Source organism: Cololabis saira, chromosome 4 (genome assembly GCF_033807715.1).
Source record: "Cololabis saira isolate AMF1-May2022 chromosome 4, fColSai1.1, whole genome shotgun sequence".
NCBI classification, from domain to species: Eukaryota; Metazoa; Chordata; class Actinopteri; order Beloniformes; family Belonidae; genus Cololabis; species Cololabis saira.
The window spans coordinates 23383799-23527291 of record NC_084590.1 but is presented as its reverse complement, the minus strand read 5'-3'; the positions used below and the strand labels follow the sequence as shown (position 1 = coordinate 23527291).

The 143493-nt window shown below is 39.2% G+C and overlaps 8 protein-coding genes across 10 annotated transcripts; 4 read left to right on the top strand and 4 right to left on the bottom strand.

The window, feature by feature from the left end:
- Positions 1–548: 548 nt before the first annotated feature.
- cul3b (cullin 3b) lies at positions 549–23662 on the top strand. Its single transcript, XM_061719201.1, has 16 exons — positions 549–803; positions 6431–6628; positions 12341–12454; positions 12635–12795; positions 13193–13307; positions 13464–13692; positions 15092–15237; positions 16434–16610; positions 17047–17217; positions 17535–17642; positions 18337–18461; positions 19166–19262; positions 19588–19722; positions 20793–20979; positions 21899–22044; positions 22369–23662. Exons 1-16 carry the CDS (start codon positions 741–743, stop codon positions 22498–22500), a joined length of 2304 nt encoding a protein of 767 aa, XP_061575185.1. The 5' UTR covers positions 549–740; the 3' UTR covers positions 22501–23662.
- Positions 23663–32368: 8706 nt separating this feature from the next.
- LOC133441663 (protein FAM124B) lies at positions 32369–42566 on the top strand. Of its 2 annotated transcripts, none has more exons than XM_061719197.1 (7): positions 32369–32783; positions 33333–33364; positions 35173–35379; positions 35640–35996; positions 37348–37544; positions 38296–38440; positions 40498–42566. In XM_061719197.1, exons 1-7 carry the CDS (start codon positions 32710–32712, stop codon positions 41094–41096), a joined length of 1611 nt encoding a protein of 536 aa, XP_061575181.1. In that variant the 5' UTR covers positions 32369–32709; the 3' UTR covers positions 41097–42566. The 2 variants fall into 2 exon arrangements, with proteins under 2 accessions (XP_061575181.1, XP_061575180.1); XM_061719196.1 differs by having other exon boundaries at positions 35601–35996.
- Positions 42304–62309, bottom strand: mmp28 (matrix metallopeptidase 28). Its single transcript, XM_061719198.1, has 8 exons — positions 62068–62309; positions 60041–60117; positions 58554–58738; positions 50297–50518; positions 49207–49452; positions 45499–45648; positions 44709–44876; positions 42304–43233 (listed from the first exon to the last, which is right to left on the bottom strand). Exons 1-8 carry the CDS (start codon positions 62143–62145, stop codon positions 42839–42841), a joined length of 1521 nt encoding a protein of 506 aa, XP_061575182.1. The 5' UTR covers positions 62146–62309; the 3' UTR covers positions 42304–42838.
- A 132-nt stretch (positions 62310–62441) lies between these two features.
- Positions 62442–72611, bottom strand: taf15 (TAF15 RNA polymerase II, TATA box binding protein (TBP)-associated factor). 2 transcript variants are annotated; one of them, XM_061719199.1, is made up of 16 exons: positions 72440–72611; positions 71761–71794; positions 70689–70725; positions 70347–70425; positions 70009–70066; positions 68677–68969; positions 68393–68555; positions 66479–66513; positions 65905–65937; positions 65595–65707; positions 65344–65473; positions 64492–64605; positions 64343–64412; positions 64165–64253; positions 63943–64087; positions 62442–62869 (listed from the first exon to the last, which is right to left on the bottom strand). In XM_061719199.1, exons 1-16 carry the CDS (start codon positions 72447–72449, stop codon positions 62830–62832), a joined length of 1443 nt encoding a protein of 480 aa, XP_061575183.1. In that variant the 5' UTR covers positions 72450–72611; the 3' UTR covers positions 62442–62829. The 2 variants fall into 2 exon arrangements, with proteins under 2 accessions (XP_061575183.1, XP_061575184.1); XM_061719200.1 differs by lacking the exons at positions 68393–68555; positions 68677–68969 and having other exon boundaries at positions 72440–72610.
- Positions 72612–78234: 5623 nt separating this feature from the next.
- Positions 78235–90799, bottom strand: porb (P450 (cytochrome) oxidoreductase b). Its single transcript, XM_061719195.1, has 15 exons — positions 90260–90799; positions 87545–87593; positions 86609–86737; positions 86133–86285; positions 84340–84464; positions 83494–83583; positions 82737–82835; positions 82361–82477; positions 82123–82241; positions 81621–81802; positions 81332–81481; positions 80976–81237; positions 80569–80714; positions 80133–80218; positions 78235–79832 (listed from the first exon to the last, which is right to left on the bottom strand). The coding sequence occupies exons 1-15, from the start codon at positions 90307–90309 to the stop codon at positions 79688–79690; spliced, it is 1902 nt and encodes a 633-aa protein (XP_061575179.1). The 5' UTR covers positions 90310–90799; the 3' UTR covers positions 78235–79687.
- An 11855-nt stretch (positions 90800–102654) lies between these two features.
- Positions 102655–106420, bottom strand: tmem120ab (transmembrane protein 120Ab). The gene is made up of 12 exons (XM_061720279.1): positions 106233–106420; positions 105844–105962; positions 105193–105309; positions 104995–105054; positions 104649–104744; positions 104467–104556; positions 104302–104367; positions 104139–104200; positions 103964–104056; positions 103708–103772; positions 103390–103458; positions 102655–103077 (listed from the first exon to the last, which is right to left on the bottom strand). Exons 1-12 carry the CDS (start codon positions 106299–106301, stop codon positions 102964–102966), a joined length of 1020 nt encoding a protein of 339 aa, XP_061576263.1. The 5' UTR covers positions 106302–106420; the 3' UTR covers positions 102655–102963.
- Positions 106421–107057: 637 nt separating this feature from the next.
- gdpd1 (glycerophosphodiester phosphodiesterase domain containing 1) lies at positions 107058–119269 on the top strand. The gene is made up of 11 exons (XM_061719191.1): positions 107058–107199; positions 109222–109370; positions 109865–109907; positions 110227–110362; positions 112963–113008; positions 113201–113322; positions 113693–113782; positions 113885–114018; positions 115330–115389; positions 116901–116952; positions 117397–119269. The coding sequence occupies exons 2-11, from the start codon at positions 109235–109237 to the stop codon at positions 117529–117531; spliced, it is 954 nt and encodes a 317-aa protein (XP_061575175.1). The 5' UTR covers positions 107058–107199; positions 109222–109234; the 3' UTR covers positions 117532–119269.
- A 923-nt stretch (positions 119270–120192) lies between these two features.
- Positions 120193–140777, top strand: ypel2b (yippee-like 2b). The gene is made up of 5 exons (XM_061719190.1): positions 120193–120378; positions 129626–129857; positions 130471–130514; positions 130881–130989; positions 138272–140777. The coding sequence occupies exons 2-5, from the start codon at positions 129741–129743 to the stop codon at positions 138359–138361; spliced, it is 360 nt and encodes a 119-aa protein (XP_061575174.1). The 5' UTR covers positions 120193–120378; positions 129626–129740; the 3' UTR covers positions 138362–140777.
- Positions 140778–143493: the final 2716 nt, after the last annotated feature.

The window sequence follows — 143493 nt, the reverse complement described above, 5'->3', positions numbered from 1 at the left end:
TAATTATATATTTCATTCCCATTTTAATTAATTAATGATGTATTTATTTATTTGATTTTGGCACAAAAATTCCTCCATAGGGGGGGGGGGCATCAGTGTTGAAAAAGGAAAAAAGTAGAAAAAGTTATCATCTCAGAACAACGTTTTGCCCTTTTATTTCAAAATATTGACTAATTCATGTTTAGTTGGTTTAGAGAAGTTTGTGGTATTTTTAGAGTGGTGAATTTTCTGAAATGTTTTTGTGCTAATGCGATAATAATATAATAATAATAATAATAATAATAATAATAATAATAATAATAATAATAATAATAATAATAATAATAATAATAATAATAATAATAATAATAATAATAATAATATTTTTATTAATATTTTATTTATTAAATTATTATTATAGTTATTCTTATTTAATACAACAACTATTTGCTCTGCTTCGTATATAAATAATTATGGGAAACAGGGGAACGTAAAAGTTGCCAAAGTCCATGGAGCACGACTATCGACTCTCGCGAGAACTGTGGTGCGTGAGCTGTGCGCAGTGAGAACTGGAGGCAGTCCGCCATTGCTGTGTGAACAACCATCGGGCGTTTGGCTGTCAACAATAAACTTGTGGTGCGGGACGCCGAGCTGCGAGGTCGAGGGAAAGCTCGTCGGCTGCTCCTTAAACCACTAGCCACCCCCCGTCCCTCCCCGGAGACCACGTTCATGTGAATACAGAGCCAAGGGACGAGGCAACCATGTCCAATCTCAGCAAAGGCGGCACCAAGAAGGACACTAAGATGAGGATACGGGCGTTTCCTGTGAGTGCTCCCCGCGCCGGGGCTCCGTCCGCCGGCGGGGCCGACCGCGGCGCCGCGGTCCCCATGGCTCGCCCGTTGCAGCCAAGTGAACGCCGTAGGGTCTGCGTCGGTGTAACGCGGAACCATAAATCAGCCTTAGCCCCAGCTGCTTTTGACACTCGCTGTTTTAACTTTGTGTTTCATATATTTATGCGGGATGTGTTTCTAACTAAACTGCACCAAAATGCTGTCAAAACTCAAATTGTTTGTAGGAACCATAAACAGCGTTTTCTTTAGCAGCAGACTGATGCTAACAACTGCTAACATACTTCTGGTTTTGCTCAAGTTGCGATCTGAAGCTGATTGTTATTGATTGCTGGAATTATGATTCTGCATTTTTATTCCCTCCGACTGACACTGGCTTTGCCTGCGAGCCGCCTGAGCTCCTCGTGTGTGGAGTGAGCTGGTGCTGCATGGAAGGCTAGCCTGGTTACAGCTGAGGGCTGGTGTCCAGGTGGTACTGGGCTGGTACCTGTCTCTGGTCCTGGTACCTGTCTCTGGTCCTGGTACCTGTACCTGTCTCTGGGCTGGCACCCAGTGCTCGAGTTGAGGGGTGATGAGGAGGGATGGCATCCCCCCTGAAATAAAAACAGTCCAAATCATCCCCCCAGTAAAACTGCCATCCCCCCGTTCCATCCCTTATGTCATTTCATCAATGAATGTGGTTTTACTGCTATTTCAACATTTAGAGTCATCACCGGAAAAATAACACCAAAAAAATAACTTATTTGACAATTTTCACCTGTTTCAAGTAAAGTTTCACTTGAAATAAGTAGGACAATCTGCCAGTGGGACAAGATTTATCTTCTTATTACAAGCAAAGAAATCTTGTTCCACTGGCAGATTTGTCTACTTATTTCAAGTGAAAATCTACTTGAAACAGGTGAAAATTGTTGTTTTTTCCAGTGATGAGTCTTGTTTTAAGTGTAATGAGACTTTTTTACTAAAATTAGACATTCTAACTAGAAATAAGACAAATATTCTTGTTAAGATTTTGATTTTTTGCAGTGATCCATTTTACTTACCGTATCCTGTGAAGGACAGAGGCATGTTGATATGTCTGATACCTGTCTGGTCTGGTACCTGTCTCTGCTCCCGGTACCCGCCTCTGGTCCTGGTACCCGCCTCTGGTACCGGTACCCGCCTCTGGTGCCGGTACCCCGCCTCTGGTGCCGGTACCCGCCTCTGGTGCCGGTACCCGCCTCTGGTGCCGGTACCCGTCTCTGGTGCCGGTACCCGTCTCTGGTCCCGGTACCCGCCTCTGCTCCCGGTACCCGCCTCTGCTCCCGGTACCCGCCTCTGGTACCGGTACCCGCCTCTGGTGCCGGTACCCGCCTCTGGTGCCGGTACCCGCCTCTGGTGCCGGTACCCGTCTCTGGTGCCGGTACCCGTCTCTGGTCCCGGTACCCGCCTCTGGTGCCGGTACCCGCCTCTGGTGCCGGTACCCGTCTCTGGTGCCGGTACCCGTCTCTGGTGCCGGTACCCGTCTCTGGTGCCGGTACCCGTCTCTGGTCCCGGTACCCGCCTCTGGTCCCGGTACCCGCCTCTGGTGCCGGTACCCGCCTCTGGTGCCGGTACCCGCCTCTGGTGCCGGTACCCGCCTCTGGTGCCGGTACCCGCCTCTGGTGCCGGTACCCGTCTCTGGTCACCTCCTGTAGTCTTGACATTGGCCTCTTGTCTGTGCCGTGTGGGTCCAGGGAGGACGTCCACACGTGGGTCTGCTGAGTGTGGCCCAGGCTGGACAGAGTTGAGACTACTGTAGCATCCTGACTAGCCTGTGTTCAGGCTTGTCTTTCATGCTCTTGGACAAGATGTTTTTGGACACAGACACGTCCACTTACAACAGTAAACAGTAAAGAACTACTTGTAGTCCATGGGCCAGACCAGATGTCAGTACCACTCAAGGTGACAAAACTTGCTTATCATTTTTGAAACTATCCATGTCTGTAGATGATATTTTGGTATGACAACCCTTCCTGAGTGGCAGCTGTATCATAGTTATCTGCTCATGAAGTTCAGAAAATTACATTTTAGATGCTGGTGCATATCCTGGTTTAGACTCATGTACAGGACATCTGTCAATGTTTCACAACATTGTCTTTGGTATCATTTTAAGCATTCATTCAAGCTAAGATGTGCATCTTTCTGACCAACATAGAGGCCACTGCAGCTCTTTAAACTATAAACACACATTTTTACACAATTTTTGCCTAAATGATATACTCTCTTTTAGCCCTGTGTCATCTAGGAACAACAGAGACACAAAATACAAAAATTGGAATACTCACAGGACCATAAGGATTCAGGAAATGTATCACATCTTAGCTTGAATGAATGCTTAAAAGGTCCCCTTTAAAATGATACCAAAGACAATATGGTGAAACATTGACAGATATCCTGTACATGAGTCTAAACCAGGATATGCACCAGCATCTAAAATGTGATTTTCTGAAGGGGCTGTGTGACTTCATGAGCTGATAACTATGATCCAGCTACCACTCAGGGAGGGTTATCATACCAACATATCATCTACAGACATGGATATTAAAAAAAATTATAAGCAAGTTTTGTCACCTTGAGTGGTACTGACCAGTGAAATTTTGGGCTCTGGCCCCTGGACTATTATGTGTATAGCTCTGGTTATAGGCTAGTTCATAAAGTTATTCATATGATATTGCACAAAAAACTCTGTTTTGAATTAAACCGTTTTTTTTGTTTGTTTTGTTGGGGATTTTTGCAGCCTCAATATCACAATCAGAAGGAGATTTATTGCCAAGTGGTTTAACACACACAAGGAATTTGTTGTGGTGATTGGTGCAATACAAAAGAACAAATAATATTAAAAGAAAAAATGTAACCATGTTGGTTTTTAAAGTGCTGGAGTAATGAGTCTGTACAAAGGTGACCTGGGATGTGCGTTAATGTGACGCATAAGGTCAGAAGTGGGGTCTTTACGTTAATGTAACGTAGAGTGGGGTGGGGGGACAGGCTGTGGTAGACGAGGGACAGATAGTGGATCATAAGGTTAAAGTCATCAGTTTTGCGTCACTTATTTTGAAAACAAACTGTTGGAAAAAGTCATTTGAGTACAGAAATAAATAAACCTGCAATAAATGTAAAACTTTCAATTTCATAACATTTATATATCATTGCCACATACAGCAAAATAAACCATGCTCAAGTATGCATAATTTACTGCTCCTTAGGAATTTGCACTTAATTTAATGATAACAATGGCAGGGTCACTTTTTTGAGGACACACATTTAGTACCTCCTTTAATTGCACATTTTGCTACTAGGCAGATTATTCTGAAAGAAAGATCATAGGGTCTTGTCCTGACAGGTTTTTTCCCCTTGTCTTTCTCTTGCCCACTTCAGTCAAAAATCACAGCAACTGAACATTAAAACTTTATTTGCTGTATTTTATTGTGCTAAATGGATTACAAGTAGCATTTAAGAGAGAGGGAGAGATGCCAAGGAATACATAACTGAACCCCGTAACATTTACAGCGTAGGTACATTCACAAATAACTTATTGATAATTGATTGAGTTAAGTTTGCCCTGAATGTCTAGAACTGCTGGTTAGGACACGCCATGCTGCTCAGACATACTAGCATGGGGTTTCCCGAGAACCTGGAAGGGGTGTCTTAACCCACAACATGTCCTTAAGTCTTACTGTGGCTTTTGCTTGATTTTTAAGCTTTTGCTCTGAAACCTTTCTAGAGGTGTATATTGTGCTGGTTGTTCATGCACCCGTTAGTTATAAACTGTATCAGTCCTCAGCGAGTCTCAGCAGGTCTGGAGTCTATCTCAGCTGATATCAGAGGAGGATATTCTCAGCTGACCAACAGGTTAAACTGGAATCCTCTATCTGTGATTCCACTTTGCTAAGCGCTGCACAAATGCAGTGCTGCTCCAAAGTGATAATATTGGACTGAAGCTTATTCCTCATTTTTGTATGAGCTTGTCTGAAACACCTCCTGTTTAGAATCACATTGGGTTGACATGGTAACAAAGATCCTAAGCACTCACGATTAGCCTTTTTTTTTTTTTTTTTTTGACACAAGGCATCTGTTATGCTAATTTTTTCTTCCAGGTGAAGCTTTCTTTTTCTCCTGTCTCATTATATTTTGGGGAGATTTTGTTAACTGTTCCAAACAGTAGAAGTAAGATCACCTTAGAATTTCAGATCTGGATAAAAATCCCCTTCCTAGCGCATTCTAGTATAATAACTCAACAGGTGTGTAAACAGAGACCTGTGAACTTGTTGATGGCTGTAAGGGTCTTAAAGATGTTTGCAAAGACTGCAAAATAGGCTACGCTCACACTAGTGCATTTTCATTTTAAAATATGAAACTTTGATTGCTATTGCACCTAGCACCAGTGAATTCAGGCCTGAAAAACAGATGGGGCAGAGCCCATTTTGGTTTCAAAACACAACTTTTGCAATCTAATTAATGTAGATGAACAAAAACAAAAGGATCTGGAAACTAGAGCACAACATTTTGGGGGAAAAAATAACTTAGTATAATATTTTTGACAAATATTGCAATTGCATTTCAATGTTTAAGATCATTTTTGACAGTCAAGCATTATTCTCTATATAGTGGGCATACGGTACTTGTAAAAATAGCTCTCAAATATTAGTATTTTGGCAGGACCATTGCTGCTCCTGTTTTTTTCTTTCTTTCTTTTTTTTGCCTCCCAGTTAAAATTGTACTGTTGTTTATGGTGCTTTCATAGATGTTTGGAAAACTTATTGTATTGTCTCGGGAAAACGCAATACACTCCAAAATATTCAGTTTTGAGCTGCATACATGATTTTGACGTTTTGTTATTTAGTAATTGCATCAGTTGAAATTGCAATTTTGATTTAAGCTCTGTTAGAAACAGTGAAGTCGCTGCTCTGATTTGCTCTTGTGGGTCACCATGTGTCCTTCTCTGATTCACCAAACCTTTATCATATGGCCATAACCGGAAGATAATGCACAGGAGGGGCTTAATAACAGCGTAAACAATGTAGATACAGAACAACAAGCCCTGCTGACTTTAGCTGTACAGCATTTGATACTAATGACAACAAAGTCTGCATTTAATTATACTATAGGTAACTATATGTGCAACACAATGTAAGAATAATCTGCAACAAAGCGTATTCCCAGCATAGTTTTTAGTCAGTTTTTAGTCATGCATGCACGCCCAGTGATCATGGGTGGCCTTTTGAAATACATTTACAGTTGTGTATTGTGAGTAACATTGTTTTCCAGCACAGAGTTGAAATAATAATGCTTAAATCAGTTTTAAAACTGATTTAAAATGAAGAAAAGACTAATGTTTACATTGCCCCAGTCACTTGGGGGACGACACTGCAAAATTTAAGTTGCTCCATCTCAATAACAAAGTGATCAAAGATTAGGAAGCCACTATTAAGAAATACTCACACATTGGCTTTACATGAAGAAGCTGGAGGGGGAAAATATTCAGAAGTTGTTTTTATACATTGTTTTTATTTAGGAACAGAATTCTCTGTCTTAATTTTACCACATATTTACGTTATGGTCATCTTATTACTTACTGCCTTTTGCAGATGACGATGGATGAGAAGTATGTCAATAACATCTGGGATCTTCTGAAGAATGCCATCCAGGAAATTCAACGGAAAAACAACAGCGGCCTGAGTTTCGAGGAACTTTACAGGAATGCCTACACAATGGTGCTTCACAAGCATGGAGAGAAGCTGTACACGGGCCTGCGGGAAGTCGTCACTGAACACCTTATCAACAAAGTAAGACTAACACAGCTCGCAGGCTGACACAACTGCTGAGGAAAGCTGTAGCTCAAATTATTTGATTTCTCTCTCAGCCATGTAATTCAGACCAGTACATACATTTAAATGTAGTGACTAGAGTTGTCCCGATCCGATCACGTGATCGGAAATCGGGGCCGATCACGTGATTGCAGACTCGATCCGGACTCGGACGTTATGAGCCGATCAGGAATCGGATATATATATATATCAGGGTTTCCGTTGTCCGGTAATTGCCGGACTTTGTCCGGTAAAATATGCCGAAGTCCGGTATTTTATAATCTCTCCGGTCAAAATGTCCGGTGAAAATACTCACTGGCGCGGACATCCACGTGTGCGTTGATTTATGGTTCCGCGTCGCACCGACGCAGAGTCCTCAGCGTAGGGTTCGCGGCGACGCGCACCTTGCGCGTCACACCCTGCGTCGGTGCGACGCGGAACCATAAATCAACCCACGGCGCCAGTGAGTATTTTCACCGGACATTTTGACCGGAGAGATTATAAAATACCGGACTTCGGCATATTTTACCGGACAAAGTAAATGGGTCATCCTGCATAATTTTATTTTCTCTTCTTCATTTTGTATTGTTTTATAAAAGTATCGGATCGGGACTCGGTATCGGCAAGTCCTCAAAATCAAAGGACTCGGACTCGGGGGCAAAAAAACCTGATCGGGACATCCCTAGTAGTGACACTAGAGGCGAGGACGAGGTCTTCATGCAAAACAACTAATATTCTAAATAAATAAAGTTAATGTCTCTATGTAGGGCTGCAACTAATAACTATTTTTATAATCCATTAATCCATCGATTATTGAAATGATTCATGGAATTATGAATTGTACAATAACATAAACAGTTTATTTAGCTATTAGGATTTAAAATTAGCCTTAGATTGTTTAGAGGCATATGCCAACTAACAAGAAAACATTGAAAATAATTTCTTCAGTCAAAAATGTGATTTTATTTAATTTGTGTGATTAACAAACAAGATTCAAGATTCTTTATTGTCATTGTCATATAAAACAAAATTACAGGTTCTTCATCACAGGTGCTGGTCCTTATATAAAGTGCAGAGTAAGATAAGTAAATATAAATATGTAGGGAAAAGAAAGAATGCACAAAAGATTTCCGTGTGATGGTGGTCAGATGTGTGTTTAGGAAGGCGATGGCTTTGGGAAAGAAACTGTTTTTGAGTCTGTTCTAGTTCTGTTGCACCTGTACCGTCTGCCAGTACATTGATGCTCATAAGACTACAAAAAATAAAGGATGGGTAATGCACACACGCAGGTTGCATTAAAACCCCTTTAAGACCATCCTGTTGTGGCAGAGTACTTCTCATGACCATAACTCCTAAGCTGTTTAAGATAAAATTCAAAACCTACCAGAAGTGAAAGAGGACAAGGTTAGTTGTGAGAAAAGAGGATGCAGAGGATATGGTTAGATGGAGGTGAACGATTCGCTGTGGTGACCCCTGAAGGGAACAGCGAAAAGGAAAAGAACACTGGAAAGCAGAGAAATAGAGCTTTGCATGCGTATATAAGTCTTTACGGTACAGGACCTCTGAAGTATGATCACAGACAGCAACAATCCAGATTCACCATAGTGTCACACAGGTATTTACAGTCTATGGCCGCATATTTGTAACGTTAGCTTCTCAGTATCGTTGTACCTAAGTGCTTGGTTCAAATCAAATATTTAAACGGTTTCTGAAGGTAGAAAACAAGTTTTCCTATGACATACCGTATGATACACTAGACTTTATGGTGAATGTACACAGAGCAACCACCAGCAGTTTTGCATAGCGAGAGGGATCTAGGGAAATCGACAATGGACATTATTGGGAGTTTTATCAAGTTTTGGAGAGTAATTTCTGAGATATTTGGGCCTTATTCTCAGAAAGTAAACACAACAAGGATGTTTTTGGTCGCAGGTTTTCTTTGTTCTCTATACTGCTCACAGTGTAGTTCTGCACTAATGTGCTCACAAAGACACATGAAGAATAGTGCAAAACCGAACCTATTTAAATTCTATGTTAACTTTACGTGAGAAAAGTGACTTGTTTTTATTCAGCAGTAGGAGCTTTGTGCAGTTGAGTCTGTTACATTTTAAAGTTACTGAGTACAATTCCACCGTTTCTTATTACTGTGCTGTTTTGGTAGTGATTATGCGTTTCATGTCTAAGACGCAAACATGTTTTTGAGTTAGGCTCCTTCAACAGAGGCAGGGTTGTGTGTGATTGGGCTGCACTAGTGTTTTTATTAATGTTTGATTATTTATACGTGTACAAGTGAATTATATTTTTTTCTGTCTCCCTCTCTCTCTTAAATGAGATGTACATGATTTGTCTTAAGACAACCACATGGTGAAAATGCCAGATTTCAGTGAATTGTATTAGTCTGAAAGGTCTGTAGAAGGAAAAATGAGGGCAATTGATTTCAATTTAATTCAATTTTATTGATATAGCGTCTATTACAATACAAGTTGTCTCTAGGCACTTTCCAAAGAACCCAGAACATGACCCCTGAGCAATTATTACATAAACAATGGGAGAAAAACCCTAACCCAAACAGTAGCAAGAAAAACTCCCCTTTTTAAGAGGGATAAAACCTTGAGCCGGACCTGGCTCTTAAGGGGGGACCGGCCTGCCGAAAGCCAGCCGGGCAGAGGAGGAAAAGGGAGCTAGGAAAGAGAGAATGAAGAACAGAGAGAAAAGAAGCACATATATATATATATATATATATATATATATATATATATATATATATATATATTATCAATTTAATGTACAAAAGACAAATATATTTGTATTAATTATCTGTTAGCTGGAGAACTAAGAGTTTTTATATACATATGACCGATACAACGCTAGCTGGTGGACTACAGAGATGACTATACAAACAGATGTAGACAGGAGACACTTAGGTGGTTTGGGATTGGGACTAATCCTGTGTTTATCATCCAACAATGACAATTAATAAATATATTAGAGATGTCTTTAGTAAGTACTTGTTAATTACATGCTATAAAACATAAGAAATAAATTATTTACATAAAATGTTGTGAGTTTCTCTGTGCAGCTTACAGTCCACAGATACCCATTCATCAGGGTGCTGTTGAATACCAGCCAGATGGTTTAATGGCTTAATTAAATGCACATTATCAACTTGGCAGATGACCTGAATTAGCAGTCAAAGAATGTGAACAAGTAATATATCAATAAAGAAATATGTCACACTAAGTATGTTTTTCCTTTCTAATATTAATCCAGGCATTGCTTTGAAGAGTGGACAGCAATGATGGCTTGGATGAAGCATACAAGCTCATGTACTCACCTCTTTAGTTATGAAAAGTTATGAAAACAATTAGTCTTTTTCATCTCAGTTTTCAGAAAACCTTATACAATGTGTGTTTTCATCCACCAGTCACCACTTCCGGATTCATGGATTATAATGGCTCTAACAGTTACTATTAAGATATAACTGAAGACTAATGAGATGTGAAAATTATTTAAACAATGTGACCCTTAAGGAATGAAAGACAGAGATATCAAAATTGTCTTTCCTAACAACAAGTATGTTTTCCTTCAAAAACACTGTAATTTTGCATCTTTGGGTCAGGTTTTGTTGACCTTTGCAATTTCAAAGACGCCCGGTTTGGAAATAATGCATTACATCTTTTTCATTATAATGTTATGAACTTTTTTGTTTGACCTTACTTTTATTAATCGTGTTTAGATCAGCATGAAAAAAGAAAATATGCTCCGTTTCAGTTCTGTTTTTGTGTTTCAAAGCCCGATTTTAAAATGATTTATTTTTCACTGTTTTAAACGGATGAACAACAAAAATATGTTGTTATTTAACAAAGACTAAGTGAATGTTAGAGGCAGTGCATGAAAAGTCCACCCTGTGCTGAATAGTTTATAGAACCAACTTTAGCAGCAAAAAACGACAAGTAAATGTTTTCTGTGTGATTTTATTTTTTCTGTGTGATTTTATTAGTCTTTCCCATCATTGCAGATGACTGTTTGCCCATGTTTTTCACAACATGGCTTCAGTTGATTGAGATTTGTGGTTATTTATATATGGACATCTCCCTTAAGGTCCTGCCGAACAATTGAAACTGAGTTGAAGTCTGGACTTTGGAGCGTTACAACACCTTAATTCTTTTTCTTGTATGGCCATTCTGTTGTGGAATTACTGGTGTTACTTGGGATCACTAACCTGTTGCGTGACCTTGTTAAGACAAAGATTTGGCTGTCGGAGAGATGGGCACTCATTTGACTCTGGAGAATACTTTGGTCTACAGAGGAGTTCATGGTCAGCTCAAAGGCTGCAATGTTCCCATATTGTGTGGCTACAAAACAAGCCCAAATTTTGACCCTTCTACCACTGTGCTGTGTTTACACTAATATGCTTTGCTGGGTTTTTACCAAACATTGTGACCAGCTATTTCCATTCTGGGCTTGTTTATCCAAAGGTCATTGTTCCAGTAGTTTCTCCTATGATTTGTTCAGATGCAACTTTGGAAATCTAATCTTTGCTGCCATGTTCATATTAAAGAGAGGAGACTTTCAGGACCTGCAGAACAATTGAAGGCAACAAAACCATTCAGCTTTTTGCAGGGACGGTCTGATTTCTATTTGTATATTACACCTACACGTGCACCAATTTCAACTTCTGTGTCAGCTATATTTTACAGGTTGACAGAGCTTGATTTACGACTACCAACTCCGGAGCCCTTGTGAACATAAATTTTCAACATTTTTATGTGGGCTTAAAAGAGGCTTTTCTAACATTTCCAAAGGAGTCATACTTGTGCAATGTTTTTCTAACTCTACTGAAACAAGACAAGATTGAAAGCCTTTGATAAGAGAGAAGTATTTCAGCCTGTTTTTACTTGTGTGCATAGACACACTGAGAATGACTGGCAGTGTGGCACGAGTTTATGGTGGTGTGATGTCAATGGATCTTTTCCAAAAAGGAACTCAAACACTAATGTAAACACAGATTGCTTTCATTTTTAAAACAAAAATGGATTAATGTAGATGTAGCCACACTGCTTCTGCATTGTGGCTAAGATTTGTCAAATAAATAACGCAGTATAATATGTCACTTTTTGTTCACCTGGGGCTTTATTTAGCCGATTTCTAGTGATGATTACCACGTTGCTCTTCATATTTTTCAAAAAGTCCATATAGCAGAACAGCAACATTATAAGTGTCAGAACAGATTTGTAATCCTGACATTTCTAAGCTGTGAGTGTGGACAGTGAGTTAGATTTATACGTTCCCCTCAAACATCTGAACGCAATGTGTAAAGTTAATGTATTTACGATTGTTGAACCGAGCATGAGGAGCAGAGGTAATAATTTATCATCTCTGCTCTGAAGCAGGGGGGTGGGGGTCAGTGTGTTTTTAAGCATCTTACTCTACAGAGGCACTTGCTTCAGAGTGCTGAGTCACACTGCAGTATGACTATTAAATGTTTGTTATACCTGACTACATGAGAAACTGAAACAGCTAAGAAGAGTTACAATAGAAGAAAGCATTGACACAAAACTGCAAACATCATCTGTGAGGTGCTTAATTTTACAGGTTTTGTTTTTGTTTGTTTCTTCCCGTGATCTGACACTACAGATTTTGCTATGACAACATCCAAAACATCCACATTTGTCTCTGACTTTCCTAAAGGTACGAGAAGATGTCCTAAACTCCTTAAACAACAACTTTCTCCAAACTCTAAATCAGGCCTGGAATGACCATCAGACAGCGATGGTGATGATCAGAGACATTCTGATGTATATGGTGAGTAAATTCAATTTTTACTACAATAGACTAACCAGTGCACTACATAACATCGTAGGACTTGAGGAGCGCATTGAGGTGGAATCCAGTTCTGTATTAAAGCGCTCAAACATCAAAAGTGATGAGTGAAATGCAAACATTATCCAGGACATTAAATTCCCTTAACTTTTTGTTCCACAGGACCGAGTGTATGTACAGCAGAACAATGTAGAGAATGTCTACAACCTGGGTCTCATCATCTTTAGGGACCAAGTGGTCCGCTATGGCTGCATCAGAGACCACCTCCGGCAGACCCTGCTGGATATGATTGCAAGAGAGAGGAAGGGAGAAGTGGTGGACAGGTAATGAAGAATTATCAATCGTCATATGACTATCTGATAAATTATTCTTTAGTTTTTATGTTGCTAAATAAAGAATGAAAAAACTGTCACCAGATATGGACAGATGATTCTATCAGGAATAAGAGATACGTCTGCTTATGCTACATTTATGTCTATGAGGAAAAGCTTCAAACTTTGACATTTTGAAATATTTATTTTTCTGAGCCTCATTTTGCAATCTTGCTGGGTTTTCAACAATTAATGAGTCATGCAATGTTAATTGGCATCTTCAGTAAGTGAAATGACCATCCACAATGGTTTTATTTATTTACTTGTTTGTTTTTCTTGCTTGCTTTGAAATTTCTTTCACATTTCTCAGTATTCTTTCAACATTTGGTCTGTTTTACCTGTCCTCCAGGGGGGCCATTAGAAATGCCTGCCAAATGTTAATGATCCTCGGCCTTGAAGGGAGATCTGTTTATGAAGAAGACTTTGAAGCTCCATTCTTAGAAATGTCTGCAGAATTTTTCCAGGTTTGGGAGAAAACATGATTCCCATGATTGTTCATTATTTATTTGGATTCATTAATATCAGTTGTTACCTTGGCTACATCTCCTCCTCTTGGAGGAGATGTTTAAATAAGATAAAGTTTATTACTAACACAAGTGATGTATATTGTTTTCACTTAGATGGAGAGCCAAAAGTTCCTTGCAGAAAACAGTGCCAGTGTATACATAAAAAAGGTAGAAGCCAGAATTAATGAAGAGATCGAGCGGGTAATGCACTGCTTGGATAAATCCACGGAGGAGCCCATTGTCAAGGTGGTGGAACGTGAACTCATTTCCAAACACATGAAGACCATTGTAGAGATGGAGAACTCGGGCCTGGTTCACATGCTCAAGAATGGCAAGACAGACGGTAAGCACTTATCAAGTAGTTACTCATTTATGAACAATATGAAACTCTCTTTTTACAGGTAAATCCAAACACTAAGCAGTAAAGTGGGAATCTCCAACGTTTTAAAAAAAAAAATCATCTAGCTGTCAGTCTAGCTTTTAATGGACCAATAAAATAAGCCCTCCTTTTTCATATCACAAAGGCCAATATGTAAGGAATTATGAAGTGGCTTAGTTGGGATCACCGTGAGATTGTCTTTTAAGTTTGTACAAGTCTGTTAATGAGAAATTAATTTGACTCAGGTGTAGGGTTGTCCCGATCAGGATTTTTTAGCTCCCGATCCGATCCCGGTCACTTGAGTTTGAGTATCTGCCGATCCCGATTTTTCCCGATCCGATAACACTTTTTGGCTCCCGATACATTTCCGATACTTTTTCCCGATCAGATACATTTTGGCAATGAATTAAAAAAAAAAAGAGGACTAAAACTAAATTATCCCAAATTTCTTTTATTGTCCATTGGAGAACAACATGGACATATATTTCAACAAAGCTTATCAGCAGTGGTGCCACAAAATGTAAAAACATGAAATTGTAAACTAAAACAAAAAGTGCAGAATAGTGCAATAACAAAAATAAATAAATGTAACTTCAAACGAGGTAGTTGAATGACATCCAGTCAAACTCACAAACACAAGAAAATTAAAATACTTTTTGGCTTAATCTATTTCAACATTCTGAATGACATGAAATGAATAGCAGCAGCTTAATGCAACAGGAACATATATAAAATTTCACAATTCAAACATGTAAACCTTGTTAGTTTCGCTTACTTCGTCACTTCCGGCCGCCCGCCGACTGGAAGTGACACCGGCCGGAAGTGACGTTAAATTCAACGATATATAAAACGATTTAATATATATTAAAAACATTAATAACTAGGTATGTCCCGATACTTTTTTGGCCGATACCGATGTTTTGAAAATGCCGTGATTGGGCCCGATCGATCGGGCGGCCGATCGATCGGGACAACACTACTCAGGTGTGTTGAAGCAGGGAAACATCTAAAACACACAGGGCAGCGGTCCTGAAGGACTGGAATTGGGCAACTCTTGTTCAGTTTAAGAGAACCTGAGGCTGTCGAGCCTTCAGTTTACTCTCAATTCTCTCTGACAATTGTAAGTCATTTCCAGTACAATTGAGATAATTCGGGGGGGGGATGCCATTACTTGCAGCAATATTTATTTTTTGTGATATGCTTTAAAAAAAAAAAAGCTGGAATTTGTATCTATTGAATAATAATAATAATAATAATAATATGTTAGTTTGGTTCTACAGTTATTTTTTCCTATTAAAAACCCCTGCTAATTAAACATCCTTCCAAAGTGGGTATATCAATATTTGTGTTTATGCATCCACAGATTTGGCATGCATGTACAAGCTGTTCAGTCGGGTTCCTAATGGGCTGAAGACCATGTGTGAGTGTATGAGCGCATACCTGCGGGAGCAAGGCAAGGCCCTCGTGTCAGAGGAGGGAGAAGGCAAAAATCCAGTGGACTATATCCAGGTATGATGATGAGATAAAGAAACTTTTTTTTTTCCCCCTCCCTTCTTGTAAATCAGCATAAACATTATATACATTTTTACTTGCTTCAACAACACTGTTCAGACTATGTTTAGACTATACCGAAGGTGATTCAGAAGAAAAACGATAACCACCCTTCCACTCGCTCAGCACACATCCGCATGATGAGCTTTGACCATGTTTCACTTACAAAACCTCCAAGCAGAGGTTAACTCACACTCTGACCCATATTGTAGTAGGGACAAACTGTGATGGTCCCTTCCCTCAATCACGTTGGCGTTGCACTTTATTTAGTAGTTCCTGAAATTCCTGTGTAGAATGTGAGTTCCATTCTTATTGTCTGTCAGAGAGCAACCTACTGGTTTTCTGATCAGATAAGCTCTTCTTTACAGCCTCTTTTTTATGTTGAAAAGAACAAGAGGCTGAGTACAGGAAACCACTCTGTTATATGATGTGGGAGCAGTCATCGTATCTTGAACATAGGTTTTAGGAGAGCCAGGAATAAGCTGTACAGTACACAATTTCCATCCTGGGAAAATAGGTGAAAGTGGTGGAGACAAAAAATACTGAATGTCTACTATGACAAACTGGATTGAAGATGAGACCTGTGCTGCTTGAGGAATCTTAGGTTCTTCAGTGTTTGCAGCATTGTGTTGGATATCTTGTATAAATCTGTGGTGGCGAGTGCAGCTTTGGAGTCATGTTTTAGGAAAGCAGCATCAAAGCCAGAAGAGTAGGACTGCTCTAGAGCCTCTTGACCTGATTGTAGAAAGTAGAATGCTTTTCAGGATGATGGATAAAACTGCACATCTTCCTCACAGTATACTGATAAATGACAGCACCTTCAGTCAGAGACCTCTTAGGGTCCACTGCAATCAAGGCCTGTACAGAGGGTCCATTCCTGCCAACCACAATGATCATTAGCATAAATTATCTGAACCAAAGGGGAGATGCTGTATGATCTGTTTTTCCAATTATATGTTCCTATTTAGTTTTAATGGATTTTTATTTCATTTACACCGTAACCATTTACTTTTACTCTGGGGTTAATAAAGTAACATTAAATTAATTTAAACTCTTTTCCTCTTTAGTTACTATTGTTGAACCGTTTAACTGCTGCCAATGCCAACTGTGTCTGTATACCCTCTTATTCATGTCTGCCTTCCTTCTCCTTGCAGGGTTTGCTTGACCTTAAGTCCCGTTTTGACCGTTTTCTCCAGGAGTCTTTCAACAATGATCGGCTCTTCAAACAAACTATTGCTGGCGATTTTGAATACTTCCTTAACCTCAACTCACGATCGCCTGAATACCTCTCACTCTTCATTGATGACAAATTGAAGAAGGGAGTAAAAGGGGTGAGCCCTCTAATGGATCTGCGCTCTGATTTTAGAACAGACTACAGCTATTACTGGCCTGCTCATTAAAAATGTATTGTCTCACTTTGGCACGTGTCGCTATGGTTTTATGGGAAATCAGGTCAAAAAAATAAAATTTTGTGAGTTCTGAAATTCTGCCAAATTTTTTACATCTTCATTTGTGAATACAAAGATCCAATTTGATGTCTCAAAGAAAGCAGGAGAAGCTCAAGTCTTCTTCAGTTTTTTTTTTGTAATAGAACTGCACTCAAAAATATGGCAACTGGAACGTGCTACCCAAAACATTTAAATGTTCTAATTTTTTGCATGTGTGATTCAGTGTAGTCAGTCATGTATCTGAGCAAATACTGGTATTGGTTTATGATCGATGATGTGATGTAACACCATGTAACCTGTTTGGGTGTATTTTATCCAGCTTACAGAGCAGGAGGTGGAGTCCATACTGGACAAAGCCATGGTGCTCTTCCGCTTCATGCAGGAGAAGGATGTATTTGAAAGGTACTACAAGCAGCACCTGGCTCGAAGGTTGCTCACCAACAAGAGTGTCTCTGATGACTCTGAAAAGAACATGATCTCAAAGTTAAAGGTGAGCAACATTTTTCTGTGTTTTGTTACAAAAACTTTATTTTTCATACAGTTACATTTTCTTTTAATTAATTTTTTGTGGTTCAGTTGTTGTCCAGTCTCGTTGATGGGTAGTGTTAAGGATGTATTCAAAATATGGGCACATTACAAACTGGGTTTAGGATCAAGGACAATCACACAATTATACCACAAGTGTAGCTGAAAGGTGTATTTGTGCCACACTGTGTTGTTTTATGGGGACACACTATATGTTGATCTATAGAAGAAAAGAAAAAAAGTCATTATTATATGCAATCTTTTGTTCTCTGTCGCCCCCAGACTGAGTGTGGCTGTCAGTTCACCTCTAAACTGGAGGGCATGTTCCGGGACATGAGCATCTCTAACACCACCATGGATGAATTTAGGCAACATCTACAGACCACTGGGGTGAGGAGGCACCACATCCCCCAAGACAGTTTAATGCAGTGTTTCTCAATCCTGGTCCTCGTGGGCCCCTGTCCTGCATGTTTTAGATGCTACTCTGCTTCAGCACACCGTGATAAAAGTACCTGTGTCATCAACAGAGTTGTGCAGACCTTGGTGACAAGCTAATGAGGACTATTAATGAAAATCAGGTGTGTTGGTGCAGGGAAACATCTAAAACATGCAGGACAGGGGCCACGAGGACCAGGATTGAGAAACACTGGTTTAATGGAACCATTTGCTATCTTGCAGTCAGTAAACGGCTGATTAGCAGAATTTGTGGTGTTGATTGACTGCGTGGAATTAGTTCTTCACTTAATGATCCATATCTTCATTAAACATGGTGCTAGTGTCTGGCTTCCAGTATTTTTTTCTTTTTTTTTTATGTCACTAGTATCTGTTGTCAATCTAGTTGTTGCAAGTGACACTTGTATGAAGTAAGTACAAGATATAAATCTCTGTAATCTTACGTTGTTCAAGGATTTAACACTTGTAATCTGTGCTTGTTTGTTTTGGTAGTTTTAATTATGCCATCTAGTTGGTATAATTGTTCTACAGTTATTGATTTTGTCAATTTCATGACTTCTTAGATTGCATGCATTTTAAAACCTGATTGCAGAGTTTTGATTTTGTTTTGTTTTTTTTCTCCTCACTTTAGGTGTCACTCGGAGGGGTCGATCTTACGGTGAGAGTCCTGACCACAGGATACTGGCCAACGCAATCAGCTACACCCAAGTGCAATATCCCCCCCTCACCACGACATGCATTTGAAGTCTTTAGAAGGTTTGTCCATTGTAAAGTCCTATATCCTGAAAATGATAATAATTATATAATTGTAATAGTTACTCTTTTTTTAGGGGGAAGTGCACAACCCAGCTTATGAACATAAGATTTGTCTTACAATTCCCATTTTTCGGCATCCTTCAACTAGACAGACTCGGACCAGTTCCATAGTTTGTTACATTCAGAATATTTTCAGCGCTGTATTTACTGTCCAACAACCATAACATAGTAACTGATGTGTTACCACCACCAAGTGCCATTGTTAAAATGCATTTTAGCTCTCTGAATATGATAGCTATCTCTAACTTGATCATTTGTTTTTTGTTAGTCGATTTTTGTGTGGCCTTTAACACGTCAATGAACATTAAAACACCAATCATGCCAAGTGATCAATGCAGTATTGCACCAGGTCTAGCACTGTAATAGCTGGTGAAAAATATTTGAATATAGCCTTAAAAAATATAAGCAAAACAGGTAATAATGTAAACATACTTTGTGATGTAAAGGGAACAATGGAACCTGGTCTCCTCTTTAGATAAAGCTTTGTATGTATTCTTCAAAGCACATTTTTTTATAAGTTGCAGCAAGATTTCACAGGGAGATATTTATCATTTTGCAGAAAGTGCTTACATGTCACTCATATTGCTTGTGATGCATCGACTATTCTTGGAGATTAACCTGGCATGACTCCTCTCTGCTTGCAGGTTTTACCTTGGTAAGCACAGTGGGAGACAGCTCACCCTGCAGCACCATATGGGTTCTGCAGATTTAAATGCCACCTTCTATGGTGCCATCAAAAAGGTAGTGAATTTTAGCATATTTCAACATTCTGTGAGCTACTGTGTAAAACAGACTGTTTTGTGGTATAAATGTTTTTTCACCAAATATGTAATGTCACAGGAACTGAAGCTGCATTAGTGGGGCGGGGGAATTTTGTACTCATTGATAATATAATAAGTACTGCTAGATTTTCATTCAATTTTTATTCAAGGAGAATTAATCTTTTGTTTCATATCAATAATACCAACATTTAACCCAATTTTTCTCGTCTTTTAATGCCAAATCTGTCTTTTGAAGGGAGTTCAGACTAATTGTTTCAGATGATGAACTTTCGTCATGTCAACAGGAGGATGGGTCAGAGGTCGGGGTTGGCGGAGCCCAGGTAACAGGCTCCAACACAAGAAAACACATCCTGCAGGTGTCCACCTTTCAGATGACCATCCTCATGCTGTTCAACAACAGGGAGAAGTCCACTTTTGAGGTACATAACTTATTCACCTACGCTAACTACTATAGCCCCTTGTACATAGGCGGATACGTGTCGCCTGTCCCTTTTACATTGACCAACGCGGGCCGGCGTGTCGAGCGAATAACTCTCCTCCGAGGGTAATCTTGGTCAGGTCTAATGTAAACAGAACCGACGTGGGGTGGCGGGTCTTGGGAGGGGTTTGTTGATCACCCAACCTGAGTACAACCCACCAGGGCAGGTTTTTATTTTTTTGTTTATTATTATTTTATAAACTAGGGAAAGAGCTGGTGAGAGTAAGAGCAGCAGCACGAGGTCACAGGTAGGGCTTATATTTGCAAGATGAGTAACTTTGGAGACAAGGAGCTTCGTGAGTTGCTCAGCCTCATAAACCGGCATATGTTAGGAACCACAAAGGATGGACAAGTGGACAAAAATAAAAATGGGAACAAGAAGCAAAATCCAGCCAAAACACCGTCATTGTGATGTTCATCCATCCTTGTTTTGAAAATTACACCTGTCTGACGGCGTACAAATCTTGCTGATGTGGGGATAAAACGTCATTTTACACACCCACACAGGTTACATTATGTTACACGGGTAACGCCTCCCGACTTGCCTCCCCTCAACTCCCCGTCAGGCACGACGTGACAAATAACACTCCTTTATATTACCCAACGTGCGTTAAACATGCATTCATCATCCAGCGATTAGTGGGATCCAATCTAAGAACGCCCCTTAATCACACATACCTCCCCCCAGTAGTACTGGTATTCTCACGTCATCTAGTTTTGACCACATTTCCTTTTTACCAGCAAGAACAGCTCATTAGTCAGTTCAGTTCTGTGATTTATTTTGGGATATATTTATTGATGATTTTCTGTTTTGTTTTTTAGTTAATTAACAACATCCTACTTAAAGATACATCAGGAAAACATTGGTAAAATGTTTGGTATATTATGCTTCCCAGTTTAAAAAAAAAAAAAAGAAAAAAGACTTTGAAAGAACAGCTTGTTAATTTATCTATTTCTGATTATTGTTTCTGTTGTAACTTGGTGATCCGACGCTTCCTCTTTACCATGTAGGAGATCCAGCAGGAGACGGATATCCCAGAGAGGGAGCTGGTGCGAGCGCTACAGTCTCTGGCCTGTGGGAAGCCCACGCAGAGAGTTCTCACTAAGGAACCCAAGTCTAAGGAGATTGAAAGTGGCCACGCGTTTACAGTCAATGACCAGTTTACCTCCAAACTGCACCGTGTCAAAATTCAGACGGGTAACAAAATCATTACGTTTAAATGTGATTTTTGATTAAGTTTAAGGTTAAAACATTGAGCTTTATTTGAATTTACTTTGTAACAATTATGGAGATGTTATTTTAATCCAGAGTGAATCTGTCATGTCTGTTTTGTAAGGTAAAAATTCCACCGCAAACGCAACTCATGAGATAATTTGAATCCTGTGCGAATGCACATGTCAGTAATTTAGTTACGTGTGAGAATCTTTCTAAAAAAAAAGTGCTTTCATGGCCTTCTCGGCCTCTTTCCCAGCTTAACTGTGGCAGTTGTGGTACATAGTGTGACATTATATTAAGACTTTAGCTTAAATTCCACCACATATTGCATTATGATGTAGCATTTTTGGTTGACAAAATGAAAAAATGAATCACCAGTGAGCATCAAAGACCTTTAAAACAAGAAGTCCAGATCAGCAGAAAAGCAACAATGACATGCTGATATGAGTGGCTGCATCAAGCTCAAAACCTTTAGGCTTCAGTGAAGGCTCTGGTTACAGGTACTATTAAGTTTACTGTTACCATGGAAACTTAAGCACATGGGTCTATACTTTTTCAGATTGTATTCATTTGTCAAAAAGTGACATGTGATCGGTGAAATTTAACTACAGTGTGTCTGATCAGACACTTTTAACTTTTAATATTTTAAGTTTAAAATAAAGTGTAAAATAAAATGTAGTTGTAATAAAATCCAAAGCCCCTAAATCACTTCAGGGGTTCAGTTAATTACATAAATCAGAAACTTCACTTATCCAGTGTGAATGTCCTGAAAGAAACGCAGACATAGGGGTGTCATTTTAGAGCGGTACGTTTGGTAAACACTTTTTTTGTATTGTATTTAACAAATTAAATTATCAGGCTTGTTGTCTCCTACAGTTATTTTCCCTTGTTCCTCTTCCAGTGGCTGCTAAACAGGGGGAGTCAGATCCGGAGAGGAAGGAGACACGGCAGAAAGTGGATGATGACAGAAAGCATGAGATTGAAGCTGCCATCGTTCGCATCATGAAGTCTAGAAAGAAGATGCAGCACAATGTTCTAGTCGCAGAGGTCAGTAGCTGCCACGGTTGCTAGAATGACAGATCAAGTGACTGTTCACTCAGTGGCAAAGATTATAGTTATGTTTGACTCCAGTGTTTTAACATTCGATACATTTTGTTGCCTTCCATGATCCTCCTGGTGCCATCTGGTTCCTGGAAAGATCCACTGCTTGTGCTTCTGAATTTGGCATGAAAGACTCAAGTTTAACCATGAAAACTACCAGCACATATTTCTGTTTCTGTTTAGTAAACATAAATATGTTTGTGATGTGGTGATGACAGAAAGCAGAGATGTGTCATGTCGTGTGCTGATTAGCGTTTCGTGTCTCCACAGGTCACACAGCAGTTGCGAGCACGATTCCTTCCTAGTCCAGTAGTCATCAAGAAGCGCATTGAAGGACTTATTGAGAGGGAATATTTGGCAAGAACACCAGAGGACCGCAAAGTGTACACTTATGTAGCATAACACGTGAATTCACTGAAAGCTACCATCCAGTTGAGATAAACTGAGGGCCTTGTTTTTTGTGGACTGCTATGTGTTTGAACTTGGAAGTGCTTTCATCATTGATTCTGGGAAACACTGGGAAGCTTAACTTTTCTTCCATAAAAACGTGTAAGGAAAGAAAACATGCAAGAAATGGTGACGTTCTCTAGCAATATTTGATTTGTTCTGCTGAGAGAAATGAAAAGAGGAGGGAGATCTAGTTTTGTATAAAAGTTTCCTGTGGCCTTTGGAGGGAACTAGGTTGAGCCTGTTTGCCAATTAACTACACACTGTCAAGAACACATGTATAGTAAACATGTGGCTACATGGAGACCAAGAAGACATTTGAACTCACTCCCCTGTTTTAAATGTTGATGTCCATGTGTTATGTTTGTGTTTTTGTGGCAAAACAATAGTTGTACAGGTTGACAGCCTTGACCCTTTCCTCACAGAGGATTTTAAGACTTAAAGAGGACGAAGTGTAAGCTGGTACAGACCTGGTACAGACAGCAGTAAGACACACTTTGATTTTGATTTTCTTTTTGGGGGGGGGGGGTCTGCAAGTCTGTCTGTTTTGGGGGGGTCGTTCTAATAGCTGATATGAATACAATTCACCTCACATTGCTGAAATATAATAAATGCTGTTCTTAGTAGTGCGGCCAGGTCTGTGCTAGTGGCTAGAGATCAAAGGCTGTTTGTTCACAGCATGCTTATATCCAATGTGTCAATCAGGGGAGTAAGACACTTAAAACTCCATACATTTTTGGTTTCACACACTTTTTCACTTAAGGCCTGCTGTCTGATCAGTCAAGAGGTGATCCCCGCTTTTTGAATAGAAGGTTCCCTGTAATGCAGGATTCTAAGGAATTTTTATTTTTTATTCCCCCCGCATCTCGACTGCATTTTAAACAGGTGGAGCCAGCCTAGTAACATGCTTTTATGTGTACAAATTGTAAAATAATAATTGTACTCACTGCAAAGTTGGATTGTACAGGGCCTTGTTTTCATCATATTAAATGTAGAGTAAAAAAGAGATAAAGATATTTTTTTTCTTTTTTTTCTTTTTTCATCTTTTAAGCATTTTTTGGCAAGCATGAGGAATACTTGCCTGATAACCATAATTAAAGTTTAATTTAACTGGGAAGCTGCAGTTGAATTCTGTTCACAAGAGGAATTTTGGCAGAAAAGACAATTGTTGACTTTGTGTTTTTGAGTTTGTTTTTTAAATGTATTCCCTTCTTTCTTAATTATAAAATACAAAGAAAATGCTCAGATCTCTTTTAAAGTAACTGGACATTGTAGAGAATATACAGGGTTTTGTTTTTGCCTGTTCATTTTGTGTCACGCTGACAAATGTCAAACACACATTCCCTCTGGCACAACAGCAATCATCACAAGTCAAAGTTTAGAAAGTTAAATCAACATCATTTTACCACAGTCTGCTAAATATTAAGCACAACTTTGAGAAAATGTTGCTTCCGTAGTGATAGACGAAACATGCAATAGAGTAGAAGCAGAGTAAAGGTTTCTGACACAACTTTCCCTACTTCCAAGTTTCATGAAGAGGAAAGTACCTGACAGGTAAGAAACTCCAACCACGCTGGAAGCATCCACATCAAGTTTGCTCTTAGCCTGATCCATTTCCGCTTGACCTCCATAGGGGTCGTTTAACCAAGCTTCAACCAGCAGATCCAACTATAAATGTCTACATCTACCTATGCGTCTTTTGTTAACCACCACCAAGGCCTAGATCCATCAAGACCACAACTGTCCACAGCACTCAATGGTGACTTTTCCTTCATTGTTTGTAGGAAAAACTGGCACTATTTTGTTTGTCATCTAAGGATCTCTTGCACTACAATGGATAACAAAAGTTGTCTTGTTTTTTTCTGTATCGCAACAGTATTGCTCTTTTTTGACCGTTTCAAAATGTCCTAAAACTAATATGGTTGTTAAAAGTCATCTAAGAAACTAACAAAGCTTCATGTTGACTCAGACCAATGCAGTTTGAGTGATTAATAGGCCTGTGGCTATTATGAACAGCTAATACCAAATGGCATTATGTAATACAGGCCAGTTGGTAAAATGTTTGTGACGTACATAAATCTATGGAAAATAAAAATGTAATTAAAGGCTACTGGAGTGAAATGTAAGTACATTTTCATTTGAAGTCAAAAAGTATGGAGTTATTTCTTTACTATCAAAAGATTTGACAAACACAGCTTAAGGTCTTAATATTAGTGGATGTGATTGTAATGAGCATTTAAACGTGTTTTGGCAGAAGAGTGGATTTTTGACCGTGTTTTGACACATTCAAAGGAATCTTGTGGACAGGCCAGTCTGAAGTGGGGTCAATACTCAAACATTCTTGATTGATACATACCTGCTCATTACTTTTCTTTCTTAATGATTGGATGTTTGCAAGCTATACTATCCTGCACAGTGACATCACACAGCTATTAACACTCCAAAATTTGCATTTGATGACTGTATTTTAGTTTTGCTCCCAGATCCATTTTTTTATTCTAAATCATATGTTTTATTGTGTAATAAAATCATAGAAAAACTATATTTTATGAACTCTTACATATTATTTACTGATACAGCTCTGAACAACTAATTGCATTATTTATTGGTTATTGGTTGAATGCTATGAAGCATTTAACCTGACTCTAACCCAAAGCCCATTTAAATATAATGGGGAAATCTTAATCCTTGAAAATTTCCTCCCTTCTCTGTTGTATAAATATATTAGCTGGCAGTGTAGGTGCTGTGATTGATAGTTGGAGCTCACATATACTTTTTAATGTAATAAATGTATTTGAGGAGAAGAGCAGACTTCCAACTAATCATTCATACTTGGTGGTGGTAAACTACATGTGTAGCCACAGCTGCCCTGGGGCGGACTGACCACCACCAGAGCATACAGGATGCCCTCACCAGAGGCAACGAGGGGGACGTTTCTTGCCCAAGGACACAATGACAGATGACTGGGGGGGAGGGGTTCAAGCCTGAGCCACCGCTGCCCCATTTAGATGAACTTTCAATGGTTTTCAACAGAAATGTATCATCCATAGCATCCACTGCTCTCAGAGTGAGAAAACACTGCTCGTCTTGTTGAAAAATAACGCTCTGGGAAAGCCTGCATCCTGCCGTTAATTTGGCATTTGCCACCAACCTAAAAACTAATTGCATGCAATGGCAATGTCACTCCCCTTCAGTGGCAGGTCAAAAGCAGACCCCTCAACAATTTGTGTTTAAATTATTTTTGTGAAAAACACGATACAAAAAGACTCAGATGTGTTTGGACTCCTAACTCCCCACATACAGTACACTAATCTGATCAGCCCTGAAGGCATCCACCAAGATTCCACACCACAATGTCTTTAATACTATATTTTTGTTTAAAAACACAATGAATCTAGTTATACTAGGTTTAAGTGATAAGAAAGTGAAACTGTAACCCTGGGAGAACCTTCGGGTTCTTGGCTAGTTTTGAGCTACTTTGATTTTACTTCATATATCTCATTAAATTTATGTTTTCAATAGTAAATTTGTTATCCTTATGTTTAGCACAATCTACCCTATAGGGTCTTATACTTACTTTCCACAATGTACATGCTGTATAGACTGTATTTTGTTTTACTGCAAAATAAAAAATAAACATGATTAAAGCATTTAGATTTTTTTTTTTAATGATGGAACTTGTGAACATACATAACGAAAGCTGTTGAAGAATGTAAATGTGAGTTTAGATTGCACTTGTACACAAATGTTCAATGAAGTGAACACAAGGTAAAAAATATATATATATCGTCTTTAAAAAACAGGGGTTGTAATTAGTCATTTCTTATGTCATGATCTATATATCCAAATGTAGAACTACTGCGTGTTACTAGATGGCCTGCACTGTGCAGAACCAGTCAATGATTTGATCCTACAGCCCTAACAGTAGGCCTTAAAAGCTTAAAACAACACAATATAACCTACATTTCATTGTGCCATTGTTTTTTTATTCGAATTAACCCTTTAAAACCTGACATGTGAAAATAATGCACAGAAAATCCTATTTGTGTAAATAAAGTGTGTTTATATAGAGGAATTAAACCCCCTCAATTTTGTATTTACTAGTTTCTAGATAATTGTTTTGTACTACTGTGAATACCTTGGATAATTTTATGCACTTTCATATGATTTTTTATAGTATACATTTTTTAATATGGATAAAAAATATTAATAAATACATATTTTTATTTTAATGCTTTGCAGCATTCAAACATTTGTGATCCTGTTTCTCTTTATTATTTATTATTATATACTTAAAACTACACACAGGAGTTTAAACTCTTACCAGTTGATTCAGCTTTTTAAAGTGTTCTGTAGTTTTTTGAAATATTACACTTTAAATTTTATGACACCTTTTTTTTCAAGGAAGCTTTTAGACTTCCTTGAAAAAAAATGTGGCTTTGAGAGCTCAATATTCAGTGAGGGATGACAACCAGAACCACTCCAGATAGACCCAGAACAGCCCCCAAAAAAACAGAACCACCCTGAACAGAACCACCCAGAACAAAATCAGAAACAAAATCAGAAACGATTTAGACAGAACCAGAACCATCATCCCTTACTCTTCTTCCTCATACTAAGGTACAAATCAATAACACTATGTCACAATTCAGGGAGGTCACCTGTGGCGTACCCCAGGGATCTGTAATTGGTCCAAAACTTTTTTTACTTTATATAAATGATATTTGTAATGTTACTGAATTGTTAAAATTTATTATTTTTGCAGATGATACAAATATGTACTGTTCTGGGAAAAATGTAAAGGAACTTCTGTCCTCAATTGAAAGGGAATTAAACATTCTTAAAACTTGGTTTGACGTTAATAAGTTATCACTTAACATTAAAAAAACTAAATTTATGGTTTTTGGAAACCGAAAAGAAATTTATGGGGATATTACATTAAAAATATGTGATTCTGAAATTGAAAGAGTATTTGATATAAAATTCTTAGGGGTTGTTATTGATTGTAAATTAACATGGAAACAACATATTAGATACATAAAAGGAAAGATTTCAAATTCAATAGCAATCCTGTATAAGTCTAGAAATATATTAAATCATAAAGCACTACATTTAATTTATTGTTCATTAATATTACCTTATATATCATATTGTGTGGGAGTTTGGGGCTCGACGTATAAGACAACAGTAAATGCTATAGTGCTATTACAAAAACGAGCCATACGTATTATTACAGTAATAGGGTAGGATATTATGAACATACAAATCCATTATTTATAAAATCCCATATTATGAAATTTTATGATTTGGTTTATTATAAAATAATGCAAATAATGTATAAAGTTAGATTAAAGTTACTCCCTGTCTGTGTACAACGTTTTTTCTCAGTATATGAGTCAAATTATAATTTGCGTTTTGTTTGTAAATTTGTAATACAAAAAGCTAGAAAAGAGACTAAAAGGAGATGCATATCTGTTGTGGGAGTTAAATTCTGGAATGAAGCTAATATAGATTTACGAATGTGCAGCTCATTTTCAGTTTATAAAAATGTGTAGAGCAATCTTTCAAAGTTACAAAGGTTAATATTTGTTTTTGTTTGGTGCTGTTCTTTGATGTATATATGTATACATATATAGGTGTGTATATGTGTGTATGTATGTGTGTGTGTGTGTGTGTGTGTGTGTGTGTGTGTGTGTGTGTGTGTGTGTGTGTGTGTGTGTGTGTGTGTGTGTGTGTGTGTGTGTGTGTGTGTGTGTGTGTGTGTGTGTGTGTGTGTGTGTGTGTGTGTGTGTGTGTGTGTGTGTGTGTGTGTGTGTGTGTGTGTGTGTGTGTGTGTGTATGTATGTATGTATGTATGTATGTATGTATGTATGTATGTATGTATGTATGTATGTATGTATGTATGTATATATATGTATGTGTATATATATGTATGTATATGTATGTATATGTTGTGTATATATATATATATATATATATATATATATATATATATATATATATATATATATATATATATATATATATATATATATGAAAGAATATAAAAGATATAAAAGGATATGTATGAAGGATATATACATAAACCTTATTGGTCCTCCTTTTCTGTTTTTTTCTGGATTAGTTTTGCTATTGTTTGTTGGTATGTAGGACAGGCATTAATATAAGCACTATGCTTCTGCCTGTGCCTTTTCAGTCGCTATTTTATTTTGATCATGTTTGTGTTCAATGTTTGTTTGGTGAAGTGACTGAATAAAGAATTTCAATCAAATCAATCAAGCTCCATTACAGTTCTTCTTCTCCTTCCTTTCCTTTCTCCTTCCTCCTCTTTTCACCCTTAATTTTTATTTGGATGAATTTTAAGTTATTTAGCAATTTAAGGTTTTTCACCTTCCTCATACATTCCATCAGTTGTATTTAAGGTCAGCTCTACTTCAGCTATCAATGCTTCCTTTTATGGATTTCAGCCACTTACTAAATTTGATCATTGTGCTAGATTTTTGGCTAAATTCTTCAGCTCATCCTCCTCTCATATTCTTGTTTTCAAATGATCTTCCTGCCTTGAGGTTATACTTCTTTTCTTCATCCTGTTTTCCTGTCTTCAGGTTTATTTTCTCGTCTTCAGCTGATATTGCTCTTTTAAGCTCAACTTGTTTTTCATTCACTCATTTTGGCAAGTATTATCCAGAATCATAAAATTTCATTGCTATGCTGATGATATGAAGCTGTATTTGTCAATGAAGCCAGATGAAACAGAACCGTTAGCTAAACTTCAGGCATGTCTTAGGACATCAAGTTGTTGATGTCGGGAAGTCAACGACTGGATGTCCACAAATGTTTTACTTCTTATTCCGATAAAACAGAGGTTATTATTTTTGGTCTCAAACACTTTAGGAAGGAATTAGATGGCGTTGTGGTGGCCTCCAGTACAACTGTGCGAAACCTTGGAGTTATATTCGATCAGGATTTGTTGTTTAAACAGCATATTAATCAGGTTTGTAAGACATCGTTTTTCGATGAATATCGCAAAGATTAGGAACATTCTCTCCCAGAGTGATGCAGGAAAACTAGTTCATGCGTTTGTATCTTCTAGACTAGATTACTGTAATGTTTTATGAGCAGGATGTCCAAGTAATTTGCTGAATAGGGTCCAACTGATCCAAAATGCAGCAGCGTGAATGCTGACAGGAATCAACAAGAGAGCGCATGTCTCTGCTGTGTTGGCCTTCCTCCTTTGGCTCCCCGTAAAACTCCAATTCAAAATTTTATTACTTGCGTATAAAGCCCAAAACGGCCTAACTCCACGATATTTGCAAGACCTGATAGTGCCTTATGTTCCTGTCAGAGCTCTCCGTTCTCAGAGTGCAGGTTTACTCGTAGTTCCTAGAGTATCCAAATGTAGATTTGGAGGGGTTCTGCTATCAGGCACCACTACTATGGAACCAACTTCCAATCTGGGTTAAGGAGACACCAGCTCCACCTTTAAACCCCCCCCCCCCCCCACATCCTTTTCTCTCCTGTACATGTGCAGGCCAGAGCTTCAGGAGCTGCATGCTGACCTGCAGTCCCACCCTCTGACTCTCTAAATCTGTTTATATAATCATCCCTGTAGTACAGTACACCTTTTCTTTCTCTGTCTGTTTTCTCTTTTCCTGCTCTGGCCAGCTGGCCTCCGGCAGGAGGGTCACCCCATGAGCCAGGCCCTGCTCAAGGTTTCTTCCCTCCTAAAGGGGAGTTTTTACCTGCCATTGTTAATGTAATAATTGCTCGGGGTCATGTTCTGGGTCTCTGGAAAGCGCCTAGAGACAACTTGTGTTGCAATAGACGCTATATAAGTAAAAATGAATTGAATTGAATCTTCCTGGCTTCAGCTGATCTTTTCTTTAGCTGATCCAACTCTTTTGATTTCCTCTTGTTCTCATCAGCTTGTGATTTTCTTACAAGTCCCATTACATCTGGACAACCCTGCTCCTATGGTCCTGCATGTTTTTTTTTTTTTAACCGATTTAACAGGCAATAAAAAGGTCACGCGTAGTTACTTACTCTTCTCTTTAGCAAATATTCCTCTTCTCAGTGCCTCTTTCTGTCTTCAACTCCCCTCTTCTTCTAAAATCTCAAGAGTTTTCAAATGTTTGAGCTCGGTTTTTACCATGTTCTTCAAATTTTCACTTGACTTTGCTAATTTCTTAGATTTTCAGCAGTTCAGCTGTTTTTTTCAGCTAAGTTCATCAGCATTCAACCCTGCATTTTCAAAGGAAATCTGCCTTTTCTACTTTTGTGTTGAAATGCAGACTAGACTGATTTAAGTATCTAGAGGCATCTCAGTTCTGGCCAGAGCAAAGCAATTCCTGGATAGCAAATCACTCCGCATTTTGTTCTGTTCCCTGGTTTTGCCTTATCTACGTTACTGTTTAGAGGTTTGGGGGAATACGTATAAAAGTTCACTGCAACCACTATTCATACTGCAGAAAAGAGCCATAAGGATAATTTATAAGGCTGGTTTTTCGTGAACACACCAATTCCTTATTCTTCAATTCTAAAAGAATCAAATTTTTTGACATAGTGGAATTCCAAACCGCACAATTCATGTAGGAACAACTTATTACCATCTAACTTACAGGAAATGTTTTTATGACAGAGAGGGGATGTATAATTTAAGGGGTTCTCTAAATTTTAAGACTTGCAGAACACGAACAACAATGAAAATATTTTCTATATCAGTCAGTGGAGTTAAACTATGGAACAGAATGGATTCAGAATTAAAACAATGTCCAAACATTAACCAGTTTAAAAACAAATACAAAAACATGATTTTCACGAGGTACAAAGAGGAAGGGGTTTAGCGGCCTTTAGGGGCCTGCAGATAACACTATTGGGTGAATGGGTAGATTTGTCTATATTTATGTACAGAAATGGGCAGCTATTATATATATATATAATAGCTTATATATATTATTATATTATAATAGCTTATCTGTTCAACTGCCTGAATAACATTCATAATAGCTTATATATATTATATATATACATACATATATACATACATATATACATACATATATATATATATATATATATATATATATATATATATATATATATATATATATATATATATATATATATATATATATATATATATATATAAATATATAAATATATAAATATATATATATATATATATATATATATATATATATATATATATATATATATATATATATATATATACACATGTGTGTGTGTGTGTAATATGCATAGATATAGAGCAGATGCAGTTAATAGAGACAGTACATTTATATAAATATTTATATGGGCATGTGTGTACAAATATATAGAAATATTCAACTATGTGTATGTATAGGTATGTGTGTGAGCATAATTACAGTATATAATAATAATAATAATAATAATAATAATAATAATAATAATAATAATAATAATAATAATAATAATAATAATAATAATAATAATAATAATAATAATGTTATTTAGCAGTGTGAGTACAGTGTGTGAGTATTTATAAATACGGGTTAAATGATTAGTGAATGGGGGTAGGATTAAATAAGTTTACACTTCTTCCTACTCCTTTTTTGCACATGTAAATTAAGATATCAAGTGTTAAAGGATTCAATTCTTTGTTTTGTTTTCTTAAACTTCTCTTGAAGTGTTGTTTGTACATAAATAAATCAAATCAAATGTATTTTTCCCGTAGTGTTTCTGTCACAGGTTATGTAGGGTTTAATGCTCTTAGCAGGGTTTTACCAAACACATTTAAACCCACCGGTCCGTCTGGACCTCCTTTGTCCTCCCATGTTGTCAGACTCGTGCCATCTGCTCTCTCTCTCCTTATTATGGCCGGCTTTGGCTTTAAAGTAGCAACACTTATGCTGCTCCCTTTCGCCCACAAGTTACTCTCCGTGACTCCGTACACACACTGCAGTACGCATTTCCTCTGAACCCGAGCGCCACTTTTTTTTTGTGAGCTGAACAAATTATATCTTTTAACAAAGACGGCGTGTGGTTGCCTGGTGACGTCAATGTCCCAGTCAGAGCTGCTGCCGGGTTTTCTCCCCCTCTCTCCTCTTGGCAGTCAGTGGAAACAAATCAACTCTCTACGCTCCCTGTCCGGACCACTGGACCTAATGTGAAAGTATATCCCGGATGATGTTGAAGAAAGCGGCGGTTTTCAGGAGAGCCGGAGATGAAACCGCGGACTCGGGAGCTGAGAGCGCAGAGTGAGTAAAGCCTGAATTATGGTCCGCGTTAAATCGACGCAGAGCTTACGCCGTAGGCACTGCGTTGGTGTAACGCGGAACCATTAATCAGCCTTGAGCCGCGGCTAAAAAGCCTGATTTATGGTTATGCGTTAAATCGACGGCGTAGCCTACGGCGTAGGCTCTGCGTAGGTGTAACGCGGAACCATAAATCAGCCTTTAACTGCGGTTGTCCACAGACGCCAACAATGGCAACAATTTGACGGCTTTAACCTTTTACATTGCTAACTTAGCTGTACAAGAAGCGTATTGATTCGTTAACTGTACTTTTTTTTTGTTTCTTGCTGTACTTTAAATCGTGTTGTGCCGTGAGTGAACTTCGTTTTTTCCAGTTCATGCGAGCGAACAACAGATACAGTGTTGCCATGGTGACCAGAGCGAACCAAGGGGCTGGTTTCCAAGCCAACGACCACAAGATGGAGACAAAAATGTTGTCTTGTCTCCAGCAAAGCATTTATAAAGCAGTCATTCATATGTTTTTAATTTTGTCCCCCCCCCACCCCCCTACAGATCTGATTGCAGCAGAATGTCATCGTCTTCACGTAAGCATTTCTCCACTCATAAATCACTTAAAGAGGCCTCCACTTAAGTTTATTGTTTGTACTTACCATTTGTCTCAAGATTGCAAGTTTGAAACAAGAATGATCAACAGTGGTACAGTGGAGACAAAGTTATTTTAAGCGTTACTTCAAAAACACAAAATCCTACATCTCACTCATCTTTCTGTTTTCTGAGTTGCCACAATTATTTCCCACGCCATCCAATAGATACAGTCATTGAAAAGCATAGCTAAGTAGATGTCCTCTATTGATTGGATTGTTAAACAGCAATTGGATATCAAGAAAAAAGAAAACAGACGATCACGTACATTAATTTATATTAAATAAAAAGATGCTCAGTAAAGTGCAATGAGGTAGGTGAAAGTAAAGCATTTGCACAGTAAGGTTCACTTTTAACATTCTGAGTCCTGAGTCACCAGTGTGCAGAGAGTATTGTGAATGTTATGCAAAATGGAGAGGTGAGAGTTGCCTCCGACTGACATATGGACGCTATTACATATGGCAATAGCACCGTTGCAGAAAATCATTCTGTAACAGTCCAGACGACAGTGAAACTCTTAAAGCCCATTTCAGAAAGTTCCTCACTGTTTCTCCAAAGTTTAAGGGGACCCTGGTCCTGATTTACTTTAATCTTTAATAGTTTGTTTCACATCGTCATCCCAACCACAGCTTTATTGTTGTCATAGTCATAGCCTATCATGTAGCCAGCTTTTTTAATGTTAACATCTGTGTTCCATCCACATTACCCCACATTACTCCACATTACCCCCCTGCTTGATTAAATGGCTTCTCTTTTACTCCCAAGTGTGCGTAAGTGTTCAGTTTAGCTGACTGATAATAGTAGAACAAAGGCTGCAAGTTTGCTGGACATCACACAAATATGAAATGCATGATTGAACTTGTCTGCTAATTGTATCTGATTGGGCTTTCATCATTGAATATTTTTTATTTTGACTCACTTTTATGTCTAGTTGGCGATTAAAGAGTGATATGAAAGTATGGAGGACTGTTTTACTAAATTTATAATTCAAAGAAGTGTTTACAAATAAGCAAGAGTTTTTTCATGACATGTTCCTTCATAGAAGGCAACAATCATGTTGATGTTGTCAAAAGCAATGCAATATTTATATACACACCCTTGACTAGAGCTACCATTACACTTCCAAAACATTCAGCATTGCTTTAACCACCAATAAAATGTATACAACCAAGTTAGTTTGAAAGAAGATATGGAACATTATCATCGAATCAAATATACGTTTCTTACATGCTTGAACTGAATGAAATTCAAAAAGTCTGTAACTTTCCAGAGAATCAAACAAATAGATAATATACAACAGTTTCCTAAACTGGATCATAGTCATGAAAAGTTAACTATTATTATGCCTCATGAATAATTAATGCTACACATGTAGGAGGACTGTATTGGTATGTGAATTTGTTAAGGCCTTTGCAAGAATTCATTCTGTTTTAGCACAAAATCATAATGTTCTATGAGTTGTCACTTATTTATTAGCTTATTTATTTATTAGCTTGTAAGGGTCAGAACTTACAGCATTATAGAGAAACTTTGAAGTCTACCCTGCAGCAGCACCTCAAGACAATGAGGAATAAAACTCTTTAAGGCAGTAAACTCCCCCCAACAGAACTAGTGGGAGCCTATCTGACTCAGAGGAGCGTGAAGAGAGAAAAGACGCTTTACTGTGCTGCCTGATTCTGACACTTGTATGTTTGCACCTACACAGAATTATTTTTGTGCTCTTCATACATTGTTCTTTGCCTGATTCTAGTTCATCTCGTGGCCGGGAGGGTCAGGCAGCAGCCACAGCTGCAGCTCTTGCCGGTGAACTTGCATCTGCTTTCCAACCCTGGAGACTCTCTGTTGTTGCAGCAGACGCTGGATCGCCTGCTGCGCTGGCTTTTCCCAAGCCTCCGTATCTTCCACGTGTCAGAAAGGGCCGCCCCATTCAGAAGTTACACCCTCTGTCCTGTGGCAGGTAAAGATTTATAGTTTGTAGTCTTGTTGTGCAACAGACTCTGCATGTCTTTTACATAAAACGTATTATCTTTTATATTTCTTCAGCAAGAATTCAAAGTCTAATAGAAAATCTAACTGTAAATACTGTACGGTATATATTTTTTTTGTGAAGGCCCTGCCAGATTTGTGTCTGCTTTTCTTTACGGTTGATTGAGTGTAAACCATTTCAAACATTTTCAGGCTACCCTTCTTTGGCCATCATGTTTTTCCTCCATGAAGCTTACGGAGAGGAACGGATTCTCAAAGTCTTGGACTTCTTCCAGCGGCCACCATGGCAGTATCATCACACTGAGAGTTCCGGCCGCCGAACTGCGGGGATCCACATTACCTCCAGCAGTGCACCCTCAAATGCTTTTCTGCAGCCCTACCTCCTGCCCAGCAGAGACTTCTATAGTCTGGGTGCAGGAATGCCTGTGTGGGGGGTACGACCTGTGCACTGTGGGGGAGAAATATTGCGTGTGACATTGTACAGTGGCTATGACAACTATGAAGATGCTGTGAGGTTCTATGAGACGGTGCTGCAGCGGCAAGCAGAGGAGCAGAAGACGGGCTTCTGCTGGTTCACCCTCCACGTAGGTAAGGCTTCAGGAGTTTCCTGTTAATTCTTGTTTTTGCTAGCAGTGCAGTAGAAAACACAAGTATTTATTTTGAATTGTTTACCTCTGTGGGTGTTATCAGGGCTGCCCCTTTCCAAATGCAGAATATGCATGGGAGCAGTGGTGGACAGTAACGGAGTAAATTTACTTGAGTACTGTACTTAAGTACATATCCAGAGGATTTGTACTTTACTTGAGTATTAGATTTCTTTGGTACTTATTACTCTTACTTGAATACATTTCCAAGACAAATATTTTTACTTTTACTCGAGTAAATTTCTAGGAAGGCTGAAAAGTACTCGTTACTTTCAGGTCTTTCTGCTCTTTTATTCTTCTTCCCTAAAATCCTATTGGACACAAGCTGTTTTTGTCAAAGGAGGAGAACTATCACAGTGCACGCTCTCCACTGGGATGTACGTAAAGCGGAAATACGTCAAGCCTCCTCAAAACGATACCGCCAAAGTAGCCTGCGTTTGTCAAGACAGAGCCGCAACAAGTCGAGACATAGCCGCAACAATGGCTACGAGTTAAAGAGTTAAAGAGTTCATTCTCAGAAACAAGAGTTAAAAGATCCTTAAATTAATTTAGAGAAAATATAGTAATTTACTGATGTGGAAAATAAGAAATTTACTCTTACTCTTATTCTTACTTTTACTTAAAGTACATTTAAAAGCATTTACTTTTGGATACTTAAGTACCTTTAAAAGCAAGTACTTTTCTACTCTTACTCAAGTAATATTTTGCCTGAGCTACTTTTACTTGTAACGGAGTAAATTTTGACCAGTAGTATTTGTACTCTTACTCAAGTACTGGGGTCGAGTACTCTGTCCACCTCTGCATGGGAGTAAGGCTTTGTGATGTGATGGAGGCCTCATTTTATGTGCAAATGTAGTACATTTAGGTGCTTCACAACATTACTATCATAAGCAGTAGCAAGGAAAGTAAGAAAATAGAGAAAGGAGCTCTCCCGTCTGTCATTCTGCTATACTGACAATGAGAATCTAACGATGCAGAGATGTAAAAGTGAAAGGGACTTGAATATGGGCCAAGCAAAAAACAAAAAAAATAAATAAATAAAGATTATGTTCAGACTCGATTTAAAGTGGAGTATGTCGTCCAAGGCAAAATGTTCTGATTAGCCTATAAATAACACATCAGCAGCAATTAATATGCTAATTTAGCTGTTCATTTAACCAGGCGTGACCCTTAGTGTTGTTATGGTAACTGGGTAACAAATTAATTTTGATGTCTGAATGTTAAGCATAAATACTGTGCTTTGTTATATTTCTGCCTCTGCCTATATTCTGCTTCATTTTGTTGTGTGTATGCAGAGCCGGGGCTGTGCCTTCAGCTGGCACTGAAGCAGTTGTCGCCTGGGGTTCGGGTGGAGGCATGCAGCTCTGCCGTGCTTCAGTTCAGTGTGGAGGAAATAGGACAGCTAGTCCCACTGCTGCCAAACCCCTGCACCCCCATCAGCTCTACGCGTTGGCAGACAGAAGATCTGGATGGCAACAAGGTTCTCTTTCAGGTCAGCACAGTTGGATTTCTCTTAAGTTGAACAATTCATCGAGGGTTTCTGTACACCTCACTATTTTTGGAATATGTGAAGTGAGAAAAGCTTGTCATGGTTAAATTGTGAGGTTAAGTTGACAAACTTAACAAGCGTGACCTCTTTATTGCTTGTTAAACAGCTAAAAAAACATGCAGGATCCTAGGAGCAGGGTTGTCCAGATGTAATGGGACTTGTGGAATGTCTCATTTTGTCACATCATGCAGAAGAGATTGATAAGTAGTAAAAGAATAGCAGGTTTGTTTGAATAGTAAGTAACTATCATTTGTGAGGTACAAGATTTTTATCAGTGGAGGTTTTGTGTGTTGATTCCAAGGTAGATTGCAGAATATCTTTGTAATAAACATAAAACCAGCCTTAATATGGAGGCTTCATTACAATATTTTATGCCCTTACATCTTCACATGTTTATTTTGAGATGAATGAATACTGAAATGGGACTTAAATACTTCTATGATAACACCAAATAATTCATTGTTCACTCACTGATGCTGTTGAAGTGTTATTAGATGATGTCATATGACGCGCTCAGTTGTTGTGTGGATTCCATGTCTCAAGAGTTTAGAGGTTTAAAGGAAAATAAGTGTTTGTGTACGAGGTATGGGAGAATCTATAAGAACATATAGGATTTGTATTTGAACTCCTGTCACTGAATTTGTTATTGTTACAACAAACTCAACATACGTGCTCCGGTACTTCTGTTCTGCAGGTGAGAACTCCAGCTCAGCCTCAGCAATCTCTAACCAGCGCTTTTCCCCCAACTTGCTTGAACATGTCACCTCGGGGGTTAAAGCTCAGGAGCTCTGGGCAGGGCCACAGTCCGTCCCCCAGCAGCCTCTCAACTCACAGGCAAGGTAAGACCAGGACAAAAAAAATCTTGTTATAAATTAAAGGGGACCTATTATGGCATCTAATACCTATTTTAAACAGGCCTTGAATGTCTTAAAAACAAGCTTTTGATTGTTTTTGCTAAATAAATTAGAAATTCAGCCTCTGAGCCATGTCTTTATCATCCCATTCTCTAACCTCATTATCTATGTGGGATTCTGAGTGGGCGGGGCTATGATAATGAGGCACTGTGCTGATTGGCTGCCTGAATGACGCAATACACCGCTACGAAAACATGGCGGAAGCTTCAGCCGGCGGAGTCGTTGTTGTTCCGGCCAGAGTTAAGCTGGGCATACACTGTGCGATATTTTAAATCGTTTGAGACTGCCTCATCTCACACTGCACGACTAGATCGCGGAGTTCAAAAGTTCAGAGCCCACGATTTATGGTCTCACACTGTACGACCCGATGCTCGGATGCGACCCGTCTGCTCACACTATACGATCATAATCCTCCCGTCAGACCTCTGTGTACTGGAACTCGAGGCCGGTTTTGGGGCAGGGGTGGGCTGTGTCCACCCAAACGTGCGTCCTGCCCACCTGATCAAAGGTTATGGGGATCCTTTATTTTTTTTATAATTTTATTTTTATATATATATATATATATATATATATATTTAAAAAATCCCCAAATATCTGTACCGTTTCTGATTGGGTGGGCACTGGGCATCATTTTTAGACACAACAAAGAACGCATACTGCAAAAGTTGTGTCTCGGCGGAGGAACCAGGCCTCCCAGCAAAATGAGAAGAGAAAAAAAGAGTGTTCAGAACAGCAGACAGCGCACACACTAAAGGCTGATTTATGGTTCCGCGTTACACCAACGCAGAGCCTACGGCGTAGGGTACGCCGCGACCCGCACCGTACGTGGACATGCTGTCTTTTTTTTGCTATTAAAACATGATTTGTAATGTGAATTTGCAACACTTAAACTACAAATAATAGTTTTTGATGTGACATCAGAGATTGTGCATGCTCTCTGCGAAAGGATGAGGCAAATCGGGTCGTAGCTGCTTCAACTGTGCGATGCCTTCACGAGGAGCGACCAGGATTTCAAACACGCTTGATTTTCTTGCAACCTCACGATTTGTGATCGGGAGCTCGTCGTGAGGTGTTAATCTCTCGTCGTTACCCCACGTACACTGCACGAGGCACGAGCAACGATTGGGTCAAAATCGGGCCCGATCAAAAAAAAGTCGCACGACTGGAAAATCGGCTCAAAACGAGCCGATAATCGCATGTGTATGCCCGGCTTTAATTGTGGGCGTGGTTTCACGCATCGCTGCCGTGGTTACGTAACGACGGCAGCAGAATCTGAACGGCTCGTAGAAGCCACATCAGACTGGATGGCTCATCCGGGCGGCTGTACAGACACTGCAGAATTTGTTTGCTTTCCTCCTTCTCCGAGTTGGCAGGCGACCACTTTATATATGTTAAAGCAAGAAAAAACGTGTTTTTCATAATAGGTCCCCTTTAAATCTGTCGCATACTGTGTTAGGACTTTTCACCTGCTTTGATTAACGGGAGACATAAAAACAGTCTTACCCTTAGAGCTGTCTTCCACACACTAGCCCCTTTCACACAGAGATTCCGCAATATTGGTGTAAAGAAGTCCTGCCAATACGCCGCCTTTGTTGGTTCACACAGAACCATACAACGCCGGCATAACGCTGCTCCCGTCTGTAAATTCACACAGCATGCCGGCGTTCCGCAATCAGAGGCGTGACGACAGCGTCAGCGTCTAGTGGCATGCCGGCATGCCGGCTGTGTCATTCACACAGACCCCGTTTCGGCTCTGTGACTACCTCCGCTGCCGGCTTATTGGTGGGGCCACTTGGCCCCCCCATTCCGCCTCCGTGACTTTCACACAGAACAGCGAGGCGGCTTAAAGGCGCAACGTTCCCGCCTCGAACTGGCTGTGTGAAAGGGGCTAGTGGTAACTTTATGATTTCATGCTTTTTTTTTTCCTCAAAGGAAGGATGTAAACTTCCAAGAATGGTCACTCTCCCTTTGCTTGTTGTCAGGACACAGACCACGCAGTGACCCCGTCCTGGAGAAGCTTCATGGAGGAGGTGGAGGGACTGAGAGCCTGGGCTCGGGAAGTTGCTGCAGTACACCTCCTGGAAGCTCCTGTTACTCTTCTCAGCGCAGCAGCCCTGCTCAGCTCTCAACCTCCAACCACCCAGACTCTCCTCTGCGCTCCTCTGTCACACATTCTCTCTCTCATCTCCTTTTGGAAGAGGAGGAGGAGGAGCCGGAGACCAACGTAGACACAGGAATCGCTGTCTCTCCTTGCTCGGACACAGCCGTCAAAACACTTACACGCTCCTCCTCAGTTGACCTGTTGATGACTCTCCACTCCGAGAGACCCACATCAGTTGGGGCTTCATCGCTCGAGGAAATGGCCAAAGACTTGATTGAATGTCTCCCACGGACACATTTCTCCCCCCCGGAGCCCTCTGGGATGTGGCGCTCTGGTGGTTGTACGGACGGAGCCACAGAGAGCCGGACCAGTGCTGCGGTTCGGAGCCCCTCACGCAGTCTCTTTGCAGAGAACAGAACTTCTGCTGAGCCGTCAGCACATAGAAACCATGAGGAGACAGTCGATGAGTTCTTCATCTAAACTTCTGTCAGAAGTAGCAGTCATAATACAGTGGCAAGATTTCTAAGCATTTTTTATAAGCGTGGATAAACATATAATTTTTTTTCAGATCTAGACTAACAAGAATTACAATCTTCTGTAAATATTTGGAAACATAAAAGCGTGCAGAGTAAAACGTAAGTGTTAACAGCTGAGTAGGAAACATCTAGATGTTTGTACTCAGATGTCAAATACAGTCTCAAAATAATACTAAATCCAGTTAAATTGAGTCTTGAATTTTGATATAAAAAATGTTTAGGAACCCTGTAATAATCACAGGACCCAGTAGGTCAGCCTGACGGAGGAGGATTGGTCTGGTGGTGAAGGACAAAGTCCAGCAGCAGATGATCTTCAGCTGGGACTGGGTCCGTTCTTGCACTCGTCCCATGAATTTCCACAGCGTATAATGATGGTACTCACCATGACTAGGTGATATAAGGCAGTACAGTTTATATTCCTAAAATCAAGAAAACATTGTTAAGTTTTGATTTTAAAGATGATTTGTGCAGCTATTTTGTTAAAGTTTAGCTCAGCGGAGAACAGAGTAAACGTTTTGTACTAAATTGTTGCTAATGGCAGTCCAGATCTTATCTCTTGTGAAGCTTGCGAAGAGAATTTTTTATTTTATATTGTAAGGAGCGATCGGACTGTGAAGGTGCTCTTTGCAGCGCTGGTGGTCGTGATTAGACGTCCAGTCCGACTGGCAGTGCCTGTGGTCCAGGTCTGAGACCGGGCTGCACCGGGGACAAGTCTAATCTGCTGGTTTTGAATTAAATTTGTTCAAATCCACTTTTGCGTTAGTTCCTCTTGTATTTTTGTGTACAAATGTAAAAGTGATGGACCAGAACTGACATAATTACTTTATTATAGAACGCATAATTGTAATTATTTTTAAATAGAAAGCCCTTTGAATGTTTTTAACTTAATAGCCAAAGTTTATGATAACTGTGAGACCTGAGAAATGCTTGTTACTGCAAAGTAAGCTGGGAGATCAACACAGTTTAACATATGAAAACGTGTCCCCTGTGGTGCAAATGCTAAGGACACGTATTCTCTTCCTCCTCCGTGAGTCTGACTTTTGACAAGGATGCACGTAGAAGGGCTGCAGGCAGGTGATGAAGTTATTCTTTCATCCTCGTGTGTTTAGTCTTATAGATGAGCTCCTTAAAGAAAGTATCTCAGAAATGTGCAGGTTTTAGGGTGCGTTTTTATTTGGTCCACCCCTCAACCCTAAAAAGGTTGAAATAAAAAAAAAGTAAAGCATGTCATAGTTAAGCAAAATAATTGTTAACACTGTATTAGAAGGTTCAGGCTCTCTGTTACAGTACAGAATATACAATCCCAGACCCACGGTCACACGTACTGCAGCATGTTAACATACATTGGTCACGTTGCATAAACACAGATGGGAACATATTTTTACTTGCTTGTTTGTTCTGTCAGTGGAAAAAGGAAGAAAATGTGTTTTAAAAAAATCCTGCAATCTTTTTTGTTGTCGTTTAAAAGGCTGTAATTACACACATGAATTGACGTTGATCGCTCAGTAGTATAAATAGTGTATGTGCTTCAGAAATGTATGAAGTAGTGCCAAACTCAATCAAGCCAGGCTCATAATTGCAACATAAACTCAAGGAAGGTTCATCCCTAAAAGCTCAACACCTCCATGATCAGACATAGAGCGCATCAGCAAATTGCACTTATAGTCCCACAGCTCCTTCTGCTGGTCAGAGGATGTTATTGCTCCGGGGAACATAACTGCAACCAGTCCAGCTGAGATCCTTGGCCCACAGGCCCTCCCTGGTGACTCGCACCTTCACCGGGTCAAATCTCCAGAACTGCTGATCTTTGAACAGGTAAAGCCGGCCGTCCGAACGCGTCAGCGCCCCGTTAGTCCCCTGTGGTACGCCAGTCCAGTCGCTCAGTCTGCGGGGGTAGTAGGGTTCCTGGCGCAACATTTTGAGATTGAGCACAAAGTAACGGGATCCCTTGAAGAGTACCATGTGACCCAGGGGAGCGTAGTAGAAAGCGCAGTCCGGGTGGCGAGGCATGCCCAGCTCACTGCTCTTCCTGGGGAAGTTGGGGTCCAGCACATTGCCTGTGTAGCGCCACATCCGCTTCCCTGGACAGCATGAGACACAGGAGACTGACTCACAGAACGTCTTATAATGTATTATTGATACTTATTATCAGAGCTGGGTAGAGTAGCCAAAAATTGTACTCAAGTAAAAGTACTGTTACTTCGGAATAATATGACTCAAGTAGAAGTAAAAAGTAGTCATCCAAATAATTACTTGAGTAAAAGTTAAAAAGTACTTGATGAAAAAACTACTCAAGTACTGAGTAACTGTTGAGTAACGTCTGATTAAATTTTTTTAACACAACCATTCAAACAGACAAAAGTACAAAATAATCATCTTCAGATAAATTAAATCAATAAAATAATCAAATTAATTAAAAATAAAAAAAGATTAAATTAAAATAATCTTAAAGTAAATTCAAGTACTTTAATAAATAATAAAATAAATAAAATAATAATAACAGAATAAAAAAATAAATAAAGCACAAGTAGCACAAAATATCAAGCCTTTGTACATTTCTTATTTAGCCAGGCAGAACTAGAACAAGCCCATGAACTCATAGAAACTCTGTGTGTGTTTGAGTCTGTGTAAATGTGACAAAACATGCAAAAACAAACATTTTTCCCAAAGAATCACTCAGTGATGTCATGAGATTGACGCGTACGCGGATAAAAGGGATAAAAGAAAAGTAACAGCTCAACGTAGCCTAATGTAGCGGAGTAAGAGTAACAGTTTCTTCTTCACAAATCTCCTCAAGTAAAAGTACAAAATATAGTGATTCAAAACTACTCCTAAAAGTACAACATTTCCCAAAACTTACTCAAGTAAATGTAACGGAGTAAATGTAACTCGTTACTACCCACCTCTGCTTATTATTGATATTGAGACAAACTATCAAGGAAGCAGGTGGATTTAACCTCTCAAATAGTTTCAGTGTCATTTCTTTTCAGAACCAGAGGTAAAAGCATAAAATCTTGTTTTTCTTTGTTGTCGTTTTCTTTCAAACAAGGTCTAAGGTCATAATAGATGTAGCGGTGAAGCTACTTTCTGCACAAATACAAGACTAAAACACTCCTTTAAAACTAAACATGCCCTTTCCAGATGACGGACAGCAGAGAAGCTGCTACAGAGCCAATATCTCATCAAAATGCAACAAACACCAAGCCGAAGATGATTCATGGAGTTTAGATCTGGCATTGGTGGTGCATCAGTATTCATCATTAAACGGTTTTTTAATCACATGGAAGAATCCTGATTAGGTTGCCAGTTTTGTGGCTCACAGCAGGAAATCTGGCAATAACTTGAAACAATGCATTGGCCCTTGGCGCTGTAGTGAAGCTAATTAGAAAACTACTGCTTAAGACTCAGTGCAGCGTGTTCTTTAAATACCACTTTGCTGCATAAAAAGGCCCTTGAGAATCTAATTAGGGATTCTAACAGATATGTAAAACTATCCAACAGGTCGGTGAATGTCTTTGGGAAGTGGGTGTCATTAATCATCTCAGTGAAGCAGTACCTTTGAAGAAATACCACTTGGAGTCCAACGGGGAGAAGGCAGCGGCCTCGATGGCCTGGGGGAGGTGAGACCAGCGCTCACGGAGGGGCAGCGGGCCGCTCACGCCACCTTTAGCTGAAACGGACCAGTACATGCCGCCCCGGAACACCAGCACCGTCCCACTCTGATCTGAGCACACAGACCATTTAAAATGTTTTACACTGATTTTATTTATTTCAGATCCCCATTAGTTGCTGCCTCAGCAGCAACTATTTTTCCTGGGCTCCAACAGTACAAATATATATTTCTATAAAACTTTTACAGTATAATATAAAATGTTAGTTAAACAGAATATAGCAAAGTAGATAACAATAAAATAAATTAAAAAAAATAAATAAATAAATAAATACAAATAAATAAAAATAATAAAAGTACAAAGAACAACAACTAAAAAGAAAAAGACAAAAAAAAACAAAAACCAATAAAAAACTAAAGATAATAATAAGCAGAAAACAATGAAAAAAGAAAATGAATTTTCCTAAATGAAAAAACGAAAATGAAAAAAACAAAAACAAATAACAACCAAAAACAGATAGATTAAAGATAAATCCAAGTACAACTAAAGATAAATAAGTGCATAGTAAATAAGGCAAAAACAAAAAAAAACGTATTTCAATAGAAGAAAATTTAAAAATAAGTAAATAGTGAAAATAATCAGAAACGTCACACTGATGCTGTTGATGCATGTTTGTGATGAGGACCAGAGTGGCTCGGTGATATTCAAGCTATTATCAAGTTATTTGCACCTCACCCATAGTGATGGCATCAAAGGCCCCACGGCAGTAGAGAGGCAGCCCTGCCGTGTCACCCTGGCTTTGCAGCTCTGAGAACTCCCACTCCTGCAGCGCAGCATTCAGCACCTGACCTGGCAACCTGACGGGGCGATTGTTGGACGGTTTACCTGCGAGACAGAAACCAATCAACAACACAGTGAACTTGATGGCGTCGGCCAAGGCCACAAAAAGATGACACCTAAATCACCTAGTAGGCTGTAATTCCACATGAATAACTAGATTTCTACCTCAATGACTGACACTTAAAACCCACAGCCACCAAATAAAACTCCCAATTGGTGTGTCTACTGTTCCCATGCATGCCAAAGAAAATGCTTTTCTAAATTAGACACTATGGGAAAAAGATTGGAAGGACAAACAGTTTTGATTTAATTTTAAAACAAAACATGGGAAATGTTAACATTGAAACGGACTTTTACAGGATGTGGCTGGGTTGATGTATACTGATGGGTGAAAGTATACAGCACAGGAAATAAACAGACCTCTGATAGAGCAAACAAATTCATTTCACTTGTGGCTCTAGAACTAGTGATCTTCTGTTGTTTTCAGCCCTCTTGGCCCCGTAGCGTGTGAATCTGCTGGTGTACAACATTAAAAGAAAAGAAAGGCAACAACGAGGAGCACACTAAACTGAAGACTAAGAGAAAACGATATCACTTTAGACATGATAACTACTTTGTTTGCAAGGAACTGAGCAAACATTTGTGTTGGAGTTGGATAAAATCAGCACACCCATGAACTGGAGGAAGACAGGAAAAGTAGACATACACACCACAGAGGATAACAGTGTCAAGATAAGGGCTGGACGTCCGACTTCACTCAAAAACTGCCCTCGCTGTGCTCTGCCACACTTATCACTGCTCTGGGAGGCATTCACGAGCTTTACTTGTGAAGAAAAGCTAAAGCCCTGTCTGGTAAGATGCAATAGAGGAACTACAGGTCCCAACGAGGATAGAAGTTACCAATTACATCCTAATATGGTCACACGCACGCACGCACGCACGCACGCACGCACGCACGCACGCACGCACGCACGCACGCACGCACGCACGCACGCACGCACGCACGCACGCACGCACGCACGCACGCACGCACGCACGCACCTTAAGTCTTTAAGCAGAAAGAGCCCTATTGCAGAGTCAGCAGTCCTGTCAGACGGGGCTCTTGTCTGTATCTGTCTGTGGAAATGTTTGACATTTACAAGGGAGCAGCTGCAATCATCAGAAATTACTGCCACAGGGTTGGGATTGGGCTTGATAAAGCTACAGGAGAGTTGTAGGCTGTGCTTTGTGAAACTCCTGTAATTGCTGCCCTCTTAGCAGTTAATTCAATACGAGGAGAAGTCATGAAACTAAGCTGAAAATAAAAGCTGTCCAAAAGATAGCGTGAGCGAGGCCATCTGAGGTCACAAGATGAACAATTGCCTTTTTTTTCAATTCATAGTGAGTTATGGAGGCTGGCAAATACCATTTTAGGAAGCTGAGGACAGAATGTTTCCAGAGGCAGAGCAGCTGGAGCTGCTCGGATAATAATACTGATACAGGGAGGCATCTGAACTTGACCTGCCGGTGAGCTTCTGCTGAGCTCAATCTCAAGTTCAGAGCTGAATTATCCAAATGATTGTGTTACTGTCCTGAAGCCATGCAAACATTCCTGCAGCGTGTGTTTTTACTGGCTCTCCTGCAGCTGCGGCGCACCTGAGGTTCAGGGTCAGAGCAAAGAAAGCACTTGGTGCTTCTTGTAGATTGGAGGCAGGAGATGATCACAGACGTGGTTGAGAAGCAACTTTTAGTGTAAAACTAGTAAAATAAATAAAACATGTTTTGCAACAAGTGTTACAGTGATATCAGTTTCTGAGCATCTGGAGGAAAAACAGAAGATGATAACACAGCAGAGCAGCACATGTGGAAACCTGCCTCACACATGCCAGGAGGGACGGCACATCCACGGTAAACAGAAACTATTATACTCATAGTCCTAATGTAATGCTCCGACACCAGTAATCTATCACAGCAAAGCCGACAGAAACTAGCACGTGAAAAATGACTGGGACGCTGGATGATATACAAACAAGCCCTGCTGCCCTCAGTGCAAACCCTGGTTTCCCAGCAGCTGACAGAGCAGACTCTTCCTGCTGCAAAGATAAACCCAGCTAAAAGCACAAAGAGGGGATGTTGTGCTTGGATTGCATGTGTTTTCCACATTTGGCAAGATACACTGATATTTAAAGTTCAAATTGAGCAGTTCCTAATCCTTTAAAAACATATCTTTGTTCCTCACAATTGTACAGTTACCACAAAAAAACGTTCTTCTTTTAAAGGAGTGGAGTAGGACTCCGCACCTTCTTCCTTACTCATCTGGCCCTTCACCTCCTTGTTTCTTCTATCTCCACCTTGCTTGCAGCTCATTTCTTCAGTTCCTAACACCAAATATATCAGCTATAAACCTCTACATCAGTAAAATATATCAGCTATAAACCTCTACATCAGTAAAATATATCAGCTATAAACCTCTACATCAGTAAAATATATCAGCTATAAATCTCTCCATCAGCAATCCTGATTCCTTCCCTCTTTGATACAAAGACTAGAGCACAGGAACACCCAAAATGGCAGGAACACAGGTGTATATACACATGTGTTATAGCATGACGTCTGCTCCTGTCCTGTTGGAGTTGGTTCGGTACACTTTGTACCAGTGGAAATAGCTGTGAAAGTGAGGGGCAAAGGACCAATCGTTGCGAGATAATTTTTGCAGATTGTGAAAGCTACAGCTATCCAGACTACGCAGCCGTAGTGCTGAGTGTCTGTTTTGATAATGATACGTCTTGGAATACATAAACATCACCATCATTCATCAGAGGTGTCAAGTAACAAAGTACAAATACTTTGTTACCTTACTTAAGTAGAAATTTTGGTTATCTATACTTCACTGGAGTAATTACGGTATTTTTCAGACGACTTTTTACTTTTACTCCTTACATTTTCACGCAATTATCTGTACTTTTTACTCCTTACATTTTAAAAACAGCCTCGTTACTCTATTTCATTTCGGCCTTTAAAAAAAACTATCCAGTTAAATTGCGTCATCTGGATAGAGTGAATTTGGTTGTGGTTGTTTCAGATGTTCTTGTCCGGTTTTGTTCTTACATCCGTTCCCTCAGATTCCTGCAACTAAACTTGGATGTAAATTCCAATAAAGGTTAGGATAAATGATGACATGCCTCTGAAGTTTGACTTTTTGCACCATTACAATACTTATAGGCAACTAGTCATCATATCTTCTGCTCTCTGAAACACATGTTAATGCTCAATAGTACACATATATGGTTCTTTAATATATTTGCATTATACTAAGATGCATTCATTTTCAATGGCTTTTGTCCTTAATGGCTTTTTTCCCCCTTACATTACTTTTACTTTTATACTTTAAGTAGTTTTGAAACCAGTACTTTTATACTTTTACTTGAGTAAAAAACTTGAGTTGATACTTCAACTTCTACAGGAGTATTTTTAAACTCTAGTATCTATACTTCTACCTGAGTATTGAATGTGAATACTTTTGACACCTCTGTCATTCATAGCTATAAACTAGATCACACAAGAGTTCTGCCTGTATGTAGTTAAATGTCCTGAGACACTCCCACATATCAAATGTCTTCTCACCGTACAACTGCTGCACGGCCATGATGTCGGCCCAGCTCAGGACCAGGCTGCGGCCCAGTTTCCTGTAGTACGGGGACATGAGAGCGTGCCGCACGGGGGAGTGCTCCAGACCCAGAGTGTGTCCGATCTCATGGGCAGTCACCATGAACAGGTTGTGACCTTTGTGTCCGTTAAGCGTCCACTTCTCTGCCATGTCGAAGTGGGCTTCCCCTCGCCGCGGCAGGAACGCGTGAGCCAGGGTCCCCCCTGAACGTCAAACAGGATGCACCTTTACATTCTCATTACATCACAGTTAGGTGCACAATTATTCAGACAGAATGTATTAATTTAGAAATTATTTTATAATTTTCAATTCATCACACACCAGAATGCATTTGAAACAAAAACAATCAAGATGTGATCAAAGTGGGGACTTACAGCTTTAGCTTATGTTAGGTTTCACAAAGATATGACAGTCACCGTTTACAAATTACAACCTGCGAAGGATTTTCATACAAGTATTAAAAGTATTGGTGATATTTCCAATAACGTCCACTTCTGAGCACCTAAGATTTGAAGCGTTTCACTCAGATCAATTGTTAGCCTAGTCCTGGATGTATTATGGTGGTGTTAAAAGGAATGATCATGAGAACTGTGCTGGCCCAGATAGCTCTGGGAGCTAACTGTAACACCCTCACATCTCCCACCAGAGATTAACCTCATACAGTACATTTACACACTCCAATTAAATATCAGCCAATGAGTTTTAAATGATCATGCACTTTGTTGTCAAAATATTGCCTTAACCTGGCTATTCACAGTAATCTCAGCACATTTTGTTCAGGAGTTTAGTATCAAACTGTCATGGTAGAATAAATTATAAACACATTATCACTGAGTAAGGCTCGTCTGATAATAATCATGCGAAACCTACTTGTAAGATGAGGATATACCTTCCTGTTTTTCAGTCTTGTAGGAGGAGGCATTAAAAAGTAACCACACTGTTGGTTTCAGATGTATGTTTATGAAATATCTTAGGAGACCCGAAAAGCAAAGGCTTATAAATATAAATACATAGTGTAAATAATAGGAGGTTTGTGATGATCCTGACCTGGTCCATCAAAGGCGTTGCTGGCCCCGTCATTGTGGTCCCCCTCATAGAAGGCCAGACGGATGTCTGCGGGACCTTTAGGAGCCTCCTGGAAAACCAGGCCCGACACGTTGCTCCACAGCTGGAAGGCCGTGTGCACCGCCAGACGCACGGAGCCCAGGGACAGGTGACGAGGCCAGTTCACTATCTGGTAGGTCAGGTGATGCTTGGACCACTTCTCAGCTGCAGAACACACACACAGTTGGACAGAGATCCAGGAACGGTAGGTACAGTACCAAGCTCACAATGTGCTGACAAGCTGAAATCATCAGAACAAAAAGATGACAATATTCCTGCGAGTAAATTTATACAAGGCAGTTCTTCTTTTCTTTTTTTAACTTTATTTTTAAGAAATTTTACAATATATATGGAAAAAGGGGAAAAAAATAGAAAAGGACATTAACAAACGGCACAGATGGGATAATAAAAAAGCAGAGGGGGAAAGTGGATCAATATAATGTGTACATTTTAAGAGATAGAGCTAGGTCCAGGTCTCAAAGACAATTGTCTTTTTATCTTTGTTTGTCCACAATCTACTGTATCATTCATATTATAGAGCATAAAGTACTCAAAGCCAAGACAACAAAACACAATTAATCACATAAATAAATGCCAACTGTGTCCTGCTATGGTGAGGAACCATATTCCAAATGAGCTGTCCATTTTCTCCAGTATGTAGAGAACTTATCCATGCACAAGTTCAAGGAAAAAGTCAGTCTTTCCATGTCATATATTTCTTTCACAATTGTACTCCACTCCTCTTTCTATGGGGGCTCTTTTGATAGCCATCTCCTCGTAATAGCTTTTTTACTGGCTACCAACATTATTTTAATCAAGTATTTATCAGTAACATTGATTGTGGGGGAGATATTACCAAGATAAATTGTACAAAAATCGTGTTCAATCTCAAAGCCTACAACTGATTTAATTTTCTTCACTACATCCCGCCAGTAAGGTTGTTTAATCGGACAGTCCCAAGAGACGTGGAAATGGTCCGCTTGGGCATTTCCACATTCTCTCCAGCACCTTCCGTAACTTGGGTGACCTTTATGACGTTCTTTAATTTTGGGAGTAATAAAAAAACGAATCATGTTCTTCCAGGAAAATTCCCTCCAAGGCAGTGCTTCTTTTCAATATTTAAAATACAATACTATCAATTTAAATTATTCCTAGGTTTGCACAACACCAAAGTAAACTCATTTCTAAGAGAGTAAGAAAAGGACTTGTTTCAAGAAAATATTTGATATTTTAGACTATTTTGCTAGTTTTAAGAATTTTAGTCAAGAATATATTTTTTTACCTCATTGGCAAAGATTTCTGCTTAAAATAAGACAATTATGTTATGGAATATAGAGTGTAGGTGTGTACTTTGAAGTAGATCCTTCAGTGAGTCCAGCGGATCTGAGCCACAGTGATAGGATGTTGACCATTAAGCTTACAGCTGAGTAAACGAACAAGCACCCCAAGTACGTGAGAGTTTACTTCAACACGTGTCTGTGGTTTCTTTGCTTAGACATAATTACATGTGTCGCAAACTTCTCACATTTGTTTGGGGACAGGAGGAAAGGGGGACTAAAAGCTGCCATTCATTAATTTACATGACTCTAATCTGTTCATATACACAGGACTAAACAACATACACAAACATGTTGTCAGCCATGCAGTACACGTCCCCACCGAGCAGACAAAGCGGCAGCCTCTCAGGAAACAGTCATTAGATAAAATGAACCTTTAGAGAGATGCAGCTGCGTGATTGTGCTGTCCGTTCAACTCAGAGGAGAAAAATCTGTGAGGAGCTTTTCATAAGATAATAACTTAAGTTTGCTTAAGTTTTTTTTTTTAATGTATTTTTAAGCTCTGCTGGAAAAAGTAAACACTTATTTTCTCATAACTGATCTGAACAAAGGCTGTTGCTGTACCTGAATTCTTCTTTTCTACATTAAATCCAGACAAATTCCTGGATTAAATGTGATTTCTTGCTTTTGTTGTTGTCTCAGACGTAAGTCGCTTTGGATAAAAGCGTCTGCTAGATGACAGTAGTAGTAGTAGAGAAGATGGGACTTTTCTTAAAGCTCACACAATTTCCTGATGTCTTAATGGAATGTCTGTGACAAAAAAACAGCAGGGACACAGTACAAAAACTTCCTCTTCCTCCATGTTTTCACACTTTCACAGACTCACTTACTCACACACAGACACACACAGCTATAAACCCCCTCCCGTTTACGCCACCGTCTTCTCTGCCTGATCTGAGCATCTAGGGCTGCCAGAGGGCTGAGCTCACTTGGGCAGCCTGTGCTGGGAACCCCCCACCCCATCCACATACGCTGGTCCCTCCAGTCCCGCTATGATGTTGTCTGTATGTTGCTTGTTTTGCTGAGGTATTTTTTTTTTTTATCATCTTTACAGGACCAATGTGAGACGTGTTTCTTTTTATCCCTCCCCTTTCCCAGTGTCATCCTTTCCTCACCTAATGAAAGGGCGGTGCCTACCCATGGCTGCAGCCTCAGGCCCCTGTCTACCCAGGTCTTACGGTGTTTGTTGGGTTTTTTTTTTGTTCTCTTTGGACGGGCTGTGCTGAAACGTACTTCGTTGTGACGGGATGCTGGCTCCATGAGAAATAAAGAATCCTCTCCACCCTCCTCTTTAGCGGGGCGTGTCACTGTTAAAATCAGTGTTGCAGTGGGTTTGATACAAATGACTATGTCATTTATTATAGACTTCTCCAGACCGTGATGACATACTGATGATGATCATTAATCGGAAGTTAAAGCTGGGAAAACATCTAAAACATGCAGGACTCATTTAAAGAATGGGGCCTTTTCAGACACAGACCACCCCAAAACAAAATGTCAGGGTAATGTTAGAGTTTTTCAGTTGAAATAAATGAGCCCACACACAGAAAATATTAGGTTTTTTTCTCATATGTTCCCTTAAACAGATTTATAGTGGACGACTTCAGATGACTTCAAAATAACTGCAGATAAAACCTCCAGCAACCTGGGCCTTTGCTGACTCTAACAGAAATAAACAGTCAATTACAATAAACCTGCAATAACTCCCTTTACGGTCTTTGTGGGGTATTTATACGTGAGAGCACAAGTCAAGCACAGTTATCAAAATATTTTTTAAAAGGGCCAAATGTAGGTGGGAGGTCTACACCATCCACCGCAGTTGAACCATACAGACTTTTGCAGGTTTATGCTGAACATGCCAGTTATTTTGATACCACTTGCACTTGTTTAAATAGTGCACAGCAGAGAGATGCGAATGATACACAGGAGTTATGCACTATATACTGGGAATTGCCAAGAGACCCAAACAGCACTCTGGACACAGGAAAATATCTGGATATCTGGAGCCATTAAAGGCATGGGCTTGGCATGACATCAGTGTGTGTATCCTTGTGAGTAAACACACAAACTGTGTGCGTCAGCAGCAGCTGGAGTGTTATGTGCACTCGACGATGATCATTTATGATACAATTTACAATAATAAAGCCAATAGGAGGTGCGGCACCTGGGCCCTCAACCAGCAACCAGGCGTGAAGCAGTCGTCCTAATAATTTACATTCAAGAGAGAAACAAACACGACACACAAGAAGAAAAAAAATGCAACCTAGAGCCGTGGGAGTCACATTTTTATACGAGCGAGGCCGTGTCACACTTTCCCACCCGGGCCCCTCTTTCAAAAACCAAATGAGCTGCATGCATTATACCTATTACCGTCACCATCTCTGTAGATCTGCATCCTGAGCAGAGCTCAGACGCCCGCTCACCATCCCAGACCGCCACGGAACAACAGGTCCCCCGAGGACGGCGGAGAAGCCAGGAAGTCAGATACACAAGACATTCCTAGACTTCCCCTATGGAAGCAATTAACATGATGCCCTCTGGAGCAGCAGAGCAGAACGGACTGAGATCATCTGATAGCTACGGTTATTGTTTGTGGAGGTGCAGAGAGATTGTGTTTGTTGCTGGTGTTAACACACACACACACACACACACACACACACACACAAAATGTTCACCACGGGTTCCAAGTGCCCAAGGACGCGTCACAAGGTGTGATTTGGGTGTGGAACCGGAAAACAGAGCTGTTTAGAAGAGAAGAGCAGCTGTTGTAAACATTTGGGATGTGAAACATATGGGCAGTTTGATTAAACTGTTGCCTGTTATCGTCCCATTGATCCAGTGATTTATTAGTTACTCCGGTTTATGGGGCTGTAAAGAATTCCCTGTGCACAGACAATACGGAGACTGCAGATGTTTGATAATTCACTCACATCCAATTTACTTACAAAATGAATCATGGTCGAAGGTGGTGCCTGAATGCCATTTCTGTCAATATCAGTGGCTGCAACCATCAGATTGAACAGGTCAAGGTCTGTTTTCAGTTTTCAAGGAGCTCAATCAGAAGCGGCAGCAACACTCACGCTAAACAAAATCACAAAACACCACAGCTGAGAGCAAAGAAGGTCTGCCTCATCGCTGTGTTGCTGCAGCTTTGTTTAGCAGTCAGGCATCAGCAGTCAAGGACAAACACCTCAATCTGCTTCAAGTGTTCAAATCATGAATGACCTGCTTTCAAATGTGTCCTGTAAACGGCAAAAGGCGTTGAACTGTGAACATGACGGATCAGTCCTGGTTTAAAACCAGAGCCTTCTCACTGTGAGTGAAAGATTTATCTTACAATGAGACAAGAGAAGTCAGAGGAAAGTCATCATCATACATCGGGGTATGTGTCTGAACAAGCCAGTAAAAATGCTATCATCTGATGAGTTGGGGGAACAAGCTCAACATCCTTGGACTTTTCTGTCCCTGCTCAACCCGTGCAGGGTCTGGAGCTGTCCCCGGGTGAGAGGGGGGAACACCTTTGATGGACCGGTTAGAGATGCACCAACTGCAATTTTCTTTGCCATTTCCAGTTTTTAGTTTTCAGTTTTCTTTAAGGTTTGTTTTGCTGACTTTCATCGATTCTTATTTCTTTTTTCGGATCAGAAACCGCAAGCTTTAACTCAAACAACGATGAAAGGGTTTGATCCCTGGCCTTGCAATCCATCAGCAAAGCCCCTTCGACAAGACACCGACTTCACATTACCCCTGATGCATTCGCTGGTGTGTGGTTGTGTGTAAGATAGGACAAGCACTACCTAGTCCTAGGCAGTACGTTGTCCAATCTGAGGGTTTTACACCTAAAGTCTGATTCGAACATAAAGCAAATATTCCTGCTAGGACTTTTCAATCGTCCATCTTTTGACTCTGGAGAGCAAAACTGAATAATGCTAGAGTTCCCGGAGTAGGGTTGCACAACAGCACAATATGTTAACTGCACTGTTTAACTGCTTGAGTGGTTATTTGAAGTTAGGTGCGTGAAGGGTATAACCAAGGGAAGTAAAAAGATCTGCTGTTCTTTGTATAACAGGACTGCCGCCTGTCACATGAGTCACGCCTGGGTCTAAAACAATGGCACAAAGCTGTTTGCTTGCAGGAACTGGCTGAGAACCATCAAAACAGCCAGGCACTCGGCCGTACAGCAGGGATGATATCACAGCTCTGGCATCCAATCAGTTTGCCAAATAATAAACGTACTCAAAGGGATCGTGTCAGGTACTGACATGAAGAGGCAGCGGCACGCAGCAGACACCACCCCATTCCCCGAACATTATTCAATCTCATCTGTGACATAAAGGAATGCAGAGGCTTCACACCTCAAGAGGCTGCAAGAACAAGCGGAGAGACGAGACGAAGGAGGAAGGTTCAATGAGCTCCTGGTGTCGTCAACAGGATGCTGCTGATCATTTGCGACAGAGATGTAAAACCTGGAGGCACTAAGGGTGGGCAGTACGCACGCACCTGTATGCTACAAAAGCAGCTTTAAAGGAGAGACAGACAAACAGAATGATTTCTGTGCCTAAAAAAAAAAACTGATCAGAAAAGCTTGAAGATGGAAAAGGCGAAAGGAAAAAACTAAAACATGACCAGGTGCTGCTAGTCATTATCCCTTGATGAAATTACCAGCTGGTGTGCAGATGCTTTGGTTGTCTGCTGCTCCGGAGCATTCAGGTGTGTGTTAACACAGTACTAATAGGGACAGACACAATTATCGGCCCATAAAAACGGTCATAAAACCATTTTCTCACCATCTGGAGTTCAACATTCTCCTGTGAGGAAAGGTTGTCCATAAGTGGAAACCATTCAAGATCTGTGTCAACTTTCCCAAGATTGAACATCCCAGCATATTTACCCCAAGGTCGGGTGGAGAGCTGCGTCTCAGACCCTGCACATCTCACAGAGCATGTTAAATGTTAATGCCCTCCACAGTACCATTAGAAAAGGCTTGAACAAGTGTGCTTTGTTTGGACAGGTTGCCAGGAGAAAGAGAACAAGGAAACTTGACTGACATTGACAAAACAAACCACAAAACTACTGGAACGATGTACTATTGACGGATGAGATTAACATAGCGTTGTTAGGACCTGCTTTGCAACTACAAGACATAGGCAGTCATTGAGTTGACCATGAACACTTCTGCACATCAGATTATTCTAGGGCAGGGGTCGGCAACCCAAAATGTTGAAAGAGCCATATTGGAGCAAAAACACAAAAAACAAATATGTCTGAAGCCGCAAAGAATGAAAAGTCTTGTATGAGCCTTAGAATGAAGGCAAATGGCGAAAGGAGAAATGTTGAGAATAAAGTCAAAATGTCGAGAAAAAAGTGGAAATGTCGAGATCAATGTTGAAGTACAATCTCGAGAAAAAAGTGGAAATGTCGAGAAAAAAGTGGAAATGTTGAGAAATGTCGAAATGTCGAGAAAAAAGTCAAAATTTCTAAATGTCGAGATCAAAAAGGAAAGGAAAAGGGAAGAAAAAGAGAAAAAAAGGAAAAAAGAAGAAAAAAAGAATTAAAAAAAAGAAAAAAAGGAAAAAAAAGGTCAAACATTTTTGAAAAAGCTCCAGGAGCCACTAAGGCGGCGCTAAAGAGCCACATGCGGCTCTAGAGCCGCGGGTTGCCGATCCCTGTTCTAGGGGTTCATATAAGGGCACCCCTCTGGTTGAAAGCGCCAGAACAGTGACATCAGAATGAGGCAGGTAAATGGAAGGACCGGGTTAACGTCCAGACGTCAACCTAAACAAGACTATAAGAAGGTACTGCTGCTAAAGGTGGATTAGACTTTTGCACACAAATATACAATAATAAAAATGAAAATAACTTAATGGGAAGAATAACTTAAAGTGAAGTTATTTAAATCTACAGATTTATCAGAGGAACTGATTTAGCATAGACTTTCATCAGCCTGGACTAAACGGTCTTAGTAAAACTTTCACTGTTCTTGTCATTTTGGCCCATTTAGTTTTTTCCCACATTAGTCTAAAAAATATTACATATTTTAGTAATTCTCTGCAATTTTCTGCAAAGCCTACTTAACTTAGAGAGGACCTTGTGCTCAGTTACATCGTAGAATCTGCAAATAATTTTCAGCTGCACGCTTAACCACCTTTAAATACTCGAAGTCCCGCAGTCTCCAGCCAATTCAGCCTCTAAATGTCATCATGCTGATAGCAGAAAATTGTTATAATCAGTCATTTTCTAAAGGACGCCGGGGCAACGATCTCACTACACCATCAAAGTGGCTGGTTAAACGGCAGAATTGTACAGAGGATTTCTGAAGGAAATTACTGAAATAACTCTACATTCTCTGTTGTTTCTTTACTAAACTGCTGCACAAAACAAAACATCTCTGGGCCGAGTAAAAGGTCATTGACTGAAGCATGATAGAAGCCTGTACACCCCTGTTTCAGAAGAGTTACTGATATGATATTCTGTATGATGTCTTTTTCTAAAATGTGGAGTTTACCGGTACACTCTGGAATGATCAAATTCTTTAGTCCACTTGTGAATTACATGGCTTGCAGAGCAATCCATGTCTTGTTTAAATACATTTTTTTTTTAAATTAACTACTTCAATTTCTGCAAAACAAAGACCAAAGCTGACATGTGCATCACCACCATTACAACTCTCTTTAGTGTTTTGCTGTATTACAATACTCTGTTAAGACCACAAGAGTGTACCTGACACCTTAATATGCTAAGCAGCTGTCCTGCAGGGGGACAGATGTCAGTCATGTTCATTATCAGCCATAAAAACATCATGCTTTTTCATTTAGACACACTAGAACATTGCGTCTCTAAAATCTACACATTACACACAGTACCTTGCCTCGCAGAGCGCCTCCTGCGTTGCTGCAGTGTCTTTCCGGTGAAGATGACATTAACTCTCTGTGCCCAGATCTGCTGGCTGCCCTCATCCGACACACCGCAGCGGGGCTCTGCCATCTGCTGCAGGGTGGCGCCGTCAAGTTCCCCGGTGATGGGTAGCCGGGACAGCCACTGGAACTCTCTGCAGAGACAGGAAACGGGCGGCAGCTGCTTCATAAGGTCGTGTGATGTGGTTGCTGGTGCTGTTATTAGTAGGGTTGCCACCCGTCCCGTAAAATACGGAATTGTCCTTTATTTGAGAAAAAAATGTTGCGTCCCGTATTGAACTAATACGGGACACGATTTGTACCGTATTTTCATTAACTTTTACACCATATTCTAGTTGAATTATTGAAATAAATTAACTTTTACACCATATTCTAGTTAAATTATTGAAATAAGTTAACTTTTACACCATATTCTAGTTGAATTATTGAAATAAATTAACTTGTACACCATATTCTAGTTGAATTATTGAAATAAATTAACTTGTACACCATATTCTAGTTGAATTATTGAAATAAATTAACTTTTACACCATATTCTAGTTGAATTATTGAAATAAATTAACTTTTACACCATATTCTAGTTGAATTATTGAAATAAGTTAACTTTTACAGCATATTCTAGTTGAATTATTGAAATAAGTTAACTTTTACACCATATTCTAGTTGAATTATTGAAATAAGTTAACTTTTACACCATATTCTAGTTGAATTATTGAAATAAATTAACTTTTACACCATATTCTTCACCTGTAGGCTTTATTACATCTGGGCTGATGTGGACATACGTAGCATAGGAGGCTATTTCAGTTGCTATATGGTTGTCTGTCTGTACAGTCATGCAAGTTCAATGCTATTAAAGCACTTTAAACTTTAAATCAAAGCATTTTGTTTTTTCATATAAAATAAACACATTTTTATTCAGTTTAGAAGTTTTGGGGCTTTTTTTTTGGCTCCTGCGCTGCTGAAATCAGGGCGTCCCTTATTTCTATTTCTGAAAGGTGGCAACCCTAGTTATTAGATAGACAGAAGAACGGCTCTGAAAAGTCATTGTATCAATATATTGCAGATGACTATTAGAAATTAGTATTTAAACATGAGTGTCAACTGCACGGTATCTATTATAACCCAATCTTCTGCCCAAGCTTTAACATAGTTTTGCAACTTTACAGTTAGTAGATAGCCCAGAGGGCGAGGTTCCTAAAATTCCTGGATTGTTCAGAACGAGTTCAGGAGAAGTTTCCCAATGCAGGAGGGTGTGTTTTACAGCTCTGTGGTGTCGCTCAGCCCCCAGGCTCGTCGCACACTGAGCTCACCCTTCCCCGAAGCAGGCACTTAAGAACAACCAGCAGCTCCCAGTCAACATCCAACCACTACTTTACATCCACGTCACATTCAATCTCAGGTTCCCTGCTGCGACTTGGCCACTCATCACCCACCGGATGGCTGACTGCACTTCAACTGCATTGTGGAGGTGATGGTCATGGTGGAGGTAGCCGTACTTCTCCAGAAAATCCTGCAACAACAATCACATGTTAACATCACAAAAAAATAAATAAAAAAATTAATACATACAAATCCTCCAGGGCAAAACCTGTTGCAGAGAATGATGTGCCCAAATGTAAATTTCTGAATGAAGATTCTTTTTACCAAACTGCCTTCTATGACCTCATCCTTCCCAAAAGCATCATAAAAAAGTAAATCTTTCACTTATTCTATATCTCCTGCAAGTTCCTATGTACACAAGTGGACCACCCATACAACAAAAGAAGTCCCTGAGGTGTCCATAAAAAAGACAAGATAATTGTTATTTGGAAAGAATGTTGTGCAAATGAAGATTAGCTCTCAAATTTAACACATACTTTCAGTATGAACCATTAGAGTACACTACGGCAGATGTTACAGTAGCTTCAGAACGGTCACAGTTTAACATGTTTAATGTGTACCGAGCAGGTATCATGTTCAGACAACAGCGACCACAGTTATGATTACACGTGTGGGGTAGCTGGGCTGGAAATCAAAATAGTAGGATGACAGATGTGTTTCGCTTCAAATAAGGGTGTGCAACAAGAATGTTCCTTTGTCTCGGATGCAGAAAGTGCCAGAAGGGTTTATTTTAAGTAGGAAGGAGATTGAAGCTATGCAAATGTCGAAGAGCATGCTGGAGCTTCTTCTCTATGTGCTGAACGTACGTGCAAAATGTTCCAATGCTTTCCATCATTTTTAGATAGTTCAATTTATTTTTTTTGAGGACTTGTGTGGCATTATTTACCAGAGCACAATCTTTCATTTACTGTGCAAATGCCAAAGTATCATACCAAAGGTCAGAAAAGGTCAATGTAGATGACCAACTTGGCATAAACAGCGTAAATATAATTCCTTGACCGTAGTTAAATTATTGAGATGAACGTTGTTTCAGCTTTCAGTAAAGTCTTTATTTTTCTAGCTCAGAGGCATAATTTACATAAGACACTTAATTTTCTCTTTCAAAGAGATTTACATTAAAATCTAGATCTGGAATATTTTACCCCTGGAAAATAACCATTACTTTGTAACAAAGCTTGTTACAAAGCGCCAAAACTGTACACCAAAACCTCCAGACACAGTTTCTTCCCCCAAGCTGTTGCTCTGATGAACTCTCACTCAGTCTCAGAGTAATCAATCACTGTGCAATAACCACAATCATATGCTGTAACAATGCACCTTTCAATAACCAGGTCTACATCATACTGCTGCACCTTTCACTAAAAAAAAAATATATGTTAAGAGCTGTCATTTGTCCATTTACTGTACAGTGAGCGAAAATACACTAAAAACTCAATCATACCAGAAATATTTGTCTTATTTCTAGTTCAAATGTCTCATTTTTAGTCTCATTAAAAAAAAAAAAAAATCTCATTACACTTAAAACAAGAGTCATTATCAGAAAAATAACTTATTTGACAATTTTCACTTGAAATAAGTAGAAAAATCTGCCAGTGGGACAAGATTCTTCTCATTACAAGCAAAAAAAAAAAACTTTTTTTTCTACTTACGGTATTTTAAGTGAAAATCTGAAAAACAGCTGAAAAGTGTTGTCTTGTTTGACCTGACTTGGCCAATAAACCGGATTCCTCCTTCAATTTAGTTACAAGAGTAAACATATTGGATTTGTTTATAATCCATAAGAGTATTTATCACAAACGTATTCACCTGAACGCTGGCATCTGTTAACGATCGGAAATCAAAGATTAAATGTCCTGGAGAGCTACCTCCAATTAGATCATTTCACTCAAAAACAAAGAAAAATCACTAGTCTCGAAATGTTCGTAGCTCAGTTAAATGGGATGTAATCCCCATTTCTCAGTACAATAAAGCCCTCATCTGTTTTAAGGCTGATTTATGGTTCCGCGTTATGCCAACGCATACCATACGCCGTAGGGTCTGCGTCGCTTTAACGCGGAACCATAAATCAGCTTTAGAGTACCTGCGGGTCCAGGGCCGGCGCGGTGACGCAGAGCGCGGTCACGGCCAGGAGGCTGATCAAGGAGCGGGGGAGACGCATCTCTGCTGCGGCGCCGCTCCGCTCCTCATGGTCCAGTCCTCATGGTCCAGGCAGCGGCTGCAGGGAGCGTAGCTGCGCGCCGGTCGCGGTCTCTCCTCGGTCTGGCTGTGCGCGTTAAACGGTGGTGATGATGATGATGGAGGAGGAGGGCCAGCACCGCCTCCTTGAGCGCCTGTACAGAAGCGCAGCCCCAAACAAGCAGACGCTTCCAGTGCACACACTTCCCGACTCAAGATACCCACAGCACATGTAGCTTTTCAGTTTTCAGATGCGTAAAAATTCACACAAAGCACAGAGAAAAGAACACAGTTTTAATGTCATTTGGAAAACAAAGGAAAAGAAAAAAAAAACCCAAATAAAACATTTAACTTCATTCATACAAAACAATAGTTCAAAGACTACCTCACAAAACATCTGCATCTAGAATTCAAATGAAAATAAGATTTACAGAGATATTAAAAAAAAAAAAAAAAAAAAAAAATCTCACTACATGCCAACTCAGCCCCTTTCACATTAGCTCAACATATCCCTCAGTCACAGATGAAGTTACACCAAGGACGGACAAGCTACAAAAGCAGACAAATCAGTACATCTGATCCATCCCCACTCCCCAGTTCTTGTTTTTAAGCTAAATCCTCCTGTGGCAAGCTCGGGGGCTGGAATGGTGTCTGTCTGCGCCGGCGCTTAGTATGGCCGTCCTCTTCTGTCGTCTCGGCGGTCACCCCTGAGGAGAAAAGGACAGACATTTTTATTAAGGACCAGCACTCGCCTGCATCATAAAACTAGCCATTATCATGTGACAAATGAAGGTTAGCTATGACATAAACTACAGACTGCCTTTCACTTTAAATCTGAAGGTGGAGATGATGCAAAGTACCAAAGTTTAAGAGGAGATGAGATTTTACTATAAGCATTTCATTTTCTGTGGTTCAGCAGAGCTCAGGACAAATTCAGACCTCCCTGATAACTTACAAACTAATTCCTTACAGCAAAATCGTATTATGCAGGTTGGCGTAAAATAGCTTTTAGTATCAGACGTAGGGCTGTTCGATTAATCTATTTTAAATCGTAATCGCGATTATGTAATTAGAACGATGTTAAAACATGAAAATCGTAACATCGATTTTTCACTTTTTTTTTTTTTAACCTTGTCTGCACACATATTAATGATTGATGGAAATACCTCTGAATACCTGCGACAAGTGTCCCATTACACACCTCTACCTCCTTCATGGGTTGCATTATTATTTAGCATGCAAAGACCCAGTTTAGTTTAATTAGAAAATGTCTTGTTTTATTTCATTGGAAATATAACTTACTGTATGTTTGCAAGTGCTGATTTGCTGATTTTTTTCCCCCAGAGATAAAACTTTATATTTTATTATATTTTTTAAAACTTTTTTTCAACTTATTTTACAGAGTTTTGTACTTTATTCATTCATTTTTGGTTTAATAAGAGCAAAGTTTGCACTTAAAGCCCAATGGGGCAAAAGTTCAATAAAAAAAACAGCATATTTGAAATCATTTCTTTGCGCTTTGTCAATTCACAAAATAATCGTATATCGGATTTTGAGAGAGAGAGAGAAAAAAAAGAAATTTTATTTTTGGGCAAAATCGAACAGCCCTAATCAGACGGAAAAATTACAGTTCACAACTTAGTGTATTTAACCACATTTATGGTCCAAAGTCAGTAGTTTTATCATTCCAAGCTGGTGACGCCATCTCCTGGTCTCTCAGCCAAACTACACCAGAGATGATGCAGCTCTGTAGACGGAGCTTCCTTGCCAATACACCTACCTTCCTCCCATTTTGTAGCCACCCCCGAATCCTCCGCGGTCTCCGAAGCCTCCACGGTCGCCCCCGCGGTCTCCCCCACGGAAACCTCCACGTCCCCTGAAGCCGCCGCCTCTGTCCCCGCCATAACCGCCTCTGCCTCCTCGATCTGCACACGATTCAAGTGTTAAAAATACATCAAACTGAAGAAATATCTGGATATGCAACCTGGTTCAAAGCACCGACCTCCGCCTCCAAATCCACCATCTCCGGGTTTGGGTGCTCCACACTTGTTACACTCCTGCCGCCGTGCGAAATTCATGTTGCCACAAGAGCTGAAAAAAGAACATTTTGATCAACAACTAAACTAAAAAGCAGGGCCGACTCACCACCTTCATCTGCTAACATTTAATGACCAACCAACCTGTTGGGACAAGGCCAGTCTCCTCCTTTAATGTCAAAGTTGGGTCCTCCACCACCACGACCTCTGAAGCCTGGACAGCCAAAACCAATTGTTAAGACCAGAAGATCACATTTACTTGTACTACTAGAAGCAAGTTTATCACCACTCACCACCACCTCCTCCTCCACGTCCTCCTCCTCCTCCTCTCCCACCACCTCTCTGTGTGAACTCAGCTCTGCGGGTAGCGAATGATACTTTGATGGGTTTGCCTTGGAACTCTTTTCCTGAAATCAAAAAATATTAACAATGATTATGGCACATTAAAACTGTAAAAACAAAGCCGAATGAGTAGAGCTGGGTATCGATTCAAATGTCAAGAATCGATTTGATTCCGATTCAGAATCGATTATCACCATTTGATTCGATCTGATATTGATTTGGGTTAGTGTTGCCTGGATTATATGACTGTAAAATAACTATTGAAATAATTTCACAATAATTATTGTGAAATAACTAAGAAATAAATAACTCAAATAGGCATTTCAATATCCATTTAAAGTGCAAAAAAAGAAAGAAATTGCAACAGCTCAAGCAGTAAACAAATTATTTTAGCTTGTCTGATTTATTCTGTCACCAGACACAGCTCTCCATGAAGCACCCGGCATTTTTCAGGTATTTCATGACAAACCGTGTCCAATAACAGAGAAACCAAACAAGCTATAGTAAATATAGATAATATGAACTTCATTGAACTAATATAACATTTAGAAATTTAAGCTGAAATGTCCAGCATTTTCTCTAAAGAAAAGTTAATTTAGTTCAGGAGTTTTCAAAACTACTGGGACTAAAGTTCACCAAGCAAAAATGTAATGATGAAGAAAAAAAAAATTTAACCAAAAAATAAATAAAAATCGATCTTTAGACATACAAATCGATTTTTAGGAATTAATATGAGAATCGATTTAGAATCAGAAAATCGATTTTTTTTCAACACAGGCCTACGAATGAACCTGTGATCTTACCATCAAACCAGTCAATAGCAGCCTTGGCTGAGGGAGGATCATCAAACGACACTGTGGCCTCTCCCTTTGGTCGGCCGGTGGCCTTGTCTGAGTAGATGTTGATCATGAGCTGGCCAGTCTTCTTATTGACCTACAGACACATGAGGATGTGGCACCTGTTACTGGCTTTAAGGGGCACTGAAACTGTAGAACGGCATGACATTCATGTTTTGCCAAAACATCACATATATGATCACACATTAATTCTGTACCTTTATGATGCCAATTTGTTTAAAGAAGTCTCCAACTTCCTGAACTGTGGCATCTTCCGCAAGTCCCTGTACAAAAATCGTGTTGTTGTCAGAGTTGTCCTGCTCTCCACCTGCTGTGCGGATAAGAGAAACAAAACAATGATTAAAAAATGTGAAGCACACAAATCAAGAACTTATCACATAATGGGGCAGGGCATTAATAAGTTTTATGTTTATTTGTTTTATGTTAAGCACTTTGTGTTATATTATTTGTATGAGAAGTGCTATATAAATAAAGTTTGATTTGATTTGAATGCGCAAGAAAGCTCACCTGGTTCATCCCTTGAGCCGTAGTCTCGGGAGCCTGTGACACAGAGGAAAGGACGGAGGAGAAAACTTCAACAAGGCTTCTTTAAATCTTTAGTTTCACACAATTAACTTCATTCCTAGTATTTCATAATGATAAAAGTTTAATATAGTTCTCGTTTTTACAGCTTTCTGATGCCTTTTTCTCCCATACCGTTGCATCAAATACCATTACCTTGCAACAAGAACTCAATGGTTCTGTTTTTTTGAGCTTAAACCAGAAATGAAAACCACCAAAATGTCTCCAACTTTTTAAGTTCTCCTTCCTTCGTCCTGGGAACACCTTTGTCATTTACAATCAGCTCGTCTTCATGCAGGAATACCATTATTTTACAACTCAAGCTCCAAGTTCTTTACCATATCTGAAGTCATTTATGAGTAATAACATAAAAAAGGTGGAGTTCCTTTGGGATTCTCGACATGGAAATGGTGGCATTCATTGAGTTTTTCCCTTTTTTTTCCTTTAACCCCCTCTTCTCTTCTGCTAACTCAAGTTCTCTTACTTCCCCACCGACACAGTTCTGATGCTCGTCACTTACCACCGAAATTTTTGAAGCCACCACGGTCACCACCTCTGCAGAGGAAAAATTGGAGATATGATGGCTTTTCCTTTGTTCCACCTGAGAGCTCAAAGCTCCCCTACATCCACACCAGTATGCACTTCTGCCAGGGTGTGCAACTATTGTGGAAATGTCTCACACGAGGAATGCGTTAGTCTTTGGCATTAGAGGTCAATGAACAGACGACTAATCAGCTCTTGCCGTGAATAACCAGTCAGACCAGTGAAGACAATCACACGTTCAATTGGTTATCGTTTACAAAGAACTTCATACTTTTCTTTTTTTAAATAAAGGCCTGATTGGATGTCAGGAGCTGGAAAACCAGCTGAATTTGTTTTCAAATGGGAAGCCAAATTGGTGTCGAGGAGTACATCAACCAATGAGCAATCATCCACCGAGTGCATTTATGAGCTTCTTTAACTGAGGTCCAAGTTTTAGTTCATTCACTCTGAACACCTGTAGTATAGAATGTAGATCCATGTTAACACAGTACACACGTTTGCCAGTCAAATACAAAACACTTTGCATGAAACCTGTTAAATGTGAAGTAACTGAAGATGTGGCTGCAGATCTATGGGATCGTCGCTGAGATGATGCACAATGTTCAAAAACGTGTGTCGTCTCCACAGCGTCAGAGCATAATACTGACTGAGGAGCTAACTTTGACAGAGCATAAAGCATATTACATTAAAATAAAAAAAAAAAAATCCTACCACTAAAATTAACACGGATTTACAGGTTTATGAGATCGTGTCGATTGCCTCCTAGTGTCCATTTGTTGAACATGTGGTACTTTTGCGTCACACTCAAGTCAAGCTCCAGATGAACAGATCCGAGGATTTTTCCAACTCCTTGGCAACATGGTGAGTCTTGGCTAAAATTTCTCAACGTTTTGTAGGTCAAATAAGGACGGTGTGAAGTTTGTCACACAGAAGATAGCTCTTTTCCATTACATGGTGTGGTGCACTGATATTTTTTTCCCTCTTCATCTTTGCAGAACCTTTTACTGGATCAACAGAGCTCCAAAGCAGTTCACCATGTGGTGACAAAAAGCACTGCATATTACCTTTTTTGGTCAGAGACTCCCCCCCTGTGGGTGTAACAGACAGTGTACTACACACTCCTCTAGGATAAATGGTCTAATCACTGCAGTCATAACCTGCAAATATCAACACATGGATATCCCATACACTGTGCACATGGCGCACAACTTTGCTGATGTTTAAAGCCTCTTTATCGATCAACCATTTTTATCTGGGCGTTTCAACCCATCTAAGAACTCTGAAGTGAAGAAAAAAAAAGTTGTAAAAGCTGCTTGTATGAGTGCTATAAAAACATGGTTTGTACTCAAGCCATGTCAGAATAGCTTCTGCAAGTGGCCAAAAAAAAAAAAAATTCAACATTGACTGCAGTTTGAAGTGGTTAAGAACGGAGCTGTACCATGCAATGGAAAATGGCCCATTTGTACCTCTACAAATTATTTTACCTTTGACTCGGTTCACCACCTTAACAGTTTTGAACTTGAGTACCAAACATTAACCATTTGTGCAGTCTGGGCAAAACCGTTTGATATCTGCAAGAGTGAAGTTCCAAACCCATCTCTGGGTTGACATGTCTGTTCCTCCATCTGATCTCAACAACTTTGTTTTAACACAGGTATTTTCTGACAAGGTCTAAGGGCTCTGGGGGAGAAAAAAAAATGGTGGGAGGGAATATACAACAACATGTAATAAAGTATTTGAGAAGTAAAATTACCAGGGATTAGGGATATGGAGAACAAAACAGATGGATGGTGGAAGTTCATCTATGCTGACGGCTTGTAGTTGGGTGATGTGTTAAACAACATTTGATCAGAGAGAGGTACCTTGGGGGCAGTGGCACTGTGCAACTTACCCCATACCAGGAGGTCCACCTCTGCCGCCACCGCGCTCATATCCGCCACTGCGATCGTAACTACCGCGTTCAAAGCCACCCCGGCCACGGCCTCTGAAACCTCCGCCCTCTGAACGATCTCCAAGGTCACGGCCAAACCTGCTACCCTGCCCACCATCTTCACCTGGTGCAAAGACAAGGCACGTTCCGATTTGTTCAACCCGCAAAAAAATCCACTGAGACCAAGTAATCTAATCGTTTATGTAGATGCAAGATCAACACTGACAAGATCCACTTAAATGTACCTTCACTCCATCTTCCATAGCCACCACCTCCTCCTCCTCCTCCTGCTTGCCCTTGGCTTCCACCATATCCACTGCTACTCTGTCCACCGTAGGAGCCTTGCTGTCCATAACTGTCTCCGCTTTGCCCCTGGCTAGCGCCATATCCTCCTCCTCCTCCTGCTCCTGCTCCACCACCACTTTGCCCGCCGAAGCCTTGCTGGCCATAACTGTCTCCTCCTTGCCCCTGGGCACCATATGAACCTTGTCCATAAGTGGTGGATCCTTGTTGTCCAAAAGATGCCTTGTCGCCATAACTTGAGAATGACACAACAACCACATATGTGAACTTTTCAAAAATATATAACAGGGGAGATGTATCAAATTTGAAGGGGAACTGATAGGAACAGTTTGTCAGAGACAACCGTGAGTCAGGTTTCAGCACCTAAAATATCCTAAACCTCATAAAAATGTAACAGCATGTCAAATCAGTACCACATTAAATATTTTACATTCAGTTTTGCGCAAGACAGATATTTACTTCATCTTAAAACATCAGTGTTAACCGTCTGATGCAAAGATGACGGCATCAAATGGCAGAATAAAAGTATTACTACGTTTTATATTTGAGATTTAACCCTCTGGAGACCTGGGTATATTTGGTCACTTTTGACTGTACCTCTATATATTACCCAGAAAACAATTTACTTTGTCATGATTTGTATAATTTTTTTGAATACAAACTTGCTTGTGAGCAGTTATACACACTTTACATTAAGATGCAGGCAGTGCCTCAAAGTTATTTGACCAAGATATCTAATATATAGCTTACTTTTGAAAGTCCAAAAATGGCTCATGTCCACCACATAACAGCGGTTGATCATCAGAGTCCTGACACCCCCAGGTGCGTTATCCACCTGGAGCCAGCGTCTAAAAACTCCCCGTCTCTCTCAGGTGAAAATCTTTCGTCAGCAACCATGCTGTGCGTTGCCATATAATCTTTTTATGATTGGTACATTGTTCCACTACTGGGAACGGCTGTGACAAGTCTGAACCTTCGACACAAGCTGAAACGGAGCGTTGTCATCGTAAAGTGGTCATGTGATTTGGTTGCATTGCTGGATCTGTCGGCTCCAGAGGGTTAAACAATTTAACTTATCCCCTCAACGCCCCTAGTAAGTATCTGTTGGTTCAGACACTGGTTACTTGTAGATTTTGCTTTTTAACCAAAATCAAATTCGCATTAAAAAAAATAAACCACACACACCTTGTTTACACCCGCTACACCCCCAGGTTGCTAAGCACAAGTGAAATGGGGAAAAGCAACACGGCAGGTTCAATATGGTAGTGTCTTACCTAGAAGTGTCCTGCCCATAGTTACCATAGCTCTGTTGCTGAGACTGGCCATATCCATCTGTCAAACATAGGAGTGAAAAGTTGCTACATTTTCCACGACGATATCCCATTCCTTTCCAAACACTAGCAGTCAATGATGCAATCATTGACAAAAACTAAAATACAATAAACAGACTGTTTACTCTCCTTACATTCTTGAATTTAAGGTCAACAAAATAATACCCCCACCCTCTTAATTTGTACCCAGTAAATATTACACCCAAGAGATTTCACTGGACATTAATGTTTTTCAAGCTAACTTTGAACCATCACAGCACAAACGTGTTTATAAAACGTACCTGGGGTTCCACCTTGTTGGCCATAACCACTGTAACTCTGAGCCCCGTAAGCACTGCCACTGTTTCCTTGTCCGTAGCCCTGTTTGTCACACAATCAGAATCAGAAAAGGGTTTATTGCCAAGTTTGTTAAACACGCACAAGGAATTTGTTGTGGTGATTGGTGCAATACAATATAAATATATAAAGAGATAAAATGTATGAACAGAAATGTACAATATGAGGTTTTTAAAGTGCCGGATATGAGCCTGTACAGAAATTACTTAGGATGTGCAAGAAAGTTAAATCATAATAGCTGGTTCATAATGTGTGCACTCAATAAGCAGTTTTGAAAACTGTCCCACCTGTCCACCACTTTGCTGGCCTCCATATGATCCGTAGCTGCAAACATAAAAAACAAATAAAAACAAGGTTAGGGTTTAAGTTAACTTCAAGACATTTCACCTTATTGAGACTATACAGGCTAAACATTGCTTAAAAATTGATATTGAAACAAAGAAAAATGTATTTTATTTTTTTCTGGAGGGGAGTATTCACTATTTTAAGGCGACTCCTCTGAATGTTCGAGAGACGGATGTGAAGGTCCCTTTTTGCTGCCCCCTTACAGATGCATCTTTTGATTTCTTCCTGATTTATTTATTTATTTACTTGGCATTAGTCTTGGATTGACTGTACATTAGCCTTTTAGACTGATTTATTTATTTAATTTTTTTTATAAAAACAATGCAATATTGATACTGCGATGATGTTTTTTCTTTCATTTACCTCTTTTTCGTACCTGCAGTCACCAATCCTTTATCAAATTCAATGGCCCTCAACTCTGGAACTGTTTAGATAGATCTCTTAAGTTAGTGTCATCCTTAAACATGTTTAGGACCAACTTAATGGGGTATCTTTTATATAGACAAAATTAACAGGCTATTCGTACTAAAATGAAATTGCCATTTCATAGATATTTTTGTTTGGGTGTTTATTGTATTTTTCTTTGTTTCTCTTACCTTTTCTTTTCCTTTCTATTCTTTTTCTATTGATTGATTTGTTTTGGTGATTTTGTATTGAGGGGGAGGATTTTTTATAAGCCCTTTGGGCTTCTTTTCCTCTCCTGCACAAATGATTTGTCCTTGTATGATAAAACTTTACTGTTGTCATTGTGCAAATAAATAAATAATGTAAACCCTGTATGGCTGACTTTATTTCTTTAATAAAAAGTTTAATAACAATAAAAAAAATGGATATTGGAGACTTTAATTTCACATTGGATGAGGATTAAAAAAAAAAAGTGTTCAAGTTCTCATGTGGTGGAATTAATATTCATCACCAACAAAACTTAGTTAAAGCCTCATTATTGGTTAGAGTTGTAATCAAATGTAACAGTGAATGTATGTTATAAATGTATCCAGTTCTGTGGTGAGTTACCTTTGTGAGCCGGTCTGCTGCCCGTAGCCGGAATCTGGGGAGAAACGGAGCAGTTTAGAACAAGAAGCTGCTGGAAATCTGGACACAGTAATTAGTGTGTGAGTCCCAGGAGGAACCGGACCAGTTAACTGGACCAGGACCCAGCACCAGGACTCCCTGGTCCCGGGCCGGGCCCGCACCGCCGGAGAAAATGGCGGTGTGTTCGGCGCCAGCCCCGACTACATGTTGAAAACCCAACAGATCCTGGTGTTTTAGTCTACATTAGCCCCGGGACCAGGCCGGGGACCAGGCCCGGGACCAGGCCCGGCTCCCCCGGCTCCCTCGGGCCGCCAGCAGCGCCTCTAGGGCGGGCTGGTCCTCCAGGTGCTGCGGGGGCGGGTAGTTGCTGGATAATGAGGTTCATCATAAACAAAGACCCGCCAGCAGAACCCGCTCTCTCCGGCCAACACCGGGCCCTGCGGTCGGCCCGTCCCCATATGAACATGTTTGGGTTTAGAAAAACACAACTACGACGTCCGAGCCCAAGCTAAGTGTATATGTTAGATACAGCAGCAGAACTTCCTTATCTGGAGCATGGAGGAGATCCAGGTGATAGACGGGCCCGGCTGCCCTCGCGGCAGCAGCCATTCGACCTACTTTCTACCAATAAACCAAGATAAAACCAGACGGATCTACTCACCAGTGGCCATGGCGAGTCCTTTGATGGAGCGGGGTTAAAACAGTCGGCTGTGGTGTAGCTGGTAGAGTGGGTTTGTTAGAACAGCGGGGTAGTTCGGTACGCAGCAGTAAAGTCCTGGTGAACACGCTGCTGCTCCGCTTTAGCCGCGCTCTTCTTCTTCGCTCTGCGCAGCGCGGCGCGGCAAGTCGGGCAGCGGCGGCGCAGCGGCGCCACCTACCGGTCAGGGCGAGAACGAGCACACCACGCTCGAGCTGAAACAAAATCCAGCTCACATGGGGAATCATCTTTATTGGCCAGATTCGAACATTGTCCAACAAGGAATTTGACTCCGGTAATTTCGCTCTTTAGGCAGTAAATAAACAAATAAACAAAAGTGGTATTTCTTGACAGCGGCGTCAATTCAGTCAAAGCTAAGGTATGGCAAAGTTACGAGTCACAAAACTTAACTAGAGTATCAATCAACACGTCCAGCAAATACTCATCACAGAAGTCTATGTAGCTTATCTGTGTGGTCAAGAAAAATTGAACTTTTTCAAATGCAGTAGTCTCACTCACTGCAAAAACTCAAAATCTTACCAGGAATATTTGTCTTATTTCTAGTTAAAATGTCTAATTTTTAGTCAAAAAATCTCATTACACTTAAAACAAGAGTCATCACCAGAAAAATAACTTATTTGACCATTTTCACCTGTTTCAAGTAAATTTTCACTTGAAATAAGCAAAACGATCTTGTTCCACTGGCAGATTTTTCCACTTATTTTAAGTGAAAATCTACTTGAAACAGGTGAAAATGGTTGTTTTTGAGTCTTGTCTTAAATGTAATGCGATTTTTTTTTCACTAAAAATTGGACATTTTAACTAGAAATAAGACAAATATTCTTTCTTTATTCAAGATTCTTTATTTCTTTATTCAAGATTTTCAGTTTTTGCAGTCTATAATAACTAGTGAAATCGATCATGTTGTTCTGATTTGCATTTGTAGTTATTCTATATGTATTAAGTAATAGAATAATAAATGCAAATAGACACAGAGTAATTCCATAAATGTATTTAAAAAAACAAACATTTACATTTTCCCTTGAAGCAAAGGTGTGGCGGCTGCCATACCTTGCCATACCCTGCATATATAGGCTACAGAATAAACATCTAAGGTGCAGCAGTTTGAGGTAGAGAAAAAACGACAGCTCTGAATAAAATAACCTATTTACAATTATACAAAACAAATTATACAAAAAATTATACAAAAGAAATACAAAAAGTGAGAGGTGAGGCAGATATGATTATTGCCGACGGTGCTTGTTACAGCATATTGTAACTGATGTTGTAACTGATATTGTCAGCAGTTGCTATTGTTATTATTATTATTGCAATTTATTGGTTACTCTGAGACTGTTAGTTTTGGGAGTTCATCAGAGCAACCGCTTGCGGGAAGAAACTGAAGAACGACCACACAACGCTCGAGCTGAAACAAAATCCAGCTCACATGTGGAACAACACATAGAGATCACATGGGGAAGATTCTGCGTTTAGATTACTGATTTAGAATTAAGTTAGAGTTAAAGTTAGCCATTGTGTCTGTGTCTCTCCTCTCTCTGTTCTTCATTCTCTCTTTCTGATCTCTCTTTTCCTGCTCTGCCCTGCTGGCCTCCGGCAGGAGGGTCCCCCCTTATGATCCAGGTCCTGCTCAAGGTTTCTTCCCTCATAAAGGGGAGTTTTTCTAGCCACTGTTTATGTTTAGATGAGATAGATAAGATACTTTATTAATCCCTTGCAGGAAAATAAGGTGTTACAGCAGCAGCAGCAGCATCAGTGCGTTTTTCATGCATGCATTCAACACCAAGATAAAAATAGATCCAATAAAAAAAAAAAAACAAAAAAAAAACAGATCACTTAAAATTAAAATTAGATTTAAAATTAAAATTAAAATTAAAATGCTGGGGTGCTAAAGTGCTGAGTAATAAAGTGCTGGAATATTGCACATAGGACAGTTATTGCACATTATAGACAGGGGTGCACACAAGCCAGTATCGAGGGCTAGTCTACTGCATGTTTTAGATGTTTCCCTGTCTTCAACACACCTGATTCTAATCACTGGTCGTCATCAACATGTCATCAAGGTTTACACAACTCTGTTGGTGACACAGCCTTGTCTATCAGGGTTGTGTTGAGGCAGGGAAACATCTAAAACGTGCAGTAGACTGGCCCTCGAGTACCGGCTTGTGTGCACCCCTGATTATAGAGCTTGATGGCAGCTGGAATGAACGACTTTCTGTGGCGTTCAGTTTTGCATCGTGGTGGATCAGCCTGCCACTGAAGCTGCTCCGCTGAAACACCTCCAGGGCATCAAGTGGGTGATGACATTGTTCATGATATTGTTCATTTTCCTCAGCATCCTCACTTCAGCCACCTGCTCAACAAAGTCCTGAGGTCTGCCCATGGTGGTGCTCGCTTTCTTAATCAGTTTGTTGAGTCTGTTTCAGTGTGAAGACCAAACACCAAAAAACAGAGCACTGGCCACAACAGTCTTATAAAAAGAGCACAGCAATGATTTACAAATGTTAAAAGAACACAACCGTCTTCAAAAGTGCAACCTGCTCTTCCCTCTCTTGTACACGGCCTCTGTGTGGCGGGACCAGTCCAGCTGGTTGTCCAGCAGTTACACCCAAGTACTTGTAGCTTGAAACAAGCTCCACATCAGTTCCTTGAATGGAGACAGGATCAGGTTCTGGCCTCTTCCTCCGGAAATCAAAGACCATTTCTTTATGTTATGTTTATGTTATAATTGCTCTGGGGTCATGCTCTGGGTCTCTGGAAAGATCCTAGAGACAACTTCTGTTGTAATAGACGCTATATACCGTATTTTCTGGACTATAAGCTGCACCTGTATATAAGCCGCATCCGCTCTATTTTAAAAAAAAAAGATATGCAAGCCGCAAATATTTATGTTGTTAGATTAGACATTTACTACATGTACAGAACCATTTTGAACTGTAAATGATGTACATGTTTGTACCTAAATAGATCCTTTCCTAACAGTGTCTTTTAAAACGGCAGCAACTTTGCTGATTAAAACTGGACAGAACCAAGAGAAAATAACCAGTATTTATTTATCTATTTATCTGTTTGAAATCTGCTTCTACCTACTTCTATCTGCTAAAGAAGAATTAGCGTATTCTTTTTTGCATTTATTTTGTCTTAGTTTTTATTATAATTCCGGTTAGAGCGCCCGAGCGGTGGAAGAAAAATCCACAGAATAGCTGCACCTTTGTATAAGCCGCATGGTTCAAAACCTATGAAAAAAGTAGCGGCTTATAGTCCAGAAAATACGGTAAAAATAAATTTAATTGAATTGTATTGAATTGATTTGAATTGATTTGATGTATGAGTTTGTGTTTGTGTAAAAGTATTTCAAGTTTACAACTACTACAGCCGTACGTGTGCTGACAAGGACCAGAGGGCGGGACCACATTACACCAGTCTTATATGTGTGCTGTGGGGGTAGGTGTGAGGATGTGTGTGAAAATGACCAGATGTGTATTTTTAAACCATGAGTGTGTGAGTTTTTCTATGTTAAATGTTGATTTTATTATTTAAAGCACTGTGCGTTACTCATGTATGAAAAGTGCTATATAAATAGTTTGTTTTTTGATTGGATTTGATTTTGCTTCTGCCACCACAATAATTATGTATTTTGAATTTTAAGATATTTTCTTTGTTTTAATAATGTAAATTGATATGTTAGCACAAGGAAGCTTCATCTCAGTTTCACCCTTTCTTTGCAAATGGGGTCTAAGCATTTTCCATGTTCTTGTCTTTACCTTATATATGGATATATAAAAACATGCATGTATGGATGCTGCATGTATGAACTGAACACGATTCTTCCCAGCATTGAACCCTGTGGAACACCATAGCAGATGCTCGTTTGTACTGAAGAAACCTCAAGAACATGAACAAACTGGAGTCTGTCAGATAGATATGATTTAAACTAACCCAGGGCTGTCCATTTAATCCCAACTGCTATGATGCATTCTGAACCCTGACTGAAAAACTTCAAATAAATAATGTATATACAAATGGTCACATAACTGGCTTACAACTACCTTTTCCCTAATTTTAGATACAGATGGAAGGTTTGAAATTGGTCTATAATTAGCTAAAATGTCTGGGTCAAGAGGGTTTAATTATTTCAACTTTAAAAAGACTGTACTTCCGGAGGGTCCTCAGAAAGTAAAATATCAAGGAAAAACTGGTGGTGTCTCTCTATAGAGAGCATACTGATGTACTGCATCTGTGTGTGTTATACCAGTAGCACGGTGGATCAAAGTAAAGCTCTACAGAGGGTTGTGAATACAGCCCAAAAAATCACGGGCTGCCCTCTCCCCTCACTGGAGGACTTGCACAATGGCCGCTGTATTAAAAAGGAAAACCATAATCACAAAGGACACTCTCCCTGGACACTCTGTTCGCACTGTTTCCCTCAGGTAGACGGTACAGAACAATGAAAACAAGAACAACCCATTTTAGAGACAGTTTTTATCCTACAGCTGTAACAAAACTCAATCTACTCAAAAACAAACTAACTGATATGAGGGATTGTGTGCATGTGTCGGCTATTTTTCATTATTTGTTGCTTTTAATCAGTTATTTTTTTTATTTAGTGTTTCTGAAAGTGTTTTGTATATATATAGTATTTATGTTTGTTTTTTAGCACTGACTGATGGCCCTTTTAATTTCGTTGTTATACAACAATGACTGATAAAGATCTAATCTAAACTTTCGTTTTCATTTAATTATTTATTCAAACAGGTTAAAACAAAAAAAATAATCAGAATACATAAAACGTATATACCGAAAAAAAACAAAAACAAAAAAAAAAACCATAAGCAAACTAAAACCTTTGGCTGAAGAAAGTTTATGGATAAGTTGATCTGGTCCAGTATTGTTGTACCAATAAGAGAAAAAACATTTTTGAATAGTCGAGTCGGGATGGGTCTAATAAACATGTGGATGATTTAGCTCTATTGACGACTGAGGTCAGCTAAGGGAGGTCAAACACTCAGACACTATACTATGTCATATAAATGAAATTGGTTATTCAAAAGGAAAGAAAAAATGCACAAGGGAAATATAAGGTAGTCATAAGTCAACATTGAATTCATATGATTGCCATAGTCCAGCGTGACTTTGAAAGCTGCACAATCATTTCCTTTGATCCAGTTTTGCCTGCATTAACGCAGGAAAAACTTGAGCATTAAGGATGTCTTCCTGAGAATACCACAGATTTAAGTCAGTTATAATCATGGATGCTAGCTCAGATAATTGTAACTATGAGGGGGAAAAAAGTCTTTTTTTTTGTTACTGAAAGACCTTGCAGAGTAATATCTTCATCTACAATATAAGATTCATCACATCTATTAGTAAATTTGAAGGACTTCTAGATTGTGTTCAGACAAGTTACGTACTTGCTCATGAAATAAGATGAGATTTGTAAAGAGTTCATAAAAGACGATAGAAGTAGCTGATGCTTTACTTAAAACCCATGCGGACGTAACTACCAGCCCTCAGTATTCACAGAACAGAAACTTCATACCTGAAACAAAAGGCAGGAAGAAGGTTGTGTTTCAGATTAGCACAATATTCATATCATTCTTAAACGTGGGTAAAGATAAATTTGACCTTGAGGGATCTGCTTTCTTAGCAACACTACATCCATTTCTAGATGCAAAACAAGTGTAGCACACATCTGGATCAGTTGCACTTACTGCATTTCCAAAAAAGCCCTTGACCCAACAAATTATTCAAATTTTATTCATTTAAAAAAAATGAGAGAGAAAAAAAAAAGAGAAAAATAAAAAGGCCACCATACAAAGAATAACATTATAAAGTGTTTGGCCAAAAAAGTGACAGCGCCAGATAAAGTGTCTCAGAAGAATTTAATTTTCTATGAAAATGTATGCATGGAAGGAAAAAAATAAAAACATACATCGACAGTGAAGGCTCATGGTATTAATGCTAACCTCATACATAAGGCAGTATTAAAAAAAGGCACTGGCTGCACTTCAGCGGCTCGGCTGACCTCTTCATCCCCGCTCCCTCTCAAACAAACTGTGAGAAGCACCGACTTACAGATGGTACAAAATGTACAGATATGTCAAATAATATTATCTACATGGTGGTGCATATGCCTTTACACAAAAACAAAAATAAAATCAAAAACAAAACTGATGTGGTTGACATCTGAAATTTCACCATGCTCCTCTAAAGCGGGCCAGAGCTGCATTAAAATCTGCCTTGCCAAATGTTTTAATAACTGACAAAGATTACAGGGTACCAACAGATATAAATTTCATTGTTTAAAAGCAGGTTACTTGTGGACATAAAATACATATGATGTCATGTTTTTTTTCTATATATGATTATCTCTTCTGCATGTTCGCTTTTCGCCCTCTCCAGTTATCGTTGCCATTCAAAGCAAACAGCAGCTTGCTGTCTGCTCAAAAAGGCAAACTCCCTTGTCCAAGTATAACGATAAACATAACTGCACCTATGACACCAAACATTTTCCTCACAGAAGTCTTTAAAATATTTTACACATTTTAAGTACTTTAACGGCACTATTAGATCAGCTAGAATAGAAACTAAACTGAGCTCCTCTGAGTGTTCATACTGCAACAGGAACACAGTCCTCCATATCTCCTCTTCAACGATGCAATACCACTTCACCCCTTTATGATGTTACAAGTAAGATCCGTATTTCATTTAAAGTAAAGTTAAATAAAAGATGGCCCCTTTTTTTTCCATTTCAAATGTGGTCCCTCTTATTTTGAGACAAGCTCTCTTGATTAAGGAAGTTTGAGCCACCTCATCTCCAAACTCAGTCATACATCCAGTTAGAAATATTCAATCATTTACAGACTCTTGAGATAGCTCAAGTGAGGACTCCAGCAAACACGCGTTAAGCTGGTGGTACAAAAACATGATGTGGAACACGCAAGTTACCGAAAAAGAGGGAAACCCTTAAATGTGTTAATGAAAACCTGCTGAGGTAGCGTTTGCCTCATGATCCTCTGCTACCTTTAGCCCACCTGAATGAGTGAGTATGAACAACCGATGAACAACCGTTCCTTTTTTTTTCTCCTCTTTTTCTTTTTTTTAAATGTTCAGTCCCAAAAAAGTCAAACTGCAAAAATAGAAACTCTATAACTTCCACAAAGTAGTGAAGAGTGAGGCTGCATCTGAGGCCCTTTAACTCCAAACATCTTGTGAGTAGCGTCCCTTGGTCATCAGCTTCTTGACATAATCTGTGGCTTGGGTGCGAGTCATGCCTCCAACTTCCTCTGCAATCTCGTAAAAAACCGTCTGCACGTCCTTAGCCATGTTCCTCGCATCCCTAAATGTGTAAATAAAACCATGTTAGATGCTTGATCATCATTGCTTTCAGGTTGTAATTTTGTACACCCTAAATGAAACAATTCAAAACAGACACACACAAAAAACAAAACTACACTCTCAAGCCCTTTCATTTCCATTGTCGTCACACAACATTCAACATACCACTAGGAGGCGCCAACATTCCTTGCAAGCCTCAAATACTGAACAACAAACTTACGTTTTAATAACGTTTCAATTTATTACAAAACAATAAATGTATTGTTCAACATTCAAATTCTGAAGGTTTAGCGTTTATTACCCGCATATATAGATATGAGCATTGTCTGAGTGAACCAGCTTCCACAGGTGTTCCTTATTTTTCTTCAAGAGATGCTGCACGTACACCTATTTTGGAAAATAGAAAAAACATTCATATATAAATACATTTTTCCACATGTTAGTCTTGAACCTTACATTTATGACAAAAGTTGTGATTTAAAAAAAATGCTTATATAGAAAACAAAGCATTGTATATTTAGCAATAGCAGAATATTTTTGCACATTTTGCTGTGAAAAACAAGTCATTGGCATTTATTATAAACTGTGAAGTAATAAATAACTAAGAAATAAAAAAATAAATAAAAGCAATGGGGAAAAAGTAATTTAATTGCATTTTATTGTGTCTTTATATGCATGTGACAAGCCCAGTCACAGCAGCACAGCAACCTGCAGCTTCAGCACTCAGGAAGACTCACCTTATGCTCCTGGTCCCGAGAGAAGGCCACATTGAGCTGGGTTAAGACAGCATTCTTCTCTGCTTCCTCCAACTCTTCCTGATAAATATAATCTTCATTCTTGTGTCGGCAGCCGAAATACATCTCCGTCTCTCCAACCTCCTTCCCTGTGACCAGAACAGCCGCCAATCAAAAATCCATCAATTCTGTTTATATAAACATAGACACTTTTATTTAGTGTCCTGATTCTCTGTGGTTACTTATGTGTTTATAATTCACTGTGTTTGTTTTCTTAGGGGGATCAGCAAGGTCATCCACACATGGAGAAAAAAGACAAACGTATCTGGAAGTCCTTCACCGTATTTTCCCCTCTCACTAAACACACAAACATTTACTCCCTGCACAAGGCGACGGCTGTAGATAAACACCTTGCTGTTTGAGCCAGCCTCTCTCCTGGATGAAGCCCATGAACGGAGCGATTCCAGTCCCAGGGCCGATCATGATCACCGGGTTGGTGGCTTTGAAAGGCAGACGGAACTGAGACTTGCGGATGTACATGGGAACCGTCGACTTGTGGCCGTTGACCAGTTTGTTTTTCAGCCAGTTTGTTGCAACTCCTTTGTTGGTGCGGCCCGTCTTGGTGTTGTACTCCACCACCACGGCGCAGATGTGGATGCTGTTGGCGTGAACCTACAGACAACGAAAAGTTACTCACTGTTGACTAATAAAGCAGTCATGGCTTTGGTTTCTTTTATCCACCCCTGGAGTAAAAAAAGATTATTACTTTAGAAGAGGAAGCGATGGAATAGTAGCGAGCCTGAAGGCGAGGCAGCAGCTCACACAGGTGGTCGACCGGAGGTTTCAGAGAAGGATAATCCTCCAGAATGGCGAGGATGTTTCTACTTGAGTCCAACACCCAATTCTGGTACAGAGCCTACAGTAATGCACAAAAGGAGAATTAAAAAAAGTGTCATATTTAAAGCGTAAACTCATGTTAAACTATTTTCACATTCTGCAACTGTATGGCTTCAGAACATTTGGGGTTAAACGCTGATTAAATGCTCGTCACTGACCTTGCCCTCAGGGGAGGAGGAAGCCATCTTGCGCATGTTCTCCTGTTCTTTGGGGTCGGAGGCGTACTGCGCCAGCTCGTACAGGACGTTGGTGCGAGGAGAGTTGGTGATGTCCAGGTAGTGTGTGAGGGCGGTGCGGTAGGTGGTGGGACAGGGGAAAGGATGCTTCTTGTTGGACTCCTCTGAAAATACAAGGTGGAAGATTTTTTAATCATTAAATCTGTTTTCAATTTTTTAGTAACTTTTGATGGATAACAAAAAATCAGATATCAGTGCTCCTCACGGAACTGCTAAGTACAGGAGATCACCTTCAATGACAGGAAATGAATTTAAATAAAATATAGTCAATCTATACGACAGCAATAAAATGTTATTGCAGTGATATTACAGTATGTAATTCACATGCATTAGTGGAGCTGATACTGCAAGTGTAGATATCCAGAAAGAATGTTGGAGGGAGGGATCTGTGAGGTCAAGGTGCTCTGAGGCGTCAGTGGCGTACCATCAAGGTTGTTGAGAGAGATAACCACATCAAGGTCCACACCAAGGATCTCTCCCAACCTGTTCACCAACGCAGATTCATTCGTGGGGAAAACGGCAACGTGATCTCCTGATTCGTATCTGAAATCACAAGACGGTGACAAATCTAGACTTTGTCCATCACTCATGAAGGCCAACGGGAGCCTTTCATCTAGTCGCAAAACAACAGCGATGTTAAGTCCATATGCAACCAGGCCCACCTGATCTTGGAGCCCGTTATGTCCAGCTCCAGATGCATGAGATGCCGATCACCAGCTTTGTTGAGTCTGCGGTTGACCGTGACCGGAGCCAGGAAAGGGTTTTTTGAATCAAAGGGCCTGTGGGCAGAGCGACACACAGTTACAAAGGAAAGGATAAGGTTATGAAGAAAAGAAATTTAAGCAAAAAACAGGGATCTATTTATATATATTTTTTCAAATATTGCTTTTTCAAAGAGTAGAAATACAATTCCTCTGTCCACCAGGAGACTAAAAGTCTCACTTTTACTTGGTGACTTTAAGAAAAGGGCTTTGTTGACCCCAAATGTACTGTAGATGAAAGTGAGACATTTGTGAGGGAGTCTGGAACGGTACTTACGGCTTCTGCACCTCAAAACTCTTCAGGCGGCCAATCTCTCCTGTGTAAACTTTGTTCATGTTGATGTCAGTGTGCTCCTTCAGCTCATACTGACGAATACTGTGTGAGAAAAGACAGTGATGTTACGCACAATAAGGTAAACACAGTCAGTATAAAAGGGCCCAACAAGAATCATACAATAAAAAGAAAATGCTAAGAAAAATAGCTGTTGAGGTTCCGATCACGGGATCGGAAATGTGGCCTGATCACGTACTTTCCGAATGATCGGGGTAGAAAATGATAAGATTTTTTTCATTATCATTTCACCAAATTACATTATTTATTCATCATCTAGCCTTAAGTTTCATTGTTCACAATTCCATTTGCTGGCAGGCGAACCTTCAACCTAGCTGGAGTAAATAGTGAGCTGATGTAAACGTAGCGCAAACTCGGAGCGGGCTCCTCTGCATTCCAGATGTTTCTGCAATTTATTTTTCGCCGTGGTACAACCACTTCAACAGTTTGAGATGTGTGAATTTTGCCTTAAAAAAAGGACAGCTGCCCCCCTTTTTTTTTGTAAATAGCAAACGTATTGGATCAGGACTCTGTTTGAGCAGAGACTCAAAACCAAATGACTTTGACTTGGGAGCACAAAATGTGATTGAGACATCCCTAAGAATATCCATTTTTCAGCCTGCTATTTCAGTATATTTAAAAACGGACAAAATGCATTGATTAAAATTCAAAAAGAAAAAAACCAAACTGTAGATAAACATACCTCAGCTCGTCTCCTGATGCCTCCACTCCGAAGTGCTCGCAGACGGCCGGCCAGAACTGCTCTCTCCAGGACACAAAGTCCTCCTCCAGACTGAAAAAAAAAAACATTAGGCAGTTCATTTCTGTAGCAGTGCAGTCGTACAATAATTTATTTTACCCTTATAAAACCTCTGAAGAAGGCACGAACAATTAAACCTACACATGCAACTAAATATTTTCATGTAACAGGCCCAGGCCTGAGTGTCTAGTATCATTTTGTTGATCCGAGGTTGTTCGCTCTGCAAGTTCCTGCTGCTTCACAAGATGAATACAGCCTTTACCACAATTATGTTTTTCATACTGGTTTAGAAATGTTTATTTAGTATTGTTAATGTTAGTATTCAGCACCGAATATTCTGCCTTTTCTCCATATAGAAGAGAAAAACAGCCGACTATTCACATGATCAATCACGTCTAATATTTATTTGGCACATCGCAACATTCACACCTCCACTACTTTGTTTAAAAAGACGAGTAAACGCTTTCAATATTCGTGTCAATGAGGAGGGTTTTTTTCCCTTTCAAATTTTGAAGGTTAAAAACGCATAAATATTGCTTCCCTAAAAAAATTAAAAATAAATTAAAAAAAGCTGATGGACACAACTCATTTCAACTTCCTTGAACAGCAAACAGATCAACTAAAGCAAATCTTTCTTGATGTATAAAATTGACATTTGCAAAAAGTTTGATTCATGACATGCATGTTGTGTTTACAGGTTTACTCTAAACATTTTCTCTGCACAGAAAGCCCGTTTCAGCTCTCTTCCACACCCTTCTATAACATTGTGGTGATTCGCAGGTCACTTACTTGCCGTCGTCGTCTCCCAAACCAAGATCAAAGATGCGCTGGGCTCCCAGTTCTTCAAGCCTTTTGTCCACATATTTTCCCATAGCGTTGTAGTGTTCGTAGGTCTTATTTCCCAAAGCAAATACCTGCAGAAAGAAGGGGAAACAAAAGAATATTAATATATTTTTTGCTTCAACCACATATAGTTAATATGTTGATAAGAGTTTCTTAAACAATGAAAAAAAGAAGAAAAGAAAATCCATAAATGTCTTCATCAACAAGCTTTTCTGTTTATCAGTGGATAAAATCCAATGGGAAGGACGCAACAGTGCCTGTGATTTTAACTAGATTTCCCATAATTAAGTTAGTGTCTGGAATACTGAAATGAGGCAACTAGCGATGTCATCCCACCCATGTCAGTGAGGGTTTCTGCTCTGGGTCCGTTATACCAGCATGAATGGCTAAATACACCAACTGTGAAGCTGTAACTCAAGAGTTTTAACTGTATTAAAATATGTGTGATACATACATCGTCATATTGAAATGTCTGAGATTGATTTCAAAATGGTCACCAATCTAAATTGATCAAAATGTCCATTTTTATACTGTAAGAATAGAGCTAACCCACAAAACAGAGGGACTGTAAAAACAGAGGTATTTTTCTTCTCTTTTTCTGCTTTGGTTCAGGACGTTACACAGGTAAACTCTCAGTAGACAACGTGGACAGGAATTCTCCACCAGGTGTTCAATACCTGGGCTGCAGAAATGCTCTTTCACAGTGACATGTCCAGGATGACATATGTAATCATCTGTAATCCCTCTTACTGTGCCCTCAAATCTATGTGGAAAGGCTTTGACACCCACAATGTGTTCCTGCAGTTCTGTCTCTGTGAAACACAGAATAAGGTATTTCCAATATGTCCTTTGTGTCCTTGTCAGTGCTCCAAGAGCGTCCATTTCATTTGCCGGCGATTTCACATTTCCCATGTCAATCAAGAGGAGAAACTGTGTCTGGTAGCTCCACCTTGCCCTCCTTTCTTCCTGTGGTCTAGGTCTCGTTTTGAACACATCTGGATCTGGGGTCTCAAACTTGCCATTATTTAGACTTTGGAAAGCTCAATCAGCTTCTCCCATATGTAAACAATTTTCCCGTTGGCATGGTTACTCATCACAACAGATGTTAAAAGCTGCCAGGTCCTTCAGCTGAAATCCCTCAAGGAGCACGGCAGCATCCAAATCAGAGTGGAAAAATGTCAAAGCAGAGAAAGGAGCAGTAGAAAATCTTCCTCAGATGCAGATAGACACTCATAAAGAAAGCTACTGCAAGAAGCTGCCGCAGAGCAGAGCCTTGCTGGAACTTTAAATGTTCCCTTTTATATGCAGAATTGATCAGATCAGTTGAGCCATTTTGACTCAGTGTAAAAGTGACAAATATAACTGCTACACGTGCTAAAACATTCAATGGCTCCAGGCTGATGAATAACCTTCATCAGCCAATCGTAAGAACTAATGACAATAATACTTTTAATCATTTGTGTCTAATAATGCGTCATCTAGCTCTAAGACGCAGTGACAGGAACTTCAAACATATGAGGACAAATACAAACACTCAGCAGTTGCAGATGTACATAGAAAAAAAACCCTGAAATTTAGAAATATTATCTGCAGAGCACATTGTGATTGTGGTTGTGCACAGTAAGCACCGTGCTTTGCATTTAACATTTAGAACATTTGTGACAGAATTCACCATGGAAAGGTTACTGTCACTTTAATGTAGCCCTTAAAAGCAAGAAATGCGAGCATTAAAAACTCACAGTGTAGTTTAGTCCAGTCAGGTCTTCGCCATCGTTCTCCTGCAACCAATCATAGAAGTCCTGGGCGTTGTCTGTGGGGTCTCCTTCCCCATATGTGGCCATGCAAAATATGGCGAGGGAGTTTTTAATCTCAGACAGACGGGCCAATTCACCCTATAATGTGGGAGAACAAAGAACAAAGACATTAAACAGAAACAAAACTAACAACTTTACCCAAGATTCCCTCCTCCATGTAAGCAAACGTTTGCCAGTGAGAAAGTTATTCATCTGCTTTCTAAACGCAAGGCAAATAACCATGTCCAATTATCCCTACAGTCTATTTACAAATCACCGATAAACCCAACAGAACAAGATTAGAAAGCACTGACGCAGTAAAGCGTCTCTGCACGTCTTTAGCGCAGCGGTGATAAAACATGCTCAGACCTCTGTTCATTTTTATACCATGATTTGTAAATTGCTCCACTGATGAAAATTACCATGTTATACTCCTCTGGATCGGCAGCCATTCCTTTCATGCCATAGCGCTGAGCGTCTTTGGACAGGCGGTTGGCAAATTCCTCCCCTGTACCCGTCTGAGAGCCGTAGAACACGACGATGTTCTTTCCCTGAACAGGGACGTACAGAAAATCATTTACATTGCGAATGTACAAGCTTAATATTAGCATATTAACTTTTTCTCATAATAGTGGACGGATAACTAATGAGTGAGCACATGCAGATGCTGTCAGCATATTGAGGTTTACCTAAAACAGAACTGCAAATACGTTTTTCCCATCTATTACAGTGTGCACTAGGAAACAGGGCACTTCATTATGTGATGAGGAAATTATAATTAAATAAAAATGAAAATGGGGATTTAAATTGCTTCACATTTCCTGTGTACCAAATCATAAAACATCTTATCTGATCGTAAAGTGCTGCTTTGAACACTCATATTTAAGAAAAACAACAGTGAAGTTGTACAGAAGCTGCTTTTGTTGCACAACCATCATGGCATCTGAACCATCTGCTGCAAAACCACATGATTCAAAACCAGACCGTCTCTGTGTTCTGGCTTAAGAACAAAAAAACCTGAACAAAAAGACGGTATTGTGAAATCTAAAAGCTTCATGTGGAGATAAATGTCAGCACATACTTCATCCACTGGCAAAACAAGGAGGAAAACTATATATACATGTAATACTTTATGGATGATCATATTTCAGTTGTGAGAAAAGGAGAAATACCCAACTACAGAAGCAGTTTTACCCTGACAATTCATGTAGTATATTAAACACTTTCAAAAGTGTATTCTTAACATTAAAATTGGTAAAGGAACTTTAGCTGTACAGACAAAGATAAATGTTTTACACAGAAGTACAACTAATAAAATTAAAGAAAATGAAGTTGGTTGTTGGAGCAACATTACTTACAGTTTTCTTCATTTTTTCAACAAAACTCGTCTCTCTTGCAGTGGGTGCTCTGGAAAAAGAAAAAAGAAAGATTTTTTTTGTTGTTTTTTTTCTGCCACAAAAAGAACTAATTGAGGACTGTTTCATATTAGCGGTGGTTTAAGACGAAAAGAAGGAGAGAAAAAAAAAAAAGACGGGCCTTGGTGGTATTTTTCTGTACTGTCTTGCATCAAAGTTGCCGTGTGTTAGTTCTACGATGCGTCTGGCCTGGAAACAGGGAGGCCGAATTCACAACATCAAAGTGCAACTCTAAAGGCACCTTACCTACACTTAACCAAATACTGGAAACTACAGTCCTCTTTTTTCTTTACAATAAACGAGACGATTAACAAAAGAGATAAAAAGGTACATTTTCCAGTTTATTTAGTGACTGCAGACTTAAGTTCAGTGTTCAGACTAGACAGATCTGCCATTTGACCCATTTGTTAGTTCAAGACCAGAGATTTTTTTATCTTTTACCAGTCAACACTGGTTCTTCTGTTGAACACTGCAGTCTAAGTTCATGGTAAGGCAAAGAAAAATCAATCAACATGTACAACACAATGGCAACAGTGGTTATCACTTACAAGATAGACCAAGTAAAGTAAAACTACTTAATGTTTTAGGTGAGGCTTCTGAACTCGAGAGAATAAAGTAGCCTGGTGCATTAAGGTTTTATCTAATGGAAATTCAAATCTAGATTAAAGCTTCTTCCTGGGACACAAACAACGGATTGAAACAGATCAAAAACAGCATGCGCCAACACATTGATAATAAAAAAAGGACAAAGGGAGCTAAATCCATTGAGCCAAATAAGAGGCGACACCGCTTCATTCAGCTTCAAAGCTTTGAACAGACACCTGCGTATCTGCCTAGAAGGATCAAGACCTACAGCAACCACAAGTATAAATACTAACGCAAAAGTCAATCATTTCATTGTAAAAATGTGCACAAGACTGGTCACTAAAGTTCAACTACAGTCGATGCAAATGCTAGATTTGACCTGAACTATAAAGACTATGTCATGGTATCATAGTCCATGTTGTCTCTTCCACAAATTTAATCAAAGTGAAATTACAATCTCAGACAGGCCATCAAGAGAAAGCCTGCATGCAGAGCGCATGGCATGTGGGATTAATACAGTAATAAAAGTAGCTGCTGTGTCAATAGATTGCTTTTCTGAAGTAAAACGTGCATTTCTGATTAAAATTAGAAACAAACCGGAAAATTGCTGCAGATTTATGAGGGTCTGGGAACTCTTATCAGCTCAGACAGAACGCCCCGCAGTGACTCTACAGGGAGGATTTCTATGCACTTGTTTGGATAACAGTCAGGTTTACCAGAGGTTAAAACCACTGTGACAATTACCTCAAGTATCCTCAGTTTGTACCGAACGAAGGGCTGTTTTTGTTGGCTATAAGCCAGTCAAGTCATTTATTCATAAATGGCATAACACTGAGTAATTGCAGCAAATCATCCTTGTGGCTGAGGCACCTTCCAGACATGCACTGCAACCAGGAGAATTTCCTGGCATGTGAATAGGTTGTATACGGGAACACAAATGCTTAAATCAAAAACAGCCTCGACAAGGAGTTCAGCCACCCAAACGCCTGGTATAGAGACCAGAAAATATCTGAATGAAGCTCCGTTTAGCAGGAAAATTCCAGAGAATTCCCAAGCAGCAAGTGTGCCCGCTGACAGCTGTTGCAGCTTCACTGCTCTGTACGTGGCTTTCCTCTCATTAACAGATAATGTGGATATGTGGATCTGTAAAGACAACTACACCATAATTTGTCAAAGTTAAGACCTCAGATTTGAGGATAATCTCTTGTAATATTCTGAAAACTGTCTTTTCTTCACTGAAGTTTGCTTCAATGATCATTAAAAGCTTGAAACTGGCACATGGTCAGCAGCAAGTGACTGATCCTAGGGGAAAACATGGAGAAAAGGATCCGTAATTATAATAAAGCAGTCAAACAGATTTTTTATTCCAATCACTTACATAATCTAAAATAAAAAAAGGCAATAAAAAAAATACATAAAAATAAAATATACATATACACACACACTAGGGCTGGGCGATTTTGGACAAAAATAAAATCCCGATTTTTTTCTCTGAAAACCCGATTTTCGATTTCGATTTTTTTGGTAAAACTACAAAAGACAATAGAATGAATTGTTTCAAATATTTTATCTTTATTTTTAAAGAAAAATAGCAAACAAATTTCCCTATGGGGAATGAAGTGCAATTGAAAGATACTGTAAATCCTCCTTGAGTTTAGTAAAGTGACAACATTAACAATTTTCTTGACCAAACAAAGATGACTAGACGGGCTCTGTCTGTAATGCAGCCAGCTGCAAAAAATCGATTTTCCGATTTTCCTTTTTTTAACATCGATTGTGATTAATAAATCCGATTTAGATTTAAAATCGATTAATCGCACAGCCCTAACACACCATGATCAGCCAGTCCAGAAAGGCAAAGCTATGCCTTCTGTGTGTTAGTACTTATACTGACAACAATTAGCCATTCAAAACTTACAAGTCACTGAAGCAACAGTTCAGTGTTGATTTGTGGTTTCAGAGTTAAACAGAAGCTGAATGCAAATGTGCAAGGCGGCTTCATATAAGCGTCGCTCAAAAATACATAAATATGTTTTTTTGCTGTTTAAGCAGTAAATCAAACATTTCACTGACCTCTCAGCAGCATCTCTCCTGTCCTCTGGCAGTGAGAAGACGCAGCCCATGACATGCAGCCCTGTAGCTCACCACTTCCACTAGCTCTGTTGGCTAAGCCAAGCCTGAAGCCGCCTCACTCAAAAATCAAAACCAGAACTCCACAACCTTGGGCTGGAAAAGTAATTCCGGACCAGGCTGGCAGATGGCTATTTGCGGCGTTTGAAAGCGCTCCCTGCCTTCACCTTAGAGGCTCCAACACAATCTGAACTCTGCCTCTTCCTGTGCTGCTCTGTGAAAGCAGCAGCGTCTGCTCTCCTCACACACACAGAGCATGGCAGCCTACGAGCCTCGTCAGTGTCTGGCAACCGCCGAGAACACAATGGTGGGAAACTGACTTTCCCATAAAATGTAGCCGAGCTGCAGACCCAATTTGGACGCACACGTATACACGCTGAAATGATCACGAGCTAGAAATGCATTCCTCCTCATGCCCGCCCCTTTTCCTCTCCGGTCTGAAAGGTGTTAGGAGGTAAAAAGTATACAAGATCCATTCTGAGAATTGGGCTAGTAATCAGTAGCTCTACCGTGGACCACTGAAGGGGGGAAAGAGCTGTGAATGGTAGTTTCTTTTTTTCCTTCTTCTTCTTCTTCTTCTTTTTTCTGAAGTATCCCCTACCCCCACCCCACCGGAGGAGAGAAGGGAATGTCATCGCTATGGCAACCTCATTTATCATAAAAGGATTCCATTTGTGACATGGCCCAGTGGCAAAGCAGCTCAGCCCAGACAGACAAACAAAAAGAAAACCAGGAGAGTGGAGAAATGACATGACACAGTAGCACGGGAGAGGGGAAGAGAGGAATAAATAAAGCCAGCTTGTCTTTAGCCTTAACCTTCCACCTCTGGAGCAGGCTCAGCAGAGGAACTTGGTATGCTCTCCAGGGAACTTTCAAAAAAATGGGTTCAGGGATAAAAACAAAAGGCACAAAAAAAGAGTCGGAAGACTACGCCCCCTTCATAACAGTTAGGTAATCGCTGCCTCTTTAACCCTTTAACAACCCCACCAAGAAAAAAGTAATTGAAAAAGTTTTTGTTTTCATTTCTTATTGCCTTGGGTGAGTAATATTCACAGTCAATGATTTTTTTTTCGGTCAACAAACCGTTTAGTTTAACGCCTACCACAAGGTCAAGATCTCAATTAATTGTTTACGTATGAAATTTGATACAGATACCAAGAACAGTAGAAACCAATATCTAGTAAATTGTTAATTTATAAATGAAACAATAGGAGTAAATATCCAATGCACTGAATAGAGTTTTTATCTGTTACAAAAAACTACTTGATTTGATTTAAGCATTGGAAAAGTTTGCAATCGATTTTTTAAATAAAAAAAATAAAACTATCCTGATGACAACAGCGCAAAATTCTCATTCATTCATTCAATTTCTGATTGAATGCTACTGTCCAAAAAAATACTTAAAAAGGAAGGAGTAAAACAAAAAGAAACTTTGCTTGTTTTTAAACGTAAATAGCTCAACATTTCCTCTGCAGTTGTGCTGTTGAAGCATTTCTAGTGGATTGATTTATATAGTGCTATTAGCTCTTTTAAAAAAACAAAACAAAAAACAAACAAAAAGCCCTAAACATCAGCCGCACTACAGTAACAGTATAAACTTGAGTCGTGGTCCGGGTAGTCCTCCTGTGCTGGGAAACTGAAAACACCCATATAGTAAAAGGATCGCTAGGAACCCTTTTATTTCCTCAGGGCTTCATTGGAGCAGTGTACAGATTTATGTAATGAGCAATAAGTTCCATCATCTTATCAGGGAAAAGCATTTTGAAGTATCAGAAGGTTGAGTGTGAAGCCTCAGGGGGTTCAAATCTTGAATCTGGAACTGAGAATTCCCCAATTCTCTGGTGCTTCCAGATTCGTCTTCTGCTCTTTATTGAGCTTGAAGGAAAACTTGGGTCAGAGGTGTCCTCTGGCTCCTTCAAGGAAACTGTTTTTAAGGTGTGGTTGTCTTTTGCTGCTCTTTGGAGGTAGCTGTGCAACTTGCAGGGCCTCCCCTCCCTAAACCCGAAACACGCGCTGTGCGTAGGGCCTCATCTTCCAGCGGAGGCCACATTTTGCACGAGAGGACACATTTGCACGGTAGCGTAGGCGGAGGAGAGAAAAGAGACCTCTAATCTGACCGCGCACATGATTGACTCGCACTCGACATCTGACCAATCAGAGGGGTGAGCGTGCAAACAGGACCCTGCAGAGCTACAGAAGGGGAGATTTCAACATGTCATTCAAAAGACATCAGCGGGCAAGGGGGGAGAAAAAAAAAAAAGACAAAACACGAGGAAACTCACTTCACTTGAAGGTCGGCATGTTGTTGAAATAAAACTTTATAGCACAAACACCTAAGCTGCTGCTCATTAGATAGGAATCTCTGTCTATACAGGAGAACTGTGGTTTTCCAGCGGCCTTGATGAACATTTATCGAATGTCTTGTTAATGCCCCATGCATTCACCTCTGTTGAAAAAGTAGTAAAACGTCCAGTTGGTCGTATATAATCTATAAACTTCAGCCAATATATAACATATTGGCTATAGTTTTATATCAATTTATGTTGTTAGGAAGTGTTCAACCTCATTGATGACTTTGTATCCAGAAAGTAGAGACGTGTGCATCTGCAAAAGGCGCACGTACATGTTTAGTCCTGATTTCAGTACTTAAACTTTTTCAGCATTTTGTTGACGTATTTACACTAAATGTGTTGTAATTACAGCAAATGATGAACAAGATGGGTTTATTTTGATAAGAAAGTGTCAGTTTCAATTACATTACCTAAATGCCACTGCTCACACACAGTAAAGTGTCTGTACATGTGGCCCATCAATAGACTGGTGACCTGTCCAGGTTGTATCTCTGTCTTTTGCCTGTAATAAGTGGCTTTAGGCTCCAGCAGACCCCCGAGACCCTGTACTGGATTAAGGGGGTCTAGAAAACGGATGGATGATTGATTATCTTGTTTCTGGCTTTCTGGTGGGGGAGGGGAAAGATGACCCAACCAGTTTACATTCACAATGCCAACGGGTGGACTTTTTTTTTAGCAATACATATGTCAACCAATTGGTATAGATGGGTAAGGTAGTATGAACTGAGTTAGTCACTCTTCTTATTGAAATATAGTGACTCAAAATGTGCTACAGGTGATTAAATGGTTAAAGGGAGGGGAGAACAGCTCTGCGCTTGTGTTGCTTGAAGATCCCTTCCCTCTGGAGACACGTACTCGGAGGGAAAACATGTTCTCTTGCTTTCACACAGGTGGTTAGAGTCTTCCCCATTCAGTCTGTGTCCACTCACACAACCACACCGAGAGCCAGCGACTGCTGGCTTGGCTTTTTTTCAGAAACCAAAGAAATTTGTTTGCGGTTGGGGAGGGACTAAAGTGTGGCCAGTCCAAGGAGAGACCACAGTAATCAAGCCAAACCTCTATCACTGCACCACTAAGTGATGAAGCTCAGGAACACACAAAGAAATGGGGGAGAGAAACGCAGCCAAAGAGGCAACAAAAAAAAAGGAAAAAAAAAGAAAAAAAAGGAAGAGGCCATCTGAGTTCCTGAAAGATAAAAGGCTCAGGAGGACAAAATACCCAAGGTCAGTGCTGGTGAAAATTTAACTGCACCTTTAAACTGTGCACTCTCACACACTATAGGCCTCGTCTACCACGAATACCACGTGTTGCACTCGCCACTGGGTTTGATAAATAAATAAAATAAAAGTTTCCCTTAGTAATCCCACAATGGGGAAATGTATTCTCTGCATTTAACCCATCTCTAGTGAAACTAGGAGCAGTCGTCTGCCATTTGCATTGGCGCCCGGGGAGCAGGAAGGGTTAAGGGGCTTGCTCAGAGGCCCAAAGTGGTTGAACCAGATCCTAGCCCCAGATCCTAGCCCCCTTCTGTAACCACTAGACTCCCTATGTGGTAGATGCTCTGGTCTACAGACTTGCAGAACACATGTCAAAGCAGTGGTCAAAACTTCAAGTTCGTTATTTTTCTGTTTCATGGTTTGTTTATGTTGCCAGCACCAAAGATGCACCTGTCCTGTGCTTAAAAAGAGGGAGAGTGAGAAATAAAAATAGCACTGACATTAGCTCTGTTGATGATGAGAATAACCTTAAATGTGCCAATCTGTGCCGCGGCACGCAACAGAGTTCTGCGGAGCGCTCACTGGTCAAGTGTGCAGTGAAGACAAACGGTCAACTACAATAGGCCACTCATCAATTTGTTAATTCACACAAAAAAATAATTCAATCAATCAGCATTTTTTTCTCAATCTTGTCTTCCTTGCTAGGATTGATGCCCGGTGTAGATGCATGAGTATCCATCATAAACCGACGGAGCTACACTTCAAGGCGTTGAGTTTTAGCAGATATGTGGTCTGTGTCTTGCGAAAAGGACTTTACTGTGACATCATGCATGCAGACAACCTGAGTTGTCCATCCTCCAATGTATAGCTGTAAACATTAGCATGCTATTTTACATAATTCGATCAATGCATTTGCAAGTAGCTCTGCTAATTAGACTCAAAAAATAAAACTGAAATTGTGGTGATCAGTAACAAGATCAGACGAGCCTTCAGTCAACTGATGTGAGCGGCATCTGGGCTGACTCTTGAAAATTGGAAGTACTGTCAACTATCCCAAGCCATTGCATACCAACTTTATTTATAAAGCACTTAAACACAATCATGGATGAAAAACATGCTGTACATGAAGGATAAACCACAAAGCTACGCCAGTAAAGCAAAGCAACAGATCCAGAAAGAAATTCAGCAGTGCAAGAAGTCCCCCCTTTTCAAGATGAATGAGAAGCAACGCCACTGATGTCTGAAGCACAGAGCAACTGTTCACCACTGTTTTCTATTTCCAGACTGTTAGCTACCTCCTAACAGCTTTCTCTGATGTAACGTTTACATCAACTTACCCTAAATGCTTAGGTTTCAAGAATGCCTTTCTTTTCTAACTGCTTATTAGGATGCTGCCTTCCTTAAATTATGAAATACAGACTGACCCCTTCAAAAAGCCATAGTAATAAATAAGCCTGTTAATAAGTAAGGAAAGTTTCAATTTTTTTTCACAACCTTCTTGACAATTTTTTGAGAAAATTTAATCTGATTTAAATTGGCCAAGAAGTGTTATTTAAAAAATAAATAAATAAAGTATTTTGTATATTAAAAACACAAAGTAGGAAGTCCCAAGTAATTAAAGACAGTTAAAGTCTTCATTTAAAAAAAGACTTAAATAGAGTTCAATGGAAATGATTCATAACAATGTTATACACAAAATGTGACGTAATAAACACAGATGGGCTTAAAAGAGTTTAATTGCCGATAGTTTGAAATATAGAGTCCTATCACATAGCAAAGAAGAAGAATAGGACAGCACTGAAATGATCCAACAGAAGATCTGTGTGTTAGATAATTCTGAATGTAGAAAACAACTCTAGTCTGATTGTAGATATTGCTGATAAAGCTTGTTTAGAGATGTTCAACTGTGAGAATCAGGAAGAAAGTCTAAGACTCCATATGGATTAAAAACACCGAATGATGATAAACATACAGTATCTGGCAGCCAAATGCACCTCTGATTTTTTTCTGATTGCAATTAAAAACTGTTATGTGACAGATGGAAACTCACGGTGTGTCAAGCTTCTTAAACTCTGGGATGGGCTCCGGTTTCTTGCGGGACATGAACCAATAAATGACGAGGCCAACGATGAGAGAGAAGAGAAAGAGGTCCAAGTTGCTGAAAAGAGGCTCTTCTTCATCCGCTATGGGCTCCGTGGGGGTGGTGGTCTCGGGGTCCATCGCTGCAATGTTGACACTCAACACTGGAATAAAAAAATAAAATAAAAATACCAGAGTGAGATTTAGTGTCCATGACTGTAAAGATTAAAATTATAAAATAACTAAACTGGAAGCACGGAAATCTCCAAATAATATTGATTTTAAAATGTTTCCCTTTTGGAGTCTTACTACTGAACCAAACTTTGGACCCCAGCATAAAACTGGTTACGGTGCTGAACAGAACACGAGTGATTACAAACACATGTCCGCAGTAAATTACATGCAACAGGTCACAATAGAAGCTTTTGTTCATACAACTGGACAAGTAGACAATCAATGTAACATTGTAACAGACTGCGTGAGAAATCTCTTCTCGTGCATCAAAGGCATCAGCTCTTTTCACACCGAGCACGAGAGGACATCGTGTACTGAACGCTTACATTTCAAACCAGTATGAGGACAGGAAAACAAAAAGTTCAGGTTTGTTCTAATCCTCTAACTTGGCTTGATCACAACTTGAGAATTTGACACAGCAACTCAAAACACAATCTCAACAAAGAGCTGCCCTGCACACAATCTGCTGATTCACTGACTCCCTGATTAAACCACTTCACGAGTACTTGGGTGCCAACTCCAGTAGGAACAGAAGTCACAGAGCCTTCAGGTTACGCAATGATGTCTGATGAAAACCAAACGTGGTCACTCCCCAGTAAGTCCTAAAGATTTCTTACACAATTACTTTGCTGCAGTTGTGTATCGGTGTTCAACTTTCCCTTAGTTCCACCTTTAACAAATGATGACTAATAAGAACAGTAAAATTACATTAATAGCAGCACAGCAGCTTTGAAGTACTTAATGTGAAAATATTGCTACAAGCAGTACTTTCAAACTACAGCTTGACAAATATATTATCAAGCAAATACACATTAAACACTTTTGTTATTTCTACTAATGCCACATCAACCTGTATTTTTATTTCTTAGTCAATCACTTATATAAAGATCAACTGAGGACTATGTTGTTGAACATTAAAGACGAGTTGAACAGTAACTTCAAATTATGTTTCAGGGATAAAATTAACAAAAACAACTTGTCAGTGCCGTTTGGTTCATACACACTCAGATGTCAGTCGTGAGGCACCACAGCTCAGAAACATTTAATTAGCCAAGATTGGTGCTTTTTAATTTTATTTTCTGCTCCTTGACATGTGACAACATGAAATAATCTTGTAAAATACAAAACCAAACAATGTTTTTTGACAACTGTGACTTCACGCTTCCTGCTGGTTAGTTATGCTTCTAGTTCCCGTTTGCAATAAAACTAACATTTTATTTATAGATAGTTTTGACTGAAACATCAAAATCTGAAATTGTCACATGAAATATTTATTAGCCCCAAAATGTAGTCTTGGTCAGAGTTTGTTGTACAGCGTTTAAATAAAACTGTGCCTTCATAAGAGTTTTTCTTTTACATTATCTTTTCATAAATCAAACAGCAGACATGGCAGTTATGAGCCACTTTGCACCTTAAATATTCAGTTATTTTAATAGTATTCAAACACTGGCGGGAAGACGGTTACTTATAAAATATTTGGCTCATGAAAATGACTTGGCTGTTGAGCAGCAGCCTGATCATTCATGAAACAGGAAAATACGAGAGGGGGATTTCCACAAATAGCACCACTTATAAGATTTATAAGAATCTTTTCCCCTGTTATAAAATATCCATCCTAACTATTTTGATTGGTGACGTCCCAGCAATATCAAATAAATAGCAACTCACCAAAACCCAACCATTCTTTTGGGTTTACACTGTGGCACAGCAACAAAAAAATAACGTGCATAACAGATATTGCTCACATAACATGAGGAAAATCACAAGGTCAGAATATATTAATTTATGTTTTTTTTGTGTATGTTTTACAGAAAAAAAGCACCCAGTAAGTGTCAGGTTTTCATCATTTACTAACATTGTTGCAGGTGTAATTTAGTAAGAGTCATTTTAAACTGAATCTGTTTTATAATCCCAACCATCTCTGTCACAACATAGTCATTCACTTGACAACATACCGAGGCACAAGAGGTGTTTGTTAAAGTTTACAGCCGGTTGATACGAGATCATGAGACAGAGTTTTGGGTTAGTCATCGGTCAGGCCAAATGAATGAAGCCCTCAAAACTTTTCACAAATATAAGATGCAGTTTACTGGAGAATATTTTGACATCTGAGCTCAGAATGACAAAAACTTTGAAGTAATTATTGACTCAGACCTGAACTTCAACAGCCATCTAAAGTTTATCACTAAATCTGCCTATTACCACCTAAAAAACATGGCTAGAATTAAGGGGATTCTGTCTAAACAAGACACGGAAAAACGTATTCATGCATTCATTTTCAGTAGGTTGGATTATTGCAATGGCATCTTTACAGGCCTTAACAAGAAATCTATCAGGCAGCTGCAGCTGATCCAGAACGCTGCCCCAGAGTCCTTACAAACACCAGGAAACTGGACCACATTACACCGGTCATGAAATCACTACACTGGCTTCCAGTTAGTCAAAGGATAGAGTTTAAAATCTTACTGCTGGTCTACAAAGCACTGAATGGTCTTGGACCAAAATACATGGTTGATCTGTTAGTTCCTATGAAGCTCCCAGACCCCTGAGGTTCATCTGGATCTGGTTTGTTGTGGTTCCAGAACCAGAACCAAGCAAGGTGAGGCAGTTCAGTTATTCTGCTCCTCACCGGTGGAACAAACTTCCTGTAGACCTGAGGTCTGCTCCAACTGTAGATCCTTTAAATCAGGCCTAAAAACATTACTGTTTACTGAAGCTAATCTTAAATTAAACTTACCTGCTGTACTCTACTGCCCTTATTTTTAACAACTTGTGCTTTTTATTATTTTTATAATTTCATTTCATTTATTTGTTATTTAAGCGTACTCTTAAATTAAATACTTTCTGAAAACCGTGAATGAGATGTGTACCTGCTGTACTCTACTGCCCTTAGTTTTCAGTAACTTGTGCTTTTTATTATTTTACCTTCTTTTCTCATAATTATATTTCATTTTATTTGTCATTTACTGTCTAATTATGTCTTGCCGCTTGTAATGCTGATGTAAAGCACTTTGAATGAGCTTGGGTGTAATTGTGATAAATAAACCACTAGTGTTGACCAGTCTGTCCCCATGTCCCCCACTACCAGGTAAATACAGAGATCCTGCAGCTCAGGACTTAAACCCTTAAACTTTCTGTTCTCACTTCCATCTCCAACTTCAAACTACATCTTTTATTAAGTACAACCGACTCCTGCACTTGCTTTTAGTCCTCCTTCATGCATACTGACTGTTTTCCTTGATTAATTGTTTTATCTTTTGTATTGTGTTTTAATCAGGGTTTATACAGCAATCCTTATGTTAAATTTAATACCAATTTAATACCTTTTTCACTACCTTCAGATTTTTTTAAAAAACTGTCACAACATTAAGTGTTAATCACGGACCTTTTAACATTAATACAGATTTTGACCTATAGAACACTATACAGAACAGATTTATAGACTCATTGATGTTGACCAGATGTTTCACAGTTATTTCACTTTGTGAATGACAATAAAATAGACTGCTTAAAATGTAAAAGGTAAAAAATAATACCAATTTAAAAAAAAAAAATACCTCTGACAGTGAATTTAACACTTTTAAGGGCCTTAAATTTGGCAATTTTCATTTATCACTTTTTAATACTTTTTAAAACCCCGCGGAAACCCTGTATAATATTGTATTTTTGTGTATTTATATAACTTTGGTTTTTTTTCATCTTAGCTCCCTTCCCTTACCCCCCTAGGCTGCACTTGTAAATAAGAAATTTGTTCTTAAATTGCTTGCCTGGTTAAATAAAGGTTAAATAAAAAAATAAAAATAAAAGCTCAGCAGGGCTACGACTATGTCCTGGACCAGGACAGCACTCACTAAAACCAAAGTACTAGTGCAAAGTATTGCCTATAACATTCAGCATGTAAGAGACCTAAACACTGATTTAATTTCACACAATCCAGCACTGTATTGCACTGGACCGTGGAGACATTTGACACAAGGTAACCCCAGTTTGCGTAACACTGGAGCCATCACTGTTTTAAAAGCACATATTCAAGTTGAGCCAGGCGGGTTTTACCTCCGTGGGTCGGGTCTGAAGAGCGTCCCGGCTGCTGTGTCTGCTCCGCGGACTGCCAGACCCGGGCTGGCCGTGTGAGTGGGTTTAGAGAGGGTTTGTGAGTCTTTACCTCCGCGGCTGCTCTTTGTGGCAGCTCGCACTGCGCTCAACGCGGAAGGGAAGTTTAAGCCTGATTCATGGTTCCGCGTTAAAATTACGCCGTCGTTTTACCGTACGGTGCGCCTCGCCGCGAACCCTACGCCGTAAGCTCTGCGTTGGTGTAACGCGGAACCATAAATCAGCCTTCACGCCATGCGGGGTCAAACCAAGTCCCGCCGGCCGGAGGGGTGTTTGTGATTCTCTCTCCCGCCCCTGCTGCTCTCCTCCATCACTATCTCACACACGGAGTGGACACTTTGGATTTATTTATTTTTCTCAGAATGATAAATCAAATTCAGCCTCGTTGTGAATTTACTTACTGTTCTTTTTTTTAACATTGCGCCCTGTTGTTTTTATTCATTTGGATCAATCTACAACATCAGCGTTCACGTGCAACCTGCGTTATTAAGTAAGCGTCAAGGTGCACCAGGTTAAAGGTCACTTATGTAATGAAACTAGCAGGATAGGCAGAAAAGTAGATCTATCACACGTGTCGTGCTCAAGTTAAAAAAGTGTTTATGTTCACCACGTTAAGGACACGTTATTATATGTTTAAAACATGTATTAAAACAAGTAGCCTACTGCCATTCTCACTAGCCATTCTCTCCTATTTATTCAAGTTCTCTAGTTGGATCAGGCTTAGTAGTAAACTCCGGCACTTTAATACGACGGAGTATTAGGGCCAAACTAAGACAAAAAAAATGGAAATTACGAGAGTAAAGACATAATATTACCAGAATAAAGTCGTAATATTTTGAGAATAAAGTCGTAATATTTTGAGAATAAAGTCGTAACATTACAAGAATAAAGTCGTAATATTACGAGAATAAAGTCGTAATATTAAATATATTATAAATATATAAATATAACATCACAAGATGCTAAATATTCCTCATTTTAACACAGGGAGAAGACTGCTCTTCCTGTTAGAGTTCTCATAAATTACGACTTTATTCTCGTAATGTTACGACTTTATGCTCGTAATATTACGACTTTATTCTCGTAATGTTACGACTTTATTCTCGTAATGTTACGACTTTATTCTTGTAATGTTACAACATTATTCTCGTAATATTATGACTTTATTCTCATAATATTACGACTTTATTCTATTACGACTTTATTCTCGCAACATTATGACTTTATTCTCGTAATTTTACGACTTTATTCTCATTATATTATGACTTTATTCTCGTAATTTCCTATAATTTTTTTTGTCTTAGTTTGGCCCTAATACTCCGTCGTACTTTAAAACCAACATGTTGTACATTTTTTCTTTTTCTTTTGTATTGGACCAATCACCACGACAAATTCCTTGTGTGTGTTAAACTACTTGGCAATAAACTTCTTTCTGATTCTGAAACAAGATGACAGACTTTCCTCGGCTATATGATATACTGTAACTGGTTGTGTCTTACTTTGTTAAATTGGATTTTGTATCTACCCCCTGTCCACAGATTTCAGTGAAAATGTGTGAGAAAATTCTCCAGACACTCCTTTCTTTAAATGCCACTTAAACATTTCACCGCAGCTGTTTGGATTCAAAGAACTATACCATTTCTTTGTCTATTTGCTTGTGTTTTCTTTACTTACTACAATCCAAACCTGAAGACTCTCAGTCCTCTGTGTCTGAGATAATAATCTACTAGATTTGAACTACTTGAATGTATTTGCATGTTTGCCCACACAAAGTAAATATCAATTTAAATTAGGTCTTAGTTTTTAATGATTTGTTTAATTAGTTCATTTCAATGTAATGTGTTATTTTTATATTTTCTGAAATGTATCATCTTTAATACATCCATACATGATCTTTACCTGCTTCCTCCTATTCAAGGTCATGGGGTCAACTGGAGCCCATCGTAGCTCATGTGGGTAAGAGGTAGGGATTCACCCTGGACAAGTGGCCAGTCCATTACAGGGCCATATGGAGAAACAACAACACACACTCGCTTTTATGGGCAATTTAGAATCACCAATAAACCTGACATTTTTTTTGGACTGTGGGAGGAAACCAGGAGCCAAGAGTAAAAAGAGTACCGTACATATTTCATCTCTCTACAGAAAACTAGAAATAATTTAACTAAAAAATTAGGCGAAACAGAAAACCCAGATTAAATAATACAGACGTATATTTACAAGTAGAGATATGTATACTTTAGTGAAATTAATAAATTAGTGATAAAAGTATACAGTATTCACACATACATACAACACTCTTACGAGCATAAATAACATGTCCACTGACATTTGTGTCTGTTGAACTGAATATTTTATTAATTGTTTTATTGTTTGGGTTTACTTTAGCCTACACACATCAGAACATGGAAGTTATGCAAATTAAAGATGAAACCTTTATGGTGATTGATTGATCATAACACTTTATTATATTTATTTTTTTATATTGTGTGTTTCATGGAAAGAGGCAAGCGTTACAATACATATTTGACATTTTAACTTCATTTTTCAAGGACATAACAAAAAATGTGAGAAAATGTAGCTCTAACTTGATCTGCCTACTCAGATCATGTGAGACAACTTTTTTTATAATGACATGGCTTTTTTTTTTCATTCGTCACAGGTTTTTTGATTTCTCCTTTCTGCTCTTGAGCTTCTGACGGACGACTGCAACGGTGGTGAAGAAATTTCCAATGAACAAAACGAGGAAGCAGAGCCCACACACCAGGACCTGCCATCACAAGGGACACAGACAACAATCCATGACACAGCAAATATCAGTAGGCACAGGAGATCCAGCGTATCACTAATATCTTGTCGTTTAGGGGAAGTCAGGTGGGAGGAAGGTGCTCGAGATGTGAGTGAATTATAAACAAACACAAGTTAGTGTAGTGTATATGAGAAAATATGTTCACCCCCCTCCACGTCAAGCCTGCTTAAATGGGAAGCTAATAAGTGTAAATGATGAGGAAATGACAGGGAAATTTGCTATAAAAGCTTGAGGAGATTGACACAGCAATATTTGGTAACTGAGAACACCGACCTGCCATTCTTTGCAGTCTGGGAGCCGAGCCATTTTAAACAGAGACAGACCATTGAAGAGCTGCCAGAACTACAAGACAAAACAGGAGAACCAAGGCTTTACTTGGCTTAAGAGGGAATAGTTGTAGAATTTAACTAGGAAACAAAAAGTTGTTATCCAGATACTCATAACCCTCAACACTGATGAGGTGTGATATTCAGACCAGAATGACGTCAGCACTCTGAACAGTCTTAATCCAGTTCAAAGCATGATGAGGGTTTTTTTTTTTCCAAACTTGGCTGTTAGTAGAAATATCTCTACGTTGCAGAATGTACTCACATGACCAAAAAACAGGAAGGGCAGAAGAAATGTCAGCCCTTTCCACATCCAGGACTGGAAACCCTCTGAAAAAGGGGAATCATTCAAAGATTTAATCTAGGTGTATCCTTTAAAATTCACTAAAAGTGTTTTTTCTTTTTTCTTTTTTTTTTTTTAAAGGAAGGCCTGATGGCTCTCTCAGCCAATATTTTACAGCCACGTCTAAGGCTGAGGTCAAGCGTGTTCTGTGTCCTTGGCATGTTTTGCTGTATCTCACCCACAGTCAGATCCATGTTGTGTCTTTCTCCCAAAGTTCGTAGTCTGTACAGACATCCGCTCTGATAATAGTACTGCAGACACTGAACGAAGTCTGTGGGTTCCACGTAACACAAGCAATCGTCAGGCTACGCACAGCTGGAACCATCAATGTTTCATTTGTACTTTGAACATACTTTGGTAGAATAAGTAAGCAAGGAATTGGTTCCTAAATGACTTGTACAGGTTTCCATCAGGCCTGAATATGTGAAGAAAAAAATTCAATCAATTTTATGAGCGAAATGAGTTAAAATACAGGTTTTTGTTTTTTTGAAGGAAAATGTATATTATATTACTCACCAAGTCAACATTACTCCCGACAAAAAAGCTGAGACATAATGGTGAAAAACCCACCATCCTTTGATTCTGATTCAAAATGCATTTCGTTATTGTTTTTGTACACTTGAACAAACATATGTGAATAAGTTAAAAAAAAACAACAACTGTTAGATAATTTATTTAGACCTGGAGCCATTTGTGATGAGGATGCTTTCCCTGATGGTTAATGTGCAATAGTACCACACCAGCAGGAAATTGAGGATTGCATCAAGGAATCTAAAGGCAGGGACACAAGTTGTGTTACACATATGCAGCCTACAGCATCAGCGCACATGACGTATAAACAACTCATATTATGCTGACTTTACCTGTAGCTCACAAAGAAATAGCAAATAAAGGAGAACAGCAGGAGGATGACTGTGAGATACAGCTTGAACTTCTCATAATCGTCTTTGTAAGCAAACCTGGCGGGACAGAAGATGACATCTCCAGAACTTTACATACAGAGCAACTGATAAAGCTGGAAAATCACCAGTTAGGGAAATAATGACCTTTTAAAGATTATTCAAAGTGCTTATCTGAATAGTTAGTTTAAATACAATGACTGAAAAAGCCACAGTTGTAAACCACGAATAGTTCATGTTAAAAACACAAACTGAAAATAAAAGTTATGGCGTTAAGGTCAGTGTTTTGCTTTTAAAGGTTTTTGCTTACTTTAACTGTTTGCTGAGAAGAGTCACATTCACATTTCCAAGAACCAGACTGAGGTATAACCTGTAGCATAAAAACACGATCACATTTATCTGATTTTGTTTTTTGTTTTGTGAAAGGCTATACATTTAGTTCATTTATATGTCTTTATCTTGACAGAAATCAGCAAATAAAGTCTTTCAATGAATTTGAGGTCATCACCCATTTTTCTTGGGAAGAAAAGATTCCATCTCAGAGAAAGCATTTTGTTGTGTCTTCATTTTCTCTTTTATTTCATCCACAGTCTTTGAATCTTCTTCTGACAATCCCTTGCTGCTTCTGTTAATTATGTACAGTAGGAAAAAAGACTTTGTACCATTTGAACAGCCTGACTTTTTAAGAGTATGAATTCATTTTAGGTGAGAAGGATTTATAATGACTTTACAAACCTCATTGTACATTTCTGTCTATACTTTTTACCTATCCTAAGTTTCTAAGTCACTTTTGTACAGACTCACCCGGCACTTTAAAACCTCATTTTGTACATTTCCGGTCTACATTTTATTTTACTGTCTATACTTTTTATTGTTTATACATTTCATTCTATTTTATTTTATCTCTTATATATTTGTTTTTATATTTGTATTGTGTTGCACCAATCCCCATAACAAATTCCTCGTGTGAAAACTTGGCAATAAACCCCTTTCTGATTCTGATTCTGATTCTGATTCTGATTCTGATAAGGCTAGTACCAGTTCCTGTTTTGTCCTTCCTGATTTGTGACTTAATGGTATATACCGTCCTGCATTTATCTGCATATATGCCATTGTAATCTGTATCAACAGAAATTTCTGGGCGTGAGTGGGTGCTTACTTTCTCACAAGGTAGGTCATATCTTTCAGTCTTTTCCGGTGACGGGTAATAGATGAAGAGCAGTTGCTCTGTAGTTTGGAGACTTCATCTAGTTTCTGTAAATACATTTTCTGGTTCTCCTGGAGTAATGAGAAAGGCTGTCATCAATGAGCAACAAAGTATTTACGAGGAATATTCTAAGTTTTCAAGAAGAAAAATGGTGCTGAGCCAGTATATTAGACATGAAAAACAATATGACTGACATTTTACAAAAGATCAATTGGTACAAATTAAGAAACATTTATAATATAGATGATTTGAGTTACCGGTACATTACAAATTATGGTTAAGTAAGAAATCTTTCACGTACATGACCTGATACTGTCCGCTGATTATAACTAATTTCTTACCTGAAGTTGTTGATATTCTTCATCTTGACGTTTCCACTCCTCCAGAATTGCTGTTAAACCTTGAGGCATTTTGTTTCGTTAACAGCAAACTCGGTCTCTCTTGAAAAGTTGTACACGTTGATTGTTTATGCAGCATGAAATGAATGCAAACGCTATGCTGAAGTATCATCAGCATGTTTATCACATTTCCATCTACATTTTATTGCATAAACTGAACTTTGACTGGTGTTATCACTCCCAGTACAATATACAGGTAGATCATGCAAAGGTTAACATTTTCACCTTTGACATGGTTTACCCTGCTTCTTAGAAAGTGTTCTTTTGCATATTAGAATCATTGTTATATTATGTTTGCCCTTGGTATTAACTGCAATACATTATCTATTCTGTGTGATTAATAGAGTAGTATTAAAGTATTCAAATGAAACGAATCACACTGAAACAAAACTGAACTAAATTAAATATTAAGTGAATTTAAGAGTATTGAACGGATACATGGTGGCACTGTGAAAACATCTGGTGGGAAATCATTGCTTTTGCAAGAGGGTAACAGTTATTCTTAGTCTTTAATCAAAACAAAGATTGATATTGAATTATTTGTGTAAATTATAATGAGAATAACAGTACGTTCTTGAAGTGCCTTCTGTCAAAATGCCAAATAGATGGATCATCAAACCTAAATATTTCAGAAAAACTGGCACCAATAGTTCAATCTGTTCAGAACACGTAATAAGATTCCTTAACGCTTTGCTGCTTTTAATCTGAAAATCTTTAGCGGAAGTATCGCTGTCATACAGAGCACCGGTGTGCGCATGCGTATCCAAGTTGTTATTACAGCTGTGCGGAGCACACTGCAGGTCACTTCATCAGCCTTCTCTTTATAAAAAAGTATTTTCATTAAATCCCCGGGTATTAGTAACTTGCTCACCCCAAACACAAGGGACAACTAAAGTAATTAATGACCAAGGTAAGTTTATATCTTGAGAATCTTGCGCCACCCCGGCTAACGTTAGCCCGGTGCGGCGGGTGCGCCATCGTCAGTAACAGTTGCTAAACTGAGTTTTATGCATTTAACAATATATTATCTGAGTTTTATGCATTTAACAATATATTATCTGAGTTTTATGCATTTAACAATATATTATCTGAGTTTTATGCATTTAACAATATATTATCTGATTTTTATGCATTTAACAATATATTATCTGAGTTTTATGCATTTAACAATATATTTTCTGAGTTTTATGCATTTAACAATATATTATCTGAGTTTTATGCATTTAACAATATATTATCTGAGTTTTATGCATTTAACAATATATTATCTGAGTTTTATGCATTTAACAATATATTATCTGAGTTTTATGCATTTAACAATATATTATCAGATTTTTATGCATTTAACAATATATTATCTGAGTTTTATGCATTTAACAATATATTTTCTGAGTTTTATGCATTTAACAATATATTATCTGATTTTTATGCATTTAACAATATATTATCTGAGTTTTATGCATTTAACAATATATTTTCTGAGTTTTATGCATTTAACAATATATTATCTGAGTTTTATGCATTTAACAATATATTATCTGAGTTTTATGCATTTAACAATATATTATCTGAGTTTTATGCATTTAACAATATATTATCTGAGTTTTATGCATTTAACAATATATTATCTGAGTTTTAGGCATTTAACAATATATTTTCTGAGTTTTATGCATTTAACAATATATTTTCTGAGTTTTATGCATTTAACAATATATTATCTGAGTTTTATGCATTTAACAATATATTATCTGAGTTTTTATGCATTTCACAATATATTATCTGAGTTTTAACTGCTTATGCAGCGCTGCAAACACACCAGAGCCAGTGGCAGCTCAAGATATCATGTCATCTTTCAAATTATTGCGGATTAATTGTGTGGTCTTGAAAAGGTCAGTTTAATCTCATGTTTCACTCGTCAGAGCTCGTATATATTTAATAATTGTGACGTGATTAAATCTTATTTAAAGTTTTGGAGGGGGTCACGTACGGTTGTGTTAATTTGATTTGATGACAAGAGAACTGCAATAATTGTTCTTTGTCATTTCTTTAGGGAAACGTAGCAAATGAAAATTGAAAATATTAAAAAATGTAATTCGTCTCGTGTCATAAAGAACATTTTATGAACCCCTTTTTATCTTTATTTTGAATGTAGAGTACAATACAACTACTTTCACTATGCAACATATAAAAGAGGGTGAACATTGTGAGTATTCCTAAGAACTGAGTTTGGATTTAAAATTTGGTCATTTAAAAACCATGTGGGTTAAAATGACACACTTTGAAAGCACTTTATTTTCCCAGAAAGTAGTCATGTTAGCTCAAGTGGCAACAAAACAGAGCAAGGCTCTGAGTGAAAGCATTGGCTCCGGAGCTGTCAGTTGTTTTCTCAGGAAATGTGGACTCAAGCAATACATTACGAGCTGTACATCTTTCATGGCAAAGTGCCCTTGAGCAAGCAAGGTACCTAACCCAACAACTGCTTCCCAGGCGTTGCTCCTGCATGTGCTCACTACATCTTTTGTGTGTGCTTAAATGCTCAAAGTTTGTAGTGTGTCTATGACTTACAGTTGTGTTAAATACAGAGACTGTATTCCTTGGTTAGCTGTGTAAAACTTCTTAATCAGGGTAATAATTGTTAAATGAAACAAGAGTTACACTAGCAGTAGTCATGCTTTGAACTTTACGTTGCCTGGTACCCAATCCCGTGTTGACAATTCAGTCTAAAATTGTAGCTGTAGACATGAAGTCTTTTACTTACTTTTTTCAAATCAATTTGAACCTATCAGCAGTCCTGATCTCACTTGTCCCTGAAACTCTCTTTTAATGATTCAACTTAATATTTATCTGTCCAGATAATGATCGATACAGGCAATACATTTTTCTAAATTCTTGCTTCACTATTGATGCCTACTGGGAATTGTGTGTTTTTCAGGGCCTGATAAGAGATGTGCGCCGCCGTGTATGCTCTGTCAACGGTAACGGGCTACGTGCTCACATCTACTCTGCTGCTGAAATGTCCAGCTCTCTTGCACCGAAGGAAGCGAGAGCCTTTCTTTGGCAGACACATTTCCCATCGTGGAGGTCAGTCAATTGAGCATTAATCACTACACTTCAAGTATAAAAGCTGTAAAAGTGAGAGCTAGCTACTCACAAAGTAAGACTTGGCCTGCTACTTTACTGTTGATCACTTTTACTTTTACCACCTGAGTAATTTATCATAAATTTCTTTTGGCACATATTACTAGTTTGCTTTGTTTTTTTCTCTTAAATATAAGAGAGTATTATATGGAAGCGAGTTTGCATACCCCTGGACTTTCATCAGCTACCCATAGAGTTGTTTACTTTGTTGCAGTAGTTACAGGAACACGACGAGCACAATGTAAAACTTACAGCACATACATAACAGGGTTTGCAATAAGACACAAAATAGACAAAAAAAAATAGACAAAATAGCAGAAAAGGATCTATAAAAGGCATTCATGCCTTTCCTTTTTTTAACCAGCTGTAGGCTCCACAGTCACTCAGATGAAAGTACAACACTGTACTATGCTTAACGTTTACTTTTCATATTGCAGGGGCAGGAGAAAACCTGGAGAACACCATGACGGCTTTTAAACAGTGAGTGGAAGACTAGTTAGTAACACTAGTTAGTAACACTAGTTAGTAATAGTAATGCTTGTTCATGTGATGGTGTCATCCGGGCTGTCTTTTCACCCTCTAATAAGCACACAGGAATCAATAATATATATAAATATATATATATATATATATATATATATATATATATATATATATATATATATATATTTTAAAACAGTCTTGGATGATGTACCTTATTTTTCGGCTTATTTTTGATGATTTTAAAAAGACAATAAGTAACTTAAGTTTTGATGCTGCTGGTGTGATAGTAAATATGCAATTGTGTTGGTTCATGCAGTGCTGTGGATCTTGGCACAGACATGCTGGAGTTGGACTGCCACCTGACAAAAGATGAACAGGTTGTGGTTTCACATGATGCCAATTTACAAAGAGTCTGTGGCGTCAACGCTGACATCTCTCAGATGGCTTTTGCTGTAAGTTGCTCTTCAAAATCTCCTAAATCATCAAGCTTCCACATCTAACAGACAAATTACTTACTTTCTAATCATTCATCCAGTTTCCAGATTACTAAAAAGGAAACAAGGCACTGCATTATATTCATTAATATTAAGTAATTCATTAACTTTTAAAACAAAAAGGTGAAATCGAGAGTATTTTTGAGAATTCTTCTTTTTGTTACATCTACTGTTTCAGTGTCGAGTTGTAACAGCATTTATGGATTATGTGCCTTTTATCAAGCGAGGTGAATACCGAATCACCTGATTAAATCACATGATGATTACAAAAAGTTCAGCAGAAATGTCTTTGTAAGCCGAGGGATCAATAAAGCTTTTCCCATTTGGCAATATTTCCATTCCTTTTCACAGTGCTCATAAATCAGGAGAAATAAAAAGTTTCAGCTCCTACTTTCTTATTCTTGCTGCAAACAGGTCTGAAGGTCTGATACTAAATAATACAGGGTTGTCATTGCATTTTTCATTTCACATATTTCCAGACTTTCATCACTGAAGGGCTGCAGGCAGAACAGTTTAGTACCTTTGCCCTTTTCTTCCACAGCTATACCTTTGTGCAGATTTTGGTTTTGTATTGTTTCTGTGAAAAAGGCATAGCGGTTCCTGGAAAAGATGCTGGCTTGAACACAGCATACACTCACCGGGCACTTTATTAGGTTCACCTTGCTAGTACCAGGTTGGACCCCCTTTGCTTTCAGAACTACCTTAATCCTTCGTGGCATAGATTCAACAAGGTGCTGGAAACATTCCTCAGAGTTTGGTTCATATTGACATGATAGCATCACGCAGTTGCTGCAGATTTGTCGGCTGCACATCCGTGATGCAAATCTCCCTTCCACCACATCCCAAAGGTGCTCTATTGGATTGAGATCTGGTGACTGTGGAGACCATTTGAGTACAGTGAACTCATTGTCATATTCAGGAAACCAGTCTGAGAGGATTCGTGCTTTATGACATGGCGTGTTATCCTGCTGGAAGTAGCCATCAGAAGATAGACTCATCAGACCAGGCAATGATTTTCCAATCTTCTGTTGTCCAATTTTAGTCAGTCTGTGCAAAGTCTAGTCTCAGTTTCCTGTTCTTAGCTGACAGGAGTGGCCCCCGGTGTGGTCTTCTGCTGCTGTAGCTCATCAGCCTCAAGCTTCGACATGTTGTGTGTTCAGAGATGCCCTTCTGCATACCTCGGTTGTAACGAGTGTTTATTCGAGATACTGTTGCTTTTCTATCAGCTCGAAACAGTCTGGCCATTCTCCTCTGACCTTGGGTATCAAAAGGCATTTGCACCCAGAGAACTGGTGCTCACTGTATATTTTCTGTTTCTGACCATTCTCTGTAAACCCTAGAGATGGTTGTGTGTGAAAATCCCAGTAGATCAGCAGTTTCTGAAATACTCAGACCAGCCCGTCTGGCACCAACAACCATGCCATGTTCAAAGTCACTTAAATCCCCGTTCTTCCCCATTCTGATGCTCGGTTTGAACTGCAGCAGATTGTCTTGACCATGTCTACATGCCTAAATGCATTGAGCTGATTAGAAATTTGCGTTAACGAGCAGTTGGACGGAAGCGTAAACGACCTTTGTCAAGGGCACTGACACCACACCCACATCATAACACAGGCCAGCTTTGGGCTTGTTGCTTTTCGCTGTTTCTTTTTCTTTGGTCGATTTTGCTTTTGGCATTCATTTCTTCCCCAAATTATTTTGAATTCTGATTAATCTAAGCTTACAAATCATTACTGAGCTGGAATACTGATTCATTTTACTTATTTGACTCCTCTGAGCACAGTACACATTTACACAGTGTGATGACCCCACCCAGATGGCTCTGAGGCCAGAGACATTGATGGCGCCTGAGGACAAGGTTAACATAAAACTTCTGTTTTGCTCAGTAAAGTTTTATCTCATTTGTAAATGTATTACAGTACTTGGAAAAAGTATTTCCCAAAGTAGCAGTTCCATTTGAGGGTTTAAAAGTCTCTGGTATCCTGCTTAGACCTGCGTCCTTGCGCTTTATGTGCTGAAATTCCTGCACATTCTTTGTCTTCCTTCCGAGCTTTCTATGAGGAACATTGTTTTTAAGCATACCGGTATGAAAGATTTTTATCACATGTTTTTTGATGAACTGGAGACCCTCTGCCATCTTTCCTCCTCAAACACTCAGAACTTCATGACTACTGATGTTGTATCAAATAATCATAACAGTCACCCGTTTGCATCTCCAGTTTGAAATAAAATGATTATTTTTTCCACCTTACTTTCGACATTCAACTGCCACTGTCCAAACATTTTTGGGAAAGTAATGCAGGCCAGAAATGTAAACTCTGCTTTATATTACCAGACAATAGATGGCACATATTTGGTTCATAAAATTGTCAGGGTAAACCCAGGAATAAGTGGTTGTTTTTTGTTTTTTGAACTCCACAGATTAGTGACCTTCAGCCTTGTCTTACAGAGAGACACATAACTCACTGGTATTAATTGTGTTTGTACACAGGTTTGGTGGCATCTGACAGTTGTATGTTGGACTGAAAACTAAACTTGGTGATTTGTGTACTTTGCAGGAACTCCCTCCTTATCTCTGCAAGCTGGATGTAACTTTTCAAAGAGGTATGCATCACATGACATCTCTGATGCTGTCAGCTACAGCTGTCGTCACAGTTCATGTTCAGTGTGCACCAGAGAACATGTATTGTATGTTTACCTGTAGCCTTTTGATACCAGCTGAAATGATGAACACCCTGAGACCAATACATCTAATCTGAATATGCCTGTATTTCCAACTCGCCCTTGACTGTGCAGAGTGTTTCTGTGAAGGAGGAGAGGACAAACGCATCCCTCTCCTCAGGGATGTTTTTGATGCCTTCCCAAATACTCCCATCAACATTGACATCAAGGTCAACAACGACGCACTTATCAAGAAGGTGTGTGTTCTGTCTTTTTGTTGTTTTTTTTTTCTCAAAACAAACCACCCTTTTAAAATAAATGTAAGGTTTTCCTTGTCGTTCTTGCTGACTTGTTAAAAGTTAATGGCTCTTTTTATTTATGATGTGTATACTACCAAGAGAATAAATAGTAAACAGGCAGAATTTCAATAATTTATTGAACAGATGTTTTGTTACACTGTCTAGGTTTCTAAAAATAATGAATAAAGATAGTCTTTAAATGTAGCTCATTCAAAGACTGAAACTCCATTTGGATGCCAAAATGTCAATTTACAAGATAAGCTGGCAATAAGCAAATGAAGGGCAGCTGAAGATGGGTTTCATGTTTTACTCCTCTTAATCTTTGCAGGTTTCTGAGCTTGTTGTTAAGTATGACAGGGAGCAACTGACTGTCTGGGGCAACGCCAGCAACCAAATTGTCAAAAAGTGTTACAAACAGGTAAATTCACAAGTTCACGCATACATAAACTCTGTGTCGTCATTACAGCAGCTGAACAGTGTAATAGTAGCTTTTACCCTATAAAGTTTGTTTTTCTTGCAGAACCCTCATATTCCAGTGTTGTTCAGCCTCCCTAGAGTGTTGCAGCTGTTAGGTCTCTTCTACACAGGCCTCCTGCCCTTCGTTCCTCTCAAGGAGCAGTTCCTGGAGATCCCCATGCCCTCCATTGTAACAAAGTACGTTGACGCCACAAATATTACTGAAAGAAAAAGTTAAGTTATGTTATGTGCTCTTTCTGGAAATAGTCAGGATCACAAGTCGGCCCTGAGTTATACCTTTGCTTGCTACGTAACGTGATTTGGAGAACAAACTCTTGTACGACACTGACACCACATTCTACAGCTTTGCAGGGCTTCTACGAAAGTCCGAAATGGGCTTGAACAACATGTTACCAGAATATATATAACCTTTTAATGATTCATGCAAGGTTTTTATTTTTATATGAAACTCTAAAACATTAACTGGTAATTTGAAAGCTGTGTGTGCAGGAAAAAACTCAAATGTGAGAGGCTTTGTCACCAGCACCACCTTTTTACCGTTATTCATTAATTAGCTGTCAAAACATGTTCTGCTGATGTTACACTATGATCTCTATTTGTAGTTAAATAGTGATTTCTTGCTTGTCAGAATGAAGAATGTGTGAAGCTCACCTGGGGCTCCTTGTCAGCTTTTGAAACAGATGCAACATCGAGCATCTTGAAATTAGTTGAGATCACAGGGTTATTTCCTGACCTTTCATCCATATTGTCGTCAGCACAAAGTCATGATTGTTACCACATGGCCAAAGTTTTATACTTTACTGTATAAGTAAACGCCACGTGTGGGCCAAGGCCACGGCAGGTGGTTTAAGGCTAAGGAGCGTTTCCTCAACGGCGTTGTTGGCACAAGGCTTTTGCTTGAAAGATGAGCTTGCATCAATTTAGGTTATTAAAAGAAGACGTCAGCTCTTAGTTCGAGAGTGTGAGCTTGTAGATATGGATCAAGGTCAAGGAACAGATTACACATGCAGAACATTCAATCAGTAATTCATTCATTCCTTTGTTCATTCAAAGATTACATCATTTCTTTTATCACCCTTATGTTGTTATTCAAGACTTGTTTCAACACCCCACCTCCTCCACTAGTATGCATATTTTACATTCTATAATTATAAATGATGGAAAAAAAATATTTTCTTTAATTTTTATGTGGCCCTTTGGTGCATGTTGTCCCCATTCTCTCTCTACCCCCTTCCTGTCTACACCTTGGAAAAAGGCCACTAGAGCTGCAAAAGAATCTTAAAAAAAAAAAAGGAAATATATGTATTTATGATGTAGTGTTTTAGTTTTTTGTTTCTAATTAATTTAGAGTAAGCTTAGCTGATTTTTCAGCTTCAGCAAGCTGTTAACAGTTTCCTGTCCGTTTAGGAATGAGAGCTCTGATCATGATAACTAGGTAAATGTCTTATTTACACCTGAAGTATTTTATGTTCCTATATGGTTTTACAGGCTAAAAGATCCTCACAGATTAACCAGGCGTCAGCAATTCATCACCTGGCTGGCAGATACGTGAGTCACTCATTTATATATACAGGACTGTCTCAGAAAATTAGAATATTGTGATAAAGTTCTTTATTTTTTGTAATGCAATTTAAAAAAACAAACAAAAATGTCATACATTCTGGATTCATTACAAATCAACGGAAATATTGCAAGCCTTTTATTATTTTAATATAGCTGATTATGGCTTACAGTTTAAGATTAAGATTTTCCCAGAATATTCTAATTTGTTGAGATAGGATATTGGAGTTTTCCTTAAGCTGTAAACCATGATCAGCAATATTAAAATATAAATATATATAAATATTTCAATTGATTTGTAATGAATCCAGAATGTATGACATTTTTGTTTTTGTAATTGCATTACAGAAAATCACAATATTCTAATTTTCTGAGACAGTCCTGTACATGTCTGAATACTATATACAGTGTGTGTGTGTGTGTGTGTGTGTGTGTGTGTGTGTGTGTGTGTGTGTGTGTGTGTGTGTGTGTGTGTGTGTGTGTGTGTGTGTGTGTGTGTGTGTGTGTGTGTGTGTGTGTGTGTGTGTGTGTGTGTGTGTGTGTGTGTGTGTGTGTGTGTGTGTGTGTGTGTGTGTGTGTGTGTGTGTGTGTGTATACAGTACATACACACTATAAGATGGTTAACTTAATAGTAGACTCCTAAATGTGATCCAAGTTTGTTTTTTTTATTTTGAATACAATTTTGAATACATTTCAAGTCATTTTCATGTTGTGGTTTTGGTGCTGAATGGGGTCAAACTGGTAAAAGACCTTTTTAGAGATCTTTAACATCCATATGCCAGAGAAAATAGTGTTTTGTGCTGTAGTTTAGTCATCTACAACAAAAGCACTAACCTGCAGAAATGGAGAACACACTTATCATTGACACCAAAAAGTACGTTTGCAAGAGCACTTGCTGTGATTCTTTATATACATGTCATGCAGAAATATGACCTGACAGAACATAAACTGGAGCTTCTCAGCTGGTGGTGTTTCTCCTCTGATGAAAACCTGCATCAAAACCATCGAAACACATCTGATGCTTCTTCTGTTTGAATCACGAGTTAACACACCGCATTAAAAACTGGGGGTTATGCCCAATTTAAAAAAGTGTATTTCTATATTTTAGTCTTATTATTTTCAAAATACAAGCTCCAAACACTGAAGTCCATGTGACAAAAGTCAGCGATGCTTTCATAACTGAGATCTAAATATACATTACTTTTCGCACTTGGTTTGTTAATATTTATTTTTGATGACAGAAGCGATCATTCTCAAGAAAAGCACATTTATGGAAACATGGCTGTAATCCTGTGAACAGTTAAACAGTTTCATCAATATATTTATTAAAACAGTTTTTACTTTATCTTGAAATTCAGTAACATCTTGACTGATTTATTTTGGCACAGAGACAAAGCTGTAGAAGCTGTGTCACTATTTACATGCGCACTGCACCTGAATGAAGACGTCCCCACCTGGGTTTCCCTTTGTTTAAGTTTTTCTTCTTTTTTTTCCTGTAGTTTGCTGATGAGGAAAGCTCTTTTCCAGCATTTGACAGCCAGGGGAATACAGGTAACGTTACACTTGCTATACTAGGAGAATAAAAACAAAAACCTTAACACGTGTACAGTTGAATGTGGAGGGGATGTTAAGGAATATTAATGATGATAAACATTGGAAACCTTCATGCAAAGTCACTGTCATTGTTTTTGTTTTTCAGTATTTCATCTATTCACAACCCTATTTGATTATATCTAAACCAGCCTCTCCTTTTTTTTTCCTTCAAATTTCAACTTAACATGCTTATTTACAGATATACATCTCTTTATGTTGCTCATCTTTTTCAACAATTGTAGAAACTCTTTCCACACTAGATTAAAATAGGCTGACATGCAGTTACCAGGAAATGTCTACAGTTCCTGCTATTTCAAATATAGACCAGAAGCATTCTCCTTCAACTGCCTCCATTGTGTTTGTGTATTAACTGTACAGTGCAAGTCCTCTGTCTGGTTTCAGGTGTACATTTGGGTGCTGAATGATGAGGAGGACTTTCAGAGGGCATTTGACTTGGGAGCCACAGGAGTTATGACAGATTTTCCCACCAGGCTTAAGGACTTTATGGACAGGAATGCCATTTCTAAGCTCCAGTGACCTGACAAATTCTAGCTCATCCCGTCTCACGAGTGTGTATCCTTCATGCTGACTGACCTACAACACCGGCTCCCACATGCACCCACTTTTACCGCATGCATTCCAGGAGCGCCAGTCTGCCATTGTATTTCACAAATGTGAGATAACAATTTTTGTTTTTGGTTGTGTTATAAACTTTTGTACTTGTTGTATCAAAAAGAAATCCTCTTCTGTGTTAATTCAGACATTTAAAAAAATAAAAAAAGTATTTCACCTTTTTTAATGATGTGAAAGGTGAATTTATAGGGGAGCAATTTCATATAAATCAACAGACATTTCTATTGCAGGTGGGTCAAATCTAAAATTATATTTTGTATTTTTGATCAAGTTTATGGGTTCAAAAAGGGCTACTCAAAAATGTTATACAGCTGCCACCTGTTTATGGGAACCAGTATGTTCCTGGTCCACATCTCTGGACAAATTTCATAGAGATTTTCAATGGATACTGGCACCCTAGATTATAAAAGTAGAAAAAACCTATCTTTAAATAGTACAATTATCTACAATATTACAATGATCTGTTCTTCCAATTATGAATGATTGAAACAAAGTTCCTTATACACAAAGCATCTAACCACAAAGCAAAAAAAATGAAGCAATTTATTTATGTTTTTAAAGTAGCTTCACGAAACCCATAAACTTGTCTTTTAATTTAGATGCAATAAAATGTTTGCCTGCTCTGTGTGTATTACCTTTTCTGGGTTGTGTGGGAGGTGGGAGTTTGGCTGTACTGTACATCTGTATATGACACGGGGTGAAATGATTATTGTTATTTAATACTTTAAGAAAAAAAAACCCACAACGCCTTTTTCAAGTAATTCTATAAAGGTAAGAAACCTTTAACCACTAAATTATTGAACTGTCAAGTTTTCTTGGTGTTGAATTCCATATGAGATCAATTATGACTTCATACCAACAGGAAACGGCAGCAGAGGCAGATTCAGTTTGTCCATTTACAGTACTGTATTGAGTACTACTTGTGTTTTATATGTGTGTAGTTTCTACTATATAGAGTTGTATTTGAATTTTATGACTTGTTAGTTAACTAGCACAGAATTCTTTGCACAAAATAAGAATCTTTCTATTTCTGTTTGACATGTATATCAGTGTGATTGTGATCATATCTAAATATAAGTATTTTGATAGTCTGGTAGAGGCAATGGTGTGTGTGTTTTACTGATGACTTCAGCACTGTCATTTGTAGTGAAAATGTTTAAATGACAGCAAGGGTAACTGCTGCATTATCACTGAAGGTCAGTGCACATGCAGAACAGTGTAACAGGATTATTTTTCATGTACCCGTGACGATCTCCAATCCAAACTTGTGAGCACGTGTTGAGGGTCTGTATTGAATGTAGAAGGCTGAATGTACTCTCAGATGTTTGCTATTTTACAATCAAAAAAGTATTGAGTTTCCTGTCATTCATTTTGCTGTGGGACATTTAGTGTTACTGATGTGAAATGTGCTTGTCTGATTTATTTATTTTTTTCTTGACAATTTGACAATAATTTTACAAACATAGGGAATATTTTGATCACATTCTGTGCTGCACTGAGTGTACTTTGATTTGACTTAGAATAAGCTTTTGTGCCATTGACAGAATCGACCTGGCAGCTTGGCTTTATCAATGCAATCTGTCATTTGATTTGCTCAGAAATAATAAAGAAACATTTTGTATCCATATTAATTAGCACTTAATATAGTCTTATGTGCTTTTTGTACTGCATGTATTATAAAAAAATAGTTTTTTACTTTTTTGTTGTCGATGTTCATTCATTTACACTATTTTTGTACAACTTTGGGCATCAGTTATTATTACAATGCATAAATAGGGTTTTTGGTAAAAGGACAGGAGAGGGCGCTGCAGATTGGAGGAATTTCAGAAGTTTTGACAGTAGAGGAAAAGGATGTTGAGAATGTTTTCTTATGTAAATCACCTTCAGAGACTTTTTTTTTTCAACTTTTTGCTATCACAGCTTGTGAAGTCTTGTTTTCTTGCATCACTTTGATGTTTTATTTTGGTGCACACAGAAATAGCTAGTGTACTTTCTAGAGAATTCAGAAAAATAACTAAGATTATTGGCTACTCACCTCTGCCTCGACCAATAAGCCCGGTGTTGCTATGCTGTATCCGGCTGCTGATTGGCTGATATACTTGTCATTTAATAGTCAATCAAACTCAGTAATTCTTGTAACAAAGGGTGTCAGCTCAAGATGGTTTGCTTTTTGCATTTTCTATTTTAAGTTTTTCATTCATTTTTTTAACACCTTCAATGGATCCGTTGGTGTGGAAAAAACATTAACAGAACTGTAGTGAACAGTAATTACAGCAAAACTGGCAGTGGAATTCAGTTCACTTTTCTTATCTCGTGGATGCTACAATCGTCCAAGACTTCGTGCACCGCGTTGAACGCCAATAAAACCCAGACACATGGTTTAAAAGTGAAATGTCGAAATGACAATTTAAATTAAGGTCGGTAATAGTCTCACTGGTGAACGGCACACAACAGAACAAGCTCTGGTCAGAAACTTAATCAGGTTACTGCGAACACGGAAGTTGCTGGGAGGGATCTATCTCGCTCCTGCTGGCTGATCCAACGCTCTCTGTTTCTCTCTGTAAACTCTGCTGGGCAGCGTTGCGCGTCAAAACATTGCGTCTTTGCAGGACTTGCCAGGGCCGGAGAGCAGAGGAAATTTGTCTGGGAAGGAGGAATGCGAAAGAGATTTTAGGATTGGCACTGCCACGACTTAACAAGGAGGTGCGACATTTTCTAGACTACGTGGAGACCCGTTTCTTCCTTTCAAAGGTATGCGTTATTTTCCCACTCTGGTGCATTTTGTTATACGCACCGTTTTCATATCTCTATTTTTAAAGCTTATTCAGGCATCGATGCAGACGTGTACAGGCTATATCCAGTTCTTCTTAGCCATATAAACTTTTAATTTACCACGCACATAGATTCATTACAGAGTAAAGATCAATTTCATGGTTTATCAAATAATGTATTAAAGATAACTGTGCCCGTGTTTCATGTCGGAACAATTGTTTTCTTCATTGAAAACGTTGCTGACATATGTTTCTGCCTAGAAACTGCACTATGTAATTTTTTTCTGTCGTTTTTTTTATTTTTTTTTAATTACCACGCTTGTTTGTGATGACAGTCGTGCACGTATGCGCCATCCTCCCCGTGAGCGCGCCTGGCAGTAACACTGATCACGTCAGCGGGGATACATGGATAAATGCAGGCTGTCTTGCAAAAAAAAACAAGGAAAAAAATCTCACGTTACTCCACATTGATGACAGTCATCTGTCAAAATCATTGGATGTTGAAGATTATAGATGCTGTGGTGTGTGTGTGTGTGTGTGTGTGTGTGTGTGTGTGTGTGTGTGTGTGTGTGTGTGTGTGTGTGTGTGTGTGTGTGTGTGTGTGTGTGTGTGTGTGTGTGTGTGTGTGTGTGTGTGTGCCTGTGTGTTTTCAGCATTACCAAGCTGAGGCATCCCCGCCATCTGTGACGGCTGAAGTTCTGCCCCAGATAAAACTCGCCAGTTCCTGTGACCTGATTCACACCAGTAATTACACATACTTACTGTAAACCGAGCCGCACAGTCCTTAAGACGTTATTCCAGGTGATGAGCCGCTTCTGTCCCTCCAGCACTGAGCCAGACCGGACATGCATCAGAGAAACACTGCTATTCAACCCCCAAAATGAGTCAGTAAAAGTCCATGTGAGTGCATATGGGGAGCAGACACGCTTATCATTCACATCCTCTTTGCAATCTATTTTCATCGGCACAGCATGCACACATAGCCTGTGATCATGTGAGTGAGAGGTCAATAATCGAAGACTGGGGGGTCAGTGAAAGGCAGGATCCTTCACTTGTAGGATATACAAAAAAAAAGTTAGACGCAATTAAAAAAATACCCATCTCTGCTGCTAATTCACTCACAGAAAATGCTTTCTAAATAGTGTACCCACCAAGATAACAAGTTACAGTCTGTTTCCTGTGTTTCCCTCTCTGGAAGGAAAATGTAGCCTCAAAAGTGGGTGAAAACACACACATCACATGCATTTGTCTCTTCCAAGAGAGAAACATAGAAGTAGAGGAAGCACTGACGAGACACACACACCCAAGAAGCAGGAGCATCACTTTGTCAGTGAGATTTGATATGAGTGGGGAGTGGAGTCAGTGATGTCATGCTGCTGCACGTTGCTGGTCTCGGCGTGACAGAACGGAGAGCAGGATAAAATTACATGAAGTACAGAGATTGTGTCGGTGCAGCTCGTGGGCAGTTTAGGGCATGCAGCTCGCGCAACACTGATGGGATACTCTAGTTGTTGAAATTCATCTTTCCCTTGGTTGTGATCGCTGTCAGAAGCAGCATCATCAGCATCAGCGTGTTACACAACAAAGGTTTTTTTGTCGGATGACAAGGGCCCTTTTTGATGGTACGTGGCGTGTAGCCTTTTGTGATGATCCCCAGAAACGACTAGAAAGGACGGCTGGGTGACCTCAGACAACCCACCGCACGAGTGATGAATAGACAGAGAGGCAGCACAACAAATTAAGTATGTAAACACGCTGAGGGGCTTAGAGAGGGCAGAGGTAGGAGGACTGACGGCGGGTTTAAAAAAATGAAGAAAAAAGCTGAAGTTAGGCAGACAGTCTTGAGCCTGAATCCTCATCTTTGTTTACATGTTGTGCTCTTGGAGCTCGCCTTGCTCAGTGTGATGTGCAAGTCATCTGATCATTTACACAATTAATTTTTCTGTCAGAGAGTTGTGTTTTTTTTTCTTTTTTTTAGTGCGAAGCAGCTCGGGCCGACTCTTTGCGTCAGTGTTTTGCAGAGTGTCAGCATCTTTGTTCCCAGTAACAATGTTGCTTTGAAAAATGACTTTCAAGCTTTTCCACTCACTGTGCTGAGGGATACCCTGTTTCTGGAAGCTAATGGAAATTGTCTGAAAATGTCAAATAGCATCACATTCAAGCCAAGCGCATAAATATATCACGTTATTTGTGTGTCCTCTTCTTGTTCTCTTTGCAGTCATTCTTTTTCCGCCATTAATCAGTTGCTAAAAAATGAGTGGAAATTAAGACAAAACACACTTTTGAGGGATTGTTGTTCACAGGTGTAAGTGAAATGTCCCTAATGAACACATGAATGCAAGAAACCAGTGACCACGTATTCCACTGTATCTTACTGAACAGCATTTTATCTTTTTATCCTCATCCCACAATCTCAGATGATATGTGATGTTTTGTTTTTTTATTTTCTTTCCCCCAAATATCAACACTGCAGAATAGATGCTTCTCTATGATTTGGCTTTTCTCCAATGGCTGTGAAAACAGCGGGGATGGTTTTTCATCATATGACTTTGTGTTTGATGTCAATCAAACTTCTCCCATGTGACTTGGCAACCTTAAAGATTTGGGTAAAGGATGGACAAAGTGATTACTTATTCACAAGTAAACAAACTATTTCACCAGAATATAATAAAACAAACAATACAATTGAGTTTTTCCATGTTGAAATTTTAGTCTGAAGAAATATTTGATTACTTTTAGGAAAGCATCGTCTAGCTCTTGCGGTCTCCTATCCAGGGGATGGGAGAGGCGTTGATGTTTCCAAAACAAATACAGTTATTGTAGCCAGGACATTGAAAGTAAAACATTTGTGATTATATAGTTAATAACTTAGTGTCATTATTTTTTCTGTATTATCATTTCATCATCATTAGGGGCCTCTCTGGGCCCCCCTAAATCATGGACCCCTAGAATCTGCCTCCTTTTCAGCAGCCCAGCTCCCATCCCTACTATTGGCAAAAACAGCCTTAAAGCAGCTTTGGATTCCCACCCTGGTTGTATTTTGTTACTGGCTATCGACAACCAATCAAAAACATGGATAAGGATGAACCTAACCCAGAGCTCTAGATTACACCAGGGCCCAGCCGACTGAGAGCCTGAAGAAAGTAATGATGGAACATAAAATGAGAGCATGGCAAAGCAAAAAAAAGCAAACTGTACTATATCATTAAAGCGACTTAAACTCTGTGATTTCATAATAATGATCTTTATTTGTCAGTATGTGTGTCACAAAACACACCTAAATGAGTCCTCTGCTGCCAGTTGCACTAGGAGCAGTGGCTGCCATTTCTGCAGCACCTGGGGAGCCGTTAGGGGTTAAAAGGGTCTGGCTTGAGGGCCCATAGTGGAGCCAACCAAGGTCCTCCAGACCCAAGCACACCTCTGTAACCAGTCTACAACCACGACTGGGAAGGATCCTGCAACTGGGTGACGCTAGTGGAGCGCAGGTATCTCAGGTTTTTACCTTTGTTGTCAGAGTAAGCTCTCAGTCTTACTGAGGGGGAAATACAACAGGAGGCAAAACTGGTGCACACAACTCTCACAAAGCTGAAGAAGACATTCATAGACACTTTCTGGCTGAAATGTAGAAATGGTTGCCAAACAGATAAAACACAAACAAGCTAACAGCATTAGCCTCCCAGCAGCCTCTCCTGTTCACACAGGCCAGACTGTGAGACGAGGCTCGCAGCCGTTTAGTCTGCTGGGCTCATTGCTGTTTCTCAAATTGAACAATATATCTAATTTTAAACTACCTTTGGTTATGTATTCCACAAACATTATCCCAGTTAAACACCCCCTTTGTCCTGGCTGGTTGGGCCCTGGTCACCGTGGCGATAAATAAAATCTTTAAGACCTGTTGGGCTCCAACTAAAGATTAGTTTCTTAATCACATCGTCCGCTGATTATTGTTTTAGTTCATTGAAATGCCACAGATAAACCAACGGTCTTTGAAGGATTGTGAACCTTTCAGTACTTCCTGTGGATAGAGATTATATCGAGAACAAAATTATGCACACATGACAAAAATACTGCACTTTCTTTAATGTGTTGAGAAAATTGATCCAGTGTTTCTTAGCAGTGAGTGGTAACGTGCATGTGGACCTCAGGGATTTGCAGGCCTCATGGGTTTTCAGTCGTTTTCAGTCGTTTTCTGTCGGGTTGAGTCTTTGGATTTAAAGAAAAACATTCACACTACAAGTGTATCATGGTATGCAGAAAAGAGACCTCTGAGGAACTCATCAAAAGAGTTGTTGATGCACATCCAGGTGGAAAAGATTACAAAACCATCCCTCCAGAGTTTGCAGTCCACAGTCAGACAGATGTTGTTCTAGGCTGCTGCTATCCTCTGCACAAGTGTCCAAATAACTGAGATCCCTCTCAAGAACTTGGTATAATTGTCTGCAAAGACACAGAGGAACCCAGGGCAACTTCATAGCAACAAAGGGCCCTCTTGCCGTTGGCTGACGTTAGTGTTGATGAGTTCAACACTGAATAACAGCGGTGTGCTTGGCAATGCTGCAAGCAGGAAGGCTCTGTTCTCCAAAAAGAACAATGCTGCCTGTTTCATCACCCAAGCTACATATAGGAGAAACTTTGCCAGCTATGAGATCAAAATAGAACTTTATGATAAAAAAATGATTTCATCTGTTGAAAGAGAAAGGATTCATTAAAGGATGTTATCCTATTTGTGGAAGAATAGTGGTGTTTGTATCATGGTTTGGAGCTGTTTTGCCACATCTGGGCCTGGAGATCTTGTCTTTTCTGATGGAACAATTGAGTTACATATAAAAATAAACAACAAAAAAATGTAAAGAACGACGTGAGGACAACTGAGTATGATCTGAATAGCAAGAAAATATGAATCATGTTGCCCTCAAAGAATGATTCAAGAATAACGAAGTCCTGGAACAACCAAGTTAATATCCTGACTCAGCAGAAAGAAGTGAGCATTTCATTGAGGAAACCCGCAACGTCATATCCGCATTCACCTTTGTGAAAAAAGCTGATTGAAACTAAGTAAACTGTAATATTTTTCCCTCATAATGGAGATTACGTCTTTCTATTGACGTTGTTGTTGCGCCTGTTTCCTGCCGTGGTTTTGTTATTAGAGCTGCATTTGATTTCTCTTGTAGTTGTAAAGATACAATGTTCTTAAGCTGATCACAGATAAACAATGATAGTTATTAAAAACACCCACTCACAGACTCACAGTTACTTCAAAGTGAATTGGAGTAGTTTGTAGTCTGTACACCGGGAGTGTATGGGTTTGGAGATGTGGTTTAGAGCTGCTCTGTTTGATAAGAGACAGTCAGACATTTAAAAGGTTGGTTTTCATAAGAGGCATCTGATGATGTGAACTGTTAGCATTTGGGCATAAATACATGGAGACAGTTTAGTGTTTCCTAGGAGTGGGTAGCCAGCCAAGATGACTCCAAAGACACAACACAGGATCCTAAATGAGGTAAAGAAGAAATCACAGCTAAAGGCTTGAAAACTTCCCTGCACCTGAGAAGCATGTCTGTTTTCTAGTCTACTATAGTCATCAAACATACATTTAATCATCAGCACTGTGCATGAGACAGAAGGAGTATAATCCGATCAGTGAAGTAAGGTGGAGGGAGTCTCGTGGCTTGGGCTCATTTCCATTACCACCAAGAAGAAAGTGAAATCCCAAGTACGGCTGAATAACGTACAGCAGTCAGGTGAAGCAGCAGGAGAATGACCCCATCGAAGTGAAAACCACCACAGAATGGCTGCAGATCAAGGAAACCAGGGGCGTCAATTGGGTATGGCAAGGTATGGCATCCGCCACACCTTTGCTTCAAGGGTTAAATGTAAATGTTTGTTTTTTTAAATACATTTATGGAATAACTACAAATGCAAATCAGAACAACATGATCGATTTCACTAGTTATTATACACTGCAAAAACTCAAAATCTTAACAAGAATATTTGTCTTATTTCTAGTTAAAATGGCTCATTTTTAGTCTCATTTTTTTTTTTTATTTCATTACATTTAAGACAAGACTCAAAAACAACCATTTTCACCTGTTTCAAGTAGATTTTCACTTAAAATAAGTAGAAAAATCTGCCTGTGGAACAAGATTTTTTTGCTTGTAATGAGAAGATAAATCTTGTCCCACTGGCAGATTTTTCTACTTATTTCAAGTGAAAATTTACTTGAAACAGGTGAAAATTGTCAAATAACAAGTTATTTTTCCAGTAATGACTCTTGTTTTAAGTGTAATGAGATTTTTTGACTAAAAATGAGACATTTTAACTAGAAATAAGACAAATATTCCTGGTAAGATTTTGAGTTTTTGCAGTGAGTGAGACTGCATTTGAAAAAGTTCCAATTTTCTTGACCACACAGATAAGCTCCATAGACTTCTGTGATGAGTATTTGCTGGACGTGTTGATTGATACTCTAGTTAAGTTCTGTGACTCGTAACCTTGCCATACCTTAGCGTCCACTGAATTGACGCCACTGAAGGAAAGCTGCCTCTTGGAGAGGCCTGGTCAGAACCCAGACGCCCCGTCCAGACATACTGTTGAAAACTACCAGATCCAGAAGCTTCAGAAGGTGCTCGCTTGAAGCCCTTGCTACACTACAAACCTCTTACTTGTTCCTCCAGCTCTGCATATGTTTAATCAGCTGTAATCATTCGGGCATCAGCAGCTTGTCATGCTGTCACAATGAAAGACAAAATATGTCAAAAAAAGCTTTAACCTGAGAGTCTTTGGTCTGGAAACTCTTCTGACACGTCTCTGAAAGCCGTCAGTGCTGGCTCTTCACCAGCACCAGTCTGTCAGACTTGTGTCGTGACTTCACACAGTGACACATTAGTGAGACCTCCTAGTTTTCATCCAGCTGCACTGACACATTCAGTCTTCTGATAAAACACACTTACGCACAGATGATGCATACCAGCAACACCATATTCCAGCTCTGCTGGTGGATTTGACCCAAACGGAGAATATATTACTGTCATGACGCGCTCGAGGTCAACACTGTCCTCAGTCGACTGTCACAGCGTCCCACTGAGGTTTGACATAGCTGCTGTTTCTGGTGTTAAAGTTGACATTATATTCAGGTTTTATTGGCACTTTTACCCAGACTGACCTGTAGGAAAGACTGCTGTCGACGCTTAAAAGATTTAATTGAGTTAAATATGAAACGTAACCCTCAAGTTATTATTTACAAAACCTAAAGACCGATAACTCAGTTGTAATCTCGCATTTATGCGCAGATTTTCTCTATTTACACCAAAATGTGAAAAAAAAATACTCATCACTGCTTCTCCGGTTATAATATATAAGTCCTAATATAAATGATTGCAAGTATTTCTTTTTAAAAAAGCTTTCTTAACTTTAATTACCGTACATAACTTTCTCTCAGTGTGTTGGTCCTGTAAGGCAGGACTCCACGTCGTGGAGGAATCTCTGAGGACTGGACGTAGACTTTGTTTGAAATGACCGAGAGGGTAAAGCACGCTTTGGGTCAAACATGAGTCTCTGTGTAAGTGTGTGTGTGTGTGTGTGTGTGTGTGTGTGTGTGTGTGTGTGTGTGTGTGTGTGTGTGTGTGTGTGTGTGGGGAGGAGGTCAAGGGTCAGCTCTGACAACTGCTCCGAGTGTGTCTTTGTGCTCCGATCCCACGCTGCTGGCACCGAGTCAGAGGAGGGAAAACAAGGGCACGTCTCTCCGTCTTATATATTTATGACCCCCCACCCCCCACTGCACCCCCTGCCAGTCCTCCCCATCAGCCCAGGGAGCCTTTTATCAGCCTCCGTCCGACCAAGGCTCCACTCTCGTGTTTGTCCTGAGCTCACAGAGGCCTTCTGCTCCCAATAAGTATTTTATGAGCATTTCCAGCTGGTTTAGTCAATACAGCAAGCAGGAGAGAGGAGACAGTCTAGCAAAACAAACTGTAAAGATAATCAATGCATAAAAATACAATTTAAAGCTGAGTAATCGTAGTAAATTGACCTTTTATCACTTTCTACCATACACTCTTGCCTCATCCTGTTGGAAAATGTGATATGGTTAAAAAATTAAGAAATGAAAATATAGTAGGCACTTCCTCTTTATTCATGTGAGGTGCTTTATTGTAGTGTGTATGCTAGAGGTATGACAAAGGAATTCTTTCTTTCATAATATATCAGCTTTTATTGTGAACGCCACTTCTCAGGAAAGACATCTGATGTCTTAGTTAGGAGAGTCATAAAAGTAATAAAAGGATATCGGAGTCAGAGTTTATTGGAAATATCATTTTATGTATAGTCTCCTTTAAAGTGCTAATTTAAATCATCAAAGGCAGGTACAATAAAACTATGATATATGGTTTTATTGAGGTTCCCCAACTTTATGAAAAACCTGCATAGGGGAATAAAACGAGATTATACGTGTGATTGATAGCACCGGTGTAGCAGCTGAGCTACAGCACTGAAATCACAATTAAAGTTGCATGAAGCAATAAAAACACAGAAATGATTGCTGCACCACATGGTCGCGGTAGTTTAGTGTCTCCTTTGTGAAAATGAACTCCCGTTCCCCTGCACTCCTGCAGTCCTCAGACTGGTTCTCAAGCCAGGTCGCTAATCTTTTCATTCGGCATGTTTACGCCAGGAGAGATGTTTTAAAGGCTCGGGTCCTCCAGATATCGCAGAACGAGCCTGGCACCATCCTCTCATCTGTGCTAAGATCAACAGTCTGCCGCAGCCCAATGAAACCAAGAAGCCAAGAAGAAGTGAGTTCACATGTTTGAGAACTTGGAAGAGGCGTAACCAGTTAAAACCCATTGCAGCAGTGCTGAATGATCAGCTGATGGTGACCTCTTACTTTAGCATGTCAGCTTTAGCAGCAAGAGTTCATTCGACATGAATGTCAGCATTGCTGCAAGTTATTTAGGGTGCCTGGATATGAAAGCATCTCATAGTTTTATGTCAGGCTATTTTGAATCCACCAGGTTTTATTTTTTTCTGCTGAGGGAGCATTTCCCTAGCTTTTTCAGCTTCGGTCTGCATCGCTGACTTACATCCAGTTTTTGGGGGTTTCACACATGTGAACCATCTGGAGAATTCTCTCGATCCACAAAGCAAAGACTGTGATCCCACTACCAGTTTGCAGCAACAGTTGAAGTGAGGGGAGCACCAGGTGGTCATTGCTCGTCTGTCCTTCCTGTGCTCAGGTGTTCACCTCCCGACCCGCCGCCCACCACGGCCCTCACCTGTGTGTTGCGGTGCTTTCCTTGTGAGCCGACCTGGGCTGGCAGTCCCTTCTTGCACCGCCCGCCAACACCGCCCATGGTCAGGATGACGCGCTCCAAGACTTTCCAGGCATATCTGCCGAGCTGCCACCGAACCTACAGCTGCATCCACTGCCGAGCTCACTTGGCCAACCACGACGAGCTCATCTCAAAGGTAACCAGCGCTCCGGTGACCTGACCGGCAGCCAATTATTAAAAACTGGGAAAAAAAAGGAACAGGTGGTAGCTGTTTCTATTTTTTATTTCCTATGTTATCACAGGTGATATTTTGCATCCCTTCATCTTGTTTGTGATACAGAATATAATTTGAAATGGTTAAACACCTGCATGGAAGAGGGGTAAATAGGTAGAGGTGATGAGGAATTACAAAGAAATAATCAGCATGCTGAACACCTACGTTTATGTGTCAGGCACTGCCACACCTTTGTCTGTGAATGGATTATGCTATAAGCTGGTGAGTGTATTGGATTATGAATGTTAAATCATTTTTTCCATGTGCGATTATGAAAACATGCTTACCTGTGTACAAAGGCCTTATGCTGGTTGTAATACATCTGTATGATGTGTCTATTCAAAAGAAGCTTCGGTATTGTTGCAAATATAGGATTGCTGATGTGGAGGATGAAAATTGCAAAATAAGAGCTTCTCAACATGTGCCTGTTTAGTCCCACTAGGCAGAATAATAGCACATTTATAGTTTGATTATGACATCGTGTTAATGTGTAGTTTCTTGTTCCAGCCTTTAAATTTTGGCCTTATCTCTCCAGTCGTTTCAGGGCAGCCAAGGCAGAGCCTATCTGTTCAACTCAGTGTGAGTATCGATCTTTAGTCTCATCTCAACATATCTGTTTGCCAAGGGCTTTACAGGAAAAACCACCTTGCATGCTGAACTTAGCTGAACTTAGGAGACCAGTGAAATCTGCCATCCTCAGGTTGATTTATGTTGGTCCACATGAGCCGTTTATGAAGCTTCAGTATTGATAGAGCCACCGAGGCTCAGAGTAGTGTCATTTCCAGCTGAATTGAGTGTGAAAATGAGTTTGTCTGAATCCATACCGCACACACACACGCACACTAACACACACACACACACACGCACACTAACACACACACACACACACTACAACTCCCCTGTGTGTCATATTCTTCAACATTTTCCCTCCGTCTCGCCTGTCAGGGTGAACGTTGGGTGTGGCCCTGCAGAGGAGAGAGTTCTGCTGACAGGACTGCATGCTGTGGCAGATATCTACTGTGAGAACTGCAAGACCACTCTGGGCTGGAAATATGTAAGTGTCTTTGGCTGACTCAGTGCCCAGATCTGCAAAGTGCATCACGTTTAAAGGAGGCTTAATTGTGAAGTTTTTAGGCAAGGCAAGTTTATTTGTATAGCACATTTCAGCACCGGGGAAGTTCAAGGGGCTTATTTTATTGTAGTTTAAATGTATTTGAACCCTAAATATGTTTGGACTGATCTTTTCTCTGGGTCACTGCAGTACTTCAGCTGCACACTTTTAGGTGACTATTAATGAAACTTGTCTGAGCAGATGGAGATTAAGAGGTGTTATTTTAGGAAAGTGATATACGATAGGGTTGTTTTTTTATGTTCAATTATGCACCTTATTTTTAGATTTTACCAAAATAAAATATCTCTTAAGAAATGAAAAGTTTCTATCAACTGAAATACTAGAAAGCTTTTAATTTAAAACAGTCAGTGAAGGTTTTGAGTTTGTATTAATCTTGTAATTGTACAAGAGCAAGCCTTCCTACTAAAACATGGCCAATTATACCGACCAAAGGCAATAATGCATCAACCAAAGGCTGTTTTCTTCGTAAAGACTCAAGTCACTATCTGAGTAAATTTGGCACACATTGTATCATTTGCACCAGATTTACTATGCTACGTAAATCAGTATTAAAGCTACAAATTAGAAAAGCACTAATGAGAGCGACTAGCTCTGCAGGTAATCTGTTAATAATGTGCCGATTCACAAACTGAAAGACAGCTAATTCATTTCAGTAATGACCAAAGCAATCTACCAAGAACAGCACAAATTAGCCTGTGGTTGCAGAAAGACCTGTTGAAGGTGGGTCATTTGCAAATAACTTAGGTTCAGCTTGTTCCTTATGGGCTCAAATTAACGCTTTGAAACCCGTGCCAAAGATCGCTGATTGGCTCTTAGTTTTGGCACATCAAAACACTGCCATAACTCGTAGTTGTAAAAAAAGTTTGTAGCTTTTGAAAAAAAGTTTGTAGCTTTTGTAAAAAAAGTTTGTAGCTTTTGAAAAAAAGTTTGTAGCTTTTGTAAAAAAAGTTTGTAGCGTTGTAAAAAAAGTTTGTAGCTTTGTAAAAAAAACGTTGTAGCTTTGTAAAAAGTTTTTAGCTTTGTATCTAGAAGTACAAATATGTTTTGCAAGTACAAATATTTTTTGCAAGTACAAATATTTTTTTCACACGCACAAAATATTTTTACAAGTACAAATATTTTTTGCAAGTACAAATATTTTTTGCACATGCACAACATATTTCTACAAGTACAAAGTTTATTTACAGATACAAAATACTTATGGCATTAATTTGAGCCCATAGTTCCTTGCACAAATAAAAAAGGCTGCAATCTCGATGAAGGTCCCACGACACGATGAACTGGTTTTGATAATTCAGCTGGGATCAGTAAAAGACGGCTTCAATCATCTCCTACTGTCACACAAGTGTCATGAGACATAAGCCGGGAATGACAGGGAGCTGATTAAGTCATTTAAGCCTAATGTGTTGTAATGACAACAATAAGGACAAACTTGTTAGCTAAGTTAATAGCTAGCTCTGAGTGCACTCTTCATCAGTTTTTTAATTAAAATCCCTGAATCAGAAGCTGAACTACAGTACGTTAGGGTTGCAAAAAAGGTTTTGTTGTGGTTCAGACTTTCCTCATATAATCTGTTTAAAAAAACCTACTTATTCTTATTCTTATTATTAATAATAATAATAAACTTTATTTATATAGCACCTTTCCTGTCATAGAATGCAACTCAAAGTGCTTTACATGTCAAGAGAAGATAAGCAAAGCAAGCAAATAAAAACAAAGCAGCTTTAAGACAGTGAAAAAAAAACAATATAGCAAACAGAATAAAACCAGCAATAAAAGCAATAGCAAAGAGCAAAAAGAGTAAAAGAGTAAAACAGGCACGGCAGTAAGCATAAATGGGTTCACACACAGGTAAGAACAAACCTTTAAAATTCAACTAAAAGCAAGAGTAAAAAGGTGGGTAGTATTATTTCTGTGGCATTCCAAGTTATCTTCTGTCCTCAGTCTCTGCTCTTAGCAGCTCCTCTTCCTCATAGCAGAGATAGAAGATGTTATTTCCCTACCGACTCACAGAGGTCAGGTCCTTAAGCACATAAAAACACATTCAGACCGTTGCCATCGTGAACAGACAGGCAACCTCTGTGAGAAAGACAAACATCTAAATGACAGGTGGATGAAAAGGTAGAGGGACAAAAAATATGGTTTTATAACCAGGGCTGAAAGAAAACACTCAGGTATCTGGATATTCACTCATAAGGTGGACATGTGGTTTTTAATTTAGGTCCAGGACAGGTTGTCAACAGCTAACTTCAAAATTCAGCTCTCACTGCAGTGATGCTTCGGCTCATTTTAACTGTTAAAGCAGCAACAACACGCTAAAGAGCTCCGTTTTAATGAAGAGATGGAAATTGGGAAAATCTAGACTCCTTCCTCACACCTGCCACATGTTGCATGTTTGTTCAGAAATTCTTCTTGCCCTGCTTCCAGGAGGAACAAGTCAGGGTTTATTATTAGTTTATTAAGCTTTTTATTCACTCAGAGATAATGGATGTTTCCATTTCTAGGGCCCGGGGTTTAATATGTGAGCTACTGTGATAGACTAAAGTAGATGTTGGTTGTACAGTAGTTCATGAAGCTATGAGTCAATAGTGCTGATGCGAGTACAAATAGATTAATCGTGGCACAGTTTCTGTGCTAAAATAAGATCACCAGCCATGTTGTGTTTGGGTAATGTCAGCAGAACTATATGAATGCTCTGTCTAAGGCTGAAGGGTCCGTAAAGTTGTGATGTAGAATACCAAAATACAGTACATACAGTATTAAGTGCGGGTACTATTTTAGGTCTAACTTAAACTGAACCAGATCCACACGTGTTAGCTGTCTTCATACATCAGCTAAGTACATGCAGCTGTCTCCGGTGGATCCGGTCAGCGTGGACGTGAACGTTTACACTATAAGGCAGGTGATTGTGTCCTATAAGGATTGACACAAACACACAGTATCCTTGTTGTTCCACTCCTATAGGGAGTCCATCCATCAGACTCTTGTTATAACCTTCACAGCAGCACGTCCAACCTTGAACCTAATAATTCAACCTCGGAATTAGGAATGGGTGATATTTTACCGTTCACGATAAACCGTCAAAAAAATTCCCCACGGTAAGAATTTGTCATCTCGGGGTAAAAACGATAAATTCCTGTTGATGATGTTTTTGTGTAAAGGAAGGAAGGAAGGAAGGAAGGAAGGAAGGAAGGAAGGAAGGAAGGAAGGAAGGAAGGAAGGAAGGAAGGAAGGAAGGAAGGAAGGAAGGAAGGAAGGAAGGAAGGAAGGAAGGAAGGAAGGAAGGAAGGAAGGAAGGAAGGAAGGAAGGAAGGAAGGAAGGAAGGAAGGAATATATGAGCCTGAAAGAAAGAAAGAAAGAAAGAAAGAAAGAAAGAAAGAAAGAAATGAGCCTAAAAAGAAAGAAATAAGCCTAAAAAGAAAGAAAGAAAGAAATGAGCCTAAAAAGAAAGAAATAAGCCTAAAAAGAAAGAAAGAAAGAAAGAAAGAAATGAGCCTAAAAAGAAAGAAAGAAAGAAATATATGAGCCTGAAAGAAAGAAAGAAAGAAAGAAAGAAAGAAAGAAATGAGCCTAAAAAGAAAGAAAGAAAGAAAGAAAGAAAGAAAGAAATGAGCCTAAAAAGAAAGAAAGAAAGAAAGAAAGAAAGAAAGAAAGAAATGAGCCTAAAAAGAAAGAAAGAAAGAAAGAAAGAAAGAAAGAAATGAGCCTAAAAAGAAAGAAAGAAAGAAATATATGAGCCTGAAAGAAAGAAAGAAAGAAAGAAAGAAAGAAAGAAAGAAAGAAAGAAAGAAAGAAAGAAAGAAAGAAATGAGCCTAAAGAAAGAAAGAAAGAAAGAAAGAAAGAAAGAAAGAAAGAAAGAAAGAAAGAAAGAAAGAAAGAAAGAAAGAAATGAGCCTAAAAAGAAAGAAAGAAAGAAATGAGCCTAAAAAGAAAGAAAGAAAGAAAGAAAGGAGCCTAAAAAGAAAGAAATAAAGAAATATATGAGCCTGAAAGAAAGAAAGAAAGAAAGAAAGAAAGAAAGAAAGAAAGAAATGAGCCTAAAAAGAAAGAAAGAAAGAAAGAAAGAAAGAAAGAAAGAAAGAAAGAAAGAAAGAAAGAAAGAAAGAAAGAAAGAAAGAAAGAAAGAAAGAAAGAAAGAAAGAAAGAAAGGAGCCTAAAAAGAAACAAAGAAAGATAAATTCCCGTTGATGATGTTTTTGTATTGGTATTTTTTTTTATCGTTATCGGGATAAATGCCAGAAATTATCGTGATAAATTTTTTTAGTCCATACCGCCCATCCCTACTCGGAATAACCTTCTTCCTTTTTCGCGCGGTGAAGGCCTGGGAAACCAGCACCAAAAGTAGCGTCTCATCTCTGCGGTGTCTATTCCTGCCAGGACCCCACAAGGAAGAGAAAGCGGAGATCAAGCGCATGCACAAGCACATACATGCACTAGGTCGGCCTCCAGAGAGGCTCTCTATTAATATCAGTTGCAGCGGTGTACATTTCTGCAATTGTCAGAGTGCTATTGAGAAGCATGACCTACTGCACTTCTGCCCAGAGAAATCTGATAACGGGCCTCAGCTTACAACCAAAATAGTCAAAGACAAAACAAGGTACATAGTCATCAAGGCGACAACCATTTCCAGCTGCCTCCTCTGTGACTATGATCTTACAGCGACTGAGTGGTTTTTGAACAGCACAAGACTGTTAATTGACACCAAGCAGGGAGTGTCATATTGTTTCTTGTCTTCAAGGCCTTCATTAGTAGCTCTGCAGGGTTTTCCCTTTCTCATGCTGCACTTAACCACAGTGAAAATAGCAGCCACAGTTTCTGGAAAGATTATACCATCTTAGATGCTGCTATTAATTTGCTGGAGGTTGATGAGTTACTGTTTTTTAGTTAGATCAAATTCAATTATAATGTTATTTGTGAAGTGGCTGGCAAACAACACTGTGTTTGAAATGGAAAATGACTGTGTACAGGTCTAGCTTTTCCATTTAAACATACACTGACTGTACAGTATATCTGTTTATCTTTTGGCAATGGAGGAGCTTGGCTTTGGGTAGAGCTTTCTCCTTCTTGCTTGTAGCGTACTTGGAGCTCAGGTTGTTGCATGTACAGTAGTAACGCCTGCAGGCCGCTGTTACATGCAGCCGTGAATAAAACAAAGAGAGGGGACACACAATGGTTTAAAACGCCTTTCAAACCCCTCAGCTGTTGTCTGATAATGGTTTAGCCTTTTAGTAGATTTGTAAACGTTATTTAAATTCATAGAGAGACCGGTGGGTTGTACAAGGTATCTCACCTGAAATATCACTTATCTGGAGGTCTTCAGAACATAGTGGATGGGTTCAGTTTTTGAAAAATAAACTTTAAAATATTATTAAAAAAATCTCTGAGAAAAGACTGTTTTTCATTGTTGGGTCAAATACTCACGTGTAGGTGGGGAACAAAGAAAGACATCTGAAAACATTTGGTTTTATTGATGGGAACTTGAATATGGCAGGAACACTGTGGAACCATCAGCAGCGCAGGAATGTATATTGATTGATTGATTAACATTATGTTCAGTTACAGCACTGAGTTTGTTTCTGGTGAGTTAAAAAGCTTTGGCTCCGGTGTTATTTTTCTAAATCCCATTCATATTTTCCAGAAGAATTTTGGATCGCACACTTATAAAGAGCAGAAATGCTTGTTGCAGCCTGCAGACCTAAAGCTGTGTTGAATGTTGCGGGATCAAAGCTTTAAGTCATGGTTTTGGCAGGTTCTTAGTGGTTTCAGACACATTCCTGCCCATGTAACGTCACGTTAAACAGAAAGTAAACACTTAGTTTTTCCGCAAAGATCCCTGCTGATGTCTTTCCTCCTTGGTTGTGTGTTAGCACACACCTGAATGCTTAACAACAGGAAAACCATTGCTATTTACCCTCTTAATTTTATTGAAACAAAAAGTGTACATTTAGTTTTTCACATATTGTTTCTGCATTTTTGCTTAGCTTTTGTCAGATTAATGAGGATGGTGGTATTTGCTTTTATTTGTTTTGTTTTTCATCTGATACATTTATCTTTCCTTAAGGCCTGCTATGGACCTTGGGATTTCTTCCTTTATGTCCTGATACTTAAAAGCATGAAAGAGGGTGTACTTTCTTCTTCACGTGACTGTACTGTATCTCGGTTCCCTCGGGTCAAGGTTTTGGTTCTGCAGGCTTTTCTGCAGCGTGGGGAGAGTGATGCTTATGTAACTGGCTGCTCTGGAGCCAGGAGCAACTAACGGACCCAGACAGTGTCAAATATTTTTAAATACATCTGCAGGAAATGTCTTATACAAGGATTTAGGGGTGGGTATTGGGAAGGACCTCACGATACGATACGCATCACGATACTTGAGCCACGATACGATACACATTGCGATATCCCGATTATGCGATATCCCGATTATTATATTCTACATAGTTCACCGAAAAATTTAAAAATGCATTACACATCTTAAAATCCAAGTTGTATATATGTACATCAGATGATAGTGATGGATCTTAAAATCCGAGTTGCACGTTCATCAGATTATAATGACAATTCATGGGACAAACTGAGTCAAAACAATGTTTTATTATAACTATACAAGCTAAAGCTACAACATATTTGTATATGTTTTTCATATTATTTACATCATTTGAAATTAACATTAAATTTAGTATGAGGTTGCTTTAATTATGTGGCAAATGATAATAAACACAAGAAAGATGGTACTAAAACCAAGGACAGGCACAGTGATCAGTCAGTATAGATATAAATCCATAAATAAATAAACCTCTGTCCATTATTTTTCATTTTTTAAGGACAGGCAATTGTGTTATATCAAAAAATAAATTATAAAATGAAATAAAACGTGAAATAAAACCTGAGCTCAGTGCAGGGCCCTCCCAGGGTTGGTAGAGAGTGGCAATGCCCAGGACTGTCACTTAGGTAGAAGCACTGGGTGATATAATGGGAAAAAGATCGGGGATAAAAAAAAAAAAAAATCGATATTCAAATTTTGAATATCGATATTGAATCGGCTGGAAAAGTATCGCGATATATTGCCATATCGATATTTTTGCCCACCCTTACAAGGACTGTTATGCTGCTTGCATCTTTTCTCTACATGATGCTACTCTCTTGCAGGTGTGTTATTCTGTCTGTCTTTTGAATGAACCACTGTGTCTCCTGTCATCTGCCAGGAACACGCGTTTGAGAGCAGTCAGAAGTATAAAGAGGGCAAATTCATCATTGAGCTGGCCCACATGATCAAGGACAACGGCTGGGACTGAGGGTCGAGGTGACAGCCGCAGCGGAGCAGTGGGACGGGGACGGCTGGACGGCCGCGTGGGAGGGAGGGAGTCGGGTGGGGTTCGGGGAGAGTCGTGTGTGGTGGGTGAGTGTGTGACTTTGGTTTGGCTGATTTACCATTAACCTCTGTAACTTACCGCCCATCCCTCCCTACTACACCTCTTGATGTACACACACACAGACCCGCATCAAGGTCCCAGACATCCCAGTTTGACAGACAGACGGACAGACGGACTAGGCAGGCTTGTGCGCAGCTAGCAGGACTAGGTGACTGGCCAGCAGCAATAGACGGGACGAGATGTCTCAGTTTATAGTTTTATTTTTTTTCTGAAACAAAAGTTTTATAAAAACCAGCTCTTAAAAGTCCTCTACAGCAGTCGGGAGACACGTGAATCGTGTGGATTATTCTACTTTGCCCAACGATGAAAATTAACACCAGTTCCTCCAGGGTCATCCCGCTGGAAATCTAGCCAGGAGGCCGGTTTGCTCAGCCAGGCGAGTCCGCCGGCCTCGGTAGCAGAGCTGATGGGGATTCACTCTGTCCCCAGCATGAATGAGATGACCTAAGATGATTATAGAAAATCCAGTTGATTGGACCCATGCCAGCCGGGCCAGTGATGAGGCCTGGCACTGAGGACCAAGCACACGGGCGCTGGGCCGGGGCGGGGGTTGAATGGAGCGACTGCGTCGCCTCCCACGTAAAATGGTGACCCTGATCCTAGTCAATGGCTTCTGGCTGGGATCTGTTTCGTAACTCACCAGTGATACAGCTCAGGATGAGTGAAAAGATACAGATGGATGGCCACCAGCTTGTACTAAAGCCTCACAGGAATTCACCCCCTCAGTGGCAAAGCACTCCCCCTGGGATTTTTCCCTCCTTCAAAACACAGAGTTGTGCAAAGCGGATCCTCCCCGTATATGCCTGGAGTCGGCCTATGGACCGCTGGGTTCCTATTGGTCACTTAGCCATACAGAATTACATAACATAAGCATGTCTCAGGTCAGCAGCTTTGGCTGGGATTCCCAAAGGTTTGCGAACACTATGAGTATCTCTCTTGTGGGGAATTGAGGGACGGTGGCCTAGGGGGTTCTGGAGGGTTCTGCAGAGATAGAGGCAAGGAAACATGCAGAAGTCAGTTGTAACAGAGTTCATACATGATGAATAGGTAAAATCTCCCCCTCTTAGGCACTCGTTCTGGGATGAGTGCTGTTATACTGCTGTTACCACGGTCATTTTAGACCGGCCCTCACAAAGCCCACAGGGCAACATTATGACGCGATGCTCCTGGTAGTCTCACTTAGTCCTTTGTTCTGTAATGCACAACTCTGATCAATTTAGGTTTTTCCAGCTTACTAAAGAGCTATTATTGGCCTTTGATTGGTAATATTTAAGCTATCTTTACTGGAAAGCATTGCTCAGGTATATTAATGTTAACTTTTCTTTGCCAAGGCAGGATCCTACTTATTGTGCTGGATGTGTTATTCTCGGGTGGAAATGCATCGTTTTCAAATGGGAGAATCTATCACAGCAGCCTCCATCACATGCAAACGATAAAGCCTGCATGATATGAAACAAGCTTTCTGACTGATTTCGTGCTATGTCAACGTCACAGTTTTGTGAAATAACATTGTGTGTTGCAATGAAACCTTGTGCTGTATACGACATCTGATCCCGTTTCATCTCAGTCCACTTGAGCTGTGAGACGTTCTAAGCAGCGGCACAAAGTGCAGATTAAAATCTGACCCTGGTGTAGAAAAGTTAAATTAGTCGCCGTTTGCCACATGGCTTTGTGCAGGCATTGCTCTAAAAGTTGCCCTGTATTGGCCTCTCCTGTTACAACCAAGCAGTTAGCTCTCGTCAGTGACTCGCAGCAGCCGCGGCCGCTCAGGCGGCGGCTGCAACGTTGAACCCAGTACAACCAAAGAACTCACCCGTCAACTAGGAATTGACCAAACAAAAGATTTCATTTTGCTCGGGCAAAGTGTTGCATAACAAGAGGGTGTGTGTGTAGCTGAGAGCCAAGTTTGTGGATAACCTTCTCTGTGATATATATACATATATATATATATATATATAAAATACATTATGATTTTGTAAACAGAAGATCTTAATATATGGATATATTCTATTTACTGTATTCATTATGAAGATTACCGTTTATGTCAACATCTGTGTTACTGACTGTAAATAGTGTTACTGTATTGTGTTTTATCCATATGATGATGTATGAATATGATTTAGATCATGTCATGCTTTCTCTCTGGTACCCCACATTGGCTGTATGATAGTACTTTTTTACTGAAAATGTTTCAATTTTATTGTCTTTTGTAAAGGAGGATGCTGATGTTGACTTTATGTCATGGATCTTCATCTAATAAAATGCACCTTAATATCGATGTGGAATATTGTGTTATTTTTTTGGCATGTGTCCTTAAATCTTGGGGTGTAACACGTTGAAGGGGCTCAAGCCATTTAGGTGGTTTATTTTCATGGAGCTGGATTCTGCCCAACCTCTTAGTTATATATAATCCTGCTGGTATGCTCTTCCATGGCAGAGCACCAAGACACATATATATAGGTTATTAAGGGGAATAACCTTTTAACTTCCTTTGAAAGTTGATTCATTGTAGCTAATGTCAAAGACAAAGCTTTGACTTTTACGTAATATCACCGTGTTTATTTCCAACCAGAGATGCATTGATGATGGGAGAATCTTCACAAACACAAAGGCTTAATGTTGGCACTCTGGTGACGTGTGTGTATGTAAAAATGATGTTCTCAGAGCCACTCTTTTATCATTTGAGCCCAATGAATCCCAGCACTCTCATCTTCGAATAAACCTATGCCAACAGGAGGAGAACCTCATGTTTGGGCAAAAAAAAACTTGGTAAAACTAGACCTGACCCACTGAAGTAACTGTGTCACTATACTGCCTCCACAGTAGGCACCGTGTCACTTCTCACCTGTTGCAGCAATCACTCTGAAACAGGTTCAATCTGTGTTCATCAGACCACGTGACCCTTTTCCACTACTCCAGAGTCCAATCTTTAGGGTACCAAGCAAATTGGAGGCCATAGCTTTCAATGTACCTAAGGCTAGTGAGTTGTTTGGTTACATTGCACATGTGGATATGTTCATATTTTTCATGTTACTGTGACTTCTACACTTAATTTCAGTTACCGGTATTCACAATCCACTTAATGTTGCGTGACCTTTTAAATGTCTGACTTGAAGATGATGGGTCACCACCATCCTTCTATGTTTTGCTCTTTTGTTGGAGAGATAACCTAAATGTAAGAGTTTCAGCAATCTCCTGAGCATCTTTACTTGCTCGATGCACATCATTACTTTGAGCCGTTTTGAAAAAGAGAAACATCTTTGGACATCGTCAACTTGGAGTGTTAAAGGAAGGAGAACCTGTGTACTGCATCAATTCTGATTAAATAACTTGTAACCAGCTGAAAAATATTAATACTGGTCTTGTTTATTTAAGGACCCAGATATTTGATATTTTTTCTTTCTTTTTTTCTTTTATTGTTTATTTTGGTCATCCAAAAAACAATGTTACATCGGTGCAACCATCATCATTATACAGCACACATGGGGAAAACAGCAAAACCAGGGAGGAACTAAAGAGATGGCTCAAAAGATGTGACCAAAAAAGGTGTAGGCTGAAGCATGAGCTTGTGATGCCTATCCTATTATCATACAATCAATACACACACACACACACACGCACGCACGCACGCACAACAATAATACATCTGTTACACTAACATATATTGGTGGATGCGAAGAAGCAAACAAAAGCCCAGTAATAATAATCACACTAGGAAATTTGGTGTCAATGAATTAGAATATATCCGTACAGTTTGTTACAGTATTTTTTTATACCCGTTGATAGTCTTAATTTTAAACATTCTTTTGAAGGTATGGATTGAACTACACATTCTTAAGTCCTTTTCGCAACAATTCCACAGTTTTACACCATTTACTGAAATACAATGTTCTTTTGACTTTGTTCTTGCCTTTTGGTTTTTGAACGAACAAGGCATTTCTCAGTTCATATTTGTTCTCCTGGATTTTGAACAGCTCCTGGATGCTGCGTGGAAGGAGATTGTTGTGAGCTTTGAATGGGACCAATAAGGTTTGCAACTTAACTATATCCCAGAATTTGAGAGTATTTAAATTTATAAAAAGAGCGTTGGTTGGCTCATGGAACGTTTTTTTCTTTATTATATGTATTATTCGTTTTCTGTAATACAAAAATGGGTTTTAGATGGGTCTTGTATGTGTTTCCCCACATCTCCACACAGTAAGACATGTATGGAACTACAAGGGAACAATACAAAAGGTTGAGTGACTTTGAATTTAAAAATTCCTTTGATTTATTTACAATTGCAATAGTTCTAGACATTTTCTTTTTGACATAATTAATGTGTGATTTCCATTTTAATTTATGATCAATGAGTGTTCCAAGGAATTTGTATTCTGTTACTCTTTCAATGGGAATATTGTTGATTTTGATAGAAATTTCTTCATTGACCTTTCGGTTTCCAAATATTAAAAGTTTGGTCTTGCTTAAATTTAGGATTTCACGATGGCAGGTTCTGATACACATAGCACATGCAGCCAGATTCAGGTCACAGTGGACCCAATATGTACCATAGTTTGGGATTTGTGTCAGATTATCTAAAGTCAGCTGACATCAGAAACCACTGCAACACATGGAGCTGAGCTACAGTGTTCCCAACTCAAAAACAATTTTATTGCTAATGAATCCAACTTTTCACTAGTGTAAGGAATATGGTTTGCATCATTGAAAATTTCAGTTCAAAACTCTCCATCCCCAGCCGTGTGTTACATGCCTCCTCACAGCATTACCAACACAACCTTCAGAGGATGAGCAGACTCCAGTAACAACCCTAACAGTGGTGGAAATCATTCATCTATGTAACATTTGAGTGAGAGGGCCCCACATCATCAGAAGACGTGGGCACAAAGCCTGCTGGTACTGAGTAGTGGAAGCTAATTGCTGGAGATATTTTATTGTCCCCATGGAAACGGGCACATCATGTTCCCAGACAGGAAAGAAAAACAACGGCAGCAGGG

Bases quoted from the DNA above. Each gene is read 5' to 3' on its own strand.
- cul3b (XM_061719201.1), top strand. From the start codon at position 741: ATGTCCAATCTCAGCAAAGGCGGCACCAAGAAGGACACTAAGATGAGG. The intron at 15,238-16,433 runs GTATGATGATGA...TTCTCCTTGCAG, and splicing joins ATCCAGTGGACTATATCCAG to GGTTTGCTTGACCTTAAGTC. The intron at 19,723-20,792 runs GTACATAACTTA...TTTACCATGTAG, and splicing joins GGGAGAAGTCCACTTTTGAG to GAGATCCAGCAGGAGACGGA.
- LOC133441663 (XM_061719196.1), top strand. From the start codon at position 32,710: ATGATGTTGAAGAAAGCGGCGGTTTTCAGGAGAGCCGGAGATGAAACC. The intron at 35,997-37,347 runs GTAAGGCTTCAG...GTGTGTATGCAG, and splicing joins CTGGTTCACCCTCCACGTAG to AGCCGGGGCTGTGCCTTCAG. The intron at 37,545-38,295 runs GTCAGCACAGTT...TCTGTTCTGCAG, and splicing joins GCAACAAGGTTCTCTTTCAG to GTGAGAACTCCAGCTCAGCC.
- mmp28 (XM_061719198.1), bottom strand. From the start codon at position 62,145: ATGCGTCTCCCCCGCTCCTTGATCAGCCTCCTGGCCGTGACCGCGCTC. The intron at 60,118-62,067 runs GTACTCTAAAGC...TTGTTGTTGCAG, and splicing joins CGCCGGCCCTGGACCCGCAG to GATTTTCTGGAGAAGTACGG. The intron at 49,453-50,296 runs GTCAGGATCATC...TTTGACGTTCAG, and splicing joins CAACGCCTTTGATGGACCAG to GGGGGACCCTGGCTCACGCG.
- taf15 (XM_061719199.1), bottom strand. The intron at 70,726-71,760 runs GTAACTCACCAC...TTATGTTTGCAG, and splicing joins CAGCAGACCGGCTCACAAAG to CTACGGATCATATGGAGGCC. The intron at 62,870-63,942 runs GTAGGTGTATTG...TTTTCTCCTCAG, and splicing joins GGCTACAAAATGGGAGGAAG to GGGTGACCGCCGAGACGACA.
- porb (XM_061719195.1), bottom strand. From the start codon at position 90,309: ATGGGCTGCGTCTTCTCACTGCCAGAGGACAGGAGAGATGCTGCTGAG. The intron at 86,738-87,544 runs GTAAGTAATGTT...GTCCCTGTTCAG, and splicing joins TTGAAAAAATGAAGAAAACT to GGAAAGAACATCGTCGTGTT. The intron at 82,478-82,736 runs GTAAGTACCGTT...CTCTGCCCACAG, and splicing joins AGTTTTGAGGTGCAGAAGCC to GCCCTTTGATTCAAAAAACC.
- tmem120ab (XM_061720279.1), bottom strand. From the start codon at position 106,301: ATGCCTCAAGGTTTAACAGCAATTCTGGAGGAGTGGAAACGTCAAGAT. The intron at 105,310-105,843 runs GTAAGCACCCAC...CATAATTAACAG, and splicing joins ATGACCTACCTTGTGAGAAA to AAGCAGCAAGGGATTGTCAG. The intron at 104,368-104,466 runs GTCTAAATAAAT...ATTTTGAATCAG, and splicing joins CTCATCACAAATGGCTCCAG to AATCAAAGGATGGTGGGTTT.
- gdpd1 (XM_061719191.1), top strand. From the start codon at position 109,235: ATGTGCGCCGCCGTGTATGCTCTGTCAACGGTAACGGGCTACGTGCTC. The intron at 113,783-113,884 runs GTAAATTCACAA...TTTTTCTTGCAG, and splicing joins TCAAAAAGTGTTACAAACAG to AACCCTCATATTCCAGTGTT. The intron at 114,019-115,329 runs GTACGTTGACGC...ATGGTTTTACAG, and splicing joins ATGCCCTCCATTGTAACAAA to GCTAAAAGATCCTCACAGAT.
- ypel2b (XM_061719190.1), top strand. From the start codon at position 129,741: ATGGTCAGGATGACGCGCTCCAAGACTTTCCAGGCATATCTGCCGAGC. The intron at 130,515-130,880 runs GTGAGTATCGAT...CTCGCCTGTCAG, and splicing joins GCCTATCTGTTCAACTCAGT to GGTGAACGTTGGGTGTGGCC. The intron at 130,990-138,271 runs GTAAGTGTCTTT...GTCATCTGCCAG, and splicing joins CCACTCTGGGCTGGAAATAT to GAACACGCGTTTGAGAGCAG.